Below are 142,787 nucleotides of genomic sequence, written 5' to 3' on the forward strand. Positions count from 1 at the left end.
CAATTACAGCATTGCAGACCTTTGGCATTCTAGCTGTTAATTTGTTGAGGTAATCTGGAGAAATTGCACCCCACGCTTCCAGAAGCAGCTCCCACAAGCTGGATTGGTTGGATGGGCACTTCTTTGAGCAGATTGAGTTTCTGGAGCATCACATTTGTGGGGTCAATTAAACGCTCAAAATGGCCAGAAAAAGAGAACTTTCATCTGAAACTCGACAGTCTATTCTTGTTCTTAGAAATGAAGGCTATTCCATGCGAGAAATTGCTAAGAAATTGAAGATTTCCTACACCGGTGTGTACTACTCCCTTCAGAGGACAGCACAAACAGGCTCTAACAGGTACTATTTAATGAAGATGCCAGTTGGGGACCTGTGAGGCGTCTGTTTCTCAAACTAGAGACTCTAATGTACTTATCTTCTTGCTCAGTTGTGCAACGCGGCCTCCCACTTCTTTTTCTACTCTGGTTAGAGTCTGTTTGTGCTGTCCTCTGAAGGGAGTAGTACACACCGGTGTAGGAAATCTTCAATTTCTTAGCAATTTCTCGCATGGAATAGCCTTCATTTCTAAGAACAAGAATAGACTGTCGAGTTTCAGATGAAAGTTCTCTTTTTCTGGCCATTTTGAGCGTTTAATTGACCCCACAAATGTGATGCTCCAGAAACTCAATCTGCTCAAAGAAGTGCCCATCCAACCAATCCAACTTGTGGGAGCTGCTTCTGGAAGCGTGGGGTGCAATTTCTCCAGATTACCTCAACAAATTAACAGCTAGAATGCCAAAGGTCTGCAATGCTGTAATTGCTGCAAATGGAGGATTCTTTGACGAAAGCAAAGTTTGATGTAAAAAAAATCTTATTTCAAATACAAATCATTATTTCTAACCTTGTCAATGTCTTGACTCTATTTTCTATTCATTTCACAACATATGGTGGTGAATAAGTGTGACTTTTCATGGAAAACACGAAATTGTTTGGGTGATCCCAAACTTTTGAACGGTAGTGTAAATAATGTTGTTAATCCAACAGTCAAACTGCTAGTAACGACTCTAGGGGAAATCTAATTTCCTTTTGCAAAATTAGTGAAGCGGAACTTCGTAAAACCATCTTGCAGATGAAGTCACCCACCTGCTCTCTGGATGCAATTCCCACTGCCTTTTTTAAAGAGGTCTTAGATAGTTTGATTGGTTATGTTTTGGATATTGTAAACTGTTCTTTAGAATCGGGTATCTTTCCTGATTCACTGAAAGCAGCTATAGTAAAGCCCTTACTCAAGAAGGATAATCTTGATCCGTCGTTGCTATTGCTAATCTGCCTTTTCTGGACAAGATTTTGGAAAAGGCAGTGTATAAACAATTGGATGGGTTTTTGCATGAAAACGAGATTCATGATAAATTTCAGTCCGGTTTTAGAAAAGGACACAGTGTTGAAACAGTGCTTGTAAAAGTAGTCACCAATCTCAGAGCGAGTGCTAATAATAAAAATGTTCCATTCTTTTACTCCTTGATCTGATGGCTGCCTTCGATACAGTCGATCATGATGTACTTCTAGACCACCTTGAGAATTGGATTGGCCTTTCAGGCACTGCCCTATCATGGTTCTACACATATCTTACTGGCAGAAGCTATTTTGTTAGTCTTTCTGACCATGTCTCGGACAAACAGGTAATTTTCTCAATCCCTTGATGAATTGTCTGTCTAGTATTAAACAATGGATGAGTGAAAACTTTCTCAAATTGAGTGAAGACAAGACATACATTCTCATTATAGGCACTAATGCACAGAGAGAAATGATATCAAGTAGAATGGGAAGTCTGGCTGTCCAGAATAAGACTTTAGTAAAAAATCTGGGTGTCATCATTGACTCTGAGTTGGATTTTAAACCACATATCAACAATGTTACCAAGGGTGCCTTTTTTCACCTAAAAAATATTGCTAGAATTAGACCCTACCTCTCCCTGGAAGACGCCAAAAAGGTGATGCATGTCTAGGCTATTGCAATACACTTCTTACTGGTTTACCCAAAAAAAGCATCGATAGACTGCAACTAGTACAGAACGCGACAGCAAGGGTCGTAACAAAAACCAGGATGAGAGATCACATGACTCCAGTTTTAGCATCTTTACACTGGCTTCCTGTAGCATTGAGGATTGATTTTAAAATTCTTTTACTTGTGTTTAAAGCTCTACATGCGTTTAGCACCCTCATACGTGTCTGACTGCTCATCTGATGATGTTCTGAGCTGCTCTCTTAGATCCTCTGGTGCTGGTCTGCTCAATGTCCCTAGAATGAACTACAAAAAGTATGGCAAAGCAGCATTTTGTTTTTATGCACCGACGGCTTGGAATAGACTCCCCCAACAAATAAGAGGAGCAATGTCCATAGATAGTTTTAAGAATCAGCTCAAGACCCATTTTTATGCTCTTGCTTTTAATTAATTCCACTTTATATTTCTTTTTATCTTGTATTGTGGTTTTATTTCTTGCCTTGTTTTATGGGGTACTTGTCTTGTTGGGTGGGCAGTTTTAGTTAAGTATGGGATGGACCGGTTATACCTTGGACAACTTGTTTACATTTTACTGTCATTTTTGCAGAGGACTGACTATATGCAGCATTGGGCATGGGTGGTAAATAAAAAGTTTGAGTACCACTTACCCTAAAGCAGTTGTAATCTTAAAATGTTTTAACTGTACTGTCAACAGGGGGTTGACCTCAAAGGTCAAAACTGCTGTGGGCCCCGCATGGGCTGACCCACAGGGGGCCTATATGGGCTTACTGTGGGCAAGACCACAGTGGGTTGCCCACAGAAAAGCCTCATGGGGCCCTCAAAGGGCAAAACTGCTGTGGGCCCCGCATGGGCTGACCCACATGGGGCCCATATGGGCTTACTGTGGGTAAGAGCACAGTTGGGCTTGCCCACAATAAGCCCACATAGGGGCCTCAAAGGGCAAAACTACTGTGGGCCCCGCATGGGCTAACCACATGGGGCCCATGTGGGATTAGTGCAGGTTTGCCCCTGCCCACATTGCCCCACAGTAAACCCACACCTACCCACAGTGGGCCCGCATGGGCATGTTTGCTGGGAATGTGCTGTAGGGTGGTGTTCCTGGTGGAAACCAGTTTCTGGGAAAGTCCTGGAGTTCACTGATCTTGGACATCCAACCTGGCTCCATGAATCGAATCAGGGCCTCTTCCAGCAGCCAGAGCAAGGAAGCTGCAGGCTCCAACCTTTAGCACATATAGTATCCGGGCAGCAATTTCTGTGGAGACTCAGCATCCTTATGGCATGACAGTCTTGATGATAAACTCGTCATCCTTGGTCAGTTAGAAAACTGATCCGCTTGCTCCTGGGTTGGAAAGCTTAATCAGGGGCTCATTACACAGCGAGTACGGGTAGTCATCCGGTCTGATGCCGAACAGTTCTCTGGAATAGTGGAAAGCCACAGGAGCACAGGTTTTGAAGCGAAAGCCTGGGAAATAGTGGGCTCAGGTCAAATTCCTGCCCTCGCTGGGGAAGAAGATACTCTCTACCACGTAGAAGTCCTGCATCAACACAACTCTCTCCACCTTGGTGCTCAGGTTACCCACTGTGTAACCTATACCCAGCTGGATGGCACCTTTCAGGGTGGAGGATATGGTCTTCTTGCATGTGGTCTCCCCTGAGGCATCCACGCCTCTGTGGCCAATCATCTTCCCCTGACCAGGCTGGCCTCAGGAAGAAGGCATCTCTGTGATGAAGGCCTTCTTTGCAGCAGCATTGGTAGTATATGTTTGGCATCCCTTTTGTTGGAGTCTAAAGGTGGGGTTGAGTCAGCTCGAGATCAAGTCAGTTCCATTGGTTGCTGTGGGATTCAGGAGAACTGCCTTGACATTGATTGGCACTAGCATAACAGTTTGGGAGGAGGAGCCATCCTTCCCCTTGTGCATAAAAGACTGAGAGAAAGATGATATAAACAGGTAAAGGAAACAGTAAGAGGAAGATCATCCAGTGCAATACACTCATCATGATTTTAGACTTTAACCTTAGAACAATTTCCTTTATTGGTCTTAAGCATCTTCCTGAGACCTGTTATGTGTTTTTGCAAATGGAAACTCTTGTTTTTTTCATCCAACAAATCAAAACCAACTACTTTCTGCAAAATCAACATGCTTTCAATAAATGTCCCTGTATCTGCAAAACACTCAGATACTTTCACAGATTTTCCAAAGGTGTCATCTAAGAAACCCTTCATTTCCTCTAGCGAGTACAGATCTCCATTTTGTGACTGGGTCTGTAACAGAGACACAGTCAGAGTCAGTGTCAGACCCTATTTCCACACAGCTCGTCAACTGAAAGTCCTCAGTGCTCCATCGGTCATCTGATGATCTCGAAGGAGTCTGAGTTACAACTGCGTCGATGTTTAAGAAACGAAAAGGGATCTGGTCGCCCGTCCTTTCTGTGAAAACTGCAGGGCTTGCAGTAAAAGTGAACCGGTTAAAACAGCTGGTTAGCAGAGGGACAAGACAAGGTTATCTTCCAATAAAGCCGCCAGTGGTACTGTGAGGACACGTGGTCCTTTGTTCATCTTCGTACTTAGGACTTTGAATATTTGATATTCCAGTGAGTTAATGGTTGTAGAGACGAAGAGGGGTCCTGACCAATTGTCCACGAGTTGGGAGTGAGACTGTGTTGCCTTGTTTAATTTCAGTGGTCTGTGCGGTCGCCTCACAGCAAGTAGGCTCTGGGTTCGAGCCCCAGGGTAGTCCAAACTTGGGGGTCGTCCCGGGTCGTCCTCTGTGTGGCGTTTGCATGTTCTCCCCATGTCTGTGTGGGTTTCCTCCGGGGGCTCCAGTTTCCTCCCACAGTCCAAAGACATGTAGGTCAGGTGACTCGGCCACACTGAATTGTTCCTAGGTGTGAATGTGTGTGTGTGTGTGTCGGCCCTGTATGATGGCCTGGTAGCCTGTCCAGGGTGTCCCCCCACCTGCTGCCCAACGACTGCTGGGATAGGCTCCAGCATCCATGCGAGCCTGAGAGCAGGATAAGCGGTTCGGATAATGGATGGATGGATGGATGAACCGGCGACTTCTTAGAGATTAGTCAGCCATGTTTAGGTAAGCCTGCCCGTTGTCTAGAGCAAGGCACTAACACTATCAGGGGTGAAGGTTCTATTTTCCTGGTCCGTCCAGTGGGTAGAACACCACACTAGCACTGCCAGGCTTTATAGTCCCTTCCCCGTGTTAATGACTGGATCCTGCCTGCCGCTGCGGTCGTCGTACCGCAGCCCTTTCTGAATTATTCCGCCTGGGTGAGTCGGGCAGCGCTCTGCAGCAGCACACACAACCGTGTGAGGCTACACCAGCGGCTGCTAAAGCTGCTCTGAAAACCCTCACTGGAGAGTAATGGACGCTGCAAGCTGCAAAATTACCCCCCACCCCTTTACTCCCAGCAACACAATGCAGTTCACACACACACACACACACACACACAGAGTAAAAATATGCATGTAATCAATTGCTTGTAAACCCTGTGTGCGTTACTTGATAATTTTTCACTGTGCTCGTAATTTCTTCCATCTAGCAGCACATGTACCCCTTGGGAAAAGGTTGGCGTAAGATCTACTCATATATTTTCGTAATGTCTGTGTGTGTGGTGTTAGTGTGTGTTAGTTAGTGTAGATAGCGGGACCGAAAACTAAAGCATGTATGATCCCAATTCTTTTTGGAGGTGGTAGGTATTGTCTCAGAGAGTAAGGGGAAAATCCCAGAAAATTAAAATTATGCATAATTATGCATAACTATGCAAAATATGCATTTTTCTAAAAATGGCCAAAAACCACTTTTCTCGGCATTTCAGATGATTCTGAGCATTTGGGGGGAGGGAGTTGGAATGGGGGGGGGTTTAGGGGCGGGGGGAAGGCGGTTAGCTGGCAGGATGAAGAGGAGGGAGATTTAGACGGGTGGAGAACCAAACCGCTACATTGTAGCGGGGCTCTTCTAGTAGCATTTATAGACCGCAGCTAGCATGACCGGTCGGTCTGCACAACTTCAGATGGCTGTAACCCCAGCTGATTTCGAACGTCACTGAATTTGTGACGGTCTACAAGCGGAAGACTGAAAAATGAGCTCACACTCTTAAGAGGTCAAATAAAGCCCTGGCTTCTGGTTCTGCTCGTCAGGGGTGACATTGGTGTGCCGAGCAGCGCCCTCGCCCTGCTAACATGCAAAAATGAATGGACGGACGGACGGAATAATGGATGGTAATGTGGACAGAATAAAGAAAAGGAATAAATGGTGAGCAGATAATACAAACGTATTGCATAGAAGATGTAGGCCGGGATAGCGAGCCCGCTCTTTGTATGCCGATACACACTTGATGAGTTGACGAATACACAAAGGAACTGAACAGAATGAATTTAGTGAACTGACTGAAGGGATGTCATGTTGTGTTAGTTTTAACAGAAAATAAGATTCATGAACGAGTGACGAGACATTTCAACCCCTCTGTTGTCTTACGGGTCAGAAGGGGCCATGACAGCGTTTAGCAGCAGAGAAAAGACTCTACGGGATGTTTTTTCACCCTGAAATGTGATGACTTTTCCTCGAGTGACCCCAACGTTGGAAAAAGTGAAACATAGTTTTTGTTCATATGTCCATGAAAGCTGTACACCACTAGGGTACTAAGATTGTCTCAGGGTCACGCGTGACCCTATAAAAACGAGGGGTGTCCCCTGATTAAATGCAGTCTTGCTGCACTGTGCAGAAGGAAACCCCAGATAGTCACACAGTTTGCGATGAACGACAGCTTGTTTCTTCCTGCAAGGTATATTTGGGGTTTAAAATGAAATTAGGTTGCTTTAATTTAGAGGTTTAATGAAGGCGGGTCATTAATGTCTTTGGACATTAATGACCCGCCTTCAAAGACATGTAGGTCAGGTGAATCGGCCGTACTAAATTGTCCCTAAGTATGAATGTGTGTGTGTGTGTGTGTGTGTGTGTGTGTGGGCCCTGTGTGATGGCCCGGCGGCCTGTCCAGGGTGTCTCCCCGCCTGCCGCCCAGGGACTGCTGGGATAGGCTCCAGCATCCCCACACCACCCTGAGAGCAGGATAAGCGGTTTGGATAATGGATGGGTCATAAATGGCCCTAGTACACAAGGGTTAAGAGAATAAGTAAAATGTGCCTTAGAATTGATGGATGGATGGATGATGGATGGATGGATGATGGAAAAGACTCTGTCATGACTAATTGTTAGTGGGATTCCAGGTGGCAATGTGGCATGACTACCCCGTGCTCAGCGAGCGAGCAGGTGAATGCGGGAAGAGATGGACCGGTGAGGATGGGTAGGTCAGAGGAATGAAGAGGTGACTGAGATTGAAGGACGCTTTAAACTCAAATCTAAGACAGTTGTTTACCTGGAACACTGCAAACGACCACTTCAAGGTGAAAACACCCAGAGGCGGAAGTAAACTCCTCTGAGAGGCGGAAGCAAACCCCTCTGAGAGGCGGAAGTAAACTCCTCTGAGAGGCGGAAGCAAACTCCTCTGAGAGGCGGAAATAACCTCCTCTGAGAGGCGGAAGCAAACCCCTCTGAGAGGCGGAAGCAAACTCCTCTGAGAGGCGGAAGCAAACCCCTCTGAGAGGCGGAAGTAAACTCCTCTGAGAGGCGGAAGTAACCCCCTCTGAGAGGCGGAAGTAAACTCCTCTGAGAGGCGGAAGTAACCCCCTCTGAGAGGCGGAAGTAAACTCCTCTGAGAGGCGGAAGCAAACTCCTCTGACTCTCTGCCGCGGATGACAAACTGCCTTGTCATTGCCCGATCCGTACTGGAAACCCGATTTGTCTAACGCGTGCTCGAAAATGCGTCTACTTCCTTTCGGCAGTATGTCGAAGCAATTTACGGCAGTTTCTGGGATTTTATTGCCTAAGATCCTATTTTTTTTGTGGATCCCCTCCCCCTCCCCTTTTCTCCCCGATCGTACTTGGCCAATTACACCAGTCTTCCGAGCCGTCCCGGTCGCTGCTCCACCCCCTCTGCTGATCCGGGGAGGGCTGCAGACTACCACATGCCTCCTCCCATACATGTGGAGCCACCAGCCGCTCCTTTTCACCTGACAGTGAGGAGTTTCACCAGGGGGACGTAGCGCGTGGGAGGATCACGCTATTCCCCGCAGTTCCTCCTCCCCGAACAGGCGCCCCGACCGACCAGAGGGGGCGCTAGTGCAGCGACCAGGACACAACAACATCCGGCTTCCCACCCGCATGCGTCTGTAGGGACGGCCCAACCAAGCCGGAGGTAACACGGGGATTTGAACTGGCGATGCCCTTTTTGGTAGGCAACGGAACAGAACGCTACGCTACCCGGACGGCCGCTAAGATCCTTTTTGAGAAATGGAAACAACCCGTGGTTCCACATTCCGAACCACAGTTTTAGGAATTTAGGAGGCATTGACCTCCTCCTTAGATGTGACTATGACCTAAATAAGCAACCCATCAAATCATCTGCCTTCCATCAGCAGGCATTACAGTATTGGAAACTAATCTACAAGCATAATTTTAGTCCCCGTAACACCCATTAGGAAATTGCAGGTAAGTTTTACTTAGAAATAAATCCATATTTTGCAAAAATTGGCTAGAGAAAGTAATTGTCACGTATCAGGAAAGAACCCAAAAGCAGACGGGACAACCAGGTAAGGGAAGAATCCAGTCTTTATTGAAGTGACCGATCTCAGGGGTAGAGCAGGCGTTGGCTCAGTGGCAGGTAGGCAGGCAGGCAGAAGTCCATGAAAGGCGACGTTCCAGCGAAGACTGGTCCATAGTGGAGGCCTTTTAAGGGTGATGGCGATCGCTTTGACGTCAAGGGAGAGAGGGCGTGACCAGCTGGTGTACCGGGGTGAAAAGGGGGGGGGGGTCAGCAGGTGTCAAGGGCGAGAGGCTGTGACGGGGGGGGGGGGGGTCAGCAGGTGTCAGGGGCGATCGCTTTGATGTCAAGGGCGAGAGGCTGTGACAGTAATATGGTCTGTGACGCATCTGTTGGAAAATACCCGAAACGTTCCACCCTTTGAGGGTTTTCGTTCTAAATGTAAAACCTAAATGGCAGAAGACTACAATAATGTTATCAAAGCAATCCCCCAATCTGTAATTGTGATGTCTTATAACTTATTTCAAAACAATGTAAACCCAAATCTTCCTTCGCTTTTGGTGACCGTCTCACTAATCTAAAAATACTTAATATCACAATCCGGCAAACCTTTATCAAAGAATTCTGTCCATTCTCATCAAACAGAAACTCAATGTTACAGATTTTCTCTAAAAAAAAGAAGCTGAGAGTTTGAGATCAAAATTCTTTAAGTTTCCTATCGCACCAAAAGTGAAGGAAGTTCACTATAAAACTCTTATGAAACACCCTCCGCAGAATTTTTAAGGCATTGATTTGGTTTAGATCACAACAGTTGTTCATTCTGTGATGAACACATTGAAACAACTGATCATCTTTTTTATGAATGTAAGTTTGCTAATGCTTTTTGGGAAGAAATGCATGATTGGTTATGGCCTAAAATTGTTCCAGTCTAACAAAAGAAAAGGTTTGTTTGGTATACCTGTAAAAGATCCAACACATGACCTGGCAACACAATCATCATCCTTGGAAAAATGTTATACATAAAAATAGATTCATGAAAACAAAACCAAATTTCTATATTTTCCATAAGGAGCTGTGTCCTTACTTCTCATCTCTGGAATGTATGGAGGAGAAGAATGCAGTGATGCTGTAGCGCGCATGGATAAGTAGACACGTGGGTCCTTGACTAACGGGTCGGACCCTTTAGTCGACTGGTTGGCGTTGTCGCTTGCGGAGTGATAGACACGGGTTCGCGTCCCGGCCGTGGCGACGGTTCCTGGGCTGCTCTCCGAATTCGCTACATTAGCCAGTCGACTAAAGGGTCCGACCCGTTAGTCAAGGACCCACGTGTCTACTTATCCATGCACGCTAAAATACTTTGCAATTTAGTTGAGGAACTTGCAGAGAACCCCTAGCTCTCTCTCCCTACCGTTCTTTTTAAAATTTATTCAAATTTCCATTATTTTCCTTTATTTTTCCTTCATTCTAACCTCTTGTTATACCCTTTTGTTGTGTATGTGCCCATTTTAAGGCTTGTCTGTTACCTGGACAATTGTCTAAGACACTGTTGGTAAATAAGGGTTTACCGCTTTAAGAGCAAGATCTGGGGTCGGACTCTGATTGGTTGGTAGGGAGGGGCGAATGAGGAAGTTGTTGTTGTGTGGCGCGAACGGTATTGGGAGCTCCGCGCAAGTGAAAGGAAATATTATCAGTAACAACTGTGATATATTGGACCTGTGTCAACGTTTTGTGCAGCTGTGAAGAAGGATTAAACGTGTTTCCGAAGAGAGAAGACGGTGTCATCGCCATTTTCAGACGAAGTGAACTATTGAGCCGTGTTGGGTTGTACTCCGGAGTTTAGCTAGCTAGCTAGCACCAGGCCTTGACGGACAGCGCCGGCGAACTTCCGCCCTGGATCCCAAATAAATTCGGTTCCCCTGGAACTTCCGGCGAGCGAAGGTGGTCAGAAGACGGAGACAGGACAAGTAACACCGTGTTGTAAATTTGCTTATATATATATGCGCGAAAATGCGTCTACTTCCTTTCGGCAGTATGTCGAAGCAATTTCCGGTAGTTTCTGGGATTTAAATAAAATTAATGTTGTCTTTTTTTATCAATTATGAAATACAAGATATTATTTTTCCTCATTAAAAAAAAAAACCAAATTTTCTTGTTTTTACCGACGCTCTTCAGCAACGTCACAAAACGATAGCGGTGACGGGAAGGAGACTTGTTTTTGCGCATGCGTTAAACAAATCCGGTTTCCGGTGCGGGTCGGGCAACGACGCCGCTTCTGTTTCCGGTCTCTGAACCTTCCCGCATTGTGTGTGTGTTATGGCGAGCCAAATGTGCGGTAATACGCCTCTATTTCCCACACGCGGTTTACATCAAAACGCCGTTGTTTACACAACTTTATTGGTCCGAACAGCGCCATTTTCGACGCCCCGGTGAGGTTCAGCAAAATGCCGCTTTTTACACTAAAATGCCGTCAGAAACGCCGCTGTTTATGGCATTCCCCCCCCCAGGGAAACGAGCCCTTCCTTCCTTCCGCTGTTTTGCATAGCCAGCATAGGCGGCGCTATTTTGGGGCTTAGCTTCCCCGAAATTATCACCGACATTTTTAACGTAAATCCTGTCTGTCTGTCTGTCTGTCTGTCTATCTATCTATCTATCTATCTATCTATCTATCTATCTATCTATCTATCTATCTATCTATCTGTCTGTCTGTCTGTCTGTCTGTCTGTCTGTATATCTTATCTATTGATCTATCTGTCTGTCTGTCTACCTGTCTGTCTGTCTATCTATCTATCTATCTGTCTGTCTGTCTGTCTGTCTATCGGCAATCTGTCCCGTGAGGTTGAAATAGTGTTTGTGTTTGAAATAATGATTTATTGTCTGAGAGCCGTAACGTCATCTTTATACCTCCAGGGGTCGCACTGCTCACCGGCTGTGAAGCCTTGAAGACCGAGTCGGTGAAACGTCCCTCACCCTTCAACCCCCTGCGCGGTCGGCTGGCCCGGGAAGAAGACCGGGCCCAAGTGCATTTGATCCAGGAGTTAATGAGAGCCAAACGGCACTTGGCCGAGGAGTTAGTCCGAGCCCAACCCCACCTGGTCCACGACGTAGGCCGACCCGTGATACACGACGAGTCGCGTCCCCGGTCCAAAATGGAACTGTCTAACTCCTCCCAGTCAAATCCGTCGCAGTCCTACATCAACCAGGATGTAGCCAACCCCCGCTCCACTGTGGATGAGGCGCTGGACGTGGAGGAAGAGATGGAGGTGAGTGGAGGTTAAGATGACCCGGCCCTAAGACCAGTCTTTACCCGTGGCCCTAAAACCAAGTTTAATCACATTAAGATGAACATGAGTAATCACTGTAGACATTTGAATCAAGGAAGGAAACGATTTGTAGCTCGTAGCGATGGATGGTTCCAATCTTTTTGACGAATCAGTAGATTTGAATACAGTTCCTCTTATTTGTTATTCGTGCATCACATGCTCAGTCAGTGTGATAATGGTGGACTGGATATTCATTCAGTACAAGTCGTTCACTACGCACCATCCCATACAGCCACGTTTTCAAGGGTTGTAGCAGCATCACTGCAGGAGTCGAATTATTACGTTAAGACTTGATTCATATTGATCCCAGAAGAGATTTATTCAAATATGACTTTTTCATGTGGTCCATCACTAGTGGCCAGATGACAGTTCACCTAGTCATATCTATCTATCGATCTATCGATCTGTCTATCTGTCTATCTGTCTGTCTGTCTGTCTGTCTAACTTTCTTGCTTTCTTTCAGCGCATGGTCCATCTGAGCCCTCCTCAGTATGACCACCAGGGACAGTTAGAGTCCACTGACCCAGAGTTGGAGCTCCATGATGGGGTGGGGGCCGCCGACGCCTCCCTGGAGGCCTCCGGCTTCTATGGCACCGACACGGAGGAGAGAGGAGAGGAGGGAGAGGAGCGAGAGAGGAGAGGAGAAGAGAGAGGGGAGGAAGGATGGGAGAAAAACAACGAGGAGGCCAGAGAGGAGAGGAAAGAAGGAGAGGACCCGGACGACGTTCGTCTCTGGGCAGATTTGGAGACCAACCACAGCACACCGGATCTGGACTCTCTGATCGGTAGAGGCAGAAGTGTTGTTTTGTTAGAAAAGGAGGAGCTTCAGAATAGAGTGAAAAAACAGTTAAAGAAGTGCTTTATAGTCCAAACTAATTCATTACTGTGAACAACTGCATGACCCAACGCTGTATTTAACACACACACACACACATTTGAAATAGGAAAAAAAGGCAACTAAGCTGACTTTATCCCCCCCCCCCCCGTTTCTCCCCAATTATATCCAGCTAATTACCCCACTCTTCCGAACTGTCCCGGTCTCTGCTCCACCCCCTCTGCCAATCCGGGGAGGGCTGCAGGCTACCACATGCCTCCTCCGATACATGTGGAGTCACCAGCCGCTTCTTTTCTCCTGAAAGTGAGGAGTTTCACCAGGGGGACGTAGCACGTGGGAGGATCATGCTCTTCCCCCCAGTTCCCCCTCCTCCCTGAACAGGCGCCCTGATCAACCAGAGGGGGCGCTAGTGCAGCGATCAGGACACATACCCATATCCGGCTTCCCACCCGCAGACACAGCCAATTGTGTCTGTAGGGACGCCTGACCAAGCCGCAGGTAACACAGGGATTCGATCTGCCGAGTCCCGTGTTGGTAGGCAACGGAATAGACTGCCACACTACCCGGATGCTAAGCAGACTTTATTAACCAGTTAGTATTTAACAGAATGCATTAGAATGGCTAGATGTTTTGGCTAAAGATGCGGCCTTTGTCAAGGCACAATGAACATACACACATTAACATACACACACAGACATACATGTACATGCACACACACACACACACACATGCACACATGCATTAAATGCAAACTATGTACAAGCTTGCACTAGTCACAAACTATATACGAACTTTAGGTGATGAAGAAGTTGATCTGGTTCTCTGATGAGTAAGTTATCTCACTATGGGGCACTAAGGGGTACGTAGTCCTCAGATGCCCAGTACCATTGCACCAGCCTATTGGCTGGCAGTCGTAATGACTGCATCAAGTCAAGTCAGTTTTATTTGTATAGCCCAATATCACAAATTACAAATTTGCCTCAAGGGGCTTTACAGCAACACAACAGCCTGTCCTTAGACCATCACATCAGATAAGAAACAACCCCCCAAAAAAAAACCTTTAACTGGGAGAAAACAAAACAGATGATGCAGCATCATCAGCTTATTCGAAATAAGCATACCTATTCCTCGCTTTGCGCGAGGAGGGTGGTCTGGTGAGATACCGCACCCATGTTATCGGAGAACCGGGGTTACCTCTATGTAACCTAAAGTTCTCTCTCAAACATTTGCTGTGGATCTTACTATGGGGATATTCTAACTCCTGTATTGGCAGACAAGCTTATCTTGAAGACCAACTGCCAGTCATAAGGCTGTTGAATCGCAACACTTAGATGAGCCCACACTCAGTACAGTATGCGCCAAAGGAGGCGCAGTGTCATTCAACGCATAGAACCTTGAAAAGGTATGAGGTGAAGCCCAACTGGGCATCCCCCACCCGGGAGTGAAGCGGTGGTGTTGGTAAAACCGCCCGGCTTGGGTTTGTAGTCTGTTATTGCTTGCAGTTCCTGCCACTTGCGCCTGGAGTTCCTGCCGTTGTAATGCTATTCTGGTTTATCCCTGTATGGTTTTGGCTGACTTGATGGCTTTTCTCAGTGCATACCTGGTTTCCTTATAGCGGTCCTTATCACGGGCCTTAAAAGCAGCAGTCCTTTCTTTTAGTCTCAGATGAATGTCACTATTAAGCCAAGGTTTCTGATTTGGATAGGAGCAGATGGTATGAGGGGGAATACAGGTGTGCACACAGAATTTAACACAGTCAGTAACTGTATCGGCATATTCATTCAGGTTCAGAAGGTTCCTAAAAACCGACTAGTCTGTTGAATCAAAACAACCCTGAAGTTTGAGCTCATTTTCCGCCGACCAGCACTGTACTTGTCCTCAAGGTGGGTTTCTCGCTTTTAACTTTCTGCTTCTAAACAGGTAGCAAGAGCACAGATGAATGGTCCGATTTCCCCAAATCAGGCCATGGAATAGGCCTGTACGCTCCCTTGATAGCAGAGTAGCAGTGATCCAACATCTTGTCACCCCTGGTTGGACAGCTGACATGCTGGAGGTATTTAGGTAGCACCGATTTGAGGCTACAGTGATCGAAGTCCCCCACCATATTGGAAATAGCCTGTGGATGCTGGTTCTTATAGCAGCTGATTGTGCCATAGCGCTCTTCTGGAGCTACTGCAGTGTTGGCTTGTGGTAGAATGTAAATAACAGTTAACAGGATGGAGGGGGAATTCCCTTGATAGATAAACTGGTCGACACTTGATTATAAAATATTCAAATACCGGTGAACAGGACTGGGCGATTACTTCCACATCGGTGAACCACGAGTTGTTAACCAGAAAACATATTCTCCCACCTTTGACCCTGCCGGTCGTTTCACACAAGCGGTCCAGTCGGTGCACGGAGAAGCCGTCAGGCTGATTGGCCCTGTCCAGGATATTTAACCCTAACATTATAACATGTTCAGACAATCATGCAATAGACACAAAACACAGACACAGACACACACACACATAAACACACGGCTATTGATACAAACGTCACATGTTTATGACGCGTGCCTTTATTCTTTGCAGGCTACAGTCCATCTTTCCTCCATTATGCCATATCCAGTCCCAGACAACCCAGCCACTCCTCACAGGGCTCAGTGCTCGATGCTGGGCTACAGGAGCAGCGGGGACCCCTGACCCCTAAGGTGAATTCAGAGGACAGATAACAGACAGGGTTTCTCAGCAAGCAGGAAACAGTTTTATAGTGATCCTAGCGTTCCTTACCAAAATAGAGCAGGACCCATTAGCTCCATGTGAACAAGCTAGCTAGTTTACTGCTAGCTGTAGACCAGTTATTTTCAATGAAGAACACTAATATCGCTAAACAAGCAATATGTCCAAAACCTGGTGTACAAAATCATAAATAGAAACTTAAAATGGCAAGGATCTGATGAATATCAGTGGGGCTTTATGTTAACTGGAGGACAGAGACATGATCCAGGGCTAACTTACGAATTACTTGTATCAAGGTAAATTCTGTTGATTTATTGCAGTTTTTTTCCACTTAACATTACAATCCTCAAGATTTACATGCGAACCAGTCAATTTTGATTCTTTTCTGTTCCTGGAGTACCTCAGACAACCCATGAATATTCAAAATATGCAGACTTTTAATGTAGTTTATGTGAATGGTTGGTGTCTGGTAGGATTTTGCCAGAAAAAAAATTATAAGAGTGCGTAGTGTTTTACGTCTTCATCATAGCATCCAAGTGAGCCAAATCCAATCCCTCGGATTTGCGGATTAATTTTCCTTATAAAATAGATTCAGTCACTTTTTGATTCTGATCCCTTACAGGTGGCTTCCCGAGAGAGGGAGTTGTGGGAGGGGGAGCGGGAGGAAGAGAATCTGTCAAGTGGCTACGGAATCTTCCACTCCTCCATCACCACCACCATCACCGTTACCACTGGTTCCCCGGCTGTCACTCGTTCCAGTTGGGGGGCAGGAGGAGGCTGGACCACAGCAGGAACACCCGTCCCAGAGACTGACACGGGTACAGACTTTGGGCTGGTGGAAAGTCCTGGACTGGACTCGGCAAAGGGTATTGATCCTGAATCTGTTCACAACATCTAATCATTTTCTAGAAAAAAATGTTGCCTTAACTGCATTTTGTATGGATCACATGCTTAAGAAAGTTGCATGACAAATTTTGTGTCAGTGATGACAAGCTAACAAGTGGGTGATGGATGCTATTAGCAAGACACATTTTTGGTACAGCATTGAAATGTTACCAGGAAACTCCAAACAACACCGCTTATTCTAAGTCTTTACATTCAGAGTTTCTGGGAATCAGCCGACAGGTATTATGCCTCTTTTAGCCACTTTTCCATCTTTGTGATTGGTCGGCTCAAAAGTAACAGGGTTGACGTGTGCTGCTCTGAGAAAGTTCGCTCAACTTAAAAGGAAACTACAACGATTTTCAATTTTTTATTCCATGTAGTAATCGCAGTAGGGGCATCTCTGTTACATACAAACAACATTCCCAGGTATTGAGTATCGCCCTAGCCGGCAATAGCAAACTTGACTTGCTTCTTCCATCCACTGACATTTGGATGGTGAAAGAACAGCAAAGCTGTTTGGCTGAGATGTTTATTTTCTGATGCCCACTGCGAGGAAGCGAAGGAGGCAACTTCCCAGTTCACTGTATTAACGTTACACGGCTATCGTATCTGAAGAATTTTGGGACATAAAAATGACCCCTTGGAGTGTGAACATAGAAGACGTTAAGGATGATGATGTGTTTTGCCATAATAAGGCTGGGTCTCACGTTCAGCTTCACTTGTATGAGCCAGAATGCAGCTCAGAAGAAATCAAACACGGGGCAGCAGAAGCTACCGGCCAGACAGCCTCGACCCCGAGCTGACAGTGACTGGTGGTGTTTTTCTTCAAATGGTCCAGCAATGTAGACAGAATTAGAGTCACTGTTCTCTAACGAGTTTCATCATGGACAGCTTTTGTTGGATTCTTCTTGAATTTTTTTTGTTGGACTCTGGGACAATGCATGCTGGTACATGTAGACAATGTTGAACAGTGAATTTTATGGGGAACAGGAGGAACATTGAATAGCTGCCACAGAGCAGTGGGAGATGTACACTGTCACAGCAGGTGAAAATAAAGGATTAACTAAACCACATCTCCCATTTTCACCCTTTATCTTGTTTCTCCACACAGCTGAGGGAGAGGAGGGGGAGAGGGAGGAAGAGGCAAGACGAAGATTATCCCACTTGGACGCGTTTACCCAGAACCCCACTGTGCCGGAAGTGGGCGTGGCTCCCAGCAGGGAGCCCCTTCAACCCAGCGTGGAGGAAGAGGAGGGGCTAGAGCAGGAAGAGGAGGAGCTAGAAGGTGTGTATGCATGTTTGTATGAAGTCCTTTATTTTTGGGGTTGCTTAATTTTCTACTCGATCAAAACTCCAAATACAAGGACTCCATGTGAAAAGAAGGTAAATAGGGATATTGTGGATACTGGTGGTGAGATTTTATCTTCTTTCCAGGCAAATCAAATATTGTCAAATATAGTTTTCTGTCATAACTCTGTCATAACCATAATGTGCTTAAGGTGCTTATACACATTATGTGAAAATACGTGAGAAAGTAAATTGATGATTAACAGACCCAACAGCTGTAAACATTTTGATCAACAATTAAAATTCTACAATAGTGTCTGTGAACAAAATAATAGAATTAATCAATTACCGATGAGCTCTTCATGGAGTAAAAGAATCAGTCTCTCTGTGCAGTTCAGTGAGTCCAAGTTCAAAACTAATCAGTCAGTTATTAACAGCCAAGTGAGCTGACACATAAGACGGGACGTCCAACACTAAGACACAATATCACAAACACAATGATTTCAAATAGAGGAAAATGGGCACTTCTGACATCAGTGATAAAAATCTACATACGATTTTTGAAATATCTAAACATCTACTTTGCAGTTGCTGTTTTTGGGATAAAAACTCATTTTTGTGAGAAAAAGTTTAACTGATACTACCGCTCAAAAGTTTGGAATCACTTGTCCTATCAAGTAGTTCATGCTGTTTATTCAAGAATAGTGCAAAGTATAATATATAACAATAATAGTGTAAATTATATGAAACAAACAGCAAAGAGTGTTTTTTTTTTTTTTTTTTTTTGAATTTCCCCCCTTTCTCTCCCCAATTGTATCCGGCCAATTACCCCACTCTTCCGAGCTGTCACAGTCGCTGCTTCCGGGGAGGGCTGCAGACTACCACATGCCTCCTCCGATACATGTGGAGTGGCCAGCTGCTTCTTTTCACCTGACAGTGAGGAGTTTCACCAGGGGGACGTAGCGCATGAGAGGATCACGCTATTCCCCCCAGTCCCCCCCCCCCCAAAGAGGCTCCCCGACTGACCAGAGGAGGCGCTAGTGCAGTGACTAGGACACATACCCACATATGGCTTCCCACCTGCAGACATGGCCAATTGTGTCTGTAGGGACGCCTGACCAAGCCGGAGGTAACACGGGGATTTGAATCAACGATCCCCGTGTTGGTAGGCAACGGAAGAGACCACCACACTACCCGGACACCCCCAGCAAAATGTATTTTCAGATATTTTATTTAGTTATTCAAGTATTTGGGGGCAAAAAAAACGTTTTTAAATGATAAATAACACAGTCATCTGTTTTAGTGATATCAAAGTGTCTACCGTGAGACTTAGTCACTGCTTTTCAAATTTTAGGCATTTGGGATATTTATTTTAGTAATGTATCCTTCTCATTGGATTTCTACATGGACTGCAATATTTCCCATAGGCGTGTCTTTGAAGCTGAGCACACTTGATGAACTTTACGACTCAGGTGATCCCACAACAGCTCCTTGGGGTTTAAATCAGGTGACTGAGCTGACTACTCCGTATGTTGTCATTGCCCCTCATGTTCTTTCCTTTTGAGGAAGTCCCTGCAGAGTTTGGATTTATGTTTTGGGTCATTGGCTTGCAGTAACACAAAGTTTATGTTATTTAATCTTAGTGCCGAGGGTGTTGCATGTTTGGACAGAATCTTGTTTTTTACCCTTCTTTTTTCAAAATTCATCAATTTTGAAGAGGTCTCCCATTCCAGCACGGCTAAAGCAAGCCCAGATCATGAGTGGACCACCACCATACTTGACAGTGGGCACTACACATGCTTGCATCGTCTTCTCCTGAGGAGTTCTTCTCACAAAGAGTCCATGGTTGGATCCAAAGATTTTAAACTTTGATTCATCAGTCCAGAGTACCTTTTTCCAGTCCTCAATGGTCCGGTGTCTCTACCTCCAACCTCAGGCTGACCTTTTCTTTTCATTTTGATGTCTTAATAATAGTTTTCTGGCAGCCATGTGTCCATTTGATCCAGCTTGTTTTAGGCGGCTTTTTACAGTTGACACTAACACAGGAATTTCTGTTTATATTGAAATCTTCACAGATTGTAGGTGCTGTAAGCCTTTGATTCATCTTACTATCTCATTTCATCTCATCATCAGCCGCTTCTCTGGGGTCGAGTCATGGTGGCAGCAAACTACATTGATAAGCAGATTGGTGCAGCATCAGCAGTAATGCAGACGTTGTACCGGACCGTTGTGGTGAAGAGGGAGCTGAGCCGGAAGGCAACGCTCTCAATTTACCAGTCAGTCTTCATTCCAACCCTCACCTCACCTATGATCATGAGCTTTGGGTAGTGACCAAAAGGGTGAGATCGCAGATACAAGCGGCTGAAATGAGTTTCCTCCGTAGGGTGTCTGGGCTCAGCCTTAGAGATAGGGTGAGGAGCTCGGCCCTTTGGAGGGAGCTCAGAGTAGAGCCGCTGCTCTTTCATGTTGAAAGGAGCCATTTGAGGTTGTTCTGGCATCTGATTAGGATGCCTCCTGGGCACCTTCCTTTGGAGGTTTTCTGGGCCTGTCCAACAGGGAGGAGACCCCGGGGTAGACCCAGAACTCGCTGGAGCGACTATATGTCCAGTCTGGCCTAGGTACTTCTTGGGATCCCCAGAAGGAACTGGAGGGCGTTGCTGGGGAGAGGGACATCTGGAGTGCTCTACCTAACTTGCTAGGTTCTTCTTACTAGTGAGTGTCAATCTCTTATCTTCTGATGTTAGTGTTGCCCGAGGTCGTCCTGCTCTTGTTCTGTCCTTTTTACTGCCAGTCTTCTGCTTGCACCGTTAAATGGTGGTTTGCACTCCCTTGTATGAAACCTTGACCTTTTTTTGCAATGACTGTCATTGAAAGGCCTTCTTTATAAAGCGTGAGGGACAATAGCACTTTTCTTTTCAAGAGTAGTTTATTTTTTCTTGCCATAATAGAGGTTTGATTCCTTTTCAACCTTGCACAACTCACTTCTACCTACAAGTGGTTATCTAATGGCTCTCACCTCTTACCCATCAATTTATAGACAACCCCAGAGAATTATGGGAAGCGTTTAAAGCATTAGGGAATAATCTAGAATTTCTTAATAATCTCTGGAACCATATATACAGCTCTCTATATCAATTTGGAATCATCTACAACTCATGTAATGATTATAAAATGTCTTGGCACCCGGGTAGCGTAGCGGTCTGTTCTGTTGCTTATCAACACGGGGATCCCGGTTCAAATCCCCGTGTTACCTCCAGCTTGATTGGGCGTCCCTACAGACACAATTGGCTGTGTCTGCGGGTGGGAAGCTGGATGTGCGTATGTGTCATGGTGGCTGCACTAGCACCTCCTCTGGTCGATCGGGGCACCTGTTTCGGGGGGAGGGCGAACTGGGAGGAATAGCGTGATTCTCCGACACGATACGTCCCCTCGGTGAAACACCTCACTGTCAGGTGAAAAGAAGCGGCTGGTGACTCCACATATATCAGAGGAGGCATGTGGTAGTCTGCAGCCCTCCCTGGATCAGCAGAGGGGGTGGAGCAGCGACTGGGAAGGCTCGGAAGAGTGGGGTAATTAACCAGATACAATTGGGGAGAAAAGGGGGGGGAAATGTTTTTTTTTATTTTTTATTTTTACTTCTTTGAAATTATTTTAAACGTATTTAGGTGCATAATACTGCCAGACATAGCAGAGTAATTTTATACATACATATGAAACAGAGCAAGTTTTACATTACTAGAAACATTGATTCTAAGTGAAAATCACTAGTGATTCCAAAATTTTGAGCGATAGTGTATATTCTTTTTTTGTTTGTTCTTTTTTTTTTTTTTTTTTTGATTGGCCAAAGCGGTGAGACTGAGAGAGAGAGAGGAGGAGGAGGAGGAGGAATGGAGGAGGATGGAGAGAGAGAGAGCAAGAAACAGACCACTCGTTCCTCTCACCACAAACCCAACCTTCACCGTCAGTTTCACACAGCCGGCCTGGAATTGGCTGGGACAGACCACGCCCCCGCATACCGATAGGCCAGAGGTCAGGGGAGGCGGAGTCACAGAGCTGCTCCTGCCAGAGGGCGACTTCGATGACATACAAGAGGCTCAAAAGGTACACACACTCATACATAGTTTATATACATATGTATTTACATACACCCATTCTCTACACATTATAGGATACTGACCCAATCTGCCGGGCTTTACTCTGGAAAGTTACAAACCCCAATTCCAATGAAGTTGGGACGTTGTGTAAAACGTGAATAAAAACAGAATACAATGATTTGCAAATCCTTTTCGACCTATATTCAATTGAATACACTACAAAGACAAGATATTTAATGTTCAAACTGATAAACTTTATTGTTTTTTGCAAATATTCACTCATTTTGAATTTGATGCCTGCAACACGTTCCAAAGAAGCTGGGACAGGGGCAACAAAAGACTGGGAAAGTTGGGGAATGCTCAAAAAACACCTGTCTGGAACATTCCACAGGTGAACAGGTTAACTGGAAACAGGTGAGTGTCATGATTGGGTATAAAAGGAGCATCCCCGAAAGGCTCAGTCGTTCACAAGCAAGGATGGGGCGAGGTTCACCACTTTGTGAACAACTGCGTGAGCAAATAGTCCAACAGTTTAAGAACAACGTTTCTCAACGTACAACTGCAAGGAATTTAGGGATGTCATCATCTCCAGTCCATAATATCATCACAAGATTCAGAGAATCCGGAGAAATCTCTGCACGTAAGCGGCAAGGCCGAAAACCAACATTGAATGCCCGTGACCTTCGATCCCTCAGGCGGCACTGCATTAAAAACCGACATCATTGTGTAAAGGATATGACCACGTGGGCTCAAGAGCACTTGGGAAAACCATCATCAGTTAACACAGTTGGTCGCTACATCTACAAGTGCAAGTTAAAACTCCACCATGCAAAGCCAAAGCCAGATATCAACACCACCCAGAAACACCACCGGCTTCTCTGGGCCGAGCTCATCTGAGATGGACTGACGCAAAGTGGACAAGTGTGCTGTGGTCTGACGAGTCCACGTTTCACATTATTTCTGGAAATCATGGACGTCGTGTCCTCCGGGCTAAAGAGGAAAAGGACCATCCAGATTGTTCTCAGCCCAAAGTCCAAAAGCCAGCATCTGTGATGGTATTGGGGGGGGGTGTTAGTGCCCATGGCATCATGGGTAACTTGCACATCTGTGAAGGACCATTAATGCTGAAAGGTACATACAGGTTTTGGAGCAACATATGCTGCCATCCAAGTGACGTCTTCTTCAGGGACGTCCCTGCTTATTTCAGCAAGACAATGCCAAGCCACATTCTGCAGGTGTTACACCAGCGGGGCTTCGTAGTAAAAGAGTGCGGGTACTGGACTGGCCTGCCTGCAGTCCAGACCTGTCTCCCATTGAACATGTGTGGCACATCATGAAGCGCAAAATACGACAACGGAGACCCCGGACTGTTGAGCAACTGAAGTCGTACATCAAGCAAGAAAGGGAAAGAATTCCACCTACAAAGCTTCAACAAGTAGTGTCCTCAGTTCCCAAACGCTTATTGAGTGTTGTTAAAAGGAAAGGTGGTGTAACACAGTGGTGATCATGCCCCTGTCCCAGCTTCTTTGGAACGTGTTGCAGGCATCAAATTCAAAATGAGGGAATATTTGCAAAAAAACAATAAAGTTTATCCGTTTGGACATTAGATATCTTGTCTTTGTAGTGTATTCAACTGAATATAGGTCGAAAAGGATTTGCAAATCATTGTATTCTGTTTTTATTTACGTTTTACACAACGTCCCAACTTCATTGGAATTGGGGTTTGTATTTCAGTGTCAGCTTTAGTTCATTTCGGTGTCGGGCTTAGTTCTCTAACTCTGGATTTCCTCTGCAGGTGGTGTGTGTGGACTGGAGTGAGCTGGCCAGTCAAGGCTACGTCATCCTCAACATGACCGAAAACATGAACTGTGTAAGTACGAGGATGTGAGGTCAGTATATCAGGATGGTGGGCGTCCAGAGTGAGGCGTATGAGTAAAAGAACTGTAAGGACATTTAACGTTAAACCACAGGGTAGGTTTTGGACATTTTGCTAGCCATTTTATTAGGGGTGTTCGTTAATGAAGATATATTATTCCTCTTTAATGAAATAGTCAAGGTTCTTTGTGTGTTGTTGAGGTTCTTGAGGAGCTTCAGTCACAACAACAACAGGTCTAACATTTTGGTCATTTTACATCAATAAAACGTACAACAAGATGAGAGGAATTTATTTTTATTGGACTGAATCTTTAAGGTTCGATCCGAAGCTGGTACAGACCGCCGGCTCCGGGCTGCTGGCTCCAGGCCTGCTCTGAGCCAGTACATTTATGGCCAAGGATGACGAGCACAGACCGCCATCCGCAGCTCGGGTCCCACACCTGCAGGTTCACCTTGTGCCCGCGCCCGGGGGTTAGCGGTGGGGGTGCAGAACCGGCTTGTGCGTATGGGGACTTGTTGGTGCTCTTCAGGGGTGTGCGGGGCTGTTGCTCTGCAGGCTCCTGGCCCCCTGTTGGCTCGGTGTTCCTCCGGGGTGGCGGTGCATCGGGCTCCGGCTGTTCTCTTGGTCGTGGGGTGTCTGCACGTCTGCAGGGCCTGTGCTGCTCGGAGGCACTAGGATAAATTACAGACCTCGGACACCGGAATGTATTGGGACTAATCTCGTGCACTCACAGGTGGACACGTTACACACTACTAGCATCTGCCCCACACACTCCCTGGAACACTGTCTGGATTACTACATCCTTCTTCTTCTTACTCCTCATCCCTTTTTACCCTCTTCTCTTTCCCCTAAATAAGCTGACTTTCTAGGCAGTTTAATGTGTTTGTGTGCGTCTGTGTGTGTGTGTGTTTAATTTTTTACAAGGATACCAATCTCCAGTTTGTTACACAATCAGCAGCAGCCATAACCTGGTCAGCAGGTCGAATCTCAACCTAGTTTCCACTTTTCCTGTTTTATTCCTCTGCGTTTTTATCTTGTCATTTCCTTTTTAAATGTGTTTTTATCGTATTAAACTTTTATCTTTTAATTTCTCTTTATCTTGTGATTAGTTTCATACCTTGATGTAAAGAACTATGAACTGCCTTTGTGTATAAAAGTTGCTATTTAGATAAACTTGCCCTGGGCGAGGTTCAACCAGCCAGGCTGCACCAGCATGTCCCACAACACACCAGACAGGTCACAGGCTGAGTCCAGGGCTCTTTGTTATTACTCAATTTTTTTCTCCCTATTTCTCCCCTAATTACGCCACGCCTCAGAGCCGTCCCGGTCGCTGCTCCACCCCCTCTGCCGACCCGGGGAGGGCTGCAGACTACCACATGCCTCCTCCCATACATGTGGAGTCGCCAGCCGCTTCTTTTCACCTGACAGTGAGGAGTTTCACCAGGGGGACGTAGCGCATGGGAGGATCACACTATTCCCCCCAGTCCCCTCTCCCCTCCGAACAGGCGCCCCGACCGACCAGAGGAGGCGCTAGTGCAGCGACCAGGACACACCCACATCTGGCTTCCCACCCACGGACACGGCCAATTGTGTCTGTAGGGACACCCGACCAAGCTGGAGGTAACACGGGGATTCGAACCGGTGATCCCCGTGTTGGTAGGCAACGAAATAGACCGCCACGATACCCGGACGCCCCAGGGCTCTTGTTTTTAATCAGGAAATCACTGCTGGGTTTCTAGAAGTGACTTTTGGGCGAGTTAAATTCCTATGTAAGGACCTCAAATGATTTCAGTGTGTTACTATAAATAAATGTGAGAGCCGGGACTCCGTCAGACACAAGTGCATAACTATGAACCGATAAAGGGAAATCTGGATTAAGAACAACGGGGGACCAAACTGTTAAATTTCTTGGAATGCCCAAATGTTTCCTGATGTCTTTCCACTGCAAAAGTACACTGCTCAAAAAAATAAAGGGAACACATAAGCAATGCAATGTAGCTCCAAGTCAATCACACTTTTGAGATATCAACCTGTCCAGTTAGGAAGCAACACTGATTTGTGAAGCAATTTCACCTGTTGGTAAATTGTCTAATTTCCACCAGGTGGAAATTAGACAATTTGCAAGACAACCCCTATAACAGGAATGGATTTGCAGGTGGTGGCCACAGACCATTTGCCTGCCCTCATCTTTTCTGGCCGATCTTTGGTTAGTTTTTCATTTTGCTAGTGCCCTCACCACTAGAGGTGGCATGAGGCGGTATCTGCAACCTACAGAAGTTGCTCAGGTAGTGCAGCTCATCCAGGATGGCACATCAATGGGTGCTGTGGCAAGAAGATTTGATGTGTCTCCCAGCACAGTGTCCAGAGCATGGAGGAGGTACCAGGAGACAGGCCAGTACACCAGGAGACGTGGAGGGGGCCGCAGGAGGACAACAACCCCGCAGCAGGACCGCTATCTGGTCCTTTGTGCAAGGAGGAACAGGAGGAGCACTGCCGGAGCCCTACAAAACGACCTTCAACAGGCCACTAATGTGCAGGTTTCTGCTCAAACAGTGAGAAACAGAATGCATGAGGATGGTATGAGGGCCCGACGTCCACAATTGGGGCCTGTGCTCACAGCCCAACACCGTGCAGCCCGATTGACCTTTGCCAGAGAACATCTTGGTTGGCAGATTCGCCATTGGCGCCCTGTGCTCTTCACAGATGAGAGCAGGTTCACACTGAACACATGTGACAGACGTGAGAGAGTCTGGAGACACTGTGGAGAACGTTCTGCTGCCTGCAACATCCTCCAGCATGACCGGTTTGGCGGTGGGTCAGTGATGGTCTGGGGAGGCATATCCTTGGAGGGCCGCACAGACCTCTACGTGCTAGCCAGAGGTACCATGACTGCCATTAGGTACCGGGATGAGATCCTCAGACCCATTGTCAGACCATATGCTGGTGCAGTGGGCCCTGGGTTCCTGCTCATGCATGACAATGCTCGTCCTCATGTGGCCAGAGTGTGTCAGCAGTACCTGTATGTCGAGGGCATTGATGCTATGGACCGGCCTGCACGTTCCCCAGACCTGAATCCAATCGAGCACCTCTGGGACATCATGTCTCATACCATCCGCCAACGCGATGTCGCACCACAGACTGTCCAGGAGTTGACCGATGCCCTGATCCAGGTCTGGGAGGAGATCCCTCAGGAGACCATCCGTCGTCTCATCAGGAGCATGCCCAGACGTTGTAGGGAGTGCATACAGGCACGTGGAGGCCACACACACTACTGAGCCCCATTTTGAATCGTCTTGAAGAATTTCCACAGAAGTTGGATCAGCCTATGTTCTCATTTTCCACTTTGATTTTGAGTATGATTCTGAATCCAGACCTTAACGGGCTAATGATTTTGATTTCCATTGATCATTCTTAGGTTATTTTGCTCTAAACACATTCCTCTGTCTAATAAATAAAGATTTTCAGCTGAAATATTTCATTCATCGAGGTCTATATTGTGTTTTTAGGTGTTCCCTTTATTTTTTTGAGCAGTGTATATTAAACACGATAAAGAGATCGATTAAAGGTTGTCCCTTATGTGTATTGTGAGTAAACGGTAGGGAACTCGACAGATTGTGTAGTAGAAATATCATCAAAGTTCAACATTTTGGTCCTGTGACAACCCTTCTGTGTGTGTGTGTGTGTGTGTGTGTGTGTGTGTGCAGGAGGAGTTCCGTGCAGACCACGGTGTGAGGTTGTTGGAGATCTTGGAGCATTTGTTCACTAGGAAGATGAAAAGCCCCGAGGGATCATGGGTAATTTACCTCAGCAAACCAACTCACCAGCAACACCAGCTGCTGATGAATGTGGCATCAAAACATGGTGTGTATAAAGCACACACACACACACACAATGACATACACACATGTATTGAAGGAATAATAATAAAAATAATAATACATTCTATTTGTGGACGCCTTTCAGAGCACTCAAGGACAGCTTACAGAACACAGTAAAAAACCAGCAGCCCTGTATCAGACAGCATAAAATCAAAACAAAGCAGGTAGACAATAAAAAGTTAACACAACAGATAAATATAAACTCGTCAGCTGCATAAAACTCAATGAGGCGTGGATCAGACTGAATGTGCCAGTTTGAAAAGCTGTGTTTTGAGACAGGATGTGAAGGTTGAAAGAGAGTCAGTGTTGTGAAGGTCTTGTGGGAGAGAGTTCCATAGGCGGGGGGCAGAACGACTGAAGGCTCTAGACCCCATGGTAGTCCAGCGGGCCGATGGTGTAGTGAGTTGGAGAGCAGAAGAGGATCTGAGAGTGCGGGAGGGTGTATGGATAGTGTAACGACCACGGATGACTAGACTCGCTAGCCTTTGGCTAGCGGGTCGGACCGTTTAGTTGCCTGGTTAGCGCAGTCGCCCATGGTGCGGGCGACTCGGGTTCGTTTCCCGGCTGCCCCCTGAATTTGCTACATTGGTGTCAGAAGTGGGATGGTGAGACCGTGAGGCCATCGGAAGCGCGTGCGATCAGAGGTGTGAGGGGGCTGGCTGATATGCTGAAGCGCGGGGACGTGCTTCCCGAAGGAGGGAGGTAGTGTAACGACCACGGATATGTAGACTTGCTAGCCCTTGGCTAATAAGTCGGACCCTTTATTTGACTGGTTAGCACAGTCGCCCGTGGTCTGGGCTACCCCGGTTCGATTCCTGGCTGCGGCAGATTCCCGGCTGCCTCCTGAATTCGCTGCAATATGAAGGAGGTGGGAAAGATATGAAGGAGCTAGGTTATGAAGGGCCTTGAGGGTGAGAAGCAGGATCTAGAAGTCAGTATGGTATTTAACTGAAGAACGAGGATGGAATAAGTGTAAATACGGGACTGTGTTATTTGACATTTGGTTCGTTCGACACATTTTGCTTCGGAGCTCTGTGTCATGCTCATCATAGAACTGTGGCTTGTCTGGATTAAACTACCGAGAGAAAATAGATTCTGGCCGCTGTGCTGATTCTTTATTTGGTGACATCATCCCTCACCTGTGACTTGGTGGAAATGGTTATATTTTATGTTGGTTTAAGGTTATCAGCACCATATTAATTTACAGTTCCCCTGATTAACCCTAAAACCTCATACACTCACATACACACAAACATGTAACCACACCTGTACACACACAAATACACACATTTATCTGCATCTCGTCTTACTAGCGCCCTGTGATGGCCTGGCAGCCTGTCCAGGGTCTCTTCCCGCCTGCCGCCCAATGACTGCTGGGATAGGCTCCAGCATTCCACAACCCTGAGAGCAGGATAAGTGGTTTGGATAATGGATGGATGGATGGATAGTCTCACTAGCCTTATATGACTGCCTTAACCTGTATATTACTGTTTTCCAGGAATGGTAGCTACCAAGGATGTGCTGGGGATGCTTGGAGAAATCAGGAGACATTTGAATGAGGTAAAGTGGTGAAAGATCTTCTAAACCTCCGTTAATTAGTTAGTTAATTACTATACAGCTGTTATGACTAAATTGGCATGAGTAAGCCTGGCTAATGTCTGAAGCCGCCAACTCACAATAGAAGCACAGAGTCTAAGGTTTTTGTGGATAAAGAATATTTTGTGGTTGGTAACTGAGAGATTAGAGAGATCCTAACATGAATTTCAGTTTAAAAGCACCTCAACCTTCAGATCTTCACATCGTTTCTGCTGTCGGTAGTTTTTAGTTTTTTAGTTTTTGTTCTCAATGGCAGTAGAACCAGGCGACACGGTGGCGCAGTGGTTAGCGCAGTCACCTCACAGCAAGAAGGTCCTGGGTTCGATCCCCGGGGTAGTCCAACCTTGGGGGTTGTCCTGGGTCGTCCTCTGTGTGGAGTTTGCATGTTCTCCCCGTGTCTGGGTGGGTTTACTCCGGGGGCTCCGGTTTCTTCCCACAGTCCAAAGACATGTAGGTCAGGTGAATCAGCCGTACTGAATTGTCCCTAGGTGTGAATGTGTGTGTGTGTGTGTGTGTGTGTGTGTGTGTGTGTGTGTGTGTGTGTGTGTGTGGCTGGGCAGGCGTGGGCCCTGTGATGGCCTGGCAGCCTGTCCAGGGTGTCTCCCTGCCTACTGCCCCATGACTGCTGGGATAGGCTCCAGCATCCCCGCAACCCTGAGAGCAGGATAAGCAGTTCGGATAATGGATGGATGGATGGGAATAGAACCTCTATAGACCCTCTAACCCTTCATGTGTGTGTGTGTGTGTGTGTGTGTGACCTCCAGGTCGGTATTCAGAATTTCAGTGCGGCCAGCAGCTGTCAGTACCGGCCCAGTCAGACACGTAGTGACTACGGCAAGCTGTTCGTGGTCCTGGTGATCATTGGCTCCGTCTGTATGGTCATCATCACATCCGGACTCATCTACATCTGCTGGCAGAGACGCCTGCCTGCTACCAAGACTATGGTGTGTAAATACAGAGCGAACACACACACACATGCTGTGTAAAAGTCATCGTCACAAGCCCTAAACTTCTCTGACACCTTGGAGAAGAGAGGAGCAGGAAGTTGATTTTTTTTTCTGTTAGGATAATATTGAGTCATTTCCTGTGTGTGCATCAATCAAACCCATCCAAGTTAAAGGTTCAACACATAAACTGATTTGATGTGACAGACACCACCTCCACTGACTGTGCCCCGTGTGTTGACTCCTGACATCACAACTCAGACACCACCTCCACTGACTGTGGCCCGTGTGTTGACTCCTGACATCACAACTCAGACACCACCTCCACTGACTGTGCCCGTGTGTTCACTCCTGACATCCCAACTCAGACACCACCTCCACTGACTGTGCCCCGTGTGTTGACTCCTGACATCACAACTCAGACACCACCTCCACTGACTGTGCCCCGTGTGTTGACTCCTGACATCACAACTCAGACACCACCTCCACTGACTGTGCCCGTGTGTTGACTCCTGACATCACAACTCAGACACCACCTCCACTGACTGTGCCCCGTGTGTTGACTCCTGACATCACAACTCAAACACCACCTCCACTGACTGTGCCCCGTGTGTTGACTCCTGACATCACAACTCAGACACCACCTCCACTGACTGTGCCCCGTGTGTTGACTCCTGACATCACAACTCAGACACCACCTCCACTGACTGTGCCCGTGTGTTGACTCCTGACATCACAACTCAGACACCACCTCCACTGACTATGGCCCGTGTGTTGACTCCTGACATCACAACTCAGACACCACCTCCACTGACTGTGCCCCGTGTGTTGACTCCTGACATCACAACTCAGACACCACCTCCACTGACTGTGCCCCGTGTGTTGACTCCTGACATCACAACTCAGACACCACCTCCACTGACTATGGCCCGTGTGTTGACTCCTGACATCACAACTCAGACACCACCTCCACTGACTGTGGCCCGTGTGTTGACTCCTGACATCACAACTCAGACACCACCTCCACTGACTGTGCCCCGTGTGTTGACTCCTGACATCACAACTCAGACACCACCTCCACTGACTGTGCCCCGTGTGTTGACTCCTGACATCACAACTCAGACACCACCTCCACTGACTGTGGCCCGTGTGTTGACTCCTGACATCACAACTCAGACACCACCTCCACTGACTGTGCCCGTGTGTTGACTCCTGACATCACAACTCAGACACCACCTCCACTGACTGTGCCCGTGTGTTGACTCCTGACATCACAACTCAGACACCACCTCCACTGACTGTGCCCCGTGTGTTGACTCCTGACATCACAACTCAGACACCACCTCCACTGACTGTGGCCCGTGTGTTGACTCCTGACATCACAACTCAGACACCACCTCCACTGACTGTGGCCCGTGTGTTGACTCCTGACATCACAACTCAGACACCACCTCCACTGACTGTGCCCCGTGTGTTGACTCCTGACATCACAACTCAGACACCACCTCCACTGACTGTGCCCCGTGTGTTGACTCCTGACATCACAACTCAGACACCACCTCCACTGACTGTGCCCGTGTGTTGACTCCTGACATCACAACTCAGACACCACCTCCACTGACTGTGGCCCGTGTGTTGACTCCTGACATCACAACTCAGACACCACCTCCACTGACTGTGCCCGTGTGTTGACTCCTGACATCACAACTCAGACACCACCTCCACTGACTGTGGCCCGTGTGTTGACTCCTGACATCACAACTCATACAACTCCTAAACTTCTTGACTTCTCAACTGGTAATTACTACATCCTCAGGCAGAAACTGGGAACCCCTCATCTAAAAGGCAGCAACATGCATACAGACACACACACACACACACACACACACACACACACACACACACACACACACACACACACACAACCAAAGAAGGGTGAATCAGTTCATCTTATTGACAGATATGTTTCATCACTTATCTTAATGACGCTTTTCCACTACATGGTACCGGCTCAACTTGACTCGACTTTTTCGTTTTCCATTACTGAAAAGTACCGGCATTTTGGTAACTGTTACCACTCTTCTGGTACCACCTTTGTCGAGGTTCCAAAAAAACTGGAGCGGGTTCCAAAATCAATGCAGACCAGCTACACTGAGATGGTACTGCTACGATAATGGAAAAAATTACACTTGTCGAGTCGAGTCGAGTCGGTACTATGTAGTGGAAAAGGGGCATAAGTGACCTCTTCAGTCTCAACTGACTGCAGGTGTCCCACCCTTATAAACAACACAGTGGCATAACGACCCAAACCAATGACCATTAACTAGAGCGACAATGGCCATGTGTACTATTCACAGAAGACTGGGGAATGTTTGCAGTCACAGCATTGTAAGATGGAGACAGATGTACTCTTAGCCCCGCCCCGGTTCAGGGATGGTTGTTCCCTCTTCACATAGATGGCCTCTTTGACTCCCCATTCAAACCAGCGTTTCTCTCTATCAAGGATGTGCACATCCTCATCCTTAAAGAGTGGCCACTGGCCTGTAGATGGTGTAGACTGTGTAGATGGTGGAGACTGTGGAGTCCTGGTCTGATGTGGGAGCTCTGGAAATTGCAGTCGGTGATGGAGGACATTTGATTGTTGATGTTCACTGTAAACCAACACATACTGATCAGTGCTTAAGGTTTGACTCTCATCATCCACTGGAGCACAAACTAGGAGTCATCAGGATGCTGGAGACCGAGCTGACAACGTCCCCACCAACACAGCGGCCGGGGAAGGGGAGAAACCCCACATTAAACAGGCCCTGGTTAAGTGTGGTTATCCTAATTGGGTGTTTGTCAAAGCCAGGAAGACGCCCAGACAGTGCAGCAGCTGATAGAAGAGAGGAGAAGGACAACAGCTGCCTAACTGTAAACCAGTGGTGATTCCATATGTGGCAGGAGTGTTGGAACCCGTAATTTCAAAAAACCACCTCTCAGTTGCTTTTAAACTCCAAAACACGCTGCACCAGAAGTTGGTCCACCCCAAGGATCGGGTTCCCCGGCACAAACAGAGCAATATAGTGGACGCTGTTAAGTTCCAGGAGGATTGCCGTGACTTGTACATCGGAGAAGCTAAACAGATTCTGGCCAAGAGGATGGCACAACACAGGAGAGCTACCATGTCAGACCAGGACTCCACAGTCTACACCATCTACACAGTCTACACCATCTACACAGTCTGCACCATCTACACAGTCTACACCATCTACGCACCATCTACACAGTCTACACCATCTACACAGTCTGCACCATCTACACAGTCTACACCATCTACACAGTCTGCACCATCTACACAGTCTGCACCATCTACACAGTCTACACCATCTACAGGCCAATGGCCACTCTTTCAAGGATGAGGATGTGGACATCCTTGATAGGGAGCAACGCTGGTTTGAACGGGGGAGTCTTACAACGCTGTGACTGCAAACATTCCCGTCCTCTCTGAATAGTACACATGACCATTGTAACTCTAGTTAATGGTCACGCCCATATTTGCATATGAAACTGGTCGTTGGTTTGGGTCGTTAAGCCACTGTATTGTTTATAAGGGTGGGATACCTGCAGTCGGGTGAGACTGAAAAGGTCAATTATGCCCCTTTTCCCCTACATGGTACCGGCTCAACTCGACTCGACTCGCTTCTGTGTCGTTTTCTATTACCGTAACAGTACCCCCTCAGTGTAGCTGGTCGTCATAGCGATGCACACACCATGGTGATATCCCATGCGCAGATTGATGACGCAGTGACGCGTTTCTCTGACCAATCACAGGTCTGCATTGATTTTACCCGCTCCAGTTTTTTTGGATCCTCGACAAAGGTGGTACCAGAAAAGTGGTAAGTTACCAAAATGCCGGTACTTTCCAGTAATGGAAAACGGAAAAAAAGGGCGAGTCAAGCCGGCACCATGTAGTGGAAACGGGGCATTAGATGATGATGAAACGTATCTGTCAGTAAACGTTGTGTCCTGATGAACTGATTCAACCTTCTTTGATTTTCTTACCTTGATTATTGAGACACACACACACACACACACAACATACTCATATATTTCTCTTCGTCCCCAGACCCGTGCTGAGGAACTTCATTTTGTGGAGAATGGTTGCCATGACAACCCCACCTTGGACGTGACCAATGACAGCCAGCCTGAGATGCAGGAGAAGAAGCCAAGCACCAATGGGCTTGCAGGAGGCAGTGAGGGGGGCGGGGAGGAGAACAGCAGCCGCTGGCAGGTGATTGGATGGAACTTTGATCGTGTGACGTGACGGATGGAAAAAATAAACGAATAGAATCAAAAAGAGATCCGGGATCAATCTGTTGGCGAAACATTTGAAAATTACAAGTGAACTTTGGTCGATTTGACGTAGTAGCAAATTAAGTTTTGCAAACGGGGGCGTCCGGGTAGCGTAGCGGTCTATTCCGTTGCCTACCAACATGGGGATCACCCAGTTCGAATCCCCGTGTTGCCTCCAGCTTGGTCGGGCGTCCCTACAGACACAATTGGCCGTGTCTGCGGGTGGGAAGCCGGATGTGGGTACGTGTCTTGGTCACTGCACTAGCGTCTCCTCTGGTCAGTCGGGGCGCCTGTTCGGGGTAGCAGGGGGAACTGGGGGGAATAGCGTGATCCTCCCATGTGCTACATGCCTCTGGTTAAACTCCTCACCACATGTATGGTAGGAGGCATGTGGTAGTCTGCAGCCCTCCCCGGATCGACAGAGGGGGTGGAGCAGTGACCGGGACGGCTCGGAAGAGTGGGATAATTGGCAAAGTTCAAATTGGGAGAAAAAGGGGGAAAAATCCCCCCCAAAAAAGGGTAAAACATGAACACACATGCCAAAACTATGAACTGATATGTGATAGTACCTGTTTACAATCACATGACAGAACTTTGATGCTGCCTGGCATCAGCATGCGGTTTATAATTGTTTTGGGTTTTTTTTTCCCCCCAGGTGTTTGTCAACCAACCAGGAAGTGAAGAGGAAGAGGAGGAGCAAGACACGCACCTCTGATGGAGAGGCGAGAGTAAGAGGAGGGTTAGGAAAGTAGGAACGACAAACAGAAGGGAGGGACATCTGTGATAGATGGATGACTGGAAGAGGGAGTAGGGAAGTGGATAAAACACATTGATGATGAGGCGATAAAAGGATTGAAGAGGAGGAGATGAAAGGGGGAAAGACTGGAGGAAGATGGGGGAAAAGAAAAGGGAGGGGATCAAAATATCTTAGATGGTTAAAACAGAAACTAAAGGACAGGAAGTGGAGAGAAAAGATGCGAGTAGGATTTAAATGCGGCTGACCACGAGGAGCAAAAGAGGGAGGAAGGGTCACTGACATACATGCATATATAAAACTGCAGACAAGCTTCCCATCTCCAGGTTCTCTGTCTCCAAGGTCACTTGAGTGTCCAGTTAAATCCGACCAGATTTCACATGCAAAAAGTCTGCATTTTAGGAGCTCCACTATCTCCGCCAGGTCATGAAGAAAACATGTGGGCGTTCACTGTCCGAAATTTAACCTCCCTTGAGTGTGGTCGATGCCGTTTGCACCGTTGTAGGCAGTGGTGTGGTGGTAAATAAGAAGTTGGATAAGCCATGGTCCTCAATTAGCCATCATCATTAGGCACCCAGTCGCCACTGTGGCCATTATATTCAGAAAAGCATTGATTCATGCGTTGTCCCATCTGAGTACACCATTCTCTGTAGCGTACACCAGTTTGATACTATATACTTTTGATGTGTACTGTGAATTGATGTAACGAAGGTTCACGTCAGCCCTGGAGGAGGTGAGGAGCGTCTGCCCTCCATGGGTTGTTGGGCGATTAAAGGGTTTGTCTGTGAGATGTACCATGCATCTTTGTGGGAACAGAAACATTTCCCTTTACGTATGCAGAAAGTTTCATGACTTAAGAGGTGAAGAAACCCCTCTTAAATTCAGCTGTATATTATAGATCAATAGGGTAATTAACCACATACTGTCATATGTCAAAAGCAAAACCAGCTAAGTCAGTGCGTCAGCGTCCATTAACTTCTTTTTCGAATTCTCCCGAAATGTTGACCTCATGTATATATACGTGGAGAGCTGGGATTTGAACAGAATGTCAGACTCGGGTTCGGGGCGTGACTCTTCCTCAGAGTCTCCTGCGTCGGACGTCAGGAGAAAGTTTGGCACTTTACCACCAGGAAATAACGACTGTACTTGTTGAAATGCTGCACCATGGTGACGGATAGCGGCTCTACGTTGCTTAGCGGGATGGTCGTGTAGCCGGGGATATGTACTGTACAGTCTATAATAAGCTGTGATCGCCGTATTATGCACTGCTAGCCTAATGAGCTTCTTCAGTCGTGTGTCTGGACGGCTGCTGTGTTCGACACACGGGTGACATTTAGAGGCCAAGAGGATTTATTTAATGCGTCACGACACATGTGAACCAATGGGTTTGTGTTTGAATTATATTAATTTGACCAAGCCCGAATGATAACTGACTCCTGCACTGTCAGAACGACCACGATGAGTGAAGGCAGGAAGCGGAGATGAGTGAAGGCAGGAAGCTGAGATGAGTGAAGGCGGGCGGGAAGCAGAGATGAGTGAAGGCAGGAAGTGGAGATGGCTGAAGGCAGGAAGCTGAGATGAGTGAAGGCAGGAAGCTGAGATGAGTGAAGGCAGGAAGTGGAGATGATTGAAGGCAGGAAGCTGAGATGAGTGAAGGCAGGAAGCGGAGATGAGTGAAGGCAGGAAGCGGAGATGAGTGAAGGCAGGAAGTGGAGATGAGTGAAGGCAGGAAGTGGAGATGAGTGAAGGCAGGAAGCTGAGATGAGTGAAGGCAGGAAGCGGAGATGAGTGAAGGCAGGAAGCGGAGATGAGTGAAGGCAGGAAGCTGAGATGAGTGAAGGCAGGAAGCTGAGATGAGTGAAGGCAGGAAGCTGAGAGGAGTGAAGGCAGGAAGCGGAGATGAGTGAAGGCAGGAAGCTGAGATGAGTGAAGGCAGGAAGCTGAGATGAGTGAAGGCAGGAAGCGGAGATGAGTGAAGGCAGGAAGCGGAGATGAGTGAAGGTGGGCAGGAAGCGGAGATGAGTGAAGGTGGGCAGGAAGCGGAGATGAGTGAAGGCAGGAAACTGAGATGAGTGAAGGCAGGAAGCGGAGATGAGTGAAGGCAGGAAGCTGAGATGAGTGAAGGCAGGAAACTGAGATGAGTGAAGGCAGGAAGCGGAGATGAGTGAAGGCAGGAAGCGGAGATGAGTGAAGGCGGGCGGGAAGCGGAGGTGAGTGAAGGCAGGGAGCGGAGATGAGTGAAGGCAGGAAGCGGAGATGAGTGAAGGCAGGAAGCGGAGATGAGTGAAGGCAGGAAGCTGAGATGAGTGAAGGTGGGCGGGAAGCAGAGATGGGTGAAGGCGGGAAGCGGAGATGAGTGAAGGCAGGAAGCTGAGATGAGTGAAGGTGGGCGGGAAGCGGAGATGAGTGAAGGCAGGAAGCTGAGATGAGTGAAGGTGGGCGGGAAGCGGAGATGGGTGAAGGCAGGAAGCGGAGATGAGTGAAGGCAGGAAGCTGAGATGAGTGAAGGTGGGCGGGAAGCGGAGATGAGTGAAGGCAGGAAGCTGAGATGAGTGAAGGCAGGAAGCGGAGATGAGTGAAGGCAGGAAGCGGAGATGAGTGAAGGCAGGAAGTGGAGATGAGTGAAGGCAGGAAACTGAGCTGAGTGAAGGCAGGAAGTGGAGATGAGTGAAGGCAGGAAGCGGAGATGAGTGAAGGTGGGCGGGAAGCAGAGATGGGTGAAGGCGGGAAGCGGAGATGAGTGAAGGCAGGAAGCAGAGATGGGTGAAGGCGGGAAGCGGAGATGAGTGAAGGCAGGAAGCGGAGATGAGTGAAGGCAGGAAACTGAGCTGAGTGAAGGCAGGAAGTGGAGATGAGTGAAGGCAGGAAGCTGAGATGAGTGAAGGTGGGCGGGAAGCAGAGATGGGTGAAGGCGGGAAGCGGAGATGAGTGAAGGCAGGAAGCTGAGATGAGTGAAGGTGGGCGGGAAGCGGAGATGGGTGAAGGCAGGAAGCGGAGATGAGTGAAGGCAGGAAGCTGAGATGAGTGAAGGTGGGCGGGAAGCAGAGATGGGTGAAGGCAGGAAGCTGAGATGAGTGAAGGCAGGAAGCGGAGATGAGTGAAGGCAGGAAGCGGAGATGAGTGAAGGCAGGAAGTGGAGATGAGTGAAGGCAGGAAACTGAGCTGAGTGAAGGCAGGAAGTGGAGATGAGTGAAGGCAGGAAGCGGAGATGAGTGAAGGCGGGAAGCAGAGATGAGTGAAGGCGGGAAGCGGACATGAGTGAAGGCAGGAAGTGGAGATGAGTGAAGGCGGGAAGCGGAGATGAGTGAAGGCGGGAAGCGGACATGAGTGAAGGCAGGAAGTGGAGATGAGTGAAGGCGGGAAGCGGACATGAGTGAAGGCAGGAAGTGGAGATGAGTGAAGGCGGGAAGCGGAGATGAGTGAAGGCAGGAAGCTGAGCTGAGTGAAGGCGGGAAGCGGAGATGGATTCTGCGAATCTCCATTCCCTCTACCGGAACATGGTCCACGTTAGTTGCCTCAAAATGTTGCCCGTTGTGCTGTGTCCGTTACTTTGAGTTTCTTTTTCGATGTTATAATACTGTATACAGCTTCATCATAACTACCGTGACTGATAATGCGCCTCTTCATCTTAGTCGGATTTTAAGGAGCGCTCACCTCAACTGTGAAGTCTGCAGACCGCAGGTTGTGCTCTCCTCTAACCGCGCGTAACGCGTGGTGTTTGTCTATGAGAGCACAACACAACAGACACGCCGTCTCCTCCACCGGTGTCAGTAGCCGACCACGTGTCAGCACCACAACACGTGCGTCAAAGTGGCGTCCAGTATGTGGACCTGATGACGCGCGTCCCGACAGAGACGCGGTGCACCGATGGGAAGACGGGTGGCGCTATAGTCTACATACAAGTGTCTGCAGTATGGGCCAGTTCTGTTTCAATGCGACAATACCAAGTCTGTTTTGAATGTATAAAGTTAATGTCCGACTCGATGTGCATTTCTAAAAACTTTTGTGACGACTGAAGGGAGCAGATTTCCCCCTTTTGTTATTTGCAACAACAAAAAAACTGTCGACGGTCAGCGTTTTACAGAGAAGCCTTAAGGATCCATCCATCTGTCGTAGAACAAATGTGAGAACAAAGATGTCTGAAGTGTTCTGCTGAAATAAACGTGATGTGTCTTCTCCATTGAAGTAGAAGTCGTGTGTGCGCATCCTCCCTCGGTGAACGCAGACACTTGGAAACACTGTTTAGTAAACCAGCACAGGTAGGAACCAGAATCAGAACCATGTTTGTTGGCCATGTAGGTTTACACATACATGGAATTTGACTGCGGTTCCGTGGCTCGCCCAGTGTCCGTAACATAGAATAACAACACAACAACCTTCACATATATACACATGTGTAACCTATTTTTCTGGACTTGCCTGTTAGTGATTTTAAGTTCCTGTTATAAGCTGTTGCCACAGTATATGCCTTGAGCTCTTATTTTGAAGGCTGAAGAGAGAGCGGAAGTGCTGTACGCAGGGTTGTTGCTGTGGAGTTCTGTTGGGGGAAGAATCCAAATAAAGTGGTCCTCGTGTGAAAGTGGAACCTCCGTATTTGTTATTTTATAGTTTCCTACAGTACAGGCGACATCTACAAACCCTCGGTTACCTTGGTGGCAGCGGTGGGATCCGGAAGTGTGCAGATCCTCAGAAGTCTCTTCGGAGCGCGGGAAGAACAAAGCGCGAGGGCGCGCTTCCGGGAGAGGGTGACGACTGTAAACTGCTAATAAGACACGTTAGTCCCCAGTTAACGGGTCTGACCCTTTAGCCGAGCGGTTAGTGATGTCGCCTTGTGGTGCAGTACATCCCGTATCGAATCCCGCACCGGGCAAGAAAATAACCGCTTACACAAGTATTGACTTAAGAAGGTTTTTATACACATTGGCATGTGCAGCAAACTTCACAGTGACAGTATACGTAGCGAATTCAGGGGGCAGCCGGGAATCCGCCGCAGCCGCGAATCGAACCCAGATAGCTCACACCACGGGCGACCGTGCTAACCAGTCAACTGAAGGGTCTCGGGTCACCCGGAATTCGCTACATTGGTGTCAGAAGTGGGATGGCGAGACCGCGAGGCCATCGGAAGTGCGTGCGCCCAGAGGCGTGAGGGAGCTGGTATGCTGAACTGCGGGGACGTGCTTCCTGAAGGGGGGGGGGCGGGGCACGGATGGCTAGACTCGCCAGCCCTAGGCTAACGGGTCGCCCCCTTTAGTTGACTGGTTAGCGCAGTCGCCTGTGGTCTGGGCTACTCGGGTTCGATTCCCGGGTGCCCCCTGAATTAGCTACATATAGTAATTTTACAAATACACTAATAGTGATGATGGTACTCCACTGAGGCACCGAGGCACGTGGTCCGGTGGCAGTGGGGGGGGGGAATAAAACAAGGAAAGAAAGAAGAATCAGTATCAGTGTCGGTATCGTCCAAAATGACCACAGAGATGATCGCTTGTGTGATATCAGCAAAGAATTCAACATCCTGCACCCTTAGCAACCTTATTCAGGCTGTGATAGCAAAGTGAGAGTGAGCGAATTGCTCGTGTGATTTCATTTCAACTGTAAGGGAGAACAACGCCCCCTACAGGTAAGATTTATAACAAGGTTACTATGCCCCCTTCTGTTTAGTATCCACCAGCCCTTTTGCGGTTCTATAAATTGTTTCTGCAGTTAATTCTGTTTGAAATATCAGAATCAGGGACACTTTGTTCGTCGTTTCATTTCATGGACTTGCGCACATGAAATGAAACGACGCGTGGTTTCCCCCAGGCCACAACAGGGCAACACAAAAACAAAAACACACCTCCAAGAACTACAAGAACACACATACGTCCAAACTAACACATATAGCTAAACTAAAAACAAAACAAAACACAAAAATCACTGTCCAGGAGAACCAACGCTAGCCAGGATGACTGTCGGAACCGCCGGTCTGCATGGGCTAGCAGTTAGCTTAGCCTGCCCCGCTTCCGTGTCCTGTCAGACCGCCCTCGGTGTGTCCTCTTCGGGCACAGCTCCGGGCAGGGCCGTGGTCCCTGGGCCCACAGGACGCTGCAGACCAGGCTCCCCCAGCCGATCCAGCACCAGCTCTCCCAGCCCATCCAGCACCAGCTCTCCCAGCCGATCCAGCGCCAGCTCTCCCAGCTGATCCAGCGCCAGCTCTCCCAGCCCATCCAGCACCAGCTCTCCCAGCTGATCCAGCACCAGCTCTCCCAGCTGATCCAGCGCCAGCTCTCCCAGCCATCAAACCAAGACACAAACTGAGACTGCATGGAGGGTGCTGGGTGAGGCCGCCGCAAAGGATTTGGTTTTCCTTGTTTGTGACCGTGTGAAATAAGCTTTGGAGACAATGTGATTTCCTGGAGTTGTTCCCTGGGTGCTGCACGGCGGCTGCCCGTTGCTCCTCGCTACACAGCTAGGATGGGGTAAATGCAGAGAGGAATTTCCCCACAGGGTTCAATAAAGTATTTAAATAAATAAATAAAAATCAAAAACCCTCGCCAGATCTCTCCCCATCCCATTTGCAGCTGTATCTATATGCTTGGACCAAGATAATGTATTATCCCGTGTTATACTAAGAAGTTAGGCCTCTTGAATTTGTTGAATGGCCAAATCATCACAGGACAGGGACAGACTACAACGGACAGTTAAGTCTGCAGAGAAAATCACTAGTGCCAGCCTGCCCTCCATTCAGGACTCATACACCTCCAGACTCAGCAAACGGACAGGCCACATCACTGCAGACACCCTGGTCACACAACCTGTTCCAAGTCCTCCCCCTCTGGTAGGTGCTACAGAGCACTGTACCCCAAAAACAGCCAGATATAAAAGGTTTCTTTCCGCGGGCGGTCATTCAAATGAATGCCTAACACTGCCAAATAAATCCAGCCATGTTGTATACACTGTACTGTACATTGTATGTATACTGGTACACTGTGTCATGTCCATCTCCCTCCAGCGTGTATGTAAGCAACCTGCTAACGTCTATTTCAGCATCTCTGATATATTCTCTGCACCATTGCACTTCATCACCTCTGATGTCACCTGTATAAGTCAGTCCTTCTGTTGAAATCTGAAGATTGCTGTGTTGTAGTGCTGTTATTCTATGTTAAGTACACCGAGAGAGCCACGAAACCGGAGTCACATTCCATGTAGTGCCATGCTACATGGCCAATAAACATGATTCTGATTCTGATCATTTACATACAGCTTTCATTCAGGCTCTGCTCTGAAATGATGCTTGGTCCCCAATACAATAGTTTTTGTTTTTGAACTAGTTGGTTATTTGTATAATATAGATATAAGAATGGACCAAGATAGTTTCCCTGAGGTACACCACAGGTACTAGGTTATATATCAGACAAACTACCATTAAAGAAAGCTGTCTCTTTCCTATTAGTCAAATATCTTTCAAGTTGCACTTATCCTTGTCGTCAAGCCCACCCAAGTCCAGATCAAGTCTTTAGGGGGGGGCAAGTCTGATCCATGTCCAAGATGTTTAACGGGGCAAAACCAACTCAAATCCAACTCAAAACCTATGTAAAGATTGACACTAGAACAGTGCAAGTCCAATTAAACACCACGACTATTGTCGTAAAGGTAACGATTTCACTACACTGTCATATTTAGAAGGAGATTGCAGTATCCTGTTTAGGTGATGCTGCCAAATATAAACGTTTAAGAGTAATGTGCCTGTAAACAATGTAATGGCTGTTTGAGTTACATGCTGAGGTTTTTGCTTCCTGTGATGTGATGTAATGTTATTGTGACATGTGATGTGGAGTGTGGTGATATTGTGACGTGATGTGGAGTGGAGTGATGTGGAGTGTAGTGATGTGGAGTGGAGTGATATTGTGACGTGATGTGGAGTGTAGTGATATTGTGACGTGATGTGGAGTGTGGTGATGTGGAGTGTAGTGATATTGTGACGTGTGGAGTGTGGTGATAATGTGACGTGATGTGGAGCGTGGTGATATTGTGACGTGACGTGGAGTGTGGTGATATTGTGACATGTGACGTGGAGTGTGGTGATATTGTGACATGTGACGTGGAGCGTGGTGATATTGTGACATGTGACGTGGAGTGTGGTGATATTGTGACATGTGACGTGGAGCGTGGTGATATTGTGACATGTGACGTGGAGCGTGGTGATATTGTGACATGTGACGTGGAGTGTGGTGATATTGTGACGTGGAGCGTGGTGATATTGTGACATGTGACGTGGAGTGGTGATATTGTGACATGTGATGTGGAGTGGTGATATTGTGACATGTGATGTGGAGTCGGGTGATATTGTGACATGTGACGTGGAGCGTGGTGATATTGTGACATGTGATGTGGAGTGTGGTGATATTGTGACATGTGATGTGGAATCTGGTGATACTTTGATAACCTGATTTTGACACGGCAGCTAGCCCTCATCTAGCTTAGACTATATCTGGCTAACTGTAGCCCACGTTTAGAGTAAACTGTTTAATTAGTACATCATTATGTATCTCCCAAACAGCTTTAACTATCTAACATAACCATTCTAAATGTTATGCCAGGACCAGAAGGCTGGTCCATCTGACGGTCAGATGGACCAATCAGCTTGCAGCTAACTTACCAGCCAATAGGAGTGCTTGTGTAAACTACTAATAAGACACGTTAGCCCCTAGCTAACGGGTCTGACCCTTTAGCCGAGCGGTTAGTGACGTCGCCTTGTGGTGCAGTACACCCCGTATCGAATCCCGCACCGGGCAAGAAAATAACCGGTTACATTGTGGCAGCGGTGGGATCCGGAAGTGCGCAGCTCCTCAGAAGTCTCTTCGGAGCGCGCCTCCCGGGGAGGGTGACGACTGTAAACTACTAATAAGACACGTTAGCCCCTAGCTAACGGGTCTGACCCTTTAGCCGAGCGGTAAGTGATGTCGCCTTGTGGTGCGGTACACCCCGTATCGAATCCCGCACCGGGCAAGAAAATAACCGGCTACATTTGTATCACATCAACCTTATACCCAAACGGGCTATAGAGAATATTACAGTGGCCCCGAGTCTTTTGAGAAAGTCAGATTTGTATTTGTGTTGCTCCATATCACGATTTAACCACAGGGGGCTTTACAGTTATAGCGTTACACTTTCCAGAAGAAACACAACAGCTCAAAAGAAAACTGAGCCAGCAAGAAGAAATCTGACCGAGGCTCTTTGGCAACAAGGAAATTAAGCTTTCTCATTATAAACAATGTAGGCTCGTGGACATCAGCCTTTAACGTGAATTAAATTCGTTTGTATGACGCGCGCGCGCGCACACACACACACGCACACAAGCGAACTACTTGTGTACCGCCTGTGAACGTTCTCCTTCATCCGGGTCATGGTTATCCAAAAGGAGTCGCGCTCGATTCAACTCCTTCGGGCTACTTGTGCACCGGCATTGTCCTAGCCTACCACACACGTAGCCGGGGTCCTGGAGTCCGAGCGCGAGCTGCGCAGTCGTGTGGCCGGCGCCGAGGCGGAGCGTGGGACCGCGGAGACATGTCAGGTTGGCGCAGATTGTTGTAAATAACAAGCCGGAATGTGGTCTTAAGTGTACCGGGGTCGCATAGGAGGCAAGCCTAACCGCCCTGCGCTCGCCTCAGCCATACGTAGCGGTTTGCCGCGCCTGTCGGTGAGAGCCGTTTTGTTGTGTTGTCGCGGTGCTAGGTGGCTAGCCCGAGCTGCGTCTCTTCAGCTCAAGCTAACGCTAAAGCTAACGCTAAAGCTAGTTTAGCTGGCCGTTTAATTTAGCCCGCGTTAGCTCACGCCGAAGCGAAGCAGAAGCTACGCTAGCAGCCGAGGCTAACGTCGGCTAATTTTAGCGAGCTGGCGAACTTGGGTGGGAGACGTTCGGCGTGTTTGGGTTATTTGTGTCCGACGTCACGTCTCGCCAGCAGCGCGTCCGCAGCAGGCAGCCCGACACGGCCGGATGCGCTGGGCGTGCTCGAACACACGTGCTTTGCTGTACAGAACAATACATATTTTGTCCCGGACTTGGGTTAGCAGCTGTCATTCGCGTATTTCTTTGGACTCGCATATCAACATCGTTTTTACACGATCAGCTTTAGTCGGCTTCTCCTATAACGTTTCTGCGTTTTCGGGTCGTTATAGAACGGGGTGGGGGGTGTTGACATAAAAGAGAACGCACAGAAACCATCCTTACAGGAACGGACTGAAACACAAGAAGGTCGTTTTGGGGACATGTGCCAGTGTCCACCCCTCCCAGGGTTTCTCATACGGAGCCTCGCCAGGCCTCGCGGACAAGGTGATTCTGTCCATCACGGACGGACGGGCTGTCCGGTGGCGGAAGCCGCCTGTCTGTCTCTCTGCCCGCCTGTCTGTCTGTCTGCCCCTCTGCTGGTGTCTTCTCACTGGCGGCTAACGCCGACTTGTCCTCTGCTGTTCCTGACACCAGCATGGCCAGGTGGAGTTCGGACACCTGGGGCGGTTTCGTTGCCAATTATTTACATTGAAGTCAACGTAGTTTTTTATTTCTAAATGTATTTAACTTATTTCGCGTGAAGAGAACGTATAGTAACTATGACGACTAAGTGCAGATTGTGCAGATGGAAAAAAAAATCAGCTACATGAAACTCAACCCTCTGTTGAAAACCATAAACGATGCTGTCAGTGGAAGCAACAGATTCAAACAATCATGCAACATTAGAAACTGACTTCAAAGACACATGACGTGTAAAGGAAGGAAGTGACGTCATTAAGGGGTTGTGGACACTTGCAGTGGGAATATAAACATGGAATAATCAGACTACCCCCACACACACACACACACACACACACACGTGGAAGGCACGGCAAGGTGGCGCAGTGGTTAGTGCGGTCACCTCACAGCGAGAAGGTCCTGGGTTCGAGCCCCGGGGTAGTCCAACCATGGGGGTCGTCCCGGGTCGTCCTCTGTGTGGAGTTTGCATGTTCTCCCCGTGTCTGTGTGGGTTTCCTCCGGAGGCTCCGGTTTCCTCCCACAGTCCAAAGACATGTAGGTCAGGTGACTCGGCCGTACTAACTTGTCCCTAGGTATGAATGTATGTGTGGGTGGGTGTGGGCCCTGTGATGGCCTGGCGGCCTGTCCAGGGTGTCTCCCCACCTGCCGCCCAATGACTGCTGGGATAGGCTCCAGCATCCCCGCGACCCTGAGAGCAGGATAAGTGGTTCGGATAATGGCTGGATGGCCATATATCCTTTTGCAACTAACTCGTTCGGTGTCACGTAGCAAATGGACTCGGTAGTTAGAAAAGCCAGGGCCTCAAATCCGTTTTCAGTATTTTTGCGTTATCACCGTTGTTGCTAAACCTTGGATGTCAACAGCTTGTTTTCATACTTCCCACACAACAGTGTAACAGCACCCTTAAGCAAGAGTTCTTATGAAACCCAGCCCTGAAGGGGTGACTGCATCAGCATCTGTGCGTTTGTTAAAAGAGCCAAGGGCGTTTAATTTCTGCTTCTCCAGCAGTCACTTCCTGTTCACTGGGACTTATTTGTGTTGAAATTCATTGACATGCTAGGAACATACAAGGAGTTTGTCTGGATGGGACGCTGTATGTCAAGACACAAGGACAGGAGCACTTGTTTGTTTGTTTGTTTTTTTTCTTAAAAAAACACAAGAACATCTGTATGAGAAAGTGTATGTTTCTGTGTAGACACAACTTATAGGAGTATTAACTGACGCCGCATTATTAATGGTGGTCAAGAGATTCATTTGACCACACCGACATCGATACTGATGTTGACCATCACGATGTAAGTTGGTATGTGTGTGTAATGCTGGAAATACTTTTGCTCTGACTTGGTTAAGACTCTGGCACCCTGCCTGGATGGTAGATGATGATGTTTTTGTCTCTTTTCCTCTCAGTTCACAGAGCTGTCCTAACGGGAATAACAACGCCACCTAGCTGTCTGAACCTGCTCCTTCATCACTGCAGCTCTGTTGGATAGGTCGATCTTCACCAGGACCCCACCCCCAACCCCACCCTTGTCCCCAGCCCACCTTTAATCAGCCCCAGACTCACCCGCACACACCTTCGGACGCACTGTCAGCTACTCCTCCCGCACACACTCCGACAGCTGTCCTGTCCAGACACACTGTGCCAAGTGTCCAGGCACCTACGTAAGCCTCTGAACCCCGACATACACAGAAGTATTTTCTGACGACTCCTGACAAACCCCCCCACCCCCTACACCCCCTCACCCCATCTCTGTAGAGACCATGTACTGCCTCCAGTGGCTGCTGCCGGTCCTACTTATCCCTAAGCCGCTGAATCCAGCACTGTGGTTCAACCACTCCATGTTCATGGGCTTTTACCTGCTCAGCTTCCTGCTGGAGAGGAAGCCCTGCACCATCTGTGCCTTGGTCTTCCTTGCCGCCCTCTTCCTCATCTGCTACAGCTGTTGGGGCAACTGTTTCCTGTACCACTGCCAGGATGCCGTACTGCCCGACACAGCGCACGACCCCGCCATTGTGGGCACCTAGATGGGGGGGGGAGAGATGTAGAGAGAGAGCGGTGGTGTACGGGTAGGGTGTGGAGTTGGAGGAGGACACTGCTGTGCTGTAAGAGGAAGTGGACTAAACATGGGTGGGTGGATAATACATGCTGAGGTGGGGTGGGGGGGTAATCTGGAGACATCTTCAAAGTGAAAAGGGAGTCATGGAGGACTTTGGGAGCAGTATTTTTAACTTGCTGTATAGAGGGGAGGAGAGGAGAAGAGGCATCATGGGTAACCTTCTCCCTCAACCTCCAGTGGGGATTGTAGGGAGGGAGTCTGACCTGCTGGTGGAGGGGGAGAGGGAGGTCTCCCTGTAACTTCTTTAGGACGGACTGAGAGGAGGGGAAGGGTGAAAGTGGAGCACAGAAGAAGGCCCTCCCCTGGCGATGTCGCTGCTTTCTCCCAGGGGGAGGTTGGAGCCTCAAAGGTTAAAGGAGTATAGCGCCTCACTCAGAATTGTCATGGAAACTCTTCAGAAACAGAATAACCAACAAACCCTTCATCTGGTCTTCTCTCCGCCGCTGACTCCCCCACAGTGGCTCTGACCCGGAGTCTCATCTGAAGGAGAGCATCCCCCTAGAAAATCTGCTCTTATTTTAAGATTTTTGTTTTCTTTTTATATAAATGCCCACTCACCCACCCACCCACTCACCCACCTCAACGTCCCAGCAAACCTACCCAGCCACACAGTCCGGGTATTACAGCTTTCACTGGCGGCCATTTTACCCTGCTCCGTGAAGCTTGTCGAGTCATGTTATCCCTTTTTTATTTTAGCGTTAGGCACTTCAAGCTCCCTCCCCTTCACAGTGTCTCTGAACAGACTGGACGCTCCGTCTCGTGGACCGGACAATCAGTAATATGCTGTGAACGAGTCCCCCGTCTCCCCGCATCTTCCACCCGCACACAACGTTTTTAATGCTGAGAAAACCTGCTGTCAATCTCCCGCCCTTCCTCATTCTCATCTCCTCCCTCCTCCTCCTCCTCCTCCTCCTCCTCCTGCTGCTGCTGCTCTGGTTTGGTCCTGACTGTCATCTGACATGGTTTTTGTTTTTGTTGTGTTCTTTTTCTGTGCATGGGAGTCCTTTAAAATGTTTTTCTTTGTACGTGTCATGTTCACACAGCTTTTGTTTTAAATAATTCAAACAAGATGCTGAAAGTTCCCAAAGGGTAGAATAATCTGCGTGGGAAGGGTCGTGTGCATGTGTGTAGGGTGAATGGCTGAGGGGTTGTGTACGTGCAGGAGGTGTCGGGATAGGTGTTTTTCGTTTCTGCTGCGCGACAACATGCTGCTCAGTGTAAAGCGTGGTGATACACACGGCCGTGTAGTCGTGTTGCGATCCCAGGGAGAAGCGGACCCGGGCTCGCAAATGCGTAGAAACGGTTCCCTCCCGATTGGCCGGGCGGTGCTGACCAGCAGCAGCGCCTAAAATGTTCGACCCGTGTGTCAGAGACGTAGACAGGAAGCGTTCCCGGTGTTGACCAGGAGGGAGAGGGAAGTACACAGGGTTACATTTTTGTTGCCCACAATGCCGAGGCTCCTGAGTACTCCCCCCCTGTGTATCGCCACGCTAAGTGTTGCGTTTAGCTATCACGGGCTGAGCTGTTACCGCTGTATGCCGTGTGTAGGTGTGTGTGTGTGTGTGTGTGTGTGGGGCCTCCTGTCGCAGTGCTGAAATTGACCTACTGCTTTGATTGCTTTGATCTTAATTTAAATAAAGTTTCTTCCTGTTATTGTTGAACTGTGTCACGTTCAGTACATCCGCACAGAAAGACTTGTTTTTAGCTGTTCCGTGACTCGTTTTCCTGCTTGTCTCTGGCGTTTGTGTGACCTTTCTCGATCCCGTCCCTGCCCCAAAGCTCTCCTACACAGAATGACCACCCGGCAGCCTCAGCTTGCCGCTCCGAGACTGAGCTTCCTTGTCATCCCAGCCGGTCCGTCCTTACAACAACAGATCAATATCTGGCTCGGATCCACCCAGCCCATGCCCACAAACTGTGCCCGAAACAGCGGTGTCACGATTGATGACCAGCGAACCTTTAAGCTTCACATGGGCCTCTCTTGCTCAGTTGCGCTGATTTGCCCTGCGCACCATCTGCGCATGCAGCGCAACTCCTGGTACAGGCTCTTGTTGTATCACGCAGTGACTACTGCAACTCCTTACTGGCAGCTCTCCCTGCATGCACTTTCAAACCCCTGCAAATGATCCAGAACGCAGTCTGGTCTTCAGCCAACCCGAAACAGCACGTCACTCCACTGTTCATGTCCCTCTACTGGCTCCCAGTTGCTGCCGCATCAAATTCAAACCCTTGATGGTCGCTTGCAAAACGGTAACTAAAATGGCTCCCACCTACCCGAACTCCCTCATTCAGGTCTACACTCGGTCCCGCTCACTACGCTGTGCCAATGAAATGCGCCTGGCACTTCTGCCACAACAGGGCCCTAAGTCACTAGCCAGACTCTTCTCTTCTGTACTTCCCCAGTGGTGGAACAAGTTACCAAACTCCATTCCATCTGCTGAGTCCCCCTCCATCTTTAAGAAGAAGCTAAAGACCCAGCTCTTTCTCCAACACCTCCACACATGAGGGTGTTAATACACACACACACACACACATATATATATATATACATATATGTATGTGTATATACTATATATGTGTGTGTGTGTATATATAAAAGAATCACACCCTTTGCATTCTCTTTGTGCGCTGCCTGTTGACACCTCTGTCCTATCGGACTTGAACCTAGTTTTGTGGCACTTAGTTGCCTTGCCGCCTCCTGACTAGGTCCTTGCTTGTGTTGTATTACTGTTGGATGTACGGGGCTTTAGATAAAAGCGTCTGCTAAACGAAATTGTAAATTGGTAGTCCAGAACAGTGGCTCCCCTCTCTGGTCCTAACAGAACCCAGTACTGTGGTTTCTCTTCTGTCTAGTCTCGCTCCCCGGACCCTACTCCACAGTATGTATTCATAGTGTGCAGTGTTACTGAAATCTTACTATAAAGTGTACCTGTCCTGTCAGTCCAAGCTGAAGATTTCCAGATCATATAGCTTGCATAGGCTCTAATCTAGTGGACAGTGATGGCAACAAACCATCAAGATAATTATCAAGACTAAGTACATATTTTTTTTTAGAAATGATCAAAAAAACCTCCAAATTATAACACCGTCTTCTTTTTTCATCTTGTTTTATTATAACAACTGTTGAAAATCACCAAGCAAACAATACTATTACAGAAGTTATGAGTTAAATTGGAGACGAGAGGTAAAGACGTGAACCACATCAGTCTGAAACCGGATTTGTTTGAATCAATGGTGTGTACATCCACCACAAGAGTGACTACAGTAAAATCCTGCAGCAGGAGGTGAGTCCTACCTCACATCTGTGAACAGGACGGGGTGAGTTATGTTGGTGTTAGTCTGTGACTGAGTCAGAATACTAGTCTGGGATCCGGATCATGTTAGAGAGGAAGACTGGTGTGGGAGGTGTAAAGACACTACATGTACACACAGTTCAGCCAAATGACTGGTTGGAAACACACGAGGTCTTTGTTTTAGGAATTACTAACAGTTTGTAGAAACATGGATCAATATACACTCATATAATAACAGCAGTATACATGTGACTATTTTACCCTATACAGTAATAATAATGTATACTTATATACTATAGATATATACTTATATACTTAACACACACACAGACACATATATACACTCACTGGCCACTTTATTAGGTACACCTTGCTAGTACCGGGTTGGACCCCCTTTTGCCTTCAGAACTGCCTTAATCCTTCGTGGCATAGATTCAACAAGGTACTGGAAACATTCCTCAGAGAGTTTGGTCCATATTGACATGATAGCATCACGCAGTTGCTGCAGATTTGTCGGCTGCACATCCATGATGCGAATCTCCCGGTCCACCACATCCCAAAGGTGCTCTGTTGGATTGAGATCTGGTGACTGTGGAGGCCATTTGAGTACAGTGAACTCATTGTCATGTTCAAGAAACCAGTCTGAGATGATTCGAGCTTTATGACATGGCGTGTTATCCTGCTGGAAGTAGCCATCAGAAGATGGGAACACTGTGGTCATAAAGGGATGGACATGGTCAGCAACAATACTCAGGTAGGCTGTGGCGTTGACACGATGCTCAATTGGTACTAAGGGGCCCAAAGTGTGCCAAGAAAATATCCCCCACACCATTACACCACCACCACCAGCACCCTGAACCGTTGATACAAGGCAGGACGGATCCATGCCTTCATGTTGTTGACGCCAAATTCTGACCCTACCATCCGAATGTCGCAGCAGAAATCGAGACTCATCAGACCAGGCAACGTTTCTCCAATCTTCTATTGTCCAATTTTGGTGAGCCTGTGCGAATTGTAGCCTCAGTTTCCTGTTCTTAGCTGACAGGAGTGGCACCCGGTGTGGTCTTCTGCTGCTGTAGCCCATCTGCCTCAAGGCTCGACGTGTTGTGCGTTCAGAGATGCTCTTCTGCATACCTCGGTCATAATGAGTGGTTATTTGAGTTACTGTTACCTTTCTATCAGCTCGAACCAGTCTGGCCATTCTCCTCTGACCTCTGGCATCAACAAGGCATTTTCGCCCACAGAACTGCCGCTCACTAGATATTTTCTCTTTTTCGGACCATTCTCTGTAAACCCTAGAGATGGTTGTGTGTGAAAATCCCAGTAGATCAGCAGTTTCTGAAATACTCAGACCAGCCCGTCTGGCACCAACAACCATGCCACGTTCAGAGTCACTTAAATCACCTTTCTTCCCCATTCTGATGCTCGGTTTGAACTGCAGCAGATCGTCTTGACCATGTCTACATGCCTAAATGCATTGAGTTGCTGCCATGTGATTGGCTGATTAGAAATTTGCGTTAACGAGCAGTTGGACAGGTGTGCCTAATAAAGTGGCCGGTGTGTGTGTGTGTGTGTGTGTGTGTGTGTGTGTGTGTGTGTGTGTGTGTGTGTGTGTGTGTGTATATATACACACACACACAAATTGTTACATCACTTCAAGTCAGTTTTCACCATCATAATCTCTATTTCTGTTGTTCCAGTTTTAAAAAGACCTTCACTGGTAACACCTTCATAAAGTCTACATGCCAATTCACTATAACTGGAAACAGCCTTTCAGTAAAAGTGTGTGTGAAGGTGTGTATGTGTGTGTTGGTATCTGGATCAGAGAATGACAGAGTTCCTCTGTTGCAGTCCAGCTTCACTCTGATCCTCTGAGGCTTCACTCTCACTGAGAGAATAGTGGCTGATCCTGATGGAGATGCTGCTGAGTATTCACCTAAATAGGACCTTATCCTCCATGCTCTACCTCTTTTGTCTGTCTTCCTCTGGACAGACTCTTCCATCGCCCCCAGTACCCAGCCTGAACTTTCTCCAACCTCAACATCCCAGCTGTGAGTTCCTGAATTAAAACCCTCAGAGCCCAGGACAGAGTACCTGTTAAACCTCTCTGGGTTTTCTGGAAGCTGCTGTCTCTCTCCACGTCTCACACTGGTCAGGTCCTCAGACAGGATTAGAAGTGGAGCAGCAGTGTTTGGGTCCAGAATCACAGGAGTGTACGAGACCATCTCCTTCATCTTGCTCCAGACTGTGAAGCTCAGGTTGCCCAGGTGTTTGGCCACGTCTATCAGTGCTCCTGAGACCAGCTGTGGAACATCTGGCAGTGTGCTCTGGGCTCTTTTCACTGTAACCTTGTAGTTCTGCAGGAATGAGATGTCTTCAGATCCCAGTTCCTTCTCTATGGCTTCAACTGTGTCTGAGAGGCCTGCTATCTCTCTGTTCAGCCCCTCAATCTTCTCCTTCATCATCTGACACTTGTGCTCCTCTTCCTCCCTCACTGTAGTAATCCTTGCTTCCTCTTCCTCTTGTAGAAACTGGTGAAGTTTCTTAAACTCCTCTTTAATCTGCCTCTCTGTGTTCTGGGCCTGGACCTTAATGCGTTTTGTTGTTTGGTCAAAGTTTCTTTTAGCTTCATCTAAATCCTTTAACTTCCCCTGTAAGGGCTTCAGTGATGTCTGGAGTTGCTCCCTGTGACCCATTGCAGCTTCACCGATGGGTCTGATTCTGTGGTTGGTGTGTATTTTTGAGTGTAGACAGACGAGACACACTGGCTGCTGATGGTCCAGACAGAAGAGTTTGAGTTTCTCAGCATGCAGACTGCAGAGAGTCTCAGACTCTGCTGCAGCTCTGTGACTGCTGTCCTTTAAGAAGGCCTCACACAGGTTCTTTAACGCCAAACTACAAGGTGGTTCACTCTTCGAAGATCTTCTCTTACAAAGTGGACACTCCCGTAATGGTTTGTCTCGCCACCATTTCTGTAGACAGTCTTTACAGAAGCTGTGACTACATGACAGCACGACAGGATCTTTAAAGATGTCATGACACACACGACAGGAGAGATCCTCTTCCGGAAGTGATGGGCGGGAAGCCATTTTCTCTCAGAGTGAATCTGAAGTTAAACTTGTTAGACCAATCAAACACGAACCCAGACAGCTGTAGTACCCCTCCCTCCTCTACAACGATCTGAAGCTTACTTTCACTTTCACTCTGAGTGGTGGTTCTTGTAAAGCTTCAGAAGAGGACCAGCTGTGCTCATATCCAGAGAAAAATATCAGGGTGCAACACAAAAATCGCAAAATTTGGAACAAAGCAGTGAGGTCTGCACCCCGAAATGCTCCTAATACTTGTTTTATTCGGCAAATTTTCGAACATTCCAGTGTACAGACCTCACTCCTTGGTTCATTCCCGTCCAGTGAGTCCAGTCAGCAGCATGTGTCAGTCCCAGCCTGGTCCAGTATTCCCTCCTGTAGCTGTGGACAGACAGGCTGTCTCCCTCAGTGGAAGTGGGGGGTTTGGTCTGTAGGTGAATCTTGTCGTCTGTCTCTCGGTGTGTGTGTGCTTCACCAGTGAGGAGAGGAAGAATGACGACATCTGTTTCCTGGTTTAACTTTTTGGTGATTCGAGAGGGGCGGAGCTTTGTTCTCTCACACTGGAGTGATGACGTCACTCAGATACACAAACAAATGAAAACACTGTTAAATGAAATCACACGAGATGTTTTATTCATTTGTCTGTTGACCAACGGTCCCGTTCTGCTTTTAGTCAGTGGATGTTGTCAGACCAGGGCTGAGTACCATTCCAAACTCTTGCTGTCTGAGTTTACTGACAGGAACATATTCAAGACAGTTTGTGTTCCGTTCACAAACACACAATAAAAAATAACTCAATACGTTGAATGAGAAAAACCAAATAGTGTATTAATAACAAAATAACAGCCTTCAGTGTAATCATACTGGGCAACAATCCTGCCATGATGAACTACTTTCTTTTTTGGGGGGGTTCCCTTCCGGTTCCCTTCCCCCTTTTTCTCCCTAATTGTGTGTGGCCAATTACCCCACTCTTCACAGCCGTCCCGGTCGCTACTTGGCGTGGCGGTCTATTCCGTTACCTACCAACACGTGAATCGCCGGTTCGAATCCCCGTGTTCCCTCCGGCTTGGTCGGGCGTCCCTACAGACACAATTGGCCGTGTCTGTGGGTGGGAAGCCGGGTGTGGTTGTGTGTCCTGGTCGCTGCACTAGCGCCTCCTCTGGTCGGTCGGGGCGCCTGTTCGGGCGGGAGGAGGAACCTGGAGGAACAGCGTGATCCTCCCACGCGCTACGTCCCCCTGGTGAAACTCTTCACTGTCAGGTGAAAAGAAGCGGCTGGCGACTCCACATGTATGGGAGGAGGCATGTGGTAGTCTGCAGCCCTCCCCGGATCAGCAGAGGGGGTGGAGCAGCGACCGGGACGGCTCGGAAGAGGGGGGTAATTGGCCGATAGGGGAAAAAAACCCAAAAACAAATAAAATCATGAAATAAGAACAAAAGGGAAGACAGCAATTTCTTAATCAAAACAATAAAAAAATAAGTTAGAGTACAAATAAAGAGTATAAAACACAAATATCAAACATCAGTAAAAGCTTTCATGAAAAGTTTAAGATATAAATTAACAGGGCTCTAACTCACTATGTGTAATGAATGAAAGGTCACGTGTTTAACTTGACCCACTCACGGATGTACGTGCAGTGCGTGTGACGTATACAGGAAGTTAGAAGCGCATGTTATGAAGGTTGTATGTCGGATGAACGCTAGTAAAAGCTACACTGTTAAGAACCTACGAAGTCGGCTCGTTCTTGAATTATTCTTATGTCAGTAAGACAAGGCGTCTACGGACATTACATGGTGTCAGAATAGTCTGTGTATCGGAACACGAGCGGTCATGCCGAAGTTTAATCCGCCGAGTGAATTCAAGTTTGACTGCCCCGTTGAATGGCCGGAGTGGAGACAACGGTTTTCGCGCTTCAGGCTCGCGACAAAGCTGGATAAAGACGACGGGGAGATTCAAGTGAGTTCGCTGATTTATGCAATGGGAAGCGAGGCTGAAAAGATATTCAGCTCGTTTGACTTCGCGGCGGAGGGTGATAAAGTGGACTATGATATCGTACTGAAAAAGTTCGATGACTACTTTATTCCCCGCCGTAACATCATACATGAGAGGGCGTGCTTCTATCAACGTAGCCAGCAGCCAGGAGAGACAGCGGAGATGTACATCCGGACATTGTATGAGCTGTCTGAACACTGTGAGTTTGGGGACAAGAGGGATGAACATATCAGAGATCGTCTGGTAGTGGGCATAAAAGATAAGGTGCTCTCCCGTCAGTTCCAGCTCACAGCGGACCTTACTCTGGTGAAAGTCATTGAACAAGTGCGCCAGGCGGAGGCAATAACAAAGCAGCTCAGCCTCCAAGCTAACCAACCAGAGGCCCTGCTGGCTAACGTCAATGTTGTCCGATGGCGGGACGAACGCCAAAACAAAAAGGGCGGACAGCGTCATGGTGGCGGCAGTCCGGCAACCAACAAAGTAGACGAATGCGGGAGGTGCGGCAAGACGCAGCACACCGATGAGCGGAAGTGTCCTGCAAAGTAGGCTAGTTTATTGCCGGCTGTTTTCTTTTCTTGGGCCCTTATGTTTTCAATGTGTATGTGAATGCATTTGACTGGGAGATTTCAAAAGATATTTGAAAACGAAGCATTTAAACACGGAACAATATTTTCTAAGTAAATATTTTATACTTTTTTATAACACAGTTGTGGTGAATGACTACTTTTGATATTTTAAGTTCATTAAGAAAAAGAGTATTTTCTGTTTAAAAGTGGAAGAGTGTTTAAGGGTTACAAGTAATTCTAGATATTTTAATTTAATTCTAAAGTGTACGAATTAATGCTTAAATAGTGATTTTGGATGAAAGAATATTGCATATAGCCTAGTAAGTAGTAATTACACACATACAAGTTAAACACTGATATGTTTATTAGTGAAACCCCACTTATTTGATTGATTGGATAGATGTTTTAAAGAACTCAGGATAGCCACCTCTCACTATAGCCAAACAGTGGACACTCCTGTATTAGTTTCTCTCGCCACCATTTCTGTAGACAGTCTTTACAGAAGCTGTGGCTACATGACAGCATGACAGGATCTTTAAAGATGTCATGACACACAGGACAGGAGAGATCCTGAATGCCGGAACTTGGTTATGAATATTGCAAGAGTCAAGAATTTCTATGTTAAAACTATACAATCACTCAGTGCGCTATGCCAGTGCTGTCTGTCCTTTTGTTTGGTTTGGTTTGTACTTTTGTTGGCACGAAAATTAATGAGTTGTGCATTTTGATTTCCATGTAAGTTTAGTATGCTATGCAACGCATGAGGTTAGCCAGGAGAAACATTGTTTGCTAGCTCATGCACGAGAGAGCTAGACCATCTCCGCTTGAGACTTGTATGCAGTCGCGTTGCAGCAGAAATCTCATGGATTGTTGTTTTATTTGTGAATGCAGGCAATAAAAGCCACTGTTAGGAACCCCTGGTCTGGATCTCTATCACGAACACCTGCACGAGTGAGGGTCATTACATCTGCACCCTTTGCATTGTGTTTGTGCACTGCCTGTTGACACCTCTGTCCTATCGGACTTGAACCTAGTTTTGTGGCACTTAGTTGCCTTGCGGCCTCCTGACTAGATCCTTGCTTGTGTTGTATTACTGTCGGATGTACGGGACTTTGGATAAAAGCGTCTGCTAAATGAAATTGTAAATTGGTAGTCCAGAACAGTGGCTCCCCTCTCTGGTCCTAACAGAACCCAGTACGGTGGTTTCTCTTCTGTCTAGTCTCGCTCCCCGGACCCTACTCCACAGTATGTATTTATAGTGTGCAGTGTTACTGAAATCTTACTATAAAGTGTACCTGTCCTGTCAGTCCAAGCTGAAGATTTTCAGATCATATAGCTTGCATAGGCTCTAATCTGGTGGACAGTGATGGCAACAAACCATCAAGATAATTATCAACACTAATTAAGTACATTTTTCTTTTTAGAAATGATCAAAAAAAACCTCCAGATTATAACACCATCTTATTTTTTCATCTTGTTTTATTATAACAACTGTTGAAAATCACCAAGCAAACAATACTATTACCGAAGTTATGAGTTAAATTGGAGACGAGGAGAGGTAAAGACGTGAACCACATCAGTCGGAAACCGGATTTGTTTGAATCAATGGTGTGTACATCCACCACAAGAGTGACTACAGTAAAATCCTGCAGCAGGAGGTGAGTCCTACCTCACATTTGTGAACAGGACGGGGTGAGTTATGTTGGTGTTAGTCTGTGACTGAGTCAGAATACTAGTCTGGGATCCGTATCATTTTAGAGAGGAAGACTGGTGTGGGAGGTGTAAAGACACTACATGTACACACAGTTCAGCCAAATGACTGGTTGGAAACACACGAGGTCATTGTTTTAGGAATTACTAACATTTTGTAGAAACATGGATCAATATACACTGATATAATAACAGCAGTATACATGTGATTATTTTCCTCTATACAGTAATAATAATGTATACTTATATACTATAGATATATACTTATATACTTTACACACACACAGACACATATATACACTCACTGGCCACTTTATTAGGTACACCTTGCTAGTACCGGGTTGGACCCCCTTTTGCCTTCAGAACTGCCTTAATCCTTCGTGGCATAGATTCAACAAGGTACTGGAAACATTCCTCAGAGAGTTTGGTCCATATTGACATGATAGCATCACGCAGTTGCTGCAGATTTGTCGGCTGCACATCCATGATGCGAATCTCCCGGTCCACCACATCCCAAAGGTGCTCTGTTGGATTGAGATCTGGTGACTGTGGAGGCCATTTGAGTACAGTGAACTCATTGTCATGTTCAAGAAACCAGTCTGAGATGATTCGAGCTTTATGACATGGCGCGTTATCCTGCTGGAAGTAGCCATCAGAAGATGGGAACACTGTGGTCATAAAGGGATGGACATGGTCAGCAACAATACTCAGGTAGGCTGTGGCGTTGACACGAATCTCAGTTGGTACTAAGGGGCCCAAAGTGTGCCAAGAAAATATCCCCCACACCATTACACCACCACCACCAGTCTGAACCGTTGATACAAGTCAGGATGGATCCATGCTTTCATGTCGTTGACGCCAAATTCTGACCCTACCATCCGAACGTCGCAGCAGAAATCGAGACTCATCAGACCAGGCAACGTTTCTCCAATCTTCTATTGTCCAATTTTGGTGAGCCTGTGTGAATTGTAGCCTCAGTTTCCTGTTCTTAGCTGACAGGAGTGGCACCCGGTGTGGTCTTTTGCTGCTGTAGCCCATCTGCCTCAAGGTTCGACGTGTTGTGCGTTCAGAGATGCTCTTCTGCATACCTCGGTTATAATGAGTGGTTATTTGAGTTACTGTTGCCTTTCTATCAGCTCGAACCAGTCTGGCCATTCTCCTCGGACCTCTGGCATCAACAAGGCATTTTCGCCCACAGAACTGCCGCTCACTGGATATTTTCTCTTTTTCGGACCATTCTCTGTAAACCCTAGAGATGGTTGTGCGTGAAAATCCCAGTAGATCAGCAGTTTCTGAAATACTCAGACCAGCCCGTCTGGCACCAACAACCATGCCACGTTCAAAGTCACTTAAATCACCTTTCTTCCCCATTCTGATGCTCGGTTTGAACTGCAGCAGATCGTCTTGACCATGTCTACATGCCTAAATGCATTGAGTTGCTGCCATGTGATTGGCTGATTAGAAATTTGCGTTAACGAGCAGTTGGACAGGTGTGCCTAATAAAGTGGCCGGTGTGTGTGTGTGTGTGTGTGTGTGTGTATATATACACACACACACAAATTGTTACATCACTTCAAGTCAGTTTTCACCATCATAATCTCTATTTCTGTTGTTCCAGTTTTACAAAGACCTTCACTGGTAACACCTTCATAAAGTCTACATGCCAATTCACTATAACTGGAAACAGCCTTTCAGTAAAAGTGTGTGTGAAGGTGTGTATGTGTGTGTTGGTATCAGGATCAGAGAATGACAGAGTTCCTCTGTTGCAGTCCAGCTTCACTCTGATCCTCTGAGGCTTCACTCTCACTGAGAGAATAGTGGCTGATCCTGATGGAGATGCTGCTGAGTATTCACCTAAATAGGACCTTATCCTCCATGCTCTACCTCTTTTGTCTGTCTTCCTCTGGACAGACTCTTCCATCGCCCCCAGTGCCCAGCCTGAACTTTCTCCAACCTCAACATCCCAGCTGTGAGTTCCTGAATTAAAACCCTCAGAGCCCAGGACAGAGTACCTGTTAAACCTCTCTGGGTTTTCTGGAAGCTGCTGTCTCTCTCCACGTCTCACACTGGTCAGGTCCTCAGACAGGATTAGAAGTGGAGCAGCAGTGTTTGGGTCCAGAATCACAGGAGTGTAGGAGACTATCTCCTTCATCTTGTTCCAGACTTTGAAGCTCAGGTTGCCCAGGTGTTTGGCCACGTCTATCAGTGCTCCTGAGACCAGCTGTGGAACATCTGGCAGTGTGCTCTGGGCTCTTTTCACTGTAACCTTGTAGTTCTGCAGGAATGAGATGTCTTCAGATCCCAGTTCCTTCTCTATGGCTTCAACTGTGTCTGAGAGGCCTGCTATCTCTCTGTTCAGCCCCTCAATCTTCTCCTTCATCATCTGACACTTGTGCTCCTCTTCCTCCCTCACTGTAGTAATCCTTGCTTCCTCTTCCTCTTGTAGAAACTGGTGAAGTTTCTTAAACTCCTCTTTAATCTGCCTCTCTGTGTTCTGGGCCTGGACCTTAATGCGTTTTGTTGTTTGGTCAAAGTTTCTTTTAGCTTCATCTAAATCCTTTAACTTCCCCTGTAAGGGCTTCAGTGATGTCTGGAGTTGCTCCCTGTGACCCATTGCAGCTTCACCGATGGGTCTGATTCTGTGGTTGGTGTGTATTTTTGAGTGTAGACAGACGAGACACACTGGCTGCTGATGGTCCAGACAGAAGAGTTTGAGTTTCTCAGCATGCAGACTGCAGAGAGTCTCAGACTCTGCTGCAGCTCTGTGACTGCTGTCCTTTAAGAAGGCCTCACACAGGTTCTTTAACGCCAAACTACAAGGTGGTTCACTCTTCGAAGATCTTCTCTTACAAAGTGGACACTCCCGTAATGGTTTGTCTCGCCACCATTTCTGTAGACAGTCTTTACAGAAGCTGTGGCTACATGACAGCACGACAGGATCTTTAAAGATGTCATGACACACACGACAGGAGAGATCCTCTTCCGGAAGTGATGGGCGGGAAGCCATTTTCTCTCAGAGTGAATCTGAAGTTAAACTTGTTAGACCAATCAAACACGAACCCAGACAGCTGTAGTACCACTTCCTCCTGTACAACGATCTGAAGGTTACTTTCACTTTCACTCTGAGTTGTGGTTCTTGTAAAGCTTCAGAAGAGGACCAGCTGTGCTCATATCCAGAGAAAAATATCAGGGTGCAACACAAAAATCGCAAAATTTGGAACAAAGCAGTGAGGTCTGCACCCCGAAATGCTCCTAATACTTGTTTTATTCGGCAAAGTTTCGAACATTCCAGTGTACAGACCTCACTCCTTGGTTCATTCCCGTCCAGTGAGTCCAGTCAGCAGCAGGTGTCAGTCCCAGCCTGGTCCAGTATTCCCTCCTGTAGCTGTGGACAGACAGGCTGTCTCCCTCAGTGGAAGTGGGGGGTTTGGTCTGTATGTGAATCTTGTCGTCTGTCTCTCGGTGTGTGTGTGCTTCACCAGTGAGGAGAGGAAGAATGACGACATCTGTTTCCTGGTTTAACTTTTTGGTGATTCGAGAGGGGCGGAGCTTTGTTCTCTCACACTGGAGTGATGACGTCACTCAGATACACAAACAAATGAAAACACTGTTAAATGAAATCACACGAGATGTTTTATTCATTTGTCTGTTGACCAACGGTCCCGTTCTGCTTTTAGTCAGTGGATGTTGTCAGACCAGGGCTGAGTACCATTCCAAACTCTTGTTGTCTGAGTTTACTGACAGGAACATATTCAAGACAGTTTGTGTTCCGTTCACAAACATACAATAAAAAAAATAACTCAATACGTTGAATGAGAAAAACAAAATAGTGTATTAACAACAAAATAACAGCCTTCAGTGTAATCATACTGGGCAAGAATCCTGCCATGATGAACTACTTTCTTTTTGGGGGGGGTTCCCTTCCGGTTCCCTTCCCCCTTTTTCTCCCTTATTGTATGTGGCCAATTACCCCACTCTTCACAGCCGTCCCGGTCGCTACTTGGCGTGGCGGTTTATTCCGTTACCTACCAACACGTGAATCGCCGGTTCGAATCCCCGTGTTCCCTCCGGCTTGGTCGGGCGTCCCTACAGACACAACTGGCCGTGTCTGTGGGTGGGAAGCCGGGTGTGGTTGTGTGTCCTGGTCGCTGCACTAGCGCCTCCTCTGGTCGGTCGGGGCGCCTGTTCGGGCGGGAGGAGGAACCTGGAGGAACAGCGTGATCCTCCCACGCGCTACGTCCCCCTGGTGAAACTCTTCACTGTCAGGTGAAAAGAAGCGGCTGGCGACTCCACATGTATGGGAGGAGGCATGAGGTAGTCTGCAGCCCTCCCCGGATCAGCAGAGGGGGTGGAGCAGAGACCGGGACGGCTCGGAAGAGGAGGGTAATTGGCCGAGAGGGGAAAAAAAAACCCCAAAACAAATAAAATCATGAAATAAGAACAAAAGGGAAGACAGCAATTTCTTAATCAAAACAATAAAAAATAAGTTAGAGTACAAATAAAGAGTATAAAACACAAATATCAAACATCAGTAAAAGCTTTCATGAAAAGTTTAAGATATAAATTAACAGGGCTCTAACTCACTATGAGTCAGGAATCAGGAACAGTTTGTTATTTCGTCTCATGTACTTGCGTACATGAAATAAGAGGACATATGGTTTCCCCAGCCCGCAGCAGTGCAACACAATGCAGACAAAACCCCACATACAGAAATGATAGAACACATAAAACTAGAACACATATTCCAAACTAAACATGTATATGAATCCCGGGGTAACCCAAGCCTGACTCCTCCTAATAATTGTATAACTCTATAAATACATGGAAACCAGTTAAAAAGCAAGAGGTTAAAATGTGTGGCCATTCAAATAAATTAATAAATGAGATCATCAGTTTTATGTCAGTGCTAGTTTAAAATAGCTGGGAGGTGTAGTATTTGTAGGGGTATCAGGAACCCAGCAATATAACATGGCGCTGAGTGAACGGCTCGCCAGCAACCCTTATGGCTATTGGTTGATAAGGTCACGTGGGCAGGTATCGCGACATGTGATTGGCTGGGGAGGGGAAAGGAGAGGAGAAGAGAAAAAGACGCGAGGGAGCGGAGGTGGACGAGAGAGCTGCTCAAACTGACGGGCTGCCTACAGTAGAAGGTACATTTAGGTAGCCGAAACTTAGATGTTGTGTGTCGTTAATGTCTATAGGAAGTGTGTGTGTGAGTAAGGGACTACGGACGTGTCGTACACTTGTACCGCGTGTGTGTGTTTGTTGGGCCAAGTATCGGAATGTCGTTGGCTTAGCACGGAGCTAATAACATAGCTTACTGCTAGTTCACTTGGCGTTTGCTAGCTAACACAAATGCGCGCATGTGGTGTCATATACGGTAATACGTGTGAGCTTATAATGTAGTATTTACGGGTTGGCGTCCCGGCCGTGGCGACGGTCTCCCGGACCGCCCCCCAAATTCGCTCCGCAGTTTGGAGCAGCCATCTTGTGTGGGAGGTTCTGGGGAGTTGTCCGCTCACCCGTTTTGTGCCCTTCGGGACTGCGAGTCCAGTAAAGGCTTATTAGCGAGGAAGGACAGCTCAGCACCACCTGCTCACAGGCCCGCAGCGTGTTTGTTTCATGTTTGAACCCCGCCGCCATTTTCTGTGTGTAACCCTGTTGAAATGGATTCGTTATTATGAGATATAATTTTGAATAAATAGTTTCATAGTTTAATAAATAGAATTTACGGTTTTAATGTTAAGATTCATTGACCAGCAATGAAGTTATGAGTTTGCTCAGTGAGAGAAATGCATATTGGGTAATGTTCATGTTTTACTGAATACAGCATCTAAAAATGTTGAATATTTGTTGTGTAATAATATATGTGAAAATGCTTTAAAAATGCCTGTAAGAATAGGAAGAAAGAGGTACACAAATGTTTTGTGCATTTAGTTTATTTCTGAAACTCCGGTGAATGAGCCAATCACATTGGAGGTCAAAGGACAAGGAAGTGGGTGGAGGAGAGAAACAGGAAGATAGTGTATGAGACGAGGGAGTGGAGAGAGAGACGAACGAGTAAGACGTGAGAAGCGTGTTGTCTGCTGGAAAGGGAAACACGAAATGTTATGTTAATGTGGACACCATTTTTAGTGAAAGTGTTCAACCAGGACTCTTATACTAAACTGTAATGGTGATGGTTCTGTCCGTTTTGAGTGAACTACTCTGCACAAGAAGACAGAAAGAAGTTTAAGTTAGCTGCTGACTTAGTGGCTAGTGCTTTTGCATGGACTTCGCTAACAAGCTAGCGACCTCGACTAGTAAAGCCTGTGTGGAACTGCGAAACGGACCGCGAACAAAGACCCCGACGGAGCCGGATAGCGTTGCCGAGTGGTGGACTTTGCCGAGATCGTCAGCTGCGTGAATCTTCTCTTCATCGGGAATCTACTTGTCATATCTCCTCCTGCTGTCGCCGCCTTGGACCTTGTGTATTTGAGGCTACACGCCGTTGAGTAAAGGTACCGTTCTTTTGTTTTTTTTTTGCCTGCGTGGTGTAGCAGCCATTTTGTTTTTGCCTGCGTGGCGAAGCAGCCATTTTGTTTTTGCTTGCGTGGTGAAGCAGCCATTTTGTTTTTTGCCTGCGTGGTGAAGCAGCCATTTTGTTTTTCATTGCGCGGTGAAGCAGCCATTTTGTTTTTTTGCCTGCGTGGTGAAGCAGCCATTTTGTTTTTTGCCTGCGTGGTGAAGCAGCCATTTTGTTTAAGGCTACAACGTTCACAAGCTACACTCAGGCCTGCATCATTTGAACTGGGTAGGTGAAAGTAGGCTAGGTTATTGCCGGCTGTTTTCTTTTCTTGGGCCCTTATGTTTTCAATGTGTATGTGAATGCATTTGACTGGGAGATTTCAAAAGATATTTGAAAACGAAGCATTTAAACACGGAACAATATTTTCTAAGTAAATATTTTATACTTTTTTATAACACAGTTGTGGTGAATGACTACTTTTGATATTTTAAGTTCATTAAGAAAAAGAGTATTTTCTGTTTAAAAGTGGAAGAGTGTTTAAGGGTTACAAGTAATTCTAGATATTTTAATTTAATTCTAAAGTGTACGAATTAATGCTTAAATAGTGATTTTGGATGAAAGAATATTGCATATAGCCTAGTAAGTAGTAATTACACACATACAAGTTAAACACTGATATGTTTATTAGTGAAACCCCACTTATTTGATTGATTGGATAGATGTTTTAAAGAACTCAGGATAGCCACCTCTCACTATAGCCAAACAGTGGACACTCCTGTATTAGTTTCTCTCGCCACCATTTCTGTAGACAGTCTTTACAGAAGCTGTGGCTACATGACAGCATGACAGGATCTTTAAAGATGTCATGACACACAGGACAGGAGAGATCCTGAATGCAGGAACTTGGTTATGAATATTGCAAGAGTCAAGAATTTCTATGTTAAAACTATACAATCACTCAGTGCGCTATGCCAGTGCTGTCTGTCCTTTTGTTTGGTTTGGTTTGTACTTTTGTTGGCACGAAAATTAATGAGTTGTGCATTTTGATTTCCATGTAAGTTTAGTATGCTATGCAACGCATGAGGTTAGCCAGGAGAAACATTGTTTGCTAGCTCATGCACGAGAGAGCTAGACCATCTCCGCTGGAGACTTGTATGCAGTCGCGTTGCAGCAGAAATCTCATGGATTGTTGTTTTATTTGTGAATGCAGGCAATAAAAGCCACTGTTAGGAACCCCTGGTCTGGATCTCTATCACGAACACCTGCACGAGTGAGGGTCATTACATCTGCACCCTTTGCATTGTGTTTGTGCACTGCCTGTTGACACCTCTGTCCTATCGGACTTGAACCTAGTTTTGTGGCACTTAGTTGCCTTGCGGCCTCCTGACTAGATCCTTGCTTGTGTTGTATTACTGTCGGATGTACGGGACTTTGGATAAAAGCGTCTGCTAAATGAAATTGTAAATTGGTAGTCCAGAACAGTGGCTCCCCTCTCTGGTCCTAACAGAACCCAGTACGGTGGTTTCTCTTCTGTCTAGTCTCGCTCCCCGGACCCTACTCCACAGTATGTATTTATAGTGTGCAGTGTTACTGAAATCTTACTATAAAGTGTACCTGTCCTGTCAGTCCAAGCTGAAGATTTTCAGATCATATAGCTTGCATAGGCTCTAATCTAGTGGACAGTGATGGCAACAAACCATCAAGATAATTATCAACACTAATTAAGTACATTTTTCTTTTTAGAAATGATCAAAAAAAACCTCCAGATTATAACACCATCTTATTTTTTCATCTTGTTTTATTATAACAACTGTTGAAAATCACCAAGCAAACAATACTATTACCGAAGTTATGAGTTAAATTGGAGACCAGGAGAGGTAAAGACGTGAACCACATCAGTCGGAAACCGGATTTGTTTGAATCAATGGTGTGTACATCCACCACAAGAGTGACTACAGTAAAATCCTGCAGCAGGAGGTGAGTCCTACCTCACATTTGTGAACAGGACGGGGTGAGTTATGTTGGTGTTAGTCTGTGACTGAGTCAGAATACTAGTCTGGGATCCGGATCATTTTAGAGAGGAAGACTGGTGTGGGAGGTGTAAAGACACTACATGTACACACAGTTCAGCCAAATGACTGGTTGGAAACACACGAGGTCATTGTTTTAGGAATTACTAACAGTTTGTAGAAACATGGATCAATATACACTCATATAATAACAGCAGTATACATGTGATTATTTTACCCTATACAGTAATAATAATGTATACTTATATGTATATACTATAAATATATACTTATATACTTCATACACACACACACACACACACACACACACACACACACACACACACACACACACACACATATATTCACAAACAAATTGTTACATCAGTTCAAGTCAGTTTTCACCATCATAATCTCTATTTCTATTGTTCCAGTTTTACGAAGACCTTCCCTGGTAACACCTTAATAAAGTCTGCATCCCAAGGATCTATAACTGGAAACAGCCTTTCAGTAAAAGTGTGTGTGAAGGTGTGTATGCGTGTGTTGGTATCAGGATCAGAGAATGACAGAGTTCCTCTGTTCCAGTCCAGCTTCACTCTGATCCACTGAGGCTTCAGTCTCACTGTGAGAACAGTGTCTTTTCTTGATGGAGATACTGCTGAGTATTTACCTAAAAAGAACCATATCCTCCAGGCTCTACGTCTTTCGTCTGTCTTCCTCTGGACATACTCTTCCATCACACCCAGTGCCCAGCCTGAACTTTCTCCAACCTCAACATCCCAGCAGTGAGTTCCTGAATTAAAACCCTCAGAGCCCAGGACAGAGTACCTGTTAAACCTCTCTGGGTTTTCTGGAAGCTGCTGTCTCTCTCCACGTCTCACACTGGTCAGATCCTCAGACAGGATTAGAATTGGATCAGCAGTGTTTGGGTCCAGAATCACAGGAGTGTAGGAGACTATCTCCTTCATCTTGTTCCAGACTGTGAAGCTCAGGTTGCCCAGGTGTTTGGCCACGTCTATCAGTGCTCCTGAGACCAGCTGTGGAACATCTGGCAGTGTGCTCTGGGCTCTTTTCACTGTAGTCTTGTAGTTCTGCAGGAATGAGATGTCTTCAGATCCCAGTTCCTTCTCTATGGCTTCAACTGTGTCTGAGAGGCCTGCTATCTCTTTGTTAAGCGCCTCAATCTTCTCCTTCATCATCTGACACTTCTGCTCCTCTTCCTCCCTCACTGCAGTAATCCTTGCTTCTTCTTCCTCTTGTAGAAACTGGTGAAGTTTCTTAAACTCCTCTTTGATCTGCCTCTCTGTGTTCTGGGCCTGGACCTTAATGTGTTTTGTTTTTTGGTCAAAGTTTCTTTTAGCTTCATCTAAATCCTTTAACTTCTCCTGTAAGGGCTTCAGTGATTTCTGGAGTTCCTCCCTGTGATCCACTGCAGCTTCACCGATGGGTCCGATTCTGTGGTCGGTGTGTATTTTTGAGTGTAGACAGACGACACACATTGGCTGCTGATGGTCCAGACAGAAGAGTTTGAGTTTCTCAGCATGCAGACTGCAGAGAGTCTCGGACTCTGCTGCAGCTCTGTGACTGCTGTCCTTTAAGAAGGTCTCACACAGGTTCTTTAACGCCAAACTACAAGGTGGTTCACTCTTAGAAGATCTTCTCTTACAAAGTGGACACTCCCGTAATGGTTTGTCTCGCCACCATTTCTGTAGACAGTCTTTACAGAAGCTGTGGCTACATGACAGCACTACAGGATCTTTAAAGATGTCATGACACAGAGGACAGGAGAGATCCTCTTCTGGAAGTGATGGGCGGGAAGCCATTTTCTCTCAGAGTGAATCTGAAGTTAAACTTGTTAGACCGGTCAAACACGAAACCAGACAGCTGTAGTACCACTCCCTCCTCTACAACGATCTGAAGGTTAGTTTCACTTTGAGTGGTGGTTCTTGTAAAGCTTCAGAAGAGGACCAGGTGTGCTCATATCCAGAGGAAAAATATCAGGGTGCAACACAGAAATCGCAAAACATAGAACACACGAGTGAGGTCTGCACCCCGAAATGCTCTTAATACTTATTCTATTCGGCAAAGTTTCGAACATTTCAGTGTACAGACCTCACTCCTTGGTTCATTCCCGTCCAGTGAGTCCAGTCAGCAGCAGGTGTCAGTCCCAGCCTGGTCCAGTATTCCCTCCTGTAGCTGTGGACAGACAGGCTGTCTCCCTCAGTGGAAGTGGGGGGTTTGGTCTGTAGGTGAATCTTGTCGTCTGTCTCTCAGTGTGTGTGTGTGCTTCACCAGTGAGGAGAGGAAGAATGACGACACCTGTTTCCTGGTTTTACCTTTTTGGTGAGTCGAGAGGGGCGGAGCTTTCCACATGTATGGGAGGAGCCATGTGGTAGTCTGCAGCCCTCCCCGGATCAGCAGAGGAGGTGGAGCAGAGACCGGGACGGCTCGGAAGAGTGAGGTAATTGGCCGAGAGGGGAAAAAAACCTAAAAACAAATAAAATAAGAACAAAGGGAAGACAGCAATTTCTTAATCAAAACAATAAAAAAATAAGTTAGAGTACTAATAAAGAGTATAAAACACAAATATCAAACATCAGTAAAAGCTTTCATGAAAAGTTTAAGATATAAATTAACAGGGCTCTAACTCACTATGAATCAGGAATCAGGAACAGTTTTGTTATTTCGTCTCATGTACTTGCGTACATGAAATAAGAGGAAATATGGTTTCCCCAGCCCGCAGCAGTGCAACACAATGCAGACAAAACCCCACATACAGAAATGATAGAACACATAAAACTAGAACACATATTCCAAACTAAACATACATATGAATCCCGGGGTAACCCAAGCCTGACTCCTCCTAATAATTGTATAACTCTATAAATACATGGAAACCAGTTAAAAAGCAAGAGGTTAAAATGTGTGGCCATTCAAATAAATTAATAAATGAGGTCATCAGTTTTATGTCAGTGCTAGTTTAAAATAGCTGGGAGGTGTAGTATTTGTAGGGGTATCAGGAACCCAGCAATATAACATGGCGCTGAGTGAACGGCTCGCCAGCAACCCTTATGGCTATTGGTTGATAAGGTCACGTGGGCAGGTATCGCGACATGTGATTGGCTGGGGAGGGGAAAGAGGAGAAGAGAAAAAGACGCGAGGGAGCGGAGGTGGACGAGAGAGCTGCTCAAACTGACGGGCTGCCTACAGTAGAAGGTACATTTAGGTAGCCGAAACTTAGATGTTGTGTGTCGTTAATGTCTATAGGAAGTGTGTGTGTGAGTAAGGGACTACGGACGTGTCGTACACTTGTACCGCGTGTGTGTGTTTGTTGGTCCAAGTATCGGAATGTCGTTGGCTTAGCACGGAGCTAATAACATAGCTTACTGCTAGTTCACGTTGCGTTTGCTAGCTAACACAAACGCGCGCATACGGTGTCATATACGGTAATACGTGTGAGCTTATAATGTAGTATTTACGGGTTGGCGTCCCGGCCGTGTCGACGGTCTCCCGGACCGCCCCCCGGATTCGCTCCGCAGTTTGGAGCAGCCATCTTGTGTGGGAGGTTCCGGGGAGTTGTCCGCTCACCCGTTTTGTGCCCTTCGGGACTGTGAGTCCAGTAAAGGCTTATTAGCGAGGAAGGACAGCTCAGCACCACCTGCTCACAGGCCCGCAGCGTGTTTGTTTCATGTTTGAACCCCGCCGCCATTTTCTGTGTGTAACCCTGTTGAAATGGATTCGTTATTATGAGATATCATTTTGAATAAATAGTTTCATAGTTTAATTAATAGAATTTACGGTTTTAATGTTTATATTCATTGACCAGCAAAGAAGTTATGAGTTTGCTCAGTGAGAGGAATGCATATTGGGTAATGTTCATGTTTTACTGAATACAGCATTTAAAAATGTTGAATATTTGTTGTGTAATAATATATGTGAAAATGCTTTAAAATTGCCTGTAAGAGTAGGAAGAAAGAGGTACACAAATGTTTTGTGAATTTAGTTTATTTCTGAAACTCCGGTGAATGAGCCAATCACATTGGAGGTCAAAGGGCAAGGAAGTGGGTGGAGGAGAGAAACAGGAAGATAGTGTATGAGACGAGGGAGTGGAGAGAGAGAGACGAACGAGTAAGACGTGAGAAGCGTGTTGTCTGCTGGAAAGGGAAACACGAAATGTTATGTTAATGTGGACACCATTTTTAGTGAAAGTGTTCAACCAGGACTCTTATACTAAACTGTAATGGTGATGGTTCTGTCCGTTTTGAGTGAACTACTCCGCACAAGAAGACAGAAAGAAGTTTAAGTTAGCTGCTGACTTAGTGGCTAGTGCTTTTGCATGGACTTCGCTAACAAGCTAGCGACCTCGACTAGTAAAGCCTGTGTGGAACTGCGAAACGGACCGCGAACAAAGACCCCGACGGAGCCGGATAGCGTTGCCGAGTGGTGGACTTTGCCGAGATCGTCAGCTGCGTGAATCTTCTCTTCATCGGGAATCTGCTTGTCATATCTCCTCCTGCTGTCGACGCCTTGGACCTTGTGTATTTGAGGCTACACGCCGTTGAGTAAAGGTACCGTTCTTTTGTTTTTTTTTTGCCTGCGTGGTGTAGCAGCCATTTTGTTTTTGCCTGCGTGGCGAAGCAGCCATTTTGTTTTTGCTTGCGTGGTGAAGCAGCCATTTTGTTTTTTGCCTGCGTGGTGAAGCAGCCATTTTGTTTTTCATTGCGTGGTGAAGCAGCCATTTTGTTTTTTTGCCTGCGTGGTGAAGCAGCCATTTTGTTTTTTGCCTGCGTGGTGAAGCAGCCATTTTGTTTAAGGCTACAACGTTCACAAGCTACACTCAGGCCTGCATCATTTGAACTGGGTAGGTGAAAGTAGGCTAGGTTATTGCCGGCTGTTTTCTTTTCTTGGGCCCTTATGTTTTCAATGTTTATGTGAATGCATTTGACTGGGAGATTTCAAAAGATATTTGAAAACGAAGCATTTAAACACGGAACAATATTTTCTAAGTAAATATTTTCTACTTTTTTATAACACAGTTGTGGTGAATGACTACTTTTGATATTTTAAGTTAATTAAGAAAAAGAGTATTTTCTGTTTAAAAGTGGAAGAGTGTTTAAGGGTTACAAGTAATTCTAGATATTTTAATTTAATTCTAAAGTGTACGAATTAATGCTTAAATAGTGATTTTGGATGAAAGAATATTGCATATAGCCTAGTAAGTAGTAATTACACACATACAAGTTAAACACTGATATGTTTATTAGTGAAACCCCACTTATTTGATAGATTGGATAGATGTTTTAAAGAACTCAGGATAGCCACCTCTCACTATAGCCAAACAGCGGACACTCCTGTATTAGTTTCTCTCGCCACCATTTCTGTAGACAGTCTTTACAGAAGCTGTGGCTACATGACAGCATGACAGGATCTTTAAAGATGTCATGACACACAGGACAGGAGAGATCCTGAATGCAGGAACTTGGTTATGAATATTGCAAGAGTCAAGAATTTCTATGTTAAAACTATACAATCACTCAGTGCGCTATGCCAGTGCTGTCTGTCCTTTTGTTTGGTTTGGTTTGTACTTTTGTTGGCACGAAAATTAATGAGTTGTGCATTTTGATTTCCATGTAAGTTTAGTATGCTATGCAACGCATGAGGTTAGCCAGGAGAAACATTGTTTGCTAGCTCATGCACGAGAGAGCTAGACCATCTCCGCTGGAGACTTGTATGCAGTCGCGTTGCATCAGAAATCTCATGGATTGTTGTTTTATTTGTGAATGCAGGCAATAAAAGCCACTGTTAGGAACCCCTGGTCTGGATCTCTATCACGAACACCTGCACGAGTGAGGGTCATTACATCTGCACCCTTTGCATTGTGTTTGTGCACTGCCTGTTGACACCTCTGTCCTATCGGACTTGAACCTAGTTTTGTGGCACTTAGTTGCCTTGCGGCCTCCTGACTAGATCCTTGCTTGTGTTGTATTACTGTCGGATGTACGGGACTTTGGATAAAAGCGTCTGCTAAATGAAATTGTAAATTGGTAGTCCAGAACAGTGGCTCCCCTCTCTGGTCCTAACAGAACCCAGTACGGTGGTTTCTCTTCTGTCTAGTCTCGCTCCCCGGACCCTACTCCACAGTATGTATTTATAGTGTGCAGTGTTACTGAAATCTTACTATAAAGTGTACCTGTCCTGTCAGTCCAAGCTGAAGATTTTCAGATCATATAGCTTGCATAGGCTCTAATCTAGTGGACAGTGATGGCAACAAACCATCAAGATAATTATCAACACTAATTAAGTACATTTTTTTTTTAGAAATGATCAAAAAAAACCTCCAGATTATAACACCATCTTATTTTTTCATCTTGTTTTATTATAACAACTGTTGAAAATCACCAAGCAAACAATACTATTACCGAAGTTATGAGTTAAATTGGAGACGAGGAGAGGTAAAGACGTGAACCACATCAGTCGGAAACCGGATTTGTTTGAATCAATGGTGTGTACATCCACCACAAGAGTGACTACAGTAAAATCCTGCAGCAGGAGGTGAGTCCTACCTCACATTTGTGAACAGGACGGGGTGAGTTATGTTGGTGTTAGTCTGTGACTTAGTCAGAATACTAGTCTGGGATCCGGATCATTTTAGAGAGGAAGACTGGTGTGTGAGGTGTAAAGACACTACATGTACACACAGTTCAGCCAAATGACTGGTTGGAAACACACGAGGTCAATGTTTTAGGAATTACTAACAGTTTGTAGAAACATGGATCAATATACACTGATATAATAACAGCAGTATACATGTGATTATTTTACCCTATACAGTAATAATAATATATACTTATATACTATAGATATATATTTATATACTTAATACACACACACACACATATATATATATATATATTCACACACAAATTGTTACATCACTTCAAGTCCGTTTTCACCATCATAATCTCTATTTCTATTGTTCCAGTTTTACGAAGACCTTCACTGGTAACACCTTCATACAGTCTGCATCCCAAGGATCTATAACTGGAAACAGCCTTTTAGTAAAAGTGTGTGTGAAGGTGTGTATGTGTGTGTTGGTTTCTGGATCAGAGAATGACAGAGTTCCTCTGTTGCAGTCCAGCTTCACTCTGATCCTCTGAGGCTTCACTCTCACTGAGAGAATAGTGGCTGGTCCTGATGGAGGTAATGCTAAGTATTCACCTAAATAGAACCATATCCTCCATACTCTGCCTCTTCTGTGTGTCTTCCTCTGGACATACTCTTCCATCACACCCAGTGCCCAGTTTGAACTTTCTCCAACCTCAACATCCCAGCTGTGAGTTCCTGAATTAAAACCCTCAGAGCCCAGGACAGAGTTCCCATTAAACCTCTCTGGGTTTTCTGGAAGCTGTTGTTTCTCGCCACGTCTCACACTGGTCAGATCCTCAGACAGGATTAGATTTGGATGAGCAGTGTTTGGGTCCAGAATCACAGGAGTGCAGGAGACCATCTCCTTCATCTTGTTCCAGACTGTGACTCTCAGGTTGCCCAGGTGTTTGGCCACGTGTATCAGTGCTCCTGAGAGCAGCTGTGGAACATCTGGCCGTGTGCTCTGGGCTCTTTTCACTGTAACCTTGTAGTTCTGCAGGAATGAGATGTCTTCAGATCCCAGCTCCTTCTCTATGGCTTCAACTGTGTCTGAGAGGCCTGCTATCTCTCTGTTCAGCCCCTCAATCTTCTCCTTCATCATCTGACACTTGTGCTCCTCTTCCTCCCTCACTGTAGTAATCCTTGCTTCCTCTTCCTCTTGTAGAAACTCAAGAAGTTTCTTAAACTCCTCTTTAATCTGCCTCTCTGTGTTCTGGGCCTGGACCTTAATGTGTTTTGTTGTTTGGTCAAAGTTTCTTTTAGCTTCATCTAAATCCTTTAACTTCCCCTGTAAGGGCTTCAGTGATTTCTGGAGTTGCTCCCTGTGATCCATTGCAGCTTCACCGATGGGTCTGATTCTGTGGTTGGTGTGTATTTTTGAGTGTAGACAGACGAGACACACTGGCTGCTGATGGTCCAGGCAGAAGAGTTTGAGTTTCTCAGCATGCAGACTGCAGAGAGTCTCAGACTCTGCTGCAGCTCTGTGACTGCTGTCCTTTAAGAAGGTCTCACACAGGTTCTTTAACGCCAAACTACAAGTTGGTTCACTCTTCGAAGATCTTCTCTTACAAAGTGGACACTCCCGTAATGGTTTGTCTCGCCACCATTTCTGTAGACAGTCTTTACAGAAGCTGTGGCTACATGACAGCACGACAGGATCTTTAAAGATGTTTTGACACAGAGGACAGGAGAGATCCTCTTCTGGAAGTGATCGGCGGGAAGCCATTTTCTCTCAGAGTGAATCTGAAGTTAAACTTGTTAGACCAGTCAAACACGAACCCAGACAGGTGTAGTACCACTCCCTCCTGTACAACAATCTGAAGGTTACTTTCACTTTCACTCTGAGTGGTGGTTCTTGTAAAGCTTCAGAAGAGGACCAGCTGTGCTCATATCCAGAGAAAAATATCAGGGTGCAACACAAAAATCGCAAAATTTGGAACAAAGCAGTGAAGTCTGAACCCCGAAATGCTCTTAATACTTATTCTATTCGGCAACGTTTCGAACATTCCAGTGTACAGACCTCACTCCTTGGTTCATTCCCGTCCAGTGAGTCCAGTCAGCAGCAGGTGTCAGTCCCAGCCTGGTCCAGTATTCCCTCCTGTAATGTGGACAGACAGGCTGTCTACCTCAGTGGAAGTGGGGGGTTTGGTCTCTAGGTGAATCTTGTCGTCTGTCTCTCAGTGTGTGTGTGTGCTTCACCAGTGAGGAGAGGAAGAATGACGACACCTGTTTCCTGGTTTTACCTTTTTGGTGATTCGAGAGGGGCGGAGCTTTCCACATGTATGGGAGGAGCCATGTGGTAGTCTGCAGCCCTCCCCGGATCAGCAGAGGAGGTGGAGCAGAGACCGGGACGGCTCGGAAGAGTGAGGTAATTGGCCGAGAGGGGAAAAAAACCTAAAAACAAATAAAATAAGAACAAAAGGGAAGACAGCAATTTCTTAATCAAAACAATAAAAAAATAAGTTAGAGTACAAATAAAGAGTATAAAACACAAATATCAAACATTAGTAAAAGCTTTCATGAAAAGTTTAAGATATAAATTAACAGGGCTCTAACTCACTATGAATCAGGAATCAGGAACAGTTTGTTATTTCGTCTCATGTACTTGCGTACATGAAATAAGAGGAAATATGGTTTCCCCAGCCCACAGCAGTGCAACACAATGCAGACAAAACCCCACATACAGAAATGATAGAACACATAAAACTAGAACACATATTCCAAACGAAACATACATATGAATCCCGGGGTAACCCAAGCCTGACTCCTCCTAATAATTGTATAACTCTATAAATACATGGAAACCAGTTAAAAAGCAAGAGGTTAAAATGTGTGGCCATTCAAATAAATTAATAAATGAGATCATCAGTTTTATGTCAGTGCTAGTTTAAAATAGCTGGGAGGTGTAGTATTTGTAGGGGTATCAGGAACCCAGCAATATAACATGGCGCTGAGTGAACGGCTCGCCAGCAACCCTTATGGCTATTGGTTGATAAGGTCACGTGGGCAGGTATCGCGACATGTGATTGGCTGGGGAGGGGAGAGGAGAAGAGAAAAAGACGCGAGGGAGCGGAGGTGGACGAGAGAGCTGCTCAAACTGACGGGCTGCCTACAGTAGAAGGTACATTTAGGTAGCCGAAACTTAGATGTTGTGTGTCGTTAATGTCTATAGGAAGTGTGTGTGTGAGTAAGGGACTACGGACGTGTCGTACACTTGTACCGCGTGTGTGTGTTTGTTGGTCCAAGTATCGGAATGTCGTTGGCTTAGCACGGAGCTAATAACATAGCTTACTGCTAGTTCACGTTGCGTTTGCTAGCTAACACAAACGCGCGCATACGGTGTCATATACGGTAATACGTGTGAGCTTATAATGTAGTATTTACGGGTTGGCGTCCCGGCCGTGGCGACGGTCTCCCGGACCGCCCCCCGGATTGCTCCGCAGTTCTGAGCAGCCATCTTGTGTGGGAGGTTCTGGGGAGTTGTCCGCTCACCCGTTTTGTGCCCTTCGGGACTGCGAGTCCAGTAAAGGCTTATTAGCGAGGAAGGACAGCTCAGCACCACCTGCTCACAGGCCCGCAGCGTGTTTGTTTCATGTTTGAACCCCGCCGCCATTTTCTGTGTGTAACCCTGTTGAAATGGATTCGTTATTATGAGATATAATTTTGAATAAATAGTTTCATAGTTTAATAAATAGAATTTACGGTTTTAATGTTAAGATTCATTGACCAGCAATGAAGTTATGAGTTTGCTCAGTGAGAGAAATGCATATTGGGTAATGTTCATGTTTTACTGAATACAGCATCTAAAAATGTTGAATATTTGTTGTGTAATAATATATGTGAAAATGCTTTAAAAATGCCTGTAAGAATAGGAAGAAAGAGGTACACAAATGTTTTGTGCATTTAGTTTATTTCTGAAACTCCGGTGAATGAGCCAATCACATTGGAGGTTAAAGGGCAAGGAAGTGGGTGGAGGAGAGAAACGGGAAGACAGTGTATGAGACGAGGGAGTGGAGAGAGAGAGACGAACGAGTAAGACGTGAGAAGCGTGTTGTCTGCTGGAAAGGGAAACACGAAATGTTATGTTAATGTGGACACCATTTTTAGTGAAAGTGTTCAACCAGGACTCTTATACTAAACTGTAATGGTGATGGTTCTGTCCGTTTTGAGTGAACTACTCCGCACAAGAAGACGGAAAGAAGTTTAAGTTAGCTGCTGACTTAGTGGCTAGTGCTTTTGCATGGACTTCGCTAACAAGCTAGCGACCTCGACTAGTAAAGCCTGTGTGGAACTGCGAAACGGACCGCGAACAAAGACCCCGACGGAGCCGGATAGCGTTGCCGAGTGGTGGACTTTGCCGAGATCGTCAGCTGCGTGAATCTTCTCTTCATCGGGAATCTGCTTGTCATATCCTCCTGCTGCCGCCGCCTTGGACCTTGTGTATTTGAGGCTACACGCCGTTGAGTAAAGGTACCGTTCTTTTGTTTTTTTTTTGCCTGCGTGGTGTAGCAGCCATTTTGTTTTTGCCTGCGTGGCGAAGCAGCCATTTTGTTTTTGCTTGCGTGGTGAAGCAGCCATTTTGTTTTTTGCCTGCGTGGTGAAGCAGCCATTTTGTTTTTGCCTGCGTGGTGAAGCAGCCATTTTGTTTTTTGCCTGCGTGGTGAAGCAGCCATTTTGTTTTTTGCCTGCGTGGTGAAGCAGCCATTTTGTTTTTTGCCTGCGTGGTGAAGCAGCCATTTTGTTTAAGGCTACAACGTTCACAAGCTACACTCAGGCCTGCATCATTTGAACTGGGTAGGTGAAAGTAGGCTAGGTTATTGCCGGCTGTTTTCTTTTCTTGGGCCCTTATGTTTTCAATGTGTATGTGAATGCATTTGACTGGGAGATTTCAAAAGATATTTGAAAACGAAGCATTTAAACACGGAACAATATTTTCTAAGTAAATATTTTATACTTTTTTATAACACAGTTGTGGTGAATGACTACTTTTGATATTTTAAGTTAATTAAGAAAAAGAGTATTTTCTGTTTAAAAGTGGAAGAGTGTTTAAGGGTTACAAGTAATTCTAGATATTTTAATTTAATTCTAAAGTGTACGAATTAATGCTTAAATAGTGATTTTGGATGAAAGAATATTGCATATAGCCTAGTAAGTAGTAATTACACACATACAAGTTAAACACTGATATGTTTATTAGTGAAACCCCACTTATTTGATTGATTGGATAGATGTTTTAAAGAACTCAGGATAGCCACCTCTCACTATAGCCAAACAGTGGACACTCCTGTATTAGTTTCTCTCGCCACCATTTCTGTAGACAGTCTTTACAGAAGCTGTGGCTACATGACAGCATGACAGGATCTTTAAAGATGTCATGACACACAGGACAGGAGAGATCCTGAATGCAGGAACTTGGTTATGAATATTGCAAGAGTCAAGAATTTCTATGTTAAAACTATACAATCACTCAGTGCGCTATGCCAGTGCTGTCTGTCCTTTTGTTTGGTTTGGTTTGTACTTTTGTTGGCACGAAAATTAATGAGTTGTGCATTTTGATTTCCATGTAAGTTTAGTATGCTATGCAACGCATGAGGTTAGCCAGGAGAAACATTGTTTGCTAGCTCATGCACGAGAGAGCTAGACCATCTCCGCTGGAGACTTGTATGCAGTCGCGTTGCATCAGAAATCTCATGGATTGTTGTTTTATTTGTGAATGCAGGCAATAAAAGCCACTGTTAGGAACCCCTGGTCTGGATCTCTATCACGAACACCTGCACGAGTGAGGGTCATTACATCTGCACCCTTTGCATTGTGTTTGTGCACTGCCTGTTGACACCTCTGTCCTATCGGACTTGAACCTAGTTTTGTGGCACTTAGTTGCCTTGCGGCCTCCTGACTAGATCCTTGCTTGTGTTGTATTACTGTCGGATGTACGGGACTTTGGATAAAAGCGTCTGCTAAATGAAATTGTAAATTGGTAGTCCAGAACAGTGGCTCCCCTCTCTGGTCCTAACAGAACCCAGTACGGTGGTTTCTCTTCTGTCTAGTCTCGCTCCCCGGACCCTACTCCACAGTATGTATTTATAGTGTGCAGTGTTACTGAAATCTTACTATAAAGTGTACCTGTCCTGTCAGTCCAAGCTGAAGATTTTCAGATCATATAGCTTGCATAGGCTCTAATCTAGTGGACAGTGATGGCAACAAACCATCAAGATAATTATCAACACTAATTAAGTACATTTTTTTTTAGAAATGATAAAAAAAACCTCCAGATTATAACACCATCTTATTTTTTCATCTTGTTTTATTATAACAACTGTTGAAAATCACCAAGCAAACAATACGATTACCGAAGTTATGAGTTACATTGGAGACGAGGAGAGGTAAAGACGTGAACCACATCAGTCTGAAACCGGATTTGTTTGAATCAATGGTGTGTACATCCACCACAAGAGTGACTACAGTAAAATCCTGCAGCAGGAGGTGAGTCCTACCTCACATTTGTGAACAGGACGGGGTGAGTTATGTTGGTGTTAGTCTGTGACTGAGTCAGAATACTAGTCTGGGATCCGGATCATTTTAGAGAGGAAGACTGGTGTGTGAGGTGTAAAGACACTACATGTACACACAGTTCAGCCAAATGACTGGTTGGAAACACACGAGGTCAATGTTTTAGGAATTACTAACAGTTTGTAGAAACATGGATCAATATACACTGATATAATAACAGCAGTATACATGTGATTATTTTACCCTATACAGTATTAATATATACTTATATACTATAGATATATATTTATATACTTAATACACACACACACACACACACACACACATATATATATATATATATATATATATATTCACACACAAATTGTTACATCACTTCAAGTCCGTTTTCACCATCATAATCTCTATTTCTATTGTTCCAGTTTTACGAAGACCTTCACTGGTAACACCTTCATACAGTCTGCATCCCAAGGATCTATAACTGGAAACAGCCTTTTAGTAAAAGTGTGTGTGAAGGTGTGTATGTGTGTGTTGGTTTCTGGATCAGAGAATGACAGAGTTCCTCTGTTGCAGTCCAGCTTCACTCTGATCCTCTGAGGCTTCACTCTCACTGAGAGAATAGTGGCTGGTCCTGATGGAGGTAATGCTAAGTATTCACCTAAATAGAACCATATCCTCCATACTCTGCCTCTTCTGTGTGTCTTCCTCTGGACATACTCTTCCATCACACCCAGTGCCCAGTTTGAACTTTCTCCAACCTCAACATCCCAGCTGTGAGTTCCTGAATTAAAACCCTCAGAGCCCAGGACAGAGTTCCCATTAAACCTCTCTGGGTTTTCTGGAAGCTGTTGTTTCTCGCCACGTCTCACACTGGTCAGATCCTCAGACAGGATTAGATTTGGATGAGCAGTGTTTGGGTCCAGAATCACAGGAGTGCAGGAGACCATCTCCTTCATCTTGTTCCAGACTGTGACTCTCAGGTTGCCCAGGTGTTTGGCCACGTGTATCAGTGCTCCTGAGACCAGCTGTGGAACATCTGGCCGTGTGCTCTGGGCTCTTTTCACTGTAACCTTGTAGTTCTGCAGGAATGAGATGTCTTCAGATCCCAGCTCCTTCTCTATGGCTTCAACTGTGTCTGAGAGGCCTGCTATCTCTCTGTTCAGCCCCTCAATCTTCTCCTTCATCATCTGACACTTGTGCTCCTCTTCCTCCCTCACTGTAGTAATCCTTGCTTCCTCTTCCTCTTGTAGAAACTCAAGAAGTTTCTTAAACTCCTCTTTAATCTGCCTCTCTGTGTTCTGGGCCTGGACCTTAATGTGTTTTGTTGTTTGGTCAAAGTTTCTTTTAGCTTCATCTAAATCCTTTAACTTCCCCTGTAAGGGCTTCAGTGATTTCTGGAGTTGCTCCCTGTGATCCATTGCAGCTTCACCGATGGGTCTGATTCTGTGGTTGGTGTGTATTTTTGAGTGTAGACAGACGAGACACACTGGCTGCTGATGGTCCAGACAGAAGAGTTTGAGTTTCTCAGCATGCAGACTGCAGAGAGTCTCAGACTCTGCTGCAGCTCTGTGACTGCTGTCCTTTAAGAAGGTCTCACACAGGTTCTTTAATGCCAAACTACAAGTTGGTTCACTCTTCGAAGATCTTCTCTTACAAAGTGGACACTCCCGTAATGGTTTGTCTCGCCACCATTTCTGTAGACAGTCTTTACAGAAGCTGTGGCTACATGACAGCACGACAGGATCTTTAAAGATGTCTTGACACAGAGGACAGGAGAGATCCTCTTCTGGAAGTGATCGGCGGGAAGCCATTTTCTCTCAGAGTGAATCTGAAGTTAAACTTGTTAGACCAGTCAAACACGAACCCAGACAGGTGTAGTACCACTCCCTCCTGTACAACAATCTGAAGGTTACTTTCACTTTCACTCTGAGTGGTGGTTCTTGTAAAGCTTCAGAAGAGGACCAGCTGTGCTCATATCCAGAGAAAAATATCAGGGTGCAAGACAAAAATCGCAAAATTTGGAACAAAGCAGTGAAGTCTGAACCCCGAAATGCTCTTAATACTTATTCTATTCGGCAACGTTTCGAACATTCCAGTGTACAGACCTCACTCCTTGGTTCATTCCCGTCCAGTGAGTCCAGTCAGCAGCAGGTGTCAGTCCCAGCCTGGTCCAGTATTCCCTCCTGTAATGTGGACAGACAGGCTGTCTACCTCAGTGGAAGTGGGGGGTTTGGTCTGTAGGTGAATCTTGTCGTCCGTCTCTCGGTGTGTGTGTGCTTCACCAGTGAGGAGAGGAAGAATGACGACACCTGTTTCCTGGTTTTACCTTTTTGGTGATTCGAGAGGGGCGGAGCTTTCCACATGTATGGGAGGAGGCATGTGGTAGTCTGCAGCCCTCCCCGGATCAGCAGAGGAGGTGGAGCAGAGACCGGGACGGCTCGGAAGAGTGAGGTAATTGGCCGAGAGGGGAAAAAAACCTAAAAACAAATAAAATAAGAACAAAAGGGAAGACAGCAATTTCTTAATCAAAACAATAAAAAAATAAGTTAGAGTACAAATAAAGAGTATAAAACACAAATATCAAACATTAGTAAAAGCTTTCATGAAAAGTTTAAGATATAAATTAACAGGGCTCTAACTCACTATGAATCAGGAATCAGGAACAGTTTGTTATTTCGTCTCATGTACTTGCGTACATGAAATAAGAGGAAATATGGTTTCCCCAGCCCGCAGCAGTGCAACACAATGCAGACAAAACCCCACATACAGAAATGATAGAACACATAAAACTAGAACACATATTCCAAACTAAACATACATATGAATCCCGGGGTAACCCAAGCCTGACTCCTCCTAATAATTGTATAACTCTATAAATACATGGAAACCAGTTAAAAAGCAAGAGGTTAAAATGTGTGGCCATTCAAATAAATTAATAAATGAGATCATCAGTTTTATGTCAGTGCTAGTTTAAAATAGCTGGGAGGTGTAGTATTTGTAGGGGTATCAGGAACCCAGCAATATAACATGGCGCTGAGTGAACGGCTCGCCAGCAACCCTTATGGCTATTGGTTGATAAGGTCACGTGGGCAGGTATCGCGACATGTGATTGGCTGGGGAGGGGAAACGAGAGGAGAAGAGAAAAAGACGCGAGGGAGCGGAGGTGGACGAGAGAGCTGCTCAAACTGACGGGCTGCCTACAGTAGAAGGTACATTTAGGTAGCCAAAACTTAGATGTTGTGTGTCGTTAATGTCTATAGGAAGTGTGTGTGTGAGTAAGGGACTACGGACGTGTCGTACACTTGTACCGCGTGTGTGTGTTTGTTGGTCCAAGTATCGGAATGTCGTTGGCTTAGCACGGAGCTAATAACATAGCTTACTGCTAGTTCACGTTGCGTTTGCTAGCTAACACAAACGCGCGCATACGGTGTCATATACGGTAATACGTGTGAGCTTATAATGTAGTATTTACGGGTTGGCGTCCCGGCCGTGGCGACGGTCTCCCGGACCGCCCCCCGGATTGCTCCGCAGTTCTGAGCAGCCATCTTGTGTGGGAGGTTCTGGGGAGTTGTCCGCTCACCCGTTTTGTGCCCTTCGGGACTGCGAGTCCAGTAAAGGCTTATTACCGAGGAAGGACAGCTCAGCACCACCTGCTCACAGGCCCGCAGCGTGTTTGTTTCATGTTTGAACCCCGCCGCCATTTTCTGTGTGTAACCCTGTTGAAATGGATTCGTTATTATGAGATATCATTTTGAATGAATAGTTTCATAGTTTAATTAATAGAATTTACGGTTTTAATGTTAAGATTCATTGACCAGCAATGAAGTTATGATTTTGCTCAGTGAGAGAAATGCATATTGGGTAATGTTCATGTTTTACTGAATACAGCATTTAAAAATGTTAAATATTTGTTGTGTAATAATATATGTGAAAATGCTTTAAAAATGCCTGTAAGAATAGGAAGAAAGAGGTACACAAATGTTTTGTGAATTTAGTTTATTTCTGAAACTCCGGTGAATGAGCCAATCACATTGGAGGTTAAAGGGCAAGGAAGTGGGTGGAGGAGAGAAACGGGAAGACAGTGTATGAGACGAGGGAGTGGAGAGAGAGAGACGAACGAGTAAGACGTGAGAAGCGTGTTGTCTGCTGGAAAGGGAAACACGAAATGTTATGTTAATGTGGACACCATTTTTAGTGAAAGTGTTCAACCAGGACTCTTATAGTAAACTGTAATGGTGATGGTTCTGTCCGTTTTGAGTGAACTACTCAGCACAAGAAGACGGAAAGAAGTTTAAGTTAGCTGCTGACTTAGTGGCTAGTGCTTTTGCATGGACTTCGCTAACAAGCTAGCGACCAGCGACCTGGACTAGTAAAGCCTTCGTGGAACTGCGAAACGGACCGCGAACAAAGACCCCGACGGAGCCGGATAGCGTTGCCGAGTGGTGGACTTTGCCGAGATCGTCAGCTGCGTGAGTCTTCTCTTCAAAGTGAATCTGCTTGTCATATCTCCTCCTGCTGCCGCCGCCTTGGACCTTGTGTATTTGAGGCTACACTCCGTTGAGTAAAGGTACCGTTCTTTTGTTTTTTTGCCTGCGTGGTGAAGCAGCCATTTTGTTTTTGCCTGCGTGGTGAAGCAGCCGTTTTGTTTTTTGCCTGCGTGGTGAAGCAGCCATTTTGTTTTTGCCTGCGTGGTGAAGCAGCCATTTTGTTTTTGCCTGCGTGGTGAAGCAGCCATTTTGTTTTTTGCCTGCGTGGTGAAGCAGCCATTTTGTTTTTGCCTGCGTGGTGAAGCAGCCTTTTGTGTAAGGCTACAACGTTCACAAGCTACACTCAGGCCTGCATCATTTGAACTGGGTAGGTGAAAGTAGGCTAGGTTATTGCCGGCTATTTTCTTTTCTTGGGCCCTTATGTTTTCAGTATGTATGTGAATGCATTTGACTGGGAGATTTCAAAAGATATTTGAAAACGAAGCATTTAAACACGGAACAATATTTTCTAAGTAAATATTTTCTACTTTTTTATAACACAGTTGTGGTGAATGACTACTTTTGATATTTTAAGTTCATTAAGAAAAAGAGTATTTTCTGTTTAAAAGTGGAAGAGTGTTTAAGGGTTATAAGTAATTCTAGATATTTTAATTTAATTCTAAAGTGTACGAATTAATGCTTAAATAGTGATTTTGAATGAAAGAATATTGCATATAGCCTAGTAAGTAGTAATTACACACATACAAGTTAAACACTGATATGTTTATTAGTGAAACCCCACTTATGTGATTGATTGGACAGATGTTTTAAAGAACTCAGGATAGCCACCTCTCACTATAGCCAAACAGTGGACACTCCTGTATTAGTTTCTCTCGCCACCATTTCTGTAGACTGTCTTTACAGAAGCTGTGGCTACATGACAGCATGACAGGATCTTTAAAGATGTCATGACTCACAGGACAGGAGAGATCCTGAATGCAGGAACTTGGTTATGAATATTGCAAGAGTCAAGAATTCCTATGTTAAAACTATACAATCACTCAGTGCGCTATGCCAGTGCTGTCTGTCCTTTTGTTTGTTTTTTTTTGTACTTTTGTTTGCATGAAAATTAATGAGTTGTGCATTTTGATTTCCATGTAAGTTTAGTATGCTATGCAACGCATGAGGTTAGCCAGGAGAAACATTGTTTGGTAGCTCATGCACGAGAGAGCTAGACCATCTCCGCTGGAGACTTGTATGCAGTCGCGTTGCAGCAGAAATCTCATGGATTGTTGTTTTATTTGTGAATGCAGGCAATAAAAGCCACTGTTAGGAACCCCTGGTCTGAATCTCTATCACGAACACCTGTACGAGTGAGGGTCGTTACATCTGCACCCTTTGCATTGTCTTTGTGCACTGCCTGTTGACACCGATGTCCTATCGGACTTGAACCTAGTTTTGTGGCACTTAGTTGCCTTGCGGCCTCCTGACTAGATCCTTGCTTGTGTTGTATTACTGTTGGATGTACGGGGATTTGGATAAAAGCGTCTGCTAAATGAAATTGTAAATTGGTAGTCCAGAACAGTGGCTCCCCTCTCTGGTCCTAACAGAACCCAGTACTGTGGTTTCTCTTCTGTCTAGTCTCGCTCCTCGGACCCTACTCCACAGTATGTATTCATAGTGTGCAGTGTTACTGAAATCTTACTATAAAGTGTACCTGTCCTGTCAGTCCAAGTTGAAGATTTCCAGATCATATAGCTTGCATAGGCTCTAATCTAGTGGACAGTGATGGCAACAAACCATCAAGATAATTATCAAGACTAATTAAGTACATTTTTTTTTAGAAGTGATCAAAAAAAAACCTCCAAATTATAACACCGTCTTCTTTTTTCATCTTGTTTTATTATAACAACTGTTGAAAATCACCAAGCAAACAATACTATTACCGAAGTTATGAGTTAAATTGGAGACGAGGAGAGGTAAAGACGTGAACCACAAAAGTCTAAAACTGGATTTCAATGGTGTGTACATCCACCACAAGAGGGACTACAGTAAAATCCTGCAGCAGGAGTTGGGTCCTACCTCACATCTGTGAACAGGACGGGGTGAGTTATGTTGGTGTTAGTCTGTGACTGAGTCAGAATACTAGTCTGGGATCCGGATCATTTTAGAGAGGAAGACTGGTGTGGGAGGTGTAAAGACACTACATGTACACACAGTTCAGCCAAATGACTGGTTGGAAACACACGAGGTCTTTGTAGAAACATGGATCAATATACACTGATATAATAACAGCAGTATACATGTGATTATTTTACCCTATACAGTAATAATAATGTATACTTATATGTATATACTATAAATATATACTTATATACTTCATACACACACACACACACACACACACACACACACACACACATATATTCACAAACAAATTGTTACATCACTTCAAGTCAGTTTTCACCATCATAATCTCTATTTCTATTGTTCCAGTTTTACGAAGACCTTCCCTGGTAACACCTTAATAAAGTCTGCATCCCAAGGATCTATAACTGGAAACAGCCTTTCAGTAAAAGTGTGTGTGAAGGTGTGTATGCGTGTGTTGGTATCAGGATCAGAGAATGACAGAGTTCCTCTGTTCCAGTCCAGCTTCACTCTGATCCACTGAGGCTTCAGTCTCACTGAGAGAACAGTGTCTTTTCTTGATGGAGATACTGCTGAGTATTTACCTAAAAAGAACCATATCCTCCAGGCTCTACGTCTTTCGTCTGTCTTCCTCTGGACAGCCTCTTCCATCACACCCAGTGCCCAGCCTGAACTTTCTCCAACCTCAACATCCCAGCAGTGAGTTCCTGAATTAAAACCCTCAGAGCCCAGGACAGAGTACCTGTTAAACCTCTCTGGGTTTTCTGGAAGCTGCTGTCTCTCTCCACGTCTCACACTGGTCAGATCCTCAGACAGGATTAGAATTGGATCAGCAGTGTTTGGGTCCAGAATCACAGGAGTGTAGGAGACTATCTCCTTCATCTTGTTCCAGACTGTGAAGCTCAGGTTGCCCAGGTGTTTGGCCACGTCTATCAGTGCTCCTGAGACCAGCTGTGGAACATCTGGCAGTGTGCTCTGGGCTCTTTTCACTGTAGTCTTGTAGTTCTGCAGGAATGAGATGTCTTCAGATCCCAGTTCCTTCTCTATGGCTTCAGCTGTGTCTGAGAGGCCTGCTATCTCTTTGTTAAGCGCCTCAATCTTCTCCTTCATCATCTGACACTTCTGCTCCTCTTCCTCCCTCACTGCAGTAATCCTTGCTTCTTCTTCCTCTTGTAGAAACTGGTGAAGTTTCTTAAACTCCTCTTTGATCTGCCTCTCTGTGTTCTGGGCCTGGACCTTAATGTGTTTTGTTGTTTGGTCAAAGTTTCTTTTAGCTTCATCTAAATCCTTTAACTTCTCCTGTAAGGGCTTCAGTGATTTCTGGAGTTCCTCCCTGTGATCCACTGCAGCTTCACCGATGGGTCCGATTCTGTGGTCGGTGTGTATTTTTGAGTGTAGACAGACGACACACATTGGCTGCTGATGGTCCAGACAGAAGAGTTTGAGTTTCTCAGCATGCAGACTGCAGAGAGTCTCGGACTCTGCTGCAGCTCTGTGACTGCTGTCCTTTAAGAAGGCCTCACACAGGTTCTTTAACGCCAAACTACAAGGTGGTTCACTCTTCGAAGATCTTCTCTTACAAAGTGGACACTCCCGTAATGGTTTGTCTCGCCACCATTTCTGTAGACAGTCTTTACAGAAGCTGTGGCTACATGACAGCACTACAGGATCTTTAAAGATGTCATGACACAGAGGACAGGAGAGATCCTCTTCTGGAAGTGATGGGCGGGAAGCCATTTTCTCTCAGAGTGAATCTGAAGTTAAACTTGTTAGACCGGTCAAACACGAAACCAGACAGCTGTAGTACCACTCCCTCCTCTACAACGATCTGAAGGTTAGTTTCACTTTGAGTGGTGGTTCTTGTAAAGCTTCAGAAGAGGACCAGGTGTGCTCATATCCAGAGAAAAATATCAGGGTGCAACACAAAAATCGCAAAACATAGAACACACGAGTGAGGTCTGCACCCCGAAATGCTCTTAATACTTATTCTATTCGGCAAAGTTTCGAACATTTCAGTGTACAGACCTCACTCCTTGGTTCATTCCCGTCCAGTGAGTCCAGTCAGCAGCAGGTGTCAGTCCCAGCCTGGTCCAGTATTCCCTCCTGTAGCTGTGGACAGACAGGCTGTCTCCCTCAGTGGAAGTGGGGGGTTTGGTCTGTAGGTGAATCTTGTCGTCTGTCTCTCAGTGTGTGTGTGCTTCACCAGTGAGGAGAGGAAGAATGACGACATCTGTTTCCTGGTTTTACCTTTTTGGTGATTCGAGAGGGGCGGAGCTTTGTTGTCTTCCCTGGAGTGATGATGTCACTCAGATACACAAACGAATGGAAACACTGTGTTAAATGAAATCACTCGAGATGTTTTATTCATTTGTCTTTTGACCAACGGTCCCGTTCAGCTTTTAGTCAGTGGATGTTGTCAGACCAGGGCTGAGTACCATTCCTAACTCTTGCTGTCTGAGTGTTTACTGACAGGAACCTTTTACTGTCAAACACTAATTCAAGACAGTTTGTGTCCCATTCTCAAACATACAATAAATAAAAAAAAATTAAAAAAAATGACTTAACAAAAAGTTGAATGAGAAAAACAAAATAGTGTATTAACAACAAAATAACAGCCGTCAATGTAATCATACTGGGCAAGAACCACGCCATGATGAACTACTTTCTTTTTTATGTTATTATATATATATTTTTCTTTTTCCCCTTCCTTTTTCTCCCCAGTTGTATCCGGCCAATTACCCCACTCTTCCGAGCCGTCCCGGTCACTGCATCAACGTCCGGGTGCATCCCACCTGTGTGGTGGTCTATTCCGTTACCTACCAACACGGGGATTGTCGGTTCGAATCCGCGTGTTACCTCTGGCTTGGTCGGGCGTCCCTACAGGCACAACTGACCGTGTCTGTGGGTGGGAAGCGGGTATGTGTCCTGGTCGCTGCACTAGCGCCTCATCTGGTCGGTCGGTAGGGGCGCCTGTTCAGGTGGGGAACTGGGGGGAATACCGTGATCCTCCCACGCACTACGTCCCCCTGGTGAAACTCCTCACTGTCAGGTGAAAAGAAGCGGCTGGTGACTCCACATGTATGGGAGGAGGCATGTGGTAGTCTGCAGCCCTCCCCGGATCGGCAGAGGGGGTGGAGCAGAGACCGGGGTGGTTCGGAAGAGTGGGGTGATTGGAAAGATACAATTGGGTAGAAAAAGGAAGGAAAAAACAAAACAAAACAAATAAAATAAAACCTTGAAATCAGAACAAAACGAAAGCGAGATATTTGTTAATTGAAACAATTAAAAAAGTTAGAGTAAAAATAAAGAATATTAAAAAAATCAAATATAAAACATTTGTAAAACCTTCCATAAAATACAAAGTTTTAAGATATAGATTAACGGGGCCCTAAGTCACTATGAGTCAGGAATAACGAACACTCTGTCATTTGACTGCATGTATTCACATATATGAAATAAAACTAAAAATTGTTTCCCCATCCCACAGCAGTGCAACACAAAGAGAAAAACACTTATACAAGAACTACAAGAACACATATAAATCTAGAACACATATATCCAATCTAGAACACATATATCCAAACTAGAAAACATATATCCAAACTAAACACATATATCCAAACTAAGAACACATATATCCAAACTAAGAACACATAAAAACAAACTAAGAACACATACAGTGCATCCGGAAAGTATTCACACCCCTTCACTTTCCCCACATTTTGTTATGTTACAACCTTATTCCAAAAGGGATTACATTTATTTATTTTTTTCTCATCAATCTACACACAATACCCCATAATGACAAAGCGAAAAAGGTTTTGTAGAAATTTTTGCAAATTTATTAAAAATAAAAAACTGAAATATTGCATGTACATAAGTATTCACACCCTTTACTCAGTACTTGGTTGAGGCACCCTTGGCAGCGATTACAGCCTCAAGTCTTCTTGGGTATGAAGCTACAAGCTTGGCACACCTATATTTGGGGTATTTCTCCCATTCTTCTCTGCAGATCCTCTCGAGCTCTGTAAGGTTAGATGGGGAGCATTGCTGCACAGTTATTTTCAGGTCTTTCCTGAGATCTTCAATGGGGTTCAAGTCTGGGCTCTGGCTGGGCCACTCAAGGACATTCACAGACTTGTCCCGAAGCCACTCCTTCGTTGTCTTGGCTGGGTGCTTAGGGTCGTTGTCGTGTTGAAAGATAAACCTTCGCCCCGGTCTGAGGTCCTGAGCGCTCTGGAGCAGGTTTTCATCAAGGATCTCTATGTACTTTGCTCCATTCATCTTTCCCTCGATCCTGACTAGTCTCCCAGTTCCTGCCACTGAAAAACGTCCCCACAGCATGATGCTGCCACCACCATGCTTCACTGTAGGGATGGTATTAGCAAGGTGATGAGAGGTGCCTGGTTTCCTCCAGACGTGACGTTTGGCATTCAGGCCAAAGAGATCAATCTTGGTTTCATCAGACCAGAGAATCTTGTCTCTCATGGTCTGAGAGTCCTTTAGGTGCTTTCTGGCAAACTCCAAGCGGGCTGTCATGGGCCTTTTACTGCGCAGAGGCTTCCGTCTGGCCACTCTACCATAAAGGCCTGATTGGTGGAGTGCTGCAGAGATGGCTGTCCTTCTGGAAGGTTCTCCTATCTCCACAGAGGAACGCTGGAGCTCTGTCAGAGTGACCATCGCGTTCTTGGTCACCTCCCTGACCAAGGCCCTTCTCCCCCGATTGCTCAGTTTGGCTGGGCGGCCAGCTCTAGGAAGAGTCCTGGTGGATCCAAACTTCTTCCATTTACGAATGATGGAGACCACTGTGCTCTTCGGGACCTTCAAAACTGTTGAATTTTTTTTGTACCTTTCCCCAGATCTGTGCCTCGATACAATCCTGTCTCGGAGGTTGACTTCATGGCTCGGTTTCTGCTCTGACATGCACTGTCAACAGTGGGACCTTATATAGACAGGTGTGTGCCTTTCCAAATCCAGACCGGTCTCGTCCTCTTTACGTGTGTATGGACACGCTTCTGCAAGTAACTTATACGTGTTCATTGACACGTATCTCACAGATGCCGCTAGGGGCGCCCTGTAGCCTACTAGGTCTGTCATGACCATGGTCATGACGCAATAGAATGTCAAAAATATTGAACAAAGATGGTGGAGCGAATGTTCCTGACTGCTGTCTTTGCCAACTTCTCCCAGAAAGTACAGCTGTTTAACCTCTTCAGTGACGTCTGTCACCGCTTTAGAGTGACATACACGCTCCCAATGTCCCTTTTTATGACAGTTGTTGCACTTCCTGTTCATTGCAGGACACTTCCCCTCATCGGTGTCCTGCGTCTTGCCGCACCTCCCGCATTCATCTACTATGTTGGTTGCAGGACTGCTGCCACCATGACGCTGTCCGCCCTTTTTGTTGCGCCCCGAGTGGCCAGAAAACGGGATTGCGGCCCCAGTGGCAACTAATACGTGTCCATATACACATATTTTGGTCTTGCAAACACGTGTCCTCTGACACGTACGTATTGCGATGTAGTGTTGTCCAAATCATGTCCAATCCATTGAATTTACTACAGGTGGACTCCGATCAAGATGTAGAAACATCTCAAGGATGATCAGTGGAAACAGGATGAACCTGAGCTCAATTTTGAGTGTCATAGCAAAGGGTGTGAATACTTATGTACATGAAATATTTCAGTTTTTTATTTTTAATAAATTTGCAAAAAATTTCTACAAAACCTTTTTGACTTTGTCATTATGGGGTATTGTGTGTCGATTGATGAGGAAAAAAAGGAATTTAATCCATTTTGGAATAAGGCTGTAACATAACAAAATGTGGAGAAAGTGAAGGGGTGTGAATACTTTCCGGATGCACTGAAAATCCAAACTAAACACATATATCCAAACTAAGAACACATATATCCAAACTAAACACATATATCCAAACTAAGAACACATATATCCAAACTAAAGACATACACTACCGTTCAAAAGTTTGGGATCACCCAAACAATTTTGTGTTTTCCATGAAAAGTCACACTTATTCACCACCATATGTTGTGAAATGAATAGAAAATAGAGTCAAGACATTGACAAGGTTAGAAATAATGATTTGTATTTGAAATAAGATTTTTTTACATCAAACTTTGCTTTCGTCAAAGAATCCTCCATTTGCAGCAATTACAGCATTGCAGACCTTTGGCATTCTAGCTGTTAATTTGTTGAGGTAATCTGGAGAAATTGCACCCCACGCTTCCAGAAGCAGCTCCCACAAGTTGGATTGGTTGGATGGGCACTTCTTGCGTACCATATGGTCAAGCTGCTCCCACAACAGCTCAATGGGGTTCAGATCTGGTGACTGCGCTGGCCACTCCATTACCGATAGAATACCAGCTGCCTGCTTCTGCTCTAAATAGTTCTTGCACAATTTGGAGGTGTGTTTAGGGTCATTGTCCTGTTGTAGGATGAAATTGGCTCCAATCAAGCGCTGTCCACTGGGTATGGCATGGCGTTGCAAAATGGAGTGATAGCCTTCCTTATTCAGAATCCCTTTTACCCTGTACAAATCTCCCACCTTACCAGCACCAAAGCAACCCCAGACCATCACATTACCTCCACCATGCTTAACAGATGGCGTCAGGCATTCTTCCAGCATCTTTTCATTTGTTCTGCGTCTCACAAACGTTCTTCTTTGTGATCCAAACACCTCAAACTTGGATTCATCCATCCACAACACTTTTTTCCAGTCTTCCTCTGTCCAATGTCTGTGTTCTTCTGCCCATCTTAATCTTTTTCTTTTATTGGTCAGTCTCAGATATGGCTTTTTCTTTGCCACTCTGCCCTGAAGCCCAGAATCCCGCAGCCGCCTCTTCACTGTAGATTTGACACTGGTGTTTTGCGGGTACTATTTAATGAAGATGCCAGTTGGGGACCTGTGAGGCGTCTGTTTCTCAAACTAGAGACTCTAATGTACTTATCTTCTTGCTCAGTTGTGCAACGCGGCCTCCCACTTCTTTTTCTACTCTGGTTAGAGCCTGTTTGTGCTGTCCTCTGAAGGGAGTAGTACACACCGGTGTAGGAAATCTTCAATTTCTTAGCAATTTCTCGCATGGAATAGCCTTCATTTCTAAGAACAAGAATAGACTGTCGAGTTTCAGATGAAAGTTCTCTTTTTCTGGCCATTTTGAGCGTTTAATTGACCCCACAAATGTGATGCTCCAGAAACTCAATCTGCTCAAAGAAGTGCCCATCCAACCAATCCAACTTGTGGGAGCTGCTTCTGGAAGCGTGGGGTGCAATTTCTCCAGATTACCTCAACAAATTAACAGCTAGAATGCCAAAGGTCTGCAATGCTGTAATTGCTGCAAATGGAGGATTCTTTGACGAAAGCAAAGTTTGATGTAAAAAAAAATCTTATTTCAAATACAAATCATTATTTCTAACCTTGTCAATGTCTTGACTCTATTTTCTATTCATTTCACAACATATGGTGGTGAATAAGTGTGACTTTTCATGGAAAACACAAAATTGTTTGGGTGATCCCAAACTTTTGAACGGTAGTGTATATCCAAACTAAACACATATATCCAAACTGAGAACACATATATCCAAACTAAAGACATATATCCAAACTAAGAACACATATATCCAAACTAAACACATATATCCAAACTGAGAACACATATATCCAAACTAAACACATATATCCAAACTAAGAACACATATATCGAAACTAGGAACACATATATCCAAACTAAGAACACATATATCCAAACTAAAGACATATATCCAAACTAAGAACACATATATCCAAACTAAACACATATATCCAAAATGAGAACACATATATCCAAACTAAACACATATATCCAAACTAAGAACACATATATCCAAACTAAGAACACATATATCCAAACTAAGAACACATATATCCAAACTAAAGACATATATCCAAACTAAGAACACATATATCCAAACTAAGAACACATATATCCAAACTAAAGACATATATCCAAACTAAGAACACATATATCCAAACTAAGAACACATATATCCAAACTAAGAACTGTCAGAACGTCCTCGCTGTTTTCTCTTCGGGCAAAGCTCCAGGCAGGGCCGTGGTCACTGGGCCCACAGGATGTACGAGACCAAGTTCTTCCAGCCATCAAGCGAAAACTATAAATGAGACGCTGACGTCGACAAAGACACTGGATGGACGGTACTGGGTAAGGCCACTGCCAACAAGAGTTCACACTGCCATTTTACAACACAGGAAGCGGAGCCTAGCCACTAGCCAGACTCTTCTCTTCTGTAGTGCCCCGGTGGTGGAACAAGTAACCAAACTCCATTCAATCCGCCGAGTCCCTCTCCATCTTTAAGAAGAAGCTAAAGACCCAGTTCTTTCTCCAACACCTCCACACCTGAGGGTATCGACGTAAAAAAAACTGCGTGTCTGCACCCTTTGCATTGTCTTTGTGCGCTGCCTGTTGACACCGATGTCCTATCAGAATTGAACCTAGTTTTGTGGCACTTAGTTGCCTTGCGGCCTCTTGACTAGATCCTTGCTTGTGTTGTATTACTGTCGGATGTACGGGGCTTTGGATAAAAGCGTCTGCTAAATGAAATTGTAAATTGGTAGACCAGAACAGTGGCTCCCCTCTCTGGTCCTAACAGAACCCAGTACTGTGGTTTCTCTTCTGTCTAGTCTTGCTCCCCGGACCCTACTCCACAGTATGTATTTATAGTGAAATCTTAGTATAAAGTGTACCTGTCCTGTCAGTCCAAGCTGTTTAACATACGTGGCCTAATGCTGCACTTGTATTTCAGTACAAAACAATGCACACACAAGTGCTACACAGTCTGCTGCAACAAATCATTAAGATAATTATCAAGACTAATTAAGTACATGTTTTTTTTTAGAAATGAAATTACCCCCCCCCCAAAAAACCCTCCAGATTATAACACCATCCTGTTTTTTTCATCTTGTTTTATTATAACAACTGTTGAAAATCACCAAGCAAACAATACTATTACAGACGTTATGAGTTAAATTGGAGACGAGGAGAGGTAAAGACGTGAACCACATCAGTCTGAAACCGGATTTCAATGGTGTGTACATCCACCACAAGAGTGACTACAGTAAAATCCTGCAGCAGGAGTTGAGTCCTACCTCACATCTGTGAACAGGACGGGGTGAGTTATGTTGGTGTTAGTCTGTGACTGAGTCAGAATACTAGTCTGGGATCCGGATCATTTTAGAGAGGAAGGCTGGTGTGGGAGGTGTAAAGACACTACATGTACACACAGTTCAGCCAAATGACTGGTTGGAAACACACGAGGTCTTTGTTTTAGGAATTACTAACAGTTTGTAGAAACATGGATCAATATACACTGATATAATAACAGCAGTATACATGTGATTATTTTACCCTATACAGTAATAATAATGTATACTTATACGTATATACTATAAATATATACTTATATACTTCATACACACACACACACACACATATATATATTCACACACAAATTGTTACATCACTTCAAGTCCGTTTTCACCATCATAATCTCTGTTTCTATTGTTCCAGTTTTACAAAGACCTTCACTGGTAACACCTTCATACAGTCTGCATCCCAAGGATCTATAACTGGAAACAGCCTTTCAGTAAAAGTGTGTGTGAAGGTGTGTATGTGTGTGTTGGTATCAGGATCAGAGAATGACAGAGTTAATCTGTTCCAGTCCAACTTCACTCTGATCCACTGAGGCTTCAGTCTCACTGAGAGAACAGTGTCTTTTCTTGATGGAGATGCTGCTGAGTATTTACCTAAAAAGAACCATATCCTCCAGGCTCTACGTCTTTCGTCTGTCTTCCTCTGGACAGCCTCTTCCATCACACCCAGTGCCCAGCCTGAACTTTCTCCAACCTCAACATCCCAGCAGTGAGTTCCTGAATTAAAACCCTCAGAGCCCAGGACAGAGTACCTGTTAAACCTCTCTGGGTTTTCTGGAAGCTGCTGTCTCTCTCCACGTCTCACACTGGTCAGATCCTCAGACAGGATTAGAATTGGATCAGCAGTGTTTGGGTCCAGAATCACAGGAGTGTAGGTCACCATCTCCTTCATCTTGTTCCAGACTGTGAAGCTCAGGTTGCCCAGGTGTTTGGCCACGTCTATCAGTGCTCCTGAGACCAGCTGTGGAACATCTGGCAGTGTGCTCTGGGCTCTTTTCACTGTAGTCTTGTAGTTCTGCAGGAATCAGATGTCTTCAGATCCCAGTTCCTTCTCTATGGCTTCAACTGTGTCTGAGAGGCCTGCTATCTCTCTGTTCAGCCCCTCAATCTTCTCCTTCATCATCTGACACTTCTGCTCCTCTTCCTCCCTCACTGCAGTAATCCTTGCTTCCTCTTCCTCTTGTAGAAACTGGTGAAGTTTCTTAAACTCCTCTTTAATCTGCCTCTCTGTGTTCTGGGCCTGGACCTTAATGTGTTTTGTTGTTTGGTCAAAGTTTCTTTTAGCTTCATCTAAATCCTTTAACTTCTCCTGTAAGGGCTTCAGTGATTTCTGGAGTTCCTCCCTGTGATCCACTGCAGCTTCACCGATGGGTCCGATTCTGTGGTCGGTGTGTATTTTTGAGTGTAGACAGACGACACACATTGGCTGCTGATGGTCCAGACAGAAGAGTTTGAGTTTCTCAGCATGCAGACTGCAGAGAGTCTCGGACTCTGCTGCAGCTCTGTGACTGCTGTCCTTTAAGAAGGCCTCACACAGGTTCTTTAACGCCAAACTACAAGGTGGTTCACTCTTCGAAGATCTTCTCTTACAAAGTGGACACTCCCGTAATGGTTTGTCTCGCCACCATTTCTGTAGACAGTCTTTACAGAAGCTGTGGCTACATGACAGCACTACAGGATCTTTAAAGATGTCATGACACAGAGGACAGGAGAGATCCTCTTCTGGAAGTGATGGGCGGGAAGCCATTTTCTCTCAGAGTGAATCTGAAGTTAAACTTGTTAGACCGGTCAAACACGAAACCAGACAGCTGTAGTACCACTCCCTCCTCTACAACGATCTGAAGGTTAGTTTCACTTTGAGTGGTGGTTCTTGTAAAGCTTCAGAAGAGGACCAGGTGTGCTCATATCCAGAGAAAAATATCAGGGTGCAACACAAAAATCGCAAAACATAGAACACACGAGTGAGGTCTGCACCCCGAAATGCTCTTAATACTTATTCTATTCGGCAAAGTTTCGAACATTTCAGTGTACAGACCTCACTCCTTGGTTCATTCCCGTCCAGTGAGTCCAGTCAGCAGCAGGTGTCAGTCCCAGCCTGGTCCAGTATTCCCTCCTGTAGCTGTGGACAGACAGGCTGTCTCCCTCAGTGGAAGTGGGGGGTTTGGTCTGTAGGTGAATCTTGTCGTCTGTCTCTCAGTGTGTGTGTGCTTCACCAGTGAGGAGAGGAAGAATGACGACATCTGTTTCCTGGTTTTACCTTTTTGGTGATTCGAGAGGGGCGGAGCTTTGTTGTCTTCCCTGGAGTGATGATGTCACTCAGATACACAAACGAATGGAAACACTGTGTTAAATGAAATCACTCGAGATGTTTTATTCATTTGTCTTTTGACCAACGGTCCCGTTCAGCTTTTAGTCAGTGGATGTTGTCAGACCAGGGCTGAGTACCATTCCTAACTCTTGCTGTCTGAGTGTTTACTGACAGGAACCTTTTACTGTCAAACACTAATTCAAGACAGTTTGTGTCCCATTCTCAAACATACAATAAATAAAAAAAAATTAAAAAAAATGACTTAACAAAAAGTTGAATGAGAAAAACAAAATAGTGTATTAACAACAAAATAACAGCCGTCAATGTAATCATACTGGGCAAGAACCACGCCATGATGAACTACTTTCTTTTTTATGTTATTATATATATATTTTTCTTTTTCCCCTTCCTTTTTCTCCCCAGTTGTATCCGGCCAATTACCCCACTCTTCCGAGCCGTCCCGGTCACTGCATCAACGTCCGGGTGCATCCCACCTGTGTGGTGGTCTATTCCGTTACCTACCAACACGGGGATTGTCGGTTCGAATCCGCGTGTTACCTCTGGCTTGGTCGGGCGTCCCTACAGACACAACTGACCGTGTCTGTGGGTGGGAAGCGGGTATGTGTCCTGGTCGCTGCACTAGCGCCTCATCTGGTCGGTCGGTAGGGGCGCCTGTTCAGGTGGGGAACTGGGGGGAATACCGTGATCCTCCCACGCACTACGTCCCCCTGGTGAAACTCCTCACTGTCAGGTGAAAAGAAGCGGCTGGTGACTCCACATGTATGGGAGGAGGCATGTGGTAGTCTGCAGCCCTCCCCGGATCGGCAGAGGGGGTGGAGCAGAGACCGGGGTGGTTCGGAAGAGTGGGGTGATTGGAAAGATACAATTGGGTAGAAAAAGGAAGGAAAAAACAAAACAAAACAAATAAAATAAAACCTTGAAATCAGAACAAAACGAAAGCGAGATATTTGTTAATTGAAACAATTAAAAAAGTTAGAGTAAAAATAAAGAATATTAAAAAAATCAAATATAAAACATTTGTAAAACCTTCCATAAAATACAAAGTTTTAAGATATAGATTAACGGGGCCCTAAGTCACTATGAGTCAGGAATCACGAACACTCTGTCATTTGACTGCATGTATTCACATATATGAAATAAAACTAAAAATTGTTTCCCCATCCCACAGCAGTGCAACACAAAGAGAAAAACACTTATACAAGAACTACAAGAACACATATAAATCTAGAACACATATATCCAATCTAGAACACATATATCCAAACTAGAAAACATATATCCAAACTAAACACATATATCCAAACTAAGAACACATATATCCAAACTAAGAACACATAAAAACAAACTAAGAACACATACAGTGCATCCGGAAAGTATTCACACCCCTTCACTTTCCCCACATTTTGTTATGTTACAACCTTATTCCAAAAGGGATTACATTTATTTATTTATTTCTCATCAATCTACACACAATACCCCATAATGACAAAGCGAAAAAGGTTTTGTAGAAATTTTTGCAAATTTATTAAAAATAAAAAACTGAAATATTGCATGTACATAAGTATTCACACCCTTTACTCAGTACTTGGTTGAGGCACCCTTGGCAGCGATTACAGCCTCAAGTCTTCTTGGGTATGAAGCTACAAGCTTGGCACACCTATATTTGGGGTATTTCTCCCATTCTTCTCTGCAGATCCTCTCGAGCTCTGTAAGGTTAGATGGGGAGCATTGCTGCACAGTTATTTTCAGGTCTTTCCTGAGATCTTCAATGGGGTTCAAGTCTGGGCTCTGGCTGGGCCACTCAAGGACATTCACAGACTTGTCCCGAAGCCACTCCTTCGTTGTCTTGGCTGGGTGCTTAGGGTCGTTGTCGTGTTGAAAGGTAAACCTTCGCCCCGGTCTGAGGTCCTGAGCGCTCTGGAGCAGGTTTTCATCAAGGATCTCTATGTACTTTGCTCCATTCATCTTTCCCTCGATCCTGACTAGTCTCCCAGTTCCTGCCACTGAAAAACGTCCCCACAGCATGATGCTGCCACCACCATGCTTCACTGTAGGGATGGTATTAGCAAGGTGATGAGAGGTGCCTGGTTTCCTCCAGACGTGACGTTTGGCATTCAGGCCAAAGAGATCAATCTTGGTTTCATCAGACCAGAGAATCTTGTCTCTCATGGTCTGAGAGTCCTTTAGGTGCTTTCTGGCAAACTCCAAGCGGGCTGTCATGGGCCTTTTACTGAGCAGAGGCTTCTGTCTGGCCACTCTACCATAAAGGCCTGATTGGTGGAGTGCTGCAGAGATGGCTGTCCTTCTGGAAGGTTCTCCTATCTCCACAGAGGAACGCTGGAGCTCTGTCAGAGTGACCATCGCGTTCTTGGTCACCTCCCTGACCAAGGCCCTTCTCCCCCGATTGCTCAGTTTGGCTGGGCGGCCAGCTCTAGGAAGAGTCCTGGTGGATCCAAACTTCTTCCATTTACGAATGATGGAGACCACTGTGCTCTTCGGGACCTTCAAAACTGTTGAATTTTTTTTGTACCTTTCCCCAGATCTGTGCCTCGATACAATCCTGTCTCGGAGGTTGACTTCATGGCTCGGTTTCTGCTCTGACATGCACTGTCAACAGTGGGACCTTATATAGACAGGTGTGTGCCTTTCCAAATCCAGACCGGTCTCGTCCTCTTTACGTGTGTATGGACACGCTTCTGCAAGTAACTTATACGTGTTCATTGACACGTATCTCACAGATGCCGCTAGGGGCACCCTGTAGCCTACTAGGTCTGTCATGACCATGGTCATGACGCATTAGAATGTCAAAAATATTGAACAAAGATGGTGGAGGGAATGTTCCTGACTGCTGTCTTTGCCAACTTCTCCCAGAAAGTACAGCTGTTTAACCTCTTCAGTGACGTCTGTCACCGCTTTAGAGTGACATACACGCTCCCAATGTCCCTTTTTATGACAGTTGTTGCACTTCCTGTTCATTGCAGGACACTTCCCCTCATCGGTGTCCTGCGTCTTGCCGCACCTCCCGCATTCATCTACTATGTTGGTTGCAGGACTGCTGCCACCATGACGCTGTCCGCCCTTTTTGTTGCGCCCCGAGTGGCCAGAAAACGGGATTGCGGCCCCAGTGGCAACTAATACGTGTCCATATACACATATTTTGGTCTTGCAAAAACGTGTCCTCTGACACGTACGTATTGCGATGTAGTGTTGTCCAAATCATGTCCAATCCATTGAATTTACTACAGGTGGACTCCGATCAAGATGTAGAAACATCTCAAGGATGATCAGTGGAAACAGGATGAACCTGAGCTCAATTTTGAGTGTCATAGCAAAGGGTGTGAATACTTATGTACATGAAATATTTCAGTTTTTTATTTTTAATAAATTTGCAAAAAATTTCTACAAAACCTTTTTGACTTTGTCATTATGGGGTATTGTGTGTCGATTGATGAGGAAAAAAAGGAATTTAATCCATTTTGGAATAAGGCTGTAACATAACAAAATGTGGAGAAAGTGAAGGGGTGTGAATACTTTCCGGATGCACTGAAAATCCAAACTAAACACATATATCCAAACTAAGAACACATATATCCAAACTAAACACATATATCCAAACTAAGAACACATATATCCAAACTAAAGACATACACTACCGTTCAAAAGTTTGGGATCACCCAAACAATTTTGTGTTTTCCATGAAAAGTCACACTTATTCACCACCATATGTTGTGAAATGAATAGAAAATAGAGTCAAGACATTGACAAGGTTAGAAATAATGATTTGTATTTGAAATAAGATTTTTTTACATCAAACTTTGCTTTCGTCAAAGAATCCTCCATTTGCAGCAATTACAGCATTGCAGACCTTTGGCATTCTAGCTGTTAATTTGTTGAGGTAATCTGGAGAAATTGCACCCCACGCTTCCAGAAGCAGCTCCCACAAGTTGGATTGGTTGGATGGGCACTTCTTGCGTACCATATGGTCAAGCTGCTCCCACAACAGCTCAATGGGGTTCAGATCTGGTGACTGCGCTGGCCACTCCATTACCGATAGAATACCAGCTGCCTGCTTCTGCTCTAAATAGTTCTTGCACAATTTGGAGGTGTGTTTAGGGTCATTGTCCTGTTGTAGGATGAAATTGGCTCCAATCAAGCGCTGTCCACTGGGTATGGCATGGCGTTGCAAAATGGAGTGATAGCCTTCCTTATTCAGAATCCCTTTTACCCTGTACAAATCTCCCACCTTACCAGCACCAAAGCAACCCCAGACCATCACATTACCTCCACCATGCTTAACAGATGGCGTCAGGCATTCTTCCAGCATCTTTTCATTTGTTCTGCGTCTCACAAACGTTCTTCTTTGTGATCCAAACACCTCAAACTTGGATTCATCCATCCACAACACTTTTTTCCAGTCTTCCTCTGTCCAATGTCTGTGTTCTTTTGCCCATCTTAATCTTTTTCTTTTATTGGTCAGTCTCAGATATGGCTTTTTCTTTGCCACTCTGCCCTGAAGCCCAGAATCCCGCAGCCGCCTCTTCACTGTAGATGTTGACACTGGTGTTTTGCGGGTACTATTTAATGAAGATGCCAGTTGGGGACCTGTGAGGCGTCTGTTTCTCAAACTAGAGACTCTAATGTACTTATCTTCTTGCTCAGTTGTGCAACGCGGCCTCCCACTTCTTTTTCTACTCTGGTTAGAGCCTGTTTGTGCTGTCCTCTGAAGGGAGTAGTACACACCGGTGTAGGAAATCTTCAATTTCTTAGCAATTTCTCGCATGGAATAGCCTTCATTTCTAAGAACAAGAATAGACTGTCGAGTTTCAGATGAAAGTTCTCTTTTTCTGGCCATTTTGAGCGTTTAATTGACCCCACAAATGTGATGCTCCAGAAACTCAATCTGCTCAAAGAAGTGCCCATCCAACCAATCCAACTTGTGGGAGCTGCTTCTGGAAGCGTGGGGTGCAATTTCTCCAGATTACCTCAACAAATTAACAGCTAGAATGCCAAAGGTCTGCAATGCTGTAATTGCTGCAAATGGAGGATTCTTTGACGAAAGCAAAGTTTGATGTAAAAAAAAATCTTATTTCAAATACAAATCATTATTTCTAACCTTGTCAATGTCTTGACTCTATTTTCTATTCATTTCACAACATATGGTGGTGAATAAGTGTGACTTTTCATGGAAAACACAAAATTGTTTGGGTGATCCCAAACTTTTGAACGGTAGTGTATATCCAAACTAAACACATATATCCAAACTGAGAACACATATATCCAAACTAAAGACATATATCCAAACTAAGAACACATATATCCAAACTAAACACATATATCCAAACTGAGAACACATATATCCAAACTAAACACATATATCCAAACTAAGAACACATATATCGAAACTAGGAACACATATATCCAAACTAAGAACACATATATCCAAACTAAAGACATATATCCAAACTAAGAACACATATATCCAAACTAAACACATATATCCAAAATGAGAACACATATATCCAAACTAAACACATATATCCAAACTAAGAACACATATATCCAAACTAAGAACACATATATCCAAACTAAAGACATATATCCAAACTAAGAACACATATATCCAAACTAAGAACACATATATCCAAACTAAAGACATATATCCAAACTAAGAACACATATATCCAAACTAAGAACACATATATCCAAACTAAGAACTGTCAGAACGTCCTCGCTGTTTTCTCTTCGGGCAAAGCTCCAGGGAGGGCCGTGGTCACTGGGCCCACAGGATGTACGAGACCAAGTTCTTCCAGCCATCAAGCGAAAACTATAAATGAGACGCAGACGTCGACAAAGACACTGGATGGACGGTACTGGGTAAGGCCACTGCCAACAAGAGTTCACACTGCCATTTTACAACACAGGAAGCGGAGCCTAGCCACTAGCCAGACTCTTCTCTTCTGTAGTGCCCCGGTGGTGGAACAAGTAACCAAACTCCATTCAATCCGCCGAGTCCCTCTCCATCTTTAAGAAGAAGCTAAAGACCCAGTTCTTTCTCCAACACCTCCACACCTGAGGGTATCGACGTAAAAAAAACTGCGTGTCTGCACCCTTTGCATTGTCTTTGTGCGCTGCCTGTTGACACCGATGTCCTATCAGAATTGAACCTAGTTTTGTGGCACTTAGTTGCCTTGCGGCCTCCTGACTAGATCCTTGCTTGTGTTGTATTACTGTCGGATGTACGGGGCTTTGGATAAAAGCGTCTGCTAAATGAAATTGTAAATTGGTAGACCAGAACAGTGGCTCCCCTCTCTGGTCCTAACAGAACCCAGTACTGTGGTTTCTCTTCTGTCTAGTCTTGCTCCCCGGACCCTACTCCACAGTATGTATTTATAGTGAAATCTTAGTATAAAGTGTACCTGTCCTGTCAGTCCAAGCTGTTTAACATACGTGGCCTAATGCTGCACTTGTATTTCAGTACAAAACAATGCACACACAAGTGCTACACAGTCTGCTGCAACAAATCATTAAGATAATTATCAAGACTAATTAAGTACATGTTTTTTTTTAGAAATGAAATTACCCCCCCCCCCCCAAAAAACCCTCCAGATTATAACACCATCCTGTTTTTTTCATCTTGTTTTATTATAACAACTGTTGAAAATCACCAAGCAAACAATACTATTACAGACGTTATGAGTTAAATTGGAGACGAGGAGAGGTAAAGACGTGAACCACATCAGTCTGAAACTGGATTTCAATGGTGTGTACATCCACCACAAGAGTGACTACAGTAAAATCCTGCAGCAGGAGTTGAGTCCTACCTCACATCTGTGAACAGGACGGGGTGAGTTATGTTGGTGTTAGTCTGTGACTGAGTCAGAATACTAGTCTGGGATCCGGATCATTTTAGAGAGGAAGACTGGTGTGGGAGGTGTAAAGACACTACATGTACACACAGTTCAGCCAAATGACTGGTTGGAAACACACGAGGTCTTTGTTTTAGGAATTACTAACAGTTTGTAGAAACATGGATCAATATACACTGATATAATAACAGCAGTATACATGTGATTATTTTACCCTATACAGTAATAATAATGTATACTTATACGTATATACTATAAATATATACTTATATACTTCATACACACACACACACACACACACATATATATTCACACACAAATTGTTACATCACTTCAAGTCCGTTTTCACCATCATAATCTCTGTTTCTATTGTTCCAGTTTTACAAAGACCTTCACTGGTAACACCTTCATACAGTCTGCATCCCAAGGATCTATAACTGGAAACAGCCTTTCAGTAAAAGTGTGTGTGAAGGTGTGTATGTGTGTGTTGGTATCAGGATCAGAGAATGACAGAGTTAATCTGTTCCAGTCCAACTTCACTCTGATCCACTGAGGCTTCAGTCTCACTGAGAGAACAGTGTCTTTTCTTGATGGAGATGCTGCTGAGTATTTACCTAAAAAGAACCATATCCTCCAGGCTCTACGTCTTTCGTCTGTCTTCCTCTGGACAGCCTCTTCCATCACACCCAGTGCCCAGCCTGAACTTTCTCCAACCTCAACATCCCAGCAGTGAGTTCCTGAATTAAAACCCTCAGAGCCCAGGACAGAGTACCTGTTAAACCTCTCTGGGTTTTCTGGAAGCTGCTGTCTCTCTCCACGTCTCACACTGGTCAGATCCTCAGACAGGATTAGAATTGGATCAGCAGTGTTTGGGTCCAGAATCACAGGAGTGTAGGTCACCATCTCCTTCATCTTGTTCCAGACTGTGAAGCTCAGGTTGCCCAGGTGTTTGGCCACGTCTATCAGTGCTCCTGAGACCAGCTGTGGAACATCTGGCAGTGTGCTCTGGGCTCTTTTCACTGTAGTCTTGTAGTTCTGCAGGAATCAGATGTCTTCAGATCCCAGTTCCTTCTCTATGGCTTCAACTGTGTCTGAGAGGCCTGCTATCTCTCTGTTCAGCCCCTCAATCTTCTCCTTCATCATCTGACACTTCTGCTCCTCTTCCTCCCTCACTGCAGTAATCCTTGCTTCCTCTTCCTCTTGTAGAAACTGGTGAAGTTTCTTAAACTCCTCTTTAATCTGCCTCTCTGTGTTCTGGGCCTGGACCTTAATGTGTTTTGTTGTTTGGTCAAAGTTTCTTTTAGCTTCATCTAAATCCTTTAACTTTTCCTGTAAGGGCTTCAGTGATTTCTGGAGTTCCTCCCTCTGATCCAGTGCAGCTTCACCGATTGGTCTGATTCTGTGGTCGGTGTGTATTTTCGAGTATAGACAGACGACACACACGGGCTGCTGATGATCCAGACAGAAGAGTTTGAGTTTCTCAGCATGCAGACTGCAGAGAGTCTCAGACTCTGCTGCAGCTCTGTGACTGCTGTCCTTTAAGAAGGCCTCACACAGGTTCTTTAACGCCAAACTACAAGGTGGTTCACTCTTCGAAGATCTTCTCTTACAAAGTGGACACTCCCGTAATGGTTTGTCTCGCCACCATTTCTGTAGACAGTCTTTACAGAAGCTGTGGCTACATGACAGCACGACAGGATCTTTAAAGATGTCTTGACACACAGCACAGGAGAGATCCTCTTCTGGAAGTGATGGGCGGGAAGCCATTTTCTCTCAGAGTGAATCTGAAGTTAAACTTGTTAGACCGGTCAAACACGAACCCAGACAGCTGTAGTACCCCTCCCTCCTCTACAACGATCTGAAGCTTAGTTTCACTTTCACTTTCACTTTGAGTGGTGGTTCTTGTAAAGCTTCAGAAGAGGACCAGGTGTGCTCATATCCAGAGAAAAATATCAGGGTGCAACACAAAAATCGCAAAACATAGAACACACGAGTGAGGTCTGCACCCCGAAATGCTCTTAATACTTATTCTATTCAGCAAAGTTTCTAACATTTCAGTGTACAGACCTCACTCCTTGGTTCTTTCTCATCCAGTGAGTCCAGTCAGCAGCAGGTGTCAGTCCCAGCCTGGTCCAGTATTCCCTCCTGTAGCTGTGGACAGACAGGCTGTCTCCCTCTCTCTCAGTGTGTGTGTGCTTCACCAGTGAGGAGAGGAAGAATGACGACATCTGTTTCCTGGTTTAACTTTTTGGTGAGTCGAGAGGGGTGGAGCTTTGTTCTCTCACACTGGAGTGATGACGTCACTCAGATACACAAACGAATGAAAACACTGTGTTAAATGAAATCACACGAGATGTTTTATTCATTTGTGTTTTGACCAACGCTCCCGTTTTGCTTTTAGTCAGTGGATGTTGTCAGACCAGGGGTGAGTACCATTCCTAACTCTTGTTGTCTGAGTTTACTGACAGGAACATATTCAAGACAGTTTGTGTTCCGTTCACAAACATAAAATAAAAAAAATAACTCAATACGTTGAATGAGAAAAACAAAATAGTGTATTGTGGAGTTAGAAAACAACGAGACAGGAGACGTGAGAGTAGACGTAGTCGAGGTAGTTTACTAGCTCCAACTTAGCATGTCATACATTCGACAACGACACTGAACTGTGAACCGGAAGCGGAAGTGCATTATCTGACCCCTCGCACCTTCCCTTAAAGGTACACCATCCTCTTAGGTGAATGTCTTTCGTTACATAGATGTGGGTCACCATACAGCCCCCCCCCCCAGAATTCACCTACATAAAACAATGCAAAACAGCAACAGTGCAAGTCATGAACATAAAAATAGACTCTACAACAGAACAGTCTATGACAAAGCGCAAAGTCACGGGGAAAACAGGTGACGAGTTGGGGGGCGGACCCTGCGGCCATAACGGCTGCGCTTCACAGGAGGGGAAACCGATGGGGCCGAAACCCGGGCCATAGGCGGGGCCGAAGCAGGAACAGAGGCAGGTGCCGGGGCCGACCTAGGAGGGCGCCCCCGCCGCGGGGGTAGGGCCAATTGCATTGGCTCCCCAATGTCCAAGTGAGCGGGCTTGAGACGGTCTATAGCGACCCGCTCCGGCCTGCCCCCCATGTCCACCACAAAGTTCTTATCCCCCGCCTCCAGGACGCGGAAGGGCCCGTCGTATGGGGGCTGCAGCGGGGACCGATGGCTGTCGTGCCTAATGAAGACGTACCTCACCGATGGCAGATCCTTGGGGACGTAGGACCGGGGGAGGCAGTGTTGAGACATCGGAACGGGAGCGAAGGCACCGGCATCGCTCCGGGACGCACTGAGGTGAGAGGCGGCCGACCAGGGAGCCGTAGCATCCGGAAGAAACTCCCCCGGAACCCGCAGGGGCTGGCCATACACCAGCTCAGCGGAGGAGGTCTTCCTTCGGGGCCGAACGCAGGCCGAGCATGACCCACGGGAGCCGATCCATCCAGTCGCAGCCAGTGAGGCTTGCCCGCAGAGCGGCTTTCATGTCCCGATGGAACCGCTCACAAAGTCCGTTGCTCTGCGGGTTGTACGCCGTAGTGCGGTGGATCTTCACCCCCAGGTGCTCAGCGACCGCCGTCCAGAGCTCCGAGGTAAACTGGGAGCCCCGGTCGCTCGTGATGTCACCAGGCGTGCCGAAACGGGCCACCCAGCAGCCGATGAACGCCCTTGCTACCTCTGCTGCCGTCGTGGAGGACAAGGGAATAGCCTCTGGCCACCTGGTGGCCCTGTCCACAATAGTGAGGAGGAACGTATAACCACGGGAGGGGGGCAGGGGACCCACCAGGTCAACATTGACGTGGTCAAACCGCCTCTCTGGAACCACAAACGGCGCCAAAGGGGCCTTGGTATGGCGGTGCACCTTGGCGCGTTGGCACGCCACACACGAGCCGGCCCAGGCTCTAACATCCTTACGGAGCCCAGGCCAAACAAACTTGACGCTCACCAGCTTGGTCGAGGCCTTCACTCCCGGATGGGAAAGGCCGTTGACGGTGTCGAAAACTCGGCGCCGCCAGGAAGTAGGCACCAGGGGGCGCGGTTGACCGGTGGAGATGTCACAGAGGAGGGTGGTGTTGGCCGCGTCGAACGTCACGTCCTCCAGCCGTAGCGCCGTAGGGGTCGTCCGGTAGTCTTGAACGGTCGCGTGCTTGGCTTGGTCCGCTGCCATAGCGGCGTAGTCGAGTCCCAAGTGAACGGCGTTAACAACCGCCCGTGAAAGGCAGTCTGCGACGAAGTTATCCTTGCCCGACACGTGTTGTATGTCCGTGGTAAACTCGGAAATGGTGCTGCTGACGCCCAGACCACGGTTCTGAGGTTTTGGCCATACAGAACGTCAGCGGTTTGTGGTCCACGAAAGCGGTGAACTGTCGGCCCTCCAATAGGAACCTTAAGTGTCTGGTTGCGAGGAAGAGACCCAGTAGTTCCCTATCAAAGGTGCTGTATTTGTGCTCGCTCTCAAGGAGTTGTTTACTGAAGAACGCCAACGGCTGTCAGCCCCCCCCCCCACCCACTGCTCACACACGGCCCCCACGGCGTAGTCGGAGGCATCCGTTGTAAGGGCTATGGGGGCAGCAGGCGACGGGTGAGATAGCAGCGCAGCGTTGGCCAGCGCGGTCTTGGCGGCCACAAAAGCCTCGTCCATCCCCGAAGACCAGTCCAGCTCGTCCTTAGACTTCTTACCCCGCAGGGCCTCATACAGGGGACGCATGATGTGGGCGGCACGGGGCAGGAAACGGTTATAAAAGTTCACCATGCCCAGGAATTCCTGCAGCGACTGGACAGTGCGGGGGCGGGGGAACATGGTGACAGCCTCAACCCTGGCAGGGAGGGGAACGGCCCCCTGTGGAGTGATGTGGTGCCCGAGGAAGGTGATGGACGACTCCCCGAACTGACACTTAGCTGGGTTGATGATGAGGCCGTGTTCGCTGAGCCTGTCAAACAGCTGTCTGAGGTGCGTCATGTGTTCCTCCGCCGACGCGCTGGCCACGAGGATGTCGTCTAAGTACACAAACAAAAATGGCATGTCGCGGAGCACAGAATCCATAAGGCGCTGAAACGTCTGCGCCGCCCCTTTAAGGCCGAAAGGCATACGTAAGAACTCAAAGAGCCCAAAGGGTGTGATGACAGCCGTTTTTGGGACATCCAGTGGGTGGACTGGCACTTGGTGATACCCCCGCACTAAGTCGATTTTGGAATAGATGGCAGCACCCGCCAGGTGGGTAGAGAAATCTTGTATGTGCGGTATGGGGTACCGGTCGGGGGTCGTGGCATTGTTTAGGCGACGGTAGTCCCCGCACGGGCGCCAACCCCCGTCGGCCGTAGTAACCATGTGAAGAGGGGAAGCCCACGGGCTGTCAGAACGGCGGACAATGCCGAGGCGCTCCATAGTCGAAAACTCCTCCCTGGCTATTGCGAGCTTGGCCGAGTCGAGGCGTCGGGCCCGGGCGTAAACTGGGGGGCCCACTGTGGGGAGATGATGTTCCACGCCGTGCTTGGCCACCGCCGAGGAGAAGGTGGGTGTGGTGAGCTCGGGGAAATTTGCGAGCAGGCGTTGGTATGGATCCTCGGTGGAGAGTGTGTTAGCGAGGCACAGCGCTCCAGCCCCCCCCCCCCCCAAGCGTGCAGGGGTATGATGCAAAAGAGACGGCATCAATCACGCGACAGTTTTTAACATCCACCAGCAGGTTGAAAGCACAGAGGAAATCCGCACCTAGGAGCGGGGTGGATACAGCAGCCATCACAAAGTCCCAGCCGAAACGTCGGCCGCCAAAACACACGTCCACATGTCTGATACCGTACGTCCGAATGGACGTGCCGTTGGCGGCGTCCATCTGGGGGCCGTGACTGTCGGTCATCGTGTCCACAGCTTGTGCTGGTAGTATGCTGCGTTGAGCGCCAGAGTCAACCAGCAGCCGCCGGCCCGACAAGGAGTCTCTGATGAACAACAGCTTGCAGTCACGGCCGGCGCCCATAGCCGTTAACGAGCGCCGGCCTTGGCGTTTCCCTGAACCCTGTAACTGCAGGGTTTGCGACACCGTTTTGCTTTTGCCCCAAACCTGGCATGGTAATAACAGAGCCCGTCGTCAGGTTGGCGGCAGGCTGTCACCGCAGCCGCGGTGTCCATATAGTCGTACACAGGTGGTGGTGGGGCGGTCTGGTGGGGTAGCAGGGCATGCACAAACTGTTGCCGGTTGGCCAGGAAAACCCTGTCTGCTTCAGCAGCCAGAGAACGGTAGTCCTTGGAGGCGGCGAGAGGAGAACTGGCCAGTGCTGTGCGTACAGGTGCGGGGAGCTGCCTCAGAAAAATGTGTGTGAAAAGAAAGGCCGGATCAGCCGATCCCAGCACAGACAGCATTTGTTCCATTAACTCAGACGGTTTGCCGTCGCCGAGGCCATTCGGGGGCAGTAAACGGTCTGCCTTCTCCAGCTCTGACAGTTCAAATAGCTTCAGGAGGAATGTCTTTATAGCATCGTACTTGCCAGCAGCTGGCGGAGCTTCCAACAGTGTCATTGCTCGCGCCGTTGTCGATGCGTCTAACGCCGCCACTACGTGGAAGTACTGCGTCGCATCCTGCGTTATCCCTCTCAGCTGGAACTGGGCTTCCACATGTTGAAACCACGGCCGTGGATTATGCTGCCAAAAGTCGGGTAGCTTCACAGTAGCGGTGTAAATGCTAGCGTTAGCAATAGCCATGTTGTTAGCACCGGCGTCTTCGTTGTCAGACATACTCGTATTAGTAGTTCGATCACGTCGGGGTCACCAATGTGGAGTTAGAAAACAACGAGACAGGAGACGTGAGAGTAGACGTAGTCGAGGTAGTTTACTAGCTCCAACTTAGCATGTCATACATTCGACAACGACACTGAACTGTGAACCGGAAGCGGAAGTGCATTATCTGACCCCTCGCCTCTTCCCTTAAAGGTACACCGTCCTCTTAGGTGAATGTCTTTCGTTACATAGATGTGGGTCACCACAGTATTAACAACAAAATAACAGCCTTCAGTGTAATCATACTGGGCAACAATCGTGCCATGATGAACTAATTTCTTTTTGGGGGGGGTTCCCTTCCCCCTTTTTCTCCCTAATTGTGTGTGGCCAATTACCCCACTCTTCACAGCCGTCCCGGTCACTACTTGGCGTGGCGGTCTATTCCGTTACCTACCAACACGTGAATCGCCGGTTCGAATCCCCGTGTTCCCTCCGGCTTGGTTGGGCGTCCCTACAGACACAATTGGCCGTGTCTGTGGGTGGGAAGCCGTGTGTGGTTGTGTGTCCTGGTCGCTGCACTAGCGCCTCCTCTGGTCGGTCGGGGCGCCTGTTCGGGCGGGAGGAGGAACCTGGAGGAATAGCGTCATCCTCCCACGCGCTACGTCCCCCTGGCGAAACTCCTCACTGTCAGGTGAAAAGAAGCGGCTGGTGACTCCACATGTATGGGAGGAGGCATGAGGTAGTCTGCAGCCCTCCCCGGATAAGCAGAGGGGGTGGAGCAGCGACCGGGACGACTCGGAAGAGTGGGGTAATTGGCCGAGAGGGGAAAAAAACCCAAAAACAAATAAAATCATAAAATAAGAACAAAAGGGAAGACCGCAATTTCTTAATCAAAACAATAAAAAAATAACTTCGAGTACAAATAAAGAGTGTAAAACACAAATATCAAACATTTGTAAAAGCTTTCTATATAACTATAAATACATGGAAACCAGTTAAAAAGCAAGAGGTTAAAATGTGTGCCCATTCAAATAAATTAATAAATGAGATCATCAGTTTTATGTCAGTGCTAGTTTAAAATAGCTGGGAGGTGTAGTATTTGTAGGGGTATCAGGAACCCAGCAATATAACATGGCGCTGAGTGAACGGCTCGCCAGCAACCCTTATGGTTATTGGTTGATAAGGTCACGTGGGCAGGTATCGCGACATGTGATTGGCTGGGGAGGGGAAACGAGAGGAGAAGAGAAAAAGACGCGAGGGAGCGGAGGTGGACGAGAGAGCTGCTCAAACTGACAGGCTGCCTACAGTAGAAGGTACATTTAGGTAGCCGAAACTTAGATGTTGTGTGTCGTTAATGTCTATAGGAAGTGTGTGTGTGAGTAAGGGACTACGGACGTGTCGTACACTTGTACCGCGTGTGTGTGTTTGTTGGTCCAAGTATCGGAATGTCGTTGGCTTAGCACGGAGCTAATAACATAGCTTACTGCTAGTTCACTTGGCGTTTGCTAGCTAACACAAACGCGCGCATGTGGTGTCATATACGGTAATACGTGTGAGCTTATAATGTAGTATTTACGGGTTGGCGTCCCGGCCGTGGCGACGGTCTCCCGGACCGCCCCCCGGATTGCTCCGCAGTTCTGAGCAGCCATCTTGTGTGGGAGGTTCTGGGGAGTTGTCCGCTCACCCGTTTTGTGCCCTTCGGGACTGCGAGTCCAGTAAAGGCTTATTAGCGAGGAAGGACAGCTCAGCACCACCTGCTCACAGGCCCGCAGCGTGTTTGTTTCATGTTTGAACCCCGCCGCCATTTTCTGTGTGTAACCCTGTTGAAATGGATTCGTTATTATGAGATATCATTTTGAATAAATAGTTTCATAGTTTAATTAATAGAATTTATGGTTTTAATGTTAAGATTCATTGACCAGCAAAGAAGTTATGAGTTTGCTCAGTGAGAGAAATGCATATTGGGTAATGTTCATGTTTTACTGAATACAGCATCTAAAAATGTTGAATATTTGTTGTGTAATAATATATGTGAAAATGCTTTAAAAATGCCTGTAAGAATAGGAAGAAAGAGGTACACAAATGTTTTGTGCATTTAGTTTATTTCTGAAACTCCGGTGAATGAGCCAATCACATTGGAGGTCAAAGGGCAAGGAAGTGGGTGGAGGAGAGAAACGGGAAGACAGTGTATGAGACGAGGGAGTGGAGAGAGAGAGACGAACGAGTAAGACGGGAGAAGCGTGTTGTCTGCTGGAAAGGGAAACACGAACTGTTATGTTAATGTGTACACCATTTTTAGTGAAAGTGTTCAACCAGGACTCTTATACTAAACTGTAATGGTGATGGTTCTGTCCGTTTTGAGTGAACTACTCAGCACAAGAAGACAGAAAGAAGTTTAAATTATCTGCTGACTTAGTGGCTAGTGCTTTTGCATGGACTTTGCTAACAAGCTAGCGACCTCGACTAGTAAAGCCTGTGTGGAACTGCGAAACGGACCGCGAACAAAGACCCCGACGGAGCCGGATAGCGTTGCCGAGTGGTGGACTTTGCCGAGATCGTCAGCTGCGTGAATCTTCTCTTCATCGTGAATCTGCTTGTCATATCTCCTCCTGCTGTCGCCGCCTTGGACCTTGTGTATTTGAGGCTACACGCCGTTGAGTAAAGGTACCGTTCTTTTGTTTTGTTTTTTTGCCTGCGTGGTGAAGCAGCCATTTTGTTTTTGCCTGCGTGGTGAAGCAGCCGTTTTGTTTTTGCCTGCGTGGTGAAGCAGCCATTTTGTTTTTGATTGCGAGGTGAAGCAGCCATTTAGTTTTTTGCCTGCGTGGTGAAGCAGCCATTTTGTTTTTTGCCTGCGTGGTGAAGCAGCCATTTTGTTTAAGGCTACAACGTTCACAAGTTACACTCAGGCCTGCATCATTTGAACTGGGTAGGTGAAAGTAGGCTACGTTATTGCCGGCTGTTTTCTTTTCTTGGGCCCTTATGTTTTCAATGTGTATGTGAATGCATTTCACTGGGAGATTTCAAAAGATATTTGAAAACGAAGCATTTAAACACGGAACAATATTTTCTAAGTAAATATTTTATACTTTTTTATAACACAGATGTGGTGAATTACTACTTTTGATATTTTAACTTAACTAAGAAAAAGAGTATTTTCTGTTTAAAAGTGGAAGAGTGTTTAAGGGTTACAAGTAATTCTAGATATTTTAATTTAATTCTCAAGTGTACGAATTAATGCTTAAATAGTGATTTTGAATGAAAGAATATTGCATATAGCCTAGTAAGTAGTAATTACACACATACAAGTTAAACACTGATATGTTTATTAGTGAAACCCCACTTATTTGATTGATTGGATAGATGTTTTAAAGAACTCAGGATAGCCACCTCTCACTATAGTCAACCAGTGGACACTCCTGTATTAGTTTCTCTCGCCACCATTTCTGTAGACAGTCTTTACAGAAGCTGTGGCTACATGACAGCATGACAGGATCTTTAAAGATGTCATGACACACAGGACAGGAGAGATCCTGAATGCAGGAACTTGGTTATGAATATTGCAAGAGTCAAGAATTTCTATGTTAAAACTATACGATCACTCAGTGCGCTATGCCAGTGCTGTCTGCCGTTTTGTTTGGTTTGGTTTGTACTTTTGTTTACATGAAGATTAATGAGTTGTGCATTTTGATTTCCATGTAAGGTTAGTATGCTATGCAACGCACGAGGTTAGCCAGGAGAAACATTGTTTGCTAGCTCATGCACGAGAGAGCTAGACCATCTCCGCTGGAGACTTGTATGCAGTCGCGTTGCAGCAGAAATCTCATGGATTGTTGTTTTATTTGTGAATGCAGGCAATAAAAGCCACTGTTAGGAACCCCTGGTCTGAATCTCTATCACGAACACCTGCACGAGTGAGGGTCGTTACATCTGCACCCTTTGCATTGTCTTTGTGCACTGCCTGTTGACACCTCTGTCCTATCGGACTTGAACCTAGTTTTGTGGCACTTAGTTGCCTTGCCACCTCCTGACTAGGTCCTTGCTTGTGTTGTATTACTGTTGGATGTACGGGGCTTTGGATAAAAGCGCCTGCTAAATGAAATTGTAAATTGGTAGTCCAGAACAGTGGCTCCCCTCTCTGGTCCTAACAGAACCCAGTACTGTGGTTTCTCTTCTGTCTAGTCTCGCTCCCCGGACCCTACTCCACAGTATGTATTTATAGTGTGCAGTGTTACTGAAATCTTACTATAGAGTGTACCTGTCTTGTCAGTCCAAGCTGAAGATTTTCAGATCATATAGCTTGCATAGGCTCTAATCTAGTGGACAGTGATGGCAACAAACCATCAAGATAATTATCAAGACTAATTAAGTACTTTTTTTTTTTTGAAATGATAAAAAAAACCCTCCAGATTATAACACCATCTTCTTTTTTCATCATGTTTTATTGTAACAACTGTTGAAAATCACCAAGCAAACAATACTATTACAGAAATTATGAGTTAAATTGGAGACGAGGAGAGGTAAAGACGTGAACCACATCAGTCTGAAACCGGATTTGTTTGAATCAATGGTGTGTACATCCACCACAAGAGTGACTACAGTGAAATCCTGCAGCAGGAGGTGAGTCCTACCTCACATCTGTGAACAGGACGGGGTGAGTTATGTTGGTGTTAGTCTGTGACTGAGTCAGAATACTAGTCTGGGATCCGGATCATTTTAGAGAGGAAGACTGGTGTTTGAGATGTAAAGACACTACATGTACACACAGTTCAGCCAAATGACTGGTTGGAAACACACGAGGTCTTTGTTTTAGGAATTACTAACATTTTGTAGAAACATGGATCAATATACACTGATATAATAACAGCAGTATACATATGACTATTTTACCCTATACAGTAATAATAATACATACTTATATACTATAAATATATACTTATATACTTAACACATACACACACACATATATATATATATTCACACACAAATTGTTACATCCCTTCAAGTCAGTTTTCACCATCATAATCTCTATTTCTATTGTTCCAGTTTTACGAAGACCTTCACTGGTAACACCTTCATAAGGTCTACATGCCAAGGATCTATAACTGGAAACAGCCTTTCAGTAAAAGTGTGTGTGAAGGTGTGTATGTGTGTGTTGGTATCTGGATCAGAGAATGACAGAGTTCCTCTGTTCCAGTCCAGCTTCACTGATCCACTGAGGCTTCAGTCTCACTGAGAGAATAGTGGCTGGTCCTGATGGAGGTAATGCTGAGTATTCACCTAAAAAGAACCATATCCTCCATGATTCACCTCTTTCGTATTTACCTAAATAGAACAATATTCTCCATGATTCACCTCTTTCGTCTGTCTTCCTCTGGACAGACTCTTCCATCACACCCAGAGTCCAGCCTGAACTTTCTCCAACCTCAACATCCCAGCTGTGAGTTCCTGAATTAAAACCCTCAGAGCCCAGGACAGAGTTCCAGGCAAACCTCTCTGGGTTGTCTGGAAGCTGCTCTCTCTCTCCACGTCTCACACTGGTCAGATCCTCGGACAGGATTAGAAGTGGAGCAGCAGTGTTTGGGTCCAGAATCACAGGAGTGTAGGAGACTATCTCCTTCATCTTGCTCCAGACTGAAGCTCAGGTTGCCCAGGTGTTTGGCCACGTCTATCAGTGCTCCTGAGACCGGCTGTGGAACATCTGGCAGTGTGCTCTGGGCTCTTTTCACTGTAGCCTTGTAGTTCTGCAGGAATGAGATGTCTTCAGATCCCAGTTCCTTCTCTATGGCTTCGACTGTGTCTGAGAGGCCTGCTATCTCTCTGTTCAGCCCCTCAATCTTCTCCTTCATCATCTGACACTTGTGCTCTTCTTCCTCCCTCACTGCAGTAATCCTTGCTTCCTCTTCCTCTTGTAGAAACTGGTGAAGTTTCTTAAACTCCTCTTTAATCTGCCTCTCTGTGTTCTGGGCCTGGACCTTAATGTGTTTTGTTGTTTGGTCAAAGTTTCTTTTAGCTTCATCTAAATCCTTTAACTTCCCCTGTAAGGGCTTCAGTGATTTCTGGAGTTGCTCCCTGTGATCCATTGAAGCTTCACTGATGGGTCTGATTCTGTGGTCGGTGTGTATTTTTGAGTGTAGACAGACGACACACACTGGCTGCTGATGGTCCAGACAGAAGAGTTTGAGTTTCTCAGCATGCAGACTGCAGAGAGTCTCAGACTCTGCTGCAGCTCTGTGACTGCTGTCCTTTAAGAAGATCTCACACAGGTTCTTTAACGCCAAACTACAAGTTGGTCCACTCTTCGAAGATCGTGTCTTACAAAGTGGGCACTCCCGTAATGGTTTGTCTCGCCACCATTTCTGTAGACAGTCTTTACAGAAGCTGTGGCTACATGACAGCATGACAGGATCTTTAAAGATGTCATGACACACACGACAGGAGAGATCCTCTTCTGGAAGTGTTGGGCGGGAAGCCATTTTCTCTCAGAGTGAATCTGAAGTTAAACTTGTTAGACCTGTCAAACACGAACCCAGACAGCTGTAGTACCCCTCCCTCCTCTACAACGATCTGAAGCTTAGTTTCACTTTGAGTGGTGGTTCTGATAAAGCTTCAGAAGAGGACCAGGTGTGCTCATATCCAGAGAAAAATATCAGGGTGCAACACAAAAATCGCTAAACATAGAACACACGAGTGAGGTCTGCACCTCGAAATGCTCTTAATACTTATTTTATTCGGCAAAGTTTCGAACATTTCAGTGTACAGACCTCACTCCTTGGTTCATTCCCGTCCAGTGAGTCCAGCCAGCAGCAGGTGTCAGTCCCAGCCTGGTCCAGTATTCCCTCCTGTAGCTGTGGACAGACAGGCTGTCTCCCTCAGTGGAAGTGGGGGGTTTGGTCTGTAGGTGAATCTTGTCGTCTGTCTCTCAGTGTGTGTGTGCTTCACCAGTGAGGAGAGGAAGAATGACGACATCTGTTTCCTGGTTTTACCTTTTTGGTGATTCGAGAGGGGCGGAGCTTTGTTCTCTCACACTGGAGTCATGACATCACTAAGATACACAAACGAATGAAAACACTGTGTTAAATGAAATCACACGAGATGTTTTATTCATTTGGTCAGTGGATTTTGTCAGACCAGGGCTGAGTACCATTCCTAACTCTTGTTGTCTTGAGTGTTTACTGACAGGAACCTTTTACTGTCAAACACTAATTCAAGACAGTTTGTGTCCCAAACATAAAATGAAAAATAACAAGTTGAATGAGAAAAACAAAACAGTGTCTTAACAACAAAATAACAGCCGTCGGGTCCGCGGTGGTGTAGTGGTCTAAGCATCGGCTTTGTGTCGATGCAGTTGCCCACTTGGGACACGGGGTTCGCACCCCGGTCTCGTCAGATCCGACTATGGCCGGACTCGATGAAGCAGCAATCATTGGCAACGCTGTCTTCGGGAGGGGGGCGGAGTCGGCTTGTGTTCGTCACACGAATGCGTCTCTGAGTGTGTCGGAAAAAGCAGTGGTTCGGCCTGGAGTCGCCTTGTCACGGAAGTGGCGAGGCGTCTCCTTCCAGACTGCCGGCCGTAGAGATGCAGTTGGCGAACGCATGCAGTACGAGGGTGGGTGGTTGAACTAAAATAGGGGTCCATTGGCCACTAAATTGGGAGAAAAATCAGAAATAAATTTATATATATGTTAAAAAAAAAACAGCCGTCATAAACTACTTTCTTTTTGAGGGGGGGGGTTCCCCCCCTTTTTTCTCCCCAATTGTGTCCGGCCAATTACCCCACTCTTTAGAGCCGTCCCGGTCAGTGCTCCACCGCCCGGGTGGCGTGGCGGTCTATTCCGTTACCTCCAGCTTTGTTGGGCGTCCCTCCAGACACAATTGGCCGTGTCTGCGGGTGGGAAGCCGGATGTGGGTATGTGTCCTGGTCACTGCACTAGCGCCTCCTCTGGTCGGTCGGGAAGCCTGTTCGGGGGGGGGAGAGGGAACCTGGGGGGAATAGCGTGGTCCTCTCACTTCCCCCTGGTGGCCCTCCTATGTCCCCCTGGTGAAACGCCTCAGTGTCGGGTGAAAAGGTGTGGCTGGTGACTCCACATGTATGGGAGGAGGCATGTGGTAGTCTGCAGCCGTCCCCGGATTGGCAGAGGCGGTGGAGCAGAGACTGACACACAGGCACTCCTCGGAAGAGTGGGGTAATTGGCCGGGAGGGGAAAAACAAACAAACAAATAAAACCATAAAACAAGAACAAAAGGGAAGAGAGCAATTTCGTAATCGAAACAATGAAAAAAAATAGTAAAAACAAAGAGTATAAAAAACAAATATTAAACATTCGTAAAAGCTTTCATAAGATATAAATTAACAGGGTCCTAACTCACATGAATCAGGAATCTGTTACGGCTCGCCCATCCCGCGCCTGCAGCCAATCAGCTCGTCAGGGCTGGGCTTAGTCGCAGGGCTGGGCTTAAGTTTGCTGGTCTCCCGGAGCCAGTTGCCAGTTCGTGCCGTAACATTCTCATTGAAGTGGTTACGCTTCCCTCCCTGTGTACTCTCTCCGAGTTTATCTCAACCCGTGGATTTGCTCTTTTCTCTGCGGAGTTTGTTTCCCTGTGGAATCATCCTGCCGCGTCCGCAATTTGGATTACCCGTGAGTTTTCCCGTACTTTCTCTGTTTGTTGGTGACTACCCGCAAGGCGACTCGCCGGACTCTTTTCGTTGCCGTGCTTGTTGTCCCGTTGGACCTTTTATGAACTATTAATAAATTACGCCAGTTTCAGCGAACTCTATCTCTTCTTGGAGTTGTGCACTTGGGGTCTTCCACAAACCCTAACAGAAGACCCCAAGCGCACGACACCAGGCAGAGATAGAGTTCGCCGAAACTGGCGTAATTTATTAATAGTTCATACAAAGGTCAACACGGAAGGACAAGGAGCAACTCAGGAAACAGGAAGCCCAAAATGAACCGAAATGTCCCTTGAAGGTCCAACGAGAAAACATACACGGCAACGAAAAGAGCCCAGTAATCCACTTTGCGGGTAGTCCCCAACAAACAGAGAAAGTACAAGAAAACTCACAGGTAATCCAAATTGGGGATGCGGCAGGATGATTCCGCAGGGGAAAACTCCACAGAGAAAATAGTAAATCCACGGGCTGAGATAAACTCGGAGAGAATACACAGGGAGGGAAGAGTAACCACTTCAACGAGGAGGTTACGGCACGAACTGGCAATGACCTCTGGGAGACCAGCAAACTTAAGCCCAGCCCTGACGAGCTGATTGGCTGCAGGTGCGGGATGGGCGAGCCGTAACATCCGGAACTATATTACTACCCACCATTGACCACCACGAACTAGTCAGAGTTCAGAAGGAAGACAATGCCATCAGTGCGTTGGTCAAGCTGAAAGAGTCAAAGCCTGTGTTGATGAACGAGGGCAGGCGAGGAGCGAATGGTGCTGTGAAGAGACTTCTGCATGAATGGGGTAAATTGTATGTCGAGGATGGATTGCTGTACAGGAGATCTGGCCAGCGATGACAACTGGTCCTGCCAGCGGAATACCAGCCTCTTGTGCTCAAGTGCCTCCATGATGACATGGGTCATGTGGGCATGGAGAGAGTAACCAACCTGGCACGCGATCGCTTCTACTGGCCCTTCATGAAATGACACATTGAGATCTATGTCACTCGAAAGTGCTCTTGCATTAAACAGAAAAAGCCAGTGACCCACGCCAGGGCGCCAATGGGAAGTATCATGAGCAGTGCACCACTTGAACTCGTGTCAATCGAGTCATAACCACAGCAAGGGTGGTTATGAGTATATTTTAGTCTTTAGTTTTACATGAAATAAAACTAAATATTGTTTCCCCATCCCACAGCAGTGCAACACAAAAAGAAAAACAATTATACAAGAACTACAAGAACACATATAAATCTACAACACATATATCCAAACTAAGAACACATATATCCAAACTAAGAACACATATATCCAAACTACTACTACTACTTTTGGCTGCTCCCGTTAGGGGTCGCCACAGCGGATCATCCGTTTCCATTTCTTCCTGTCTTCTGCGTCTTCCTCCGTCACACCAGCCACCTGCTTGTCTTCCCTCACCACATCCATAAACCTCCTCTTTGGCCTTCCTCTTCTCCTCTTCCCTGGCAGCTCCATATTCAGCATCCTTCTCCCAATATACTCAGCATCTCTCCTCCACACATGTCCAAGCCATCTCAATCTTGCCTCTCTTGCTTTGTCTCCAAACTGTCCAACATGAGCGGTCCCTCTAATATAATCATTCCTAATCCTGTCCTTCTTCGTTACTCCCAGTGAAAATCTTAGCATCTTCAACTCTGCCACCTCCAGCTCCGCCTCCTGTCTTTTCGTCAGTGCCACTGTCTCCAAACCATATAACATAGCTGGTCTCACAACCATCTTGTAAACTTTCCCTTTAACTCTTGCTGATACCCTTCTGTCGCAAATCACTCCTGACACACTTCTCCACCCACTCCACCCTGCCTGCACTCTCTTTTTCACCTCTCTACTGCACTCCCCGTTACTTTGGACAGTTGACCCCAAGTATTTAAACTCAAATGCCTTTGTCACCTCCACTCCTTGCATCCTGACCATTCCACTGTCCTCTCTCTCATTCACGCATAGGTATTCTTTCTTGCTCCTACTGACTTTCATTCCTCTTCTCTCCAGTGCATACCTCCACCTCTCCAGGCTCTCCTCAACCTGCACCCTACTCTCACTACAGACCACAATGTCATCCGCGAACATCATCGTTCATGGAGACTCCTGCCTGAACTTGTCCGTCAACCTGTCCATCACCATTGCAAACAAGAAAGGGCTCAGAGCCGATCCTTGATGTAATCCCACCTCCACCTTGAACCCATCTGTCATTCCAACCGCACACCTCACCATTGTCACACTTCCCTCATACGTATCCTGCACCACTCCTACATACTTCTCTGCAACTCCTGACTTCCTCATACAATACCACACCTCCTCTCTCGGCACTCTGTCATAAGCTTTCTCTAAATCTACAAAGACACAATGCAACTCTTTCTGGCCTTCTCTATACTTCTCAATCAACATTCTCAAAGCAAACATCGCATCTGTGGTGCTCTTTCCTGGCATGAAACCATACTGCTGCTCGCTGATCGTCACCTCTCCTCTTAACCTAGCTTCTATTACTCTTTCCCAAATCTTCATGCTGTGGCTGATCAACTTTATGTAGTTGTTACAGTTCTGCACATCGCCCTTGTTCTTGAAAATCGGTACCAGTATGCTTCTTCTCCACTCCTCAGGCATCCTCTCACTTTCCAGGATTGTGTTAAACAATCTAGTTAAAAACTCCATTGCCATCTCTCCTAAACATCTCCATGCCTCCACAGGTATGTCATCAGGACCAACTGCCTTTCCACTCTTCATCCTCTTCATAGCTGCCCTCACTTCCTCCTTGCTAATCCGCTGAACTTCCTGATTCACTATCCCTACATCATCCAACCTTCTCTCTCTCTCATTTTCTTCATTCATCAGCCCCTCAAAGTATTCCTTCCACCTTCTTAGCACACTCTCCTCGCTTGTCAGCACATTTCCATCTCTATCCTTGATCGCCCTAACTTGCTGCACATCCTTTGCAGCTTGGTCCCTCTGTCTAGCCAATCGGTACAAGTCCTTTTCTCCTTCCTTAGTGTCTAATCTGTCATACAACTCACCATACGCCTTTTCCTTTGCCTTTGCCACCTCTCTCTTTGCTTTACGCTGCATCTCCTTGTACTCCTGTCTACTTTCTTCATCTCTCTTACTATCCCACTTCTTCTTTGCCAGCCTTTTCCTCTGTATAATTTGCTGTACTTGCTCATTCCACCACCAAGTCTCCTTGTCTTCCTTCCTCTGTCCTGATGACACACCAAGTACCTTCCTAGCTGTCTCCCTCACTATTTCTGCAGTGGTTGTCCAGCCATCTGGCAACTCTTCACTACCACCCAGTGCCTGTCTTAACTCCTGCCTGAACTCCACACAACAGTCTTCCTTCTTCAACTTCCACCATTTGATCTTCGGCTGTGTCTTCACTCGCTTCCTCTTCTTGGTCTCCAAAGTCATCCTACAGACCACCATCCGATGCTGCCTTGCTACGTTCTCCCCTGTCACCACCTTGCAGTCTCCAATCCCTTTTAGATGGCGCCTTCTACATAAGATATAGTCCACCTGTGTGCACTTTCCTCCACTCTTGTACGTCACCCTGTGTTCCTCCCTCTTCTTGAAATATGTATTCACCACAGCCATTTCCATCCTTTTCGCAAAATCGACCACCATCTGTCCTTCCACATTTCTCTTCTTGACTCCATACCTTCCCATCACCTCCTCATCACCTCTGTTCCCTTCACCAACATGTCCATTGAAGTCCGCTCCAATCACCACTCTCTCCTCCTTGTGTACCCTCTCCACCATGTCGTCCAACTCACTCCAGAATTCTTCCTTTTCATCCATCTCACACCCAACTTGCGGGGCATATGCGCTGATAACGTTCAGCAATAAACCTTCAATTTCCAGCTTCATACTCATCACTCTGTCTGACACTCTCTTCACCTCCAGCACGCTCTTGACATACTCTTCCTTCAGAGTTTGAACCCAACTCCGATACTCCTGGCCTTACTCCCCTTCCACCTGGTCTCTTGCACACACAGTATGCCTACCTTTCTTCTTTCCATCATGTCAGCCAGCTCTTTCCCTTTACCAGTCATAGTGCCAACATTCAAAGTTCCAACTCTCACCTCCACATGCCTACCCTTCCTCCTCTCTAGCCGCCTCTGGACATGCTTTCCCCCTCTCCTTCTCCTTCGCCCAACAGTAGCATAGTTTCCACCAACACCCTGCTGGTTAACAGTACCGGTGGCGGTCGTTGGTAACCCGGGCCTCGACCAATCCGGTATGTAAGTCTTATTTATGATCCGCATATTTGGTTTGGCAAAGATTTTACGCCGGATGCCCTTCCTGACGCAACCCTCCCCATTTGTCCGGGCTTGGGACCGGCACTAAGGATGCACTGGCTTGTGCATCCTCAGTGGCTGGGTTCGATATCCAAACTAAGAACACATATATCCAAACTAAAAACACATATATCCAAACTAGAAAACATATATCCAAACTGAGAACACGTACACTACCATTCAAAAGTTTGGGATCACCCAAACAATTTTGTGTTTTCCATGAAAAGTCACACTTATTCACCACCATATGTTGTGAAATGAATAGAAAATAGAGTCAAGACATTGACAAGGTTAGAAATAATGATTTGTATTTGAAATAAGATTTTTTTTACATCAAACTTTGCTTTCGTCAAAGAATCCTCCATTTGCAGCAATTACAGCATTGCAGACCTTTGGCATTCTAGCTGTTAATTTGTTGAGGTAATCTGGAGAAATTGCACCCCACGCTTCCAGAAGCAGCTCCCACAAGTTGGATTGGTTGGATGGGCACTTCTTGCGTACCATACGGTCAAGCTGCTCCCACAACAGCTCAATGGGGTTCAGATCTGGTGACTGCGCTGGCCACTCCATTACCGATAGAATACCAGCTGCCTGCTTCTGCTCTAAATAGTTCTTGCACAATTTGGAGGTGTGTTTAGGGTCATTGTCCTGTTGTAGGATGAAATTGGCTCCAATCAAGCGCTGTCCACTGGGTATGGCATGGCGTTGCAAAATGGAGTGATAGCCTTCCTTATTCAGAATCCCTTTTACCCTGTACAAATCTCCCACCTTACCAGCACCAAAGCAACCCCAGACCATCACATTACCTCCACCATGCTTAACAGATGGCGTCAGGCATTCTTCCAGCATCTTTTCATTTGTTCTGCGTCTCACAAACGTTCTTCTTTGTGATCCAAACACCTCAAACTTGGATTCATCCGTCCACAACACCTTTTTCCAGTCTTCCTCTGTCCAATGTCTGTGTTCCTTTGCCCATCTTAATCTTTTTCTTTTATTGGTCAGTCTCAGATATGGCTTTTTCTTTGCCACTCTGCCCTGAAGCCCAGAATCCCGCAGCCGCCTCTTCACTGTAGATGTTGACACTGGTGTTTTGCGGGTACTATTTAATGAAGATGCCAGTTGGGGACCTGTGAGGCGTCTGTTTCTCAAACTAGAGACTCTAATGTACTTATCTTCTTGCTCAGTTGTGCAACGCGGCCTCCCACTTCTTTTTCTACTCTGGTTAGAGCCCGTTTGTGCTGTCCTCTGAAGGGAGTAGTACACACCGGTGTAGGAAATCTTCAATTTCTTAGCAATTTCTCGCATGGAATAGCCTTCATTTCTAAGAACAAGAATAGACTGTCGAGTTTCAGATGAAAGTTCTCTTTTTCTGGCCATTTTGAGCGTTTAATTGACCCCACAAATGTGATGCTCCAGAAACTCAATCTGCTCAAAGGAAGGTAAGTTTTGTAGCTTCTGTAACGAGCTAAACTGTTTTCAGATGTGTGAACATGATTGCACAAGGGTTTTCTAATCATCAATTAGCCTTCTGAGCCAATGAGCAAACACATTGTACCATTAGAACACTGGAGTGATAGTTGCTTGAAATGGGCCTCTATACACCTATGTAGATATTGCACCAAAAACCAGACATTTGCAGCTAGAATAGTCATTTACCACATTAGCAATGTATAGAGTGTATTTCTTTAAAGTTAAGACTAGTTTAAAGTTATCTTCATTGAAAAGTACAGTGCTTTTCCTTCAAAAATATGGACATTTCAATGTGATCCCAAACTTTTGAACGGTAGTGTATATCCAAACCAAGAACACATATATCCAAACTAAGAACACATATATCCAAACTAAACACATATATCCAAACCAAGAACACATTTATCCAAACTAAGAACACATATATCCAAACTAAACACATATATCCAAACTAAGAACACATATATCCAAACTAAAAACACATATATCCAAACTAGAAAACATATATCCAAACTGAGAACACATATATCCAGACTAAGAACACATACACTCACTGGCCACTTTATTAGGTACACCTTGCTAGTACCGGGTTGGACCCCCTTTTGCCTTCAGAACTGCCTTAATCCTTCGTGGCATAGATTCAACAAGGTACTGGAAACATTCCTCAGAGAGTTTGGTCCATATTGACATAATAGCATCACGCAGTTGCTGCAGATTTGTCGGCTGCACATCCATGATGCGAATCTCCCGGTCCACCACATCCCAAAGGTGCTCTATTGGATTGCTTTGCTTTCATGTTGTTGACGCCAAATTCTGACCCTACCATCCGAATGTCGCAGGAGAAATCGAGACTCATCAGACCAGGCAACGTTTTTCCAATCTTCTATTGTCCAGTTTTGGTGAGCCTGTGCGAATTGTAGCCTCAGTTTCCTGTTCTTAGCTGACAGGAGTGGCACCCGGTGTGGTCTTCTGCTGCTGTAGCCCATCTGCCTCAAGGTTCAAAGTGTTGTGCGTTCAGAGATGCTCTTCTGCATACCTCGGTTGTAGTGAGTGGTTATTTGAGTTACTGTTGCCTTTCTATCAGCTCGAACCAGTCTGGCCATTCTCCTCTGACCTCTAGCATCAACAAGGCATTTTCGCCCACAGAACTGCCGCTCACTGGATATTTTCTCTTTTTCGGACCATTCTCTGTAAACCCTAGAGATGGTTGTGCGTGAAAATCCCAGTAGATCAGCAGTTTCCGAAATACTCAGACCAGCCCGTCTGGCACCAACAACCATGCCACGTTCAAAGTCACTTAAATCACCTTTCTTCCCCATTCTGATGCTCGGTTTGAACTGCAGCAGATCGTCTTGACCATATCTACATGCCTAAATGCATTGAGTTGCTGCCATGTGATTGGCTGATTAGAAATTTGCGTTAACGATCAGTTGGACAGGTGTGCCTAATAAAGTGGCCGGTGAGTGTATATACAAACTAAACACATATATCCAAACTAAGAACACATATATCCAAACTAAGAACACATATATCCAAACTAAGAACACATATATCCAAACTAAACACATATGTCCAAACTAAGAACACATATATCCAAACTAAGAACACATATATCCAAACTGAGAACACATATATGCAAACTAAGAACACATATATCCAAACTAAGAACACATAGTATATGCAAACTAAGAACACATATATCCAAACTAAACACATATATCCAAACTAAACACACATATATCCAAACTAAACACATATATCCAAACTAAGAACACATATATGCAAACTAAGAACACATATATCCAAACTAAACACATATATGCAAACTAAGAACACATATATCCAAACTTAAGAACACATATATCCAAACTAAACACATATATGCAAACTAAGAACACATATATCCAAACTAAACACATATATCCAAACTAAGAACACATATATCCAAACTAAGAACACATATATCCAAACTAAACACATATATCCAAAACTAAGAACACATACATCCAAACTAAACACATATATCCAAACTAAACACATATATATCCAAACTAAGAACACATATATCCAAACTAAGAACACATATATCCAAACTAAACACATATATCCAAACTAAGCACCAAAAAAATCACTGCCCAAGAGAGCGAACGAGAATGAACACCAGTCAGCTCCAGGCAGGGCCGTGGTCCCTGGGCCCACAGGATGTACCAGAGCAAGTTCTTCCAGCCATCAAGCGAGGACTCGAAATGAGACGCAGACGTCGACAAAGACACTGCATGGACGGTACTGGGTGAGGCCACTGCCAACATGAGTTAACGCTGCCATTTCCAACACAGGAAGCGGAGCCTAGCCACTAGCCAGACTCTTCTGTCGTTCCCTGGTGGTGGAATGAGTAACCAAACTCCATTCAATCCGCTGAGTCCCTGTCTATCTTTAAGAAGAAGCTAAAGACCCAGCTCTTTATCCAACACCTCCACAACTGATGGTATCGATGTAAAAAAAAATAATCGCGTGTCTGCACCCTTTGCATTGTCTTTGTGCACTGCCTGTTGACACCTCTGTCCTATCGGAATTGAACCTAGTTTTGTGGCACTTAGTTGCCTTGCGGCCTCCTGACTAGATCCTTGCTTGTGTTGTATTACTGTTGGATGTACGGGGCTTTAGATAAAAGCGTCTGCTAAATTAAATTGTAAATTGGTAGTCCAGAACAGTGGCTCCCCTCTCTGGTCCTAACAGAACCCAGTACTGTGGTTTCTCTTCTGTCTAGTCTTGCTCCCCGGACCCTACTCCACAGTATGTATTCATAGTGTGCAGTGTTACTGAAATCTTACTATAAAGTGTACCTGTCCTGTCAGTCCAAGCTGAAGATTTCCAGATCATATAGCTTGCATAGGCTCTAATCTAGTGGACAGTGATGGCAACAAACCATCAAGATAATTATCAAGACTAATTAAGTACATATTTTTTTTAGAAATGATAAAAAAAAACTCCAGATTATAACACCATCTTCTTTTTTCATCTTGTTTTATTATAACAACTGTTGAAAATCACCAAGCAAACAATACTATTACAGAAGTTATGAGTTAAATTGGAGACGAGGAGAGGTAAAGACGTGAACCACATCGGTCTGAAACCGGATTTGTTTGAATCAATGGTGTTTACATCCACCACAAGAGTGACTACAGTAAAATCCTGCAGCAGGAGGTGAGTCCTACCTCACATCTGTGAACAGGACGGGGTGAGTTATGTTGGTGTCAGTCTGTGACTGAGTCAGAATACTAGTCTGGGATCCGGATCATTTTAGAGGGGAAGACTGGTGTGTGAGGTGTAAAGACACTACATGCACACACAGTTCAGCCAAATGACTGGTTGGAAACACACGAGGTCTTTGTTTTAGGAATTACTAACATTTTGCAGAAACACGGATCAATATACACTGATATAATAACAGCAGTATACATGTGATTATTTTACCCTATACAGTAATAATAATGTATACTTATATACTATAAATATATACTTATATACTTAACACACACACACACACATATATATATATATATATATATATATATATATATTCACACACAAATTGTTACATCCCTTCAAGTCAGTTTTCACCATCATAATCTCTATTTCTATTGTTCCAGTTTTACGAAGACCTTCACTGGTAACACCTTCATACAGTCTGCATCCCAAGGATCTATAACTGGAAACAGCCTTTCAGTAAAAGTGTGTGTGAAGGTGTGTATGTTTGTGTTGGTATCTGGATCAGAGAATGACAGAGTTCCTCTGTTCCAGTCCAGCTCCACTCTGATCCTCTGAGGCTTCACTCTCACTGAGAGAATAGTGGCTGGTCCTGATGGAGATGCTGCTGAGTATTTACCTAAATAGAACAATATTCTCCATGATTCACCTCTTTCGTCTGTCTTCCTCTGGACATACTCTTCCATCACACCCAGAGTCCAGCCTGAACTTTCTCCAACCTCAACATCCCAGCTGTGAGTTCCTGAATTAAAACCCTCAGAGCCCAGGACACAGTTCCAGGTAAACCTCTCTGGGTTTTCTGGAAGCTGCTGTCTCTTTCCACGTCTCACACTGGTCAGATCCTCAGACAGGATTAGAAGTGGAGCAGCAGTGTTTGGGTCCAGAATCACAGGAGTGTAGGAGACCATCTCCTTCATCTTGCTCCAGACTGTCTGAGTGTTTACTGACAGGAACCTTTTACTGTCAAACACTAATTCAAGACAGTTTGTGTCCCAAACATAAAATGAAAAATAACAAGTTGAATGAGAAAAACAAAAGTGTCATAACAGCAAAATAACAGCCGTCGGGTCCGCGGTGGTGTAGCGGTCTAAGCATCGGCTTTGTGTTGATGCAGTTGCCCACTGGGGACTGGGGGTTCGCGTCCCGGTCTCGTCAGATCCGACTATGGCCGGACTCGATGAAGCAGCAATCATTGGCAACGCTGTCTTCGGGAGGGGGGCAGAGTCGGCTTGTGTTCGTCACATGAATGCGTCTCTGTGTGTGTCGGAAAAAGCAGTGGTTCGGCCTGGATTCTCCTTGTCACAGAAGTGGCGAGGCGTCTCCTTCGAGACTGCAGGCCGGAGAGATGCAGTTGGTGAACGCATGCAGTACGAGGGTGGGTGTTTGAACTAAAATAGGGGTCGATTGGCCACTAAATTGGGAGAAAAATCAGAAATAAATTTATATATATGTAAAAAAAACCAGCTGTCAATGAACCACTTTCTTTTTGGGGGGGGGTTCCCCCTTTTTCTCCCCAATTGTGTCCGGCCAATTACCCCACTCTTCAGAGCCGTCCCGGTCGCTGCTCCACCGCCCGGGTGCTCCCGGGTGGCGTGGTGGTCTATTCCGTTACCTCCGGCTTGGTCGGGCGTCCCTCCAGACACAATTGGCCGTGTCTGCGGGTGGAAAGCCGAATGTGGGTATGTGTCCTGGTCGCTGCACTAACGCCTCCTCTGGTCGGTCGGGGCGCCTGTTGGCGGGGAGAGGGAACCTGGAGGGAATAGCGTGGTCCTCCCACGTCCCCCTGGTGGTCCCCCTACGTCCCCCTGGTGAAACGCCTCAGTGTCTGGTGTAACAGAGTTGAAAATGACCTCACTCAGATAAAGTGAATTCTCCCAAAATGTGTATTTTAACATGTTATTGTAATCCAACGCTTTTTGATGGTTTGTGTAAACCCCAGATGTTGTACCACATTCACTAAGGTTAAATATGAGGCTGCGCGACTGTTGGTCTATTTACTCTCGCTTTGACACATTTTGGGCATTTGCGCTACCCGTACCTTAGAGCTAGACCATCTCCGCTGGAGGTAAGCAGGCTTTGGGAGCACTCCGTGCATAATTTGATATTTTAATAAATGAACATGTTTTCTTTGCAAACTATGGGTTGGATATAAATGAATATAAGTTGTACTAACTGATGCTCTCGAAAAGTAACGATAGAAAGTGATTTGTAAGTGTTTTAACCGAGTTAAAGTATAATTTTGGCGGCAACCCCGCTGCGCTGTGCGTCATGGAGAGCATTGTTCTTATTGTGGTTTTATGCTATTTTAGACTTGTATGCAGTCGCCTTGCAGCAGAAATCTCATGGATTGTTGTTTCATTTGTGAATGCAGGTACGTGGTTTATGTATAATGTAAATGTGCAAGAACTTGGTTATGAATATTGCAAGAGTCAAGAATTTCTATGTTAAAACTATACGATCACTCAGTGCGCTATGCCAGTGCTGTCTGTCCTTTTGTTTGGTTTGTTTTGTACTTTTGTTTACACGAAGATTAATGAGTTGTGCATTTTGATTTCCATGTAAGGTTAGTATGCTATGCAACGCATGAGGTTAGCCAGGAGAAACATTGTTTGCTAGCTCATGCACGAGAGAGCTAGACCATCTCCGCTGGAGACTTGTATGCAGTCGCGTTGCAGCAGAAATCTCATGGATTGTTGTTTTATTTGTGAATGCAGGCAATAAAAGCCACTGTTAGGAACCCCTGGTCTGAATCTCTATCACGAACACCTGCACAAGTGAGGGTCGTTACATCTGCACCCTTTGCATTGTCTTTGTGCACTGCCTGTTGACACCTCTGTCCTATCGGACTTGAACCTAGTTTTGTGGCACTTAGTTACCTTGCCGCCTCCTGACTAGGTCCTTGCTTGTGTTGTATTACTGTTGGATGTACGGGGCTTTGGATAAAAGCGTCTGCTAAATGAAATTGTAAATTGGTAGTCCAGAACAGTGGCTCCCCTCTCTGGTCCTAACAGAACCCAGTACTGTGGTTTCTCTTCTGTCTAGTCTCGCTCCCCGGACCCTACTCCACAGTATGTATTTATAGTGTGCAGTGTTACTGAAATCTTACTATGAAGTGTACCTGTCCTGTCAGTCCAAGCTGAAGATTTCCAGATCACATAGCTTGCATAGGCTCTAATCTAGTGGACAGTGATGGCAACAAACCATCAAGATAATTATCAAGACTAATTAAGTACTTTTTTTTTTTTTTTAGAAATGATCAAAAAAAACCTCCAAATTATAACACCATCTTCTTTTTTCATCTTGTTTTATTATAACAACTGTTGAAAATCACCAAGCAAACAATACTATTACCGAAGTTATGAGTTAAATTGGAGACGATGAGAGGTAAAGACGTGAACCACAAAAGTCTGAAACTGGATTTCAATGGTGTGTACATCCACCACAAGAGTGACTACAGTAAAATCCTGCAGCAGGAGGTGAGTCCTACCTCACATCTGTGAACAGGACGGGGTGAGTTATGTTGGTGTTAGTCTGTGACTGAGTCAGAATACTAGTCTGGGATCCGGATCAATTTAGAGAGGAAGACTGGTGTTGGAGGTGTAAAGACACTACATGTACACACAGTTCAGCCAAATGACTGGTTGGAAACACACGAGGTCATTGTTTTAGGAATTACTAACATTTTGTAGAAACATGGATCAATATACACTGATATAATAACAGCAGTATGCATGTGATTATTTTCCTCTATACAGTAATAATAATGTATACTTATATACTATAAATATACACTCACCGGCCACTTTATTAGGCACACCTGTGCAACTGCTCGTTAACGCAAATTTCTAATCAGCCAATCACATGGCAGCAACTCAATGCATTTAGGCATGTAGACATGGTCAAGACGATCTGCTGCAGTTCAAACCGAGCATCAGAATGGGGAAGAAAGGTCATTTAAGTGACTTTGAACGTGGCATGGTTGTTGGTTCCAGACGGGCTGGTCTGAGTATTTCAGAAACTGCTGATCTGCTGGGATTTTCACGCACAACCATCTCTAGGGTTTACAGAGAATGGTCCGAAAAAGAGAACGTATCCAGTGAGCGGCAGTTCTGTGGGCGAAAATGCCTTGTTGATGCCAGAGGTCAGAGGAGAATGGCCAGACTGGTTCGAGCTGATAGAAAGGCAACAGTAACTCAAGTAACCACTCATTACAACCGAGGTATGCAGAAGAGCCTCTCTGAACGCACAACACGTCGAACCTTGAGGCAGATGGGCTACAGCAGCAGAAGACCACACCGGGTGCCACTCCTGTCAGCTAAGAACAGGAAACTGAGGCTACAATTCGCACAGGCTCACCAAAATTGGACAATAGAAGATTGGAAAAACGTTGCTTGGTCTGATGAGTCTCGATTTCTGCTGCGACATTCGGATGGTAGGGTCAGAATTTGGCGTCAACAACATGAAAGCATGGATCCATCCTGACTTGTATCAACGGTTCAGGCTGGTGGGTGTGGTGTAATGGTGTGGGGGATATTTTCTTGGCACACTTTGGGCCCCTTAGTACCAACTGAGATTCGTGTCAACGCCACAGCCTACCTGAGTATTGTTGCTGACCATGTCCATCCCTTTATGACCACAGCGTTCCCATCTTCTGATGGCTACTTCCAGCAGGATAACGCGCCATGTCATAAAGCTCGAATCATCTCAGACTGGTTTCTTGAACATGACAATGAGTTCACTGTACTCAAATGGCCTCCACAGTCACCAGATCTCAATCCAATAGAGCACCTTTGGGATGTGGTGGACCGGGAGATTCGCATCATGGATGTGCAGCCGACAAATCTGCAGCAACTGCGTGATGCTATCATGTCAATATGGACCAAACTCTCTGAGGAATGTTTCCAGTACCTTGTTGAATCTATGCCACGAAGGATTAAGGCAGTTCTGAAGGCAAAAGGGGGTCCAACCCGGTACTAGCAAGGTGTACCTAATAAAGTGGCCAGTGAGTGTATACTTATATACTTAACACACACACACACATATATAGTATATATATATATATATATATATATATATATATATATATATATATTCACACACAAATTGTTACATCACTTCAAGTCCGTTTTCACCATCATTATCTCTATTTCTATTGATCCAGTTTTATGAAGACCTTCACTGGTAACACCTTCATACAGTCTGTATCCCAAGGATCTATAACTGGAAACAGCCTTTCAGTAAAAGTGTGTGTGAAGGTGTGTATGCGTGTGTTGGTATCAGGATCAGAGAATGACAGAGTTCCTCTGTTCCAGTCCAGCTCCACTCTGATCCTCTGAGGCTTCACTGTCACTGAGAGAATAGTGGCTGATTCTGATGGAAGTAATGCTGAGTATTCACCTAAAAAGAACAATATTCTCCATGCTCTACCTCTTTTGTCTGTCTTCCTCTGGACATACTCTTCCTTCACACCCAGAGCCCAGCTTGAACTTTCTCCAACCTCAACATCCCAGCTGTGAGTTCCTGAATTAAAACCCTCAGAGCCCAGGACACAGTTCCAGGTAAACCTCTCTGGGTTTTCTGGAAGCTGCTGTCTCTCTCCACGTCTCACACTGGTCAGATCCTCAGACAGGATTAGAAGTGGATCAGCACTGTTTGGGTCCAGAATCACAGGAGTGTACGAGACCATCTCCTTCATCTTGCTCCAGACTGTGAAGCTCAGGTTGCCCAGGTGTTTGGCCACGTCTATCAGTGCTCCTGAGACCAGCTGTGGAACATCTGGCAGTGTGCTCTGTACTCTTTTCACTGTAGCCTTGTAGTTCTGCAGGAATGAGATGTCTTCAGATCCCAGTTCCTTCTCTATGGCTTCAACTGTGTCTGAGAGGCCTGCTATCTCTCTGTTCAGCCCCTCAATCTTCTCCTTCATCATCTGACACTTCTGCTCCTCTTCCTCCCTCACTGCAGTAATCCTTGCTTCCTCTTCATCTTGTAGAAACTGGTGAAGTTTCTTAAACTCCTCTTTAATCTGCCTTTCTGTGTTCTGGGCCTGGACCTTAATGTGTTTTGTTGTTTGGTCAAAGTTTCTTTTAGCTTCGTCTAAATCCTTTAATTTCCCCTGTAAGGGCTTCAGTGATGTCTGGAGTTGCTCCCTGTGATCCACTGCAGCTTCACCGATGGGTCTGGTTGTGTGGCTGGTGTGTATTTTTGAGTGTAGACAGACAACACACATTGGCTGCTGATCGTCCACACAGAAGAGTTTGAGTTTCTCAGCATGCAGACTGCAGAGAGTCTCAGACTCTGCTGCAGCTCTGTGACTGCTGTCCTTTATGAAGGCCTCACACAGGTTCTTTAACGCCAAACTACAAGGTGGTTCACTCTTCGAAGATCTTCTCTTACAAAGTGGACACTCCTGTATTAGTTTCTCTCGCCACCATTTCTGTAGACAGTCTTTACAGAAGCTGTGGCTACATGACAGCACGACAGGATCTTTAAAGATGTCATGACACACAGGACAGGAGAGATCCTCTTCTGGAAGTGATGGGCGGGAAGCCATTTTCTCTCAGAGTGAATCTGAAGTTAATCTTGTTAGACCGGTCAAACACGAACCCAGCCAGCTGTAGTACCCCTCCCTCCTCTACAACGATCTGAAGGTTAGTTTCACTCTGAGTGGTGGTTATTGTAAAGCTTCAGAAGAGGACCAGCTGTGCTCATATCCAGAGAAAAATATCAGGGTGCAACACAAAAATCGCAAAATTTGGAACAAAGCAGTGAGGTCTGCACCCCGAAATGCTCCTAATACTTGTTTTATTCGGCAAAGTTTCGAACATTCCAGTGTACAGACCTCACTCCTTGGTTCATTCCCGTCCAGTGAGTCCAGTCAGCAGCATGTGTCAGTCCCAGCCTGGTCCAGTATTCCCTCCTGTAGCTGTGGACAGACAGGCTGTCTCCCTCAGTGGAAGTGGGGGGTTTGGTCTGTAGGTGAATCTTGTCGTCCGTCTCTCAGTGTGTGTGTGCTTCACCAGTGAGGAGAGGAAGAATGACGACATCTGTTTCCTGGTTTAACTTTTTGGTGATTTGAGAGGGGCGGAGCTTTGTTCTCTCACACTGGAGTGATGATGTCACTTAGATAAACAAACAAATGAAAACACTGTTAAATGAAATCACACGAGATGTTTTATTCATTTGTCTTTTGACCAACGGTCCCGTTCTGCTTTTAGTCAGTGGATGTTGTCAGACCAGGGCTGAGTACCATTCCTAACTCTTGTTGTCTGAGTTTACTGACAGGAACATATTCAAGACAGTTTGTGTTCCGTTCACAAACATAAAATAAAAAAAATAACTCAATACGTTGAATGAGAAAAACAAAATAGTGTATTAACAACAAAATAACAGCCTTCAGTGTAATCATACTGGGCAAGAATCCTGCCATGATGAACTACTTTCTTTTTGGGGGGGGGGTTCCCTTCCGGTTCCCTTCCCCCTTTTTCTCCCTAATTGTGTGTGGCCAATTACCCCACTCTTCACAGCCGTCCCGGTCGCTACTTGGCGTGGCAGTCTATTCCGTTACCTACCAACACGTGAATCGCCGGTTCGAATGGGTGATGAGGGGTGACATGGCGTAATGCGCTACCTGGACACAAATCGGAGCTTGATCCCCCCCTGGTTGGGTCACTCGGGCAAGGGTGTCTGATGTTAAGACCCGAAACGCCTGATGACCCCGGGTTCATTACTGACTTGCACCACATGGTGTATCAAAGAACTATTATCTTGTTTGAAAAATATAAGTGCATTTTTTTCTCACTCTGTTTTCCTGTCTTTCCTCATGGGATAATATCATGTGGGTGAGCCCCCCCCCAAAAAAAGATGTCCTGAGCCTTTAGTAGTCAGCATATCATGTGCTGAACCTGAAGTCGCCATTGTTTGCACTGTGGCCTCCTCAAAACATTTTCTAGCCAAAGGCTCAGATGTTTGACCATACCTAGTGCCTGTATTTGCAGTTCAGTTTTCTTTCCATGCAGTTTTTTTTTCTTGGCACATCAGATGCCTCGCTGCTGGTTATTCTAATAGTTCTCTGGTACAGCCAAAATTGACAATTCTGGCCCTTTGTGATTGTTTCTATTTTCTCTCTCTCATCTTTCCCAAATTTGACATATCTTTCAAAAACTACATTGTAGAGTTTCAATTTGTGCTCTGCACATTGTGCATGATCTTTGGGAAGTTCATTAATATTTGCATTCTTCTGTGGCTGTGCAGCGATGAAACATGATGATAAACACATGATGTAAAATGGTTCCAGGTATTGTTCATTTCAATTTAATATTATTATTGCTTTGTTTTTAATCTTTTTTTTTAATGTTAGAAGTAAAAATATATTAAATCATGGCTAAGCCAGCCTTCTCAGGGGATGAAAAGTACTGAATGACATCTGCATCTGTCTCAAATACTGTAGTGGTAACTTACATACTTTTCCTAAGTCCATGGTCCAGCCTTTGAATGTTTAACTGTGTCTGGCACACATTTTTTCGGGTAGATTTTTTCCAGGCAAACACTTTGTCAGTGCAGGCCATGCCTGGAAAGCCTTGGGTCATGGCATCTTTCACCTTGTGAAGTAGTGCTGCTGCATGACTGCAGCACCCTGTCGGCCATACAGTCACAGTTAACACCTACAACTCTGTCGTCCTTCCTCTGCAGTTAATTCAACATTATGAGAGTTGTTAATAGACTGTGAGTATTGGTCCTTTTAGAATGATGTGTTCATCATCTGGTAGTGTGTGCAATATTTGGCCAACCCATCCGCGGCTCAGGTAATTTTGACGCCCTATGAATCAGAATCAGAATACTTTATCCATCCCCGAGGGGAAATTGGGTTCTATTACAGACACTCGCGCTCTAGTAAGAAATAAACTAAAAACTAACAAGATACAAGGTAACAAGAAAATAGAAAAAAATAGAAACAAGAAAGCCAGAAACAAATAGAAATAAAAGACAAAATAAGAAATAGAAATAAAAACAAAATATATCAACAAGCATGGTGCACATAACACCCTATCTGTACTGCACTACCACAGCACAAAACAAACAGCACAAACAAAACCCGACAGGGTAACACAAGTGGAAGGGCAGTTTGTTAACTCTGAGTGTGTGACACTCTGAGGGAGGAGTTGTAAAGTTTGATGGCCACAGGCAGGAATGACCTCCTGTGGCGCTCTGTAGTGCATTTTGGCAGAATGAGTCTATTACTAAAAGTACTCCTGTGCCTGACCAGCATGTCATGGAGTGGGTGGGAGACATTGTCCATGATGGTACATAACTTCAGCAGCGTCGTCCTCTCAGAAACCGCAGCCAGAGAATCCAGTTCCACCCCCACCCCCCACCCCAGCATCACCGGCCTTGCAGATAAGTTTATTGAGCCTGTTTGCATCTGCTGCCTTCAATTTGCTGCCCCAACACACAACAGCAAACAGGAGAGCACTGGCCACCACAGACTCATACTACATCCTTAGCATTGTCTGGCAGATTTTGAAGGACCTCAGCCTCCTTAAAAAGTAGAGACGGCTCTGTCACTTCTTGTAGAGGGCATCAGTGTTCTTAGCCCAGTCCAGTTTATTGTCTTTATACACCCCCAGGTACTCGTAGTATTTCACAGTGTCCACACCAGTGTTGTAGTCGAGTCACTAAACCTCGAGTCCGAGTCGAGTCTCGAGTCCCCAGTGTTCGAGTCCAAGTCCAAGTCCGAGTCACCAAAGAAAAGTCGAGTCGAGTCCGAGTCGAGTCCCCATTACCTGAGTCCGAGTCAAGTCCCTATTACCCTAGTCCGAGTCCGAGTCATCAAGGTTGAGTCTGAGTCGAGTTCCAAGATGGCTCCAGTGATCCACTCGGGCACAGTCAAAGATCTGACATACAAATAAAAAAGGTCTACATTAAACAAAAATGACACAGCTGTCACCATTTCAAAGGGAGTTTAATTACTTTGTGACACGATAGCCAAACAAATGCACACCCACACACTCGCACACATGCACGCGCAAGCATGCGCGCACACACACATTTTTAGAACAGTCTGAATTTCTTTGACATTCTGAACACTGGATGTGCTTCAAAACACATTTGATAGCTGTGAATAGCATGCTATTAGCAAATGGTGGAAACAGTATACAGAAGTAAGTTCCACAGCATACAATACATTCATAAAAACTAGTCAAAAGACATTGTCTCTCAGGAATAGTTAGGAACAAAAGGCTGGTGGCACTAGTTTTAAGCATACACGTTGCATTTCAAAAACATAAGATCTGACAGCATGGAACTACTCAACCTTGCACGGTGAGGCCTCATCAAAATGCCTCCATGACTAAATACCCTTTCAATGGGCGCACTGGAGGTAGGGATAGAGAATACCTGTGTGGCAATCTGATAGAGGGTAGGGAATTTGGATTTGTTTTGCTGCCAAAACCTGAGGCACGGGACTGAGTCAGAGTCCTGCTCAGCGATCAAGTTGAGGTATGCAGTCAACTGAGCCTGGCCAGACGGCTTCTTCTCGGTGGAGGAGGGAGTCCTCCTATAGTGGGAGAACATTCTCAACTGCTTCTCAGGAGGAGACTCTGAAAGTTCACCTTCCCCTGGTCCTGTTGCTTCCGCTGCATCTGCTGTTGATACCGCTTGCTTGTCACCCTCTGCCTTTATATACTCTGAAATGAGAGGGGGCATGGGGGACTCATTACAAATATGTTATTGACTAGGCCTACATGACAAATGACACGCCTATGTGCTTTATTGTAACACCTTCAATGATATAAACATCACAACAATCAAATAGTTAATCACTTAACTAACGTTAATCAAAACATTTCTCACCTTTGATCTCAGTCTTCAGCACATCTTTGACGTCACTGTCCAGCTGCACATCATGTTCTAGCCGCTGGAAGCCAAATGCTGGGTCCAACACAGATGCTATGAAGTAGGCATTGGTGAAAGGAAATTTGGTGGGGCCTCTTCCTTCAGCCGGCTCACATCCTGGTATCTTGACTGCACTGAAAACCTCTGCAAACCTTGTTTTCAAGGAGCTCTCCAGATCTCACCAGAGGCCCACAGTATCTGGCTTTTCCTCTTATTTCCTGCAGGTAACAGCGCAGAGTGAGGACACAGGGCACAATCACACTGACGGTGACAGTAGTCTCACCCTGAGTTAGGTTGGTTGCCTCTAAGAACGGATCAAGAACTTCGATCAGTTCTTTAAGCTGAGCATACTCTCGCGGGGATAAGATAAGGCTTTTGTGCCCCACTGATTCCAACACACTGGACAGCTTTTGCATGTCTAAATGCACATAAGCCTTCACCTGCTTCAGAGTGGAATTCCATCGTGTGGCATTTGCTGTTGGAATTGTTGCATCACCAGAACATGCTTCAAAGCAGTCTTTAAACGAGGTGCCACTGTGGAGGAGGTTGGCTGCACGGGATAGCTTTGCTAGGGTGCTTGACAGCCCACTGGTGTCTTTCAGACCATCTTTTATGACCAACTGCAGTGAATGTGTGAAGCATGATAGTCTCTGCATCTTACAGTTCTCAGCCAAAGTGTCATTGACTGTCTGTTGATCTTCTGGCATCAGGTCTTGCCATATTTCATCATCCTCCTCAAATGTGCTGGGATCATGAGCTTCAGCATTACAAGGATCCTCTAGGGGAAAGCTGGCCTGGAAAGCTTTTCTCATGTTGGATGCATTGTCAGTTATGACAAAGTTGATCTATTCCTTAATCAGGTATTCTTCAGCACAGCATTCAAACATCATTGCAATCTTCTCTCCTGAGTGTTTCCCATGCACTCTTTTGCAGGAAAGAAGATATGACTGAAGGCTGAGTTCCTGTTTTTTTTATCCATTGCCACTGTGTGTGCTGTCACTCCAAGGAATGACTGCATCTTTCGATCACTCCAAATGTCTGTGGTAACAGCAACACTCGATGCTTCTGCCAGCTGGTTCTTTATCTGTTCTTTCTTGACTTCCACCATTCCTGGAATGGTCACAGAGGAAATTGTGGATCTTGCTATGGGCCGGTACTGAGGGTCCAGGACATGCAGGAAGTGCTTGAAGTCCTCGTTGTCAACGATGGAGAGTGGCAAGCAGCACTTAATGATTAGATCTTTTACAAGGGCATCACTTATTGCCTTCTGACGTGGATGTTTGAGGTCGTACATCCTTTGCTGTCCATCATTTAAAAATGATGTGATAGTCTTCTGACCTGGAGCAGCTGGCATCACATCTGAAGCAGTGGAGGCACGGTATTCTTGGAACCTAGGGGAAGATAGGATACACACTTTAGCTTGCTGATGCCAAACTGTTTCAAGTAATCTTTCTCACAGCAAAAAATGTGTAACGTTATAGCTATAACAATATGCAATAAAAATACAAATGTTACACATTATACACATAGTGGTTTGAACCATAACCAGTTAAGTTACATATTTAGTTATCTATATAACTAACATTACCATATTAGTAGATTAACTAATGTAAACTAGCTGGATAAATGAAAAGTATGAGAAAAGATACATAATTTATGAGACTAACAGGACAGGGATTAATTAGCAAAACCCTGTCATTTAATTATTGATTTAAGTATGTTACATGCTACCTAGCTGAGCTTTAACTCTCTATCCTCCGTGAGTCTGTACGTTTATTCTGTATGGGTCAGGGAGGGTGTGATTTTGTTAGAAGACAGAGCCAGTTCATAGTACTGTTCAAAAGCTACGTCGCGCGTGTCTATTTTTAGAATTTGGCACACCCAATGCTGCATATATGCAAAGAAAAATATCCCCATATTTACAGTAGCCTATGCGGTGTCACCAATCACGATACGGTTCGGTAGTTTTCGGTACATCGGGGGGGCGGGGGGGGAATGCCACATCCGTCAAATCTTGTACCGTCTCCAGCTCTCAAGAAAACCAGTGGCGGCATCCACATTAGCTTTCTTCAATTAGTCCATTTAGCGAGTAATAGCCTACAATTATTTTTATTTGTATTGTAAAGTTGTGCACATTTTATCAACATTATTTGTGGATGCATATAGGCTAGACTTCTTCCTTCTCCGCACTTGGAGAATATTCATGGCGGAGATCTGCAATGTGCGGATTTGTTATTGCTAGTTAAGATTAATGCTAACACGGTAGTTCAGAGTGGTGTGTTTTTTCCGTTAAGTGTATGCTACTTGGTAATTAGCTAAATGATAAA

At 45.7% G+C, this 142,787-nt stretch overlaps 10 protein-coding genes and 4 pseudogenes across 12 annotated transcripts in view; 2 read left to right on the forward strand and 12 right to left on the reverse strand.

Annotated features, from left to right (window-relative positions):
- Window positions 1-3,221: 3,221 nt before the first annotated feature.
- LOC130132939 (phosphatidylinositol 4-phosphate 5-kinase type-1 gamma-like) lies at window positions 3,222-7,780 on the reverse strand (annotated as a pseudogene).
- Window positions 7,781-10,615: 2,835 nt separating this feature from the next.
- On the forward strand, window positions 10,616-35,093 carry podxl2 (podocalyxin-like 2). The gene is made up of 13 exons (XM_056301890.1): window positions 10,616-10,637; window positions 11,516-11,868; window positions 12,392-12,713; window positions 15,337-15,455; window positions 16,106-16,349; window positions 17,480-17,653; window positions 21,518-21,633; window positions 23,518-23,619; window positions 27,330-27,486; window positions 29,002-29,063; window positions 29,864-30,043; window positions 34,152-34,316; window positions 35,034-35,093. The coding sequence occupies exons 1-13, from the start codon at window positions 10,616-10,618 to the stop codon at window positions 35,091-35,093; spliced, it is 2,076 nt and encodes a 691-aa protein (XP_056157865.1).
- Window positions 35,094-44,558: 9,465 nt separating this feature from the next.
- Window positions 44,559-49,417, forward strand: blcap (bladder cancer associated protein). Of its 3 annotated transcripts, XM_056273867.1 has the most exons (3): window positions 44,793-44,811; window positions 46,848-46,934; window positions 47,047-49,417. In XM_056273867.1, the coding sequence occupies exon 3, from the start codon at window positions 47,401-47,403 to the stop codon at window positions 47,662-47,664; it is 264 nt and encodes an 87-aa protein (XP_056129842.1). In that variant the 5' UTR covers window positions 44,793-44,811; window positions 46,848-46,934; window positions 47,047-47,400; the 3' UTR covers window positions 47,665-49,417. The 3 variants fall into 3 exon arrangements, with proteins under 3 accessions (XP_056129841.1, XP_056129843.1, XP_056129842.1); XM_056273866.1 differs by lacking the exons at window positions 44,793-44,811; window positions 46,848-46,934 and adding an exon at window positions 44,559-44,685; XM_056273868.1 differs by lacking the exon at window positions 46,848-46,934 and having other exon boundaries at window positions 44,673-44,811.
- Window positions 49,418-52,483: 3,066 nt separating this feature from the next.
- On the reverse strand, window positions 52,484-54,576 carry LOC130106867 (E3 ubiquitin-protein ligase TRIM35-like). Its single transcript, XM_056273152.1, has one exon. It carries the CDS (start codon window positions 54,136-54,138, stop codon window positions 52,732-52,734), a length of 1,407 nt encoding a protein of 468 aa, XP_056129127.1. The 5' UTR covers window positions 54,139-54,576; the 3' UTR covers window positions 52,484-52,731.
- Window positions 54,577-59,921: 5,345 nt separating this feature from the next.
- On the reverse strand, window positions 59,922-61,866 carry LOC130106861 (E3 ubiquitin-protein ligase TRIM35-like). The gene has a single exon (XM_056273145.1). It carries the CDS (start codon window positions 61,408-61,410, stop codon window positions 60,004-60,006), a length of 1,407 nt encoding a protein of 468 aa, XP_056129120.1. The 5' UTR covers window positions 61,411-61,866; the 3' UTR covers window positions 59,922-60,003.
- A 5,476-nt stretch (window positions 61,867-67,342) lies between these two features.
- Window positions 67,343-68,743, reverse strand: LOC130107111 (E3 ubiquitin-protein ligase TRIM39-like). The gene has a single exon (XM_056273526.1). It carries the CDS (start codon window positions 68,741-68,743, stop codon window positions 67,343-67,345), a length of 1,401 nt encoding a protein of 466 aa, XP_056129501.1.
- Window positions 68,744-73,890: 5,147 nt separating this feature from the next.
- LOC130107108 (E3 ubiquitin-protein ligase TRIM39-like) lies at window positions 73,891-75,291 on the reverse strand. Its single transcript, XM_056273522.1, has one exon. It carries the CDS (start codon window positions 75,289-75,291, stop codon window positions 73,891-73,893), a length of 1,401 nt encoding a protein of 466 aa, XP_056129497.1.
- Window positions 75,292-80,485: 5,194 nt separating this feature from the next.
- On the reverse strand, window positions 80,486-81,886 carry LOC130108450 (E3 ubiquitin-protein ligase TRIM39-like). Its single transcript, XM_056275376.1, has one exon. The coding sequence runs from the start codon at window positions 81,884-81,886 to the stop codon at window positions 80,486-80,488; it is 1,401 nt and encodes a 466-aa protein (XP_056131351.1).
- A 5,139-nt stretch (window positions 81,887-87,025) lies between these two features.
- On the reverse strand, window positions 87,026-88,426 carry LOC130108449 (E3 ubiquitin-protein ligase TRIM39-like). Its single transcript, XM_056275375.1, has one exon. The coding sequence runs from the start codon at window positions 88,424-88,426 to the stop codon at window positions 87,026-87,028; it is 1,401 nt and encodes a 466-aa protein (XP_056131350.1).
- A 7,827-nt stretch (window positions 88,427-96,253) lies between these two features.
- On the reverse strand, window positions 96,254-97,656 carry LOC130107072 (E3 ubiquitin-protein ligase TRIM39-like; annotated as a pseudogene).
- Window positions 97,657-105,468: 7,812 nt separating this feature from the next.
- Window positions 105,469-106,871, reverse strand: LOC130107031 (E3 ubiquitin-protein ligase TRIM39-like; annotated as a pseudogene).
- A 9,874-nt stretch (window positions 106,872-116,745) lies between these two features.
- LOC130106914 (E3 ubiquitin-protein ligase TRIM35-like) lies at window positions 116,746-118,325 on the reverse strand (annotated as a pseudogene).
- Window positions 118,326-129,941: 11,616 nt separating this feature from the next.
- Window positions 129,942-136,120, reverse strand: LOC130106862 (E3 ubiquitin-protein ligase TRIM35-like). Its single transcript, XM_056273146.1, has 3 exons — window positions 135,023-136,120; window positions 134,155-134,179; window positions 129,942-130,219 (listed from the first exon to the last, which is right to left on the reverse strand). Exons 1-3 carry the CDS (start codon window positions 136,118-136,120, stop codon window positions 129,942-129,944), a joined length of 1,401 nt encoding a protein of 466 aa, XP_056129121.1.
- Window positions 136,121-139,567: 3,447 nt separating this feature from the next.
- The window catches only part of LOC130132970 (uncharacterized), a 4,606-nt gene continuing 1,386 nt past the window's right edge, over window positions 139,568-142,787 (reverse strand). The window contains exons 2-3 of the mRNA XM_056301895.1: window positions 140,419-140,629; window positions 139,568-140,252 (exon numbers count right to left, since the gene is read on the reverse strand). Coding sequence (XP_056157870.1) covers window positions 139,822-140,252; window positions 140,419-140,629 — 642 coding nt within the window. The 3' untranslated portion in view covers window positions 139,568-139,821. The remainder of the gene's footprint in view (window positions 140,253-140,418; window positions 140,630-142,787) is intronic.

The sequence above is a fragment of the Lampris incognitus genome, chromosome 2, assembly GCF_029633865.1.
Source record: "Lampris incognitus isolate fLamInc1 chromosome 2, fLamInc1.hap2, whole genome shotgun sequence".
Classification (NCBI taxonomy): Eukaryota; Metazoa; Chordata; class Actinopteri; order Lampriformes; family Lampridae; genus Lampris; species Lampris incognitus.

Excerpts from the sequence above, each read along its gene's own strand:
- podxl2 (XM_056301890.1), top strand. The coding sequence starts at position 10,616 with ATGCGTCTACTTCCTTTCGGCA. Across the intron at positions 21,634-23,517 it reads CCGTCAGTTTCACACAGCCG|TTCTCTAACTCTGGATTTCC; the intron begins GCCTGGAATTGG and ends TGTCGGGCTTAG. Across the intron at positions 30,044-34,151 it reads TGCCTGCTACCAAGACTATG|ACCCGTGCTGAGGAACTTCA; the intron begins GTGTGTAAATAC and ends CTTCGTCCCCAG.
- blcap (XM_056273866.1), top strand. The coding sequence starts at position 47,401 with ATGTACTGCCTCCAGTGGCTGCTGCCGGTCCTACTTATCCCTAAGCCG.
- LOC130106867 (XM_056273152.1), bottom strand. The coding sequence starts at position 54,138 with ATGGCTTCCCGCCCATCACTTCCGGAAGAGGATCTCTCCTGTCGTGTG.
- LOC130106861 (XM_056273145.1), bottom strand. The coding sequence starts at position 61,410 with ATGGCTTCCCGCCCATCACTTCCGGAAGAGGATCTCTCCTGTCGTGTG.
- LOC130107111 (XM_056273526.1), bottom strand. The coding sequence starts at position 68,743 with ATGGCTTCCCGCCCATCACTTCCAGAAGAGGATCTCTCCTGTCCTCTG.
- LOC130107108 (XM_056273522.1), bottom strand. The coding sequence starts at position 75,291 with ATGGCTTCCCGCCGATCACTTCCAGAAGAGGATCTCTCCTGTCCTCTG.
- LOC130108450 (XM_056275376.1), bottom strand. The coding sequence starts at position 81,886 with ATGGCTTCCCGCCGATCACTTCCAGAAGAGGATCTCTCCTGTCCTCTG.
- LOC130108449 (XM_056275375.1), bottom strand. The coding sequence starts at position 88,426 with ATGGCTTCCCGCCCATCACTTCCAGAAGAGGATCTCTCCTGTCCTCTG.
- LOC130106862 (XM_056273146.1), bottom strand. The coding sequence starts at position 136,120 with ATGGCTTCCCGCCCATCACTTCCAGAAGAGGATCTCTCCTGTCCTGTG. Across the intron at positions 134,180-135,022 it reads TGGGTGTGAAGGAAGAGTAT|CAACAATACTCAGGTAGGCT; the intron begins GTCCAGAGGAAG and ends GGACATGGTCAG. Across the intron at positions 130,220-134,154 it reads ATACTCAGGTAGGCTGTGGC|GTGAATCATGGAGAATATTG; the intron begins GTTGACACGAAT and ends CAGACGAAAGAG.